The following is a 107,625-nucleotide window of genomic DNA, read 5'->3' on the forward strand; positions in this document are numbered from 1 at the left end:
CAGAGCCTGCTGCCTTCATTATCATAGTTTATGGAATTTTTTTTCACCCTGGAAAATAATACTTGGGTTCTTTCCTTTTCCTCTGGGCAATACTGCCCCCAAGTTATCATAAATTTATGGTATAAATTTAATCAACAATAATAGCTGGTATTTATTGGTCACTTATTACATAGGAGCCATTTTTCCAAGTGATTTGCAAACAATGTCATTATTTCAGCTCTAGGAGGAAACAGCCGTTATATCACCAGCACCCTCATTTTATAGATGAGGAAACTTGGACTTAACAAGGTTGAATGACTGCCCAGGTCTCATGGCTTATAAGTAGCACAGCCAGGATTGGGACCCCTGAGCTTATCCCACCTCTAGTCCACCATCTATAAAACTCATGTTTCTGTTCTTGATGATCTGGGAAGAGGAGAGAGAGGAGATAATACAAGATGAAAGAAATCATCGCTAACTTCAAATAATTTAGACTTTAGCTATGAAAATAAAACACAGAAGGATTAGCAGTTGTGGTAGCCAATTTCCAAAACTGTGTCTTCCCACAATGAGCCACTCCTCCCGGTAATCATACCCTTGTGTGGTCCCTTTGCACAGTGAATCTGGGTTGGCCCTGTGGAGCCAACAGAATGCAGCAGAGGTGACACTGCATGACTTCTGAGAGCCAGGTCATAAAAAAACCTTGCCACTTCCAATTGCACTATTGAAATGCATGCTCTGAAGGAAGCCAGCCACAGTGCAAGAAATCCAGCTACTCCTGAGACCACCAGGCTGTGGGGAAGCCCAACCTGCCACGTGGAGAGGTTGTGTGGCTGGCCCTAGCTGCCTCCGCCATCCCAGCCCAGGCACCATTCCCAAGAGTGAAGAAGTCACCTTGGCCATTCAAGCCTCAGCAGATGTCACATGAAGAAGAACAGAGGAATCTCACTGTCAGCCAGAAACACAGCTTTAGGCTTATGGCTCCATCCCACCCACCTCTAGGATCTGAGCCACTCCAGCTGAGGCCCCAGTTACATCAGAAGAGAGACAAGCCATCCCCGCTGTGCTTGCCCTACTTTCTAACTCGCAAAATTGTCAGCCTAAGAAAATGATTGTTGTTTCACATTGGTAGGTCTGGGGGAGGTTTGCAATGCAGCAATGGATACATGGAATAGCAATGAAAGACATACTGTGTAGAAATTCAGTCAGAGAGATCCAGAGATAGAGAAATGCATGGGGGTTGGAACAATTAGAAAACTCTCATTTCTGATAAGTGTGGGGCCTGAGCAAAGGCTCCCGGGAGAAAAATCACAGATAAATGGGGTGGAACCAGGTCACCTTATCTTATCTTATGTGGAGGATACAAAAACTGAAGCAACAAGCATTAGGATTGTAAAAGAGGTTGGGGCAAATTGGTAAGGGTGGTGAACGCCAAGGAAGGTAAGTCTGCAGCTGAACAGGACTATAAAAACCATCTAGGGCTTCCCTGGTGGCGCAGTGGTTGAGAGTCTGCCTGCTGATGCAGGGGACACGGGTTCGTGCCCCGGTCCGGGAAGATCCCACATGCCGCGGAGCGGCTGGGCCCGTGAGCCATGGCCACTGAGCCTGCGCGTCCGGAGCCTGTGCTCCGCAACGGGAGAGGCCACAACACTGAGAGGCCCGCGTACCGAAAAAAAAAAAAAAAAACCATCTAGTACAATCCACTTTTTTTTTTAAGATAAAGAAATTGAAACTCAGAGAAATGAAGTGATTGCGGGAAGGTCACATAGCAAGTTGGTAGCAAAAGTTAATACTCAAGGCTAAGACTTAGTTTCTTTTCTCCAGGACCCCACAGTTGGCTTAGGAAACAGAATCATAATTCTGTGCCTAATCTAGATAAGCTTTCTCTCCTGGCATCAAAAAATACCACAGTGGATTTCCATGGTGGTGCAGTGGTTAAGAATCCACCTGCCAGTGCAGGGGATATGGGTTCGAGCCCTGGTCTGGGAAGATCCCACATGCCGCGGAGCAACTAAGCCCGTGCGCACAACTACTGCAGCCCGCGTGCCTAGAGCCCATGCTCCGCAACAAAGAGTAGCCCCCGCTCACTGTGACTAGAGAAAGCCCGCACACAGCAACTAAGACCCAATGCAGACATAAATAAATAAATAAACAAACAAACAAACAAACAAATAAATAAAAACACCATGATATATCCATCCTAAATATCTGGTAAATATCTGGACAGATCCTGTAGTGTTTAATGCCAGATTCTTTCCTTTGTAGTTGTAAAGTCTCTAATCATTCTTTCCTCATCCTCTCTTTCCATGTTAAAACCAAACCAAAACAAAACCTCTAAACCTTTTAGGCTCTGAATTTTCACCAAATTCTCCATTAAGTTTTTAAAAAAACTTTATTGAGGCATAAATTACATTTCATAAAATTCACTCTCTTTTAAGTGTACTGGTCAGCGATTTTTTCTACTGAGCTGTGCAATCATCACCTTAATCTAGTTCCAGAATATTCCCATCCCCCCCCAACAAAATCTCTCTGCAGTTACAATTAATCTTTCTTCCTGCCTTGAGTTGCGGGTCACAAATAACTTACATTTTTTCTCTATAGATTTGCCTTTCTGGACATTTCAGGTAAATTGGACCATACAATAGGTGGTCCTTTGTGCCTGGCTTCCTTCATATAGCATAATGTTTTTGAGGTTCATCCAGGCTGTAACATGAATCAGTAGTTAATTCCCTTTTGTTGCTGAATAGTATTCCATTGTATGGATGTGCTGTATTTGTTTATCCATTAACCCGTTAGTGGACATTTGTCTTGTTCCACTTTTCGGCTATCATGAATAAAGCTGCTTCCACTAATTTTTAAAAGTAGTAAGGATTGCTTAGTATAGAGAAGTGTCACAGAAGTTTTGGGAGTTTTGTGGAGATTGTTTATTTAAATTAAAAAATACAGAAAAACATAAAGAAGAATACAAATTAACCATTCAGAGACAACCAGACAATATTCTACATTTTTTTGCTAAATATATAGACTTTTCTTATAATAAGACTAAACTGTACTTACTTTTTTGATAGCTTATTTTTTTTAAGATTTTTTTTGATGTGGACCATTTTTAAAGTCTTTTATTGAATTTGTTACAACATTGCTTTATGTTTTGGTTTTTTGGGCTCCAGGCATGTGGGATCTTAGCTCCCCAACCAGGGATCGAACCTGCATTAGAAGGTGAAGTCCTAACCACTGGACAGCCAGGGAAGTCCCTTGGTAGCTTATTTTTAAATTAATGTTGTCATGAATAACATTTCTATGTGAATTACATTGTATTGAATTGAGGTACCACAATTTATCTGATCTCAGTGATTAGGTAATTCAGTTACATCCAATTTGCTGGCCGTTATAAACAACAATGACTTTGGCTATGCTCACTAAAGCTGTCTCCAAACTAAATTCATAAAACTATTTACTTCTGTGTTCTTTCAGCTCTTTTATGGTTTATTGTTTATATTCAACTTTTTATTTCTTCCTGATGGTATTTTGGCATTTGTTTACCCCAAAGTCATCCTTCCACACTGACTTAAAAAGCATTCTTTAATGCACAGCACAGATGGATATTGTCCAGAATCATTTCTTAGGTTTCTATTCTATTTCATCAAGTGACTTAAGTGCCAATAACATCCTGCTGTAATCAGAGCTGACTAGAGCATGATAATACATGGCAGCATTAGTCTTCCTTCAATGTTATCTGGTTTCTTTTTGTGCAGTTCCCCAACAAAAAATCCTCAGAAGTCTAATTTTAGCTAATATGTGTATCCTGGAAATTTAGATAAAATTCACACATTTTAATAGCAAAATTGTTTTCTGAGTTCACTAAGAGAACTCCTGGTTGAAGAGACCTTGGGGTGACTTATTTGGAATCCATATATCAATAGTCCCCTCTTGTCCGTCTTTGTCTATCATCTTCTACTCCCCCACATGACTACCACGTTCTGTTCAGATGGGAGTTCTGCACTCCTTCTCCTGTCCCTGTGATGAGATGGCCATGAACTGTGAGTCAGGTTGTTCTCAGAAGTAGGTGGATCTTAAAACCCTAGTGTACCTACATAGCACCAAGACAATCCGTGTTAGGTATGAACTTTCAACTCAGGTACCAAAAAATGTAACTTTGATTTTTCCATATCTGAATTTCATTTCTCTCTCTAGCAGCAGTTTGCCTGTCAATTTATGGTAAACTCAGTCACTTCAGAGCTTTTCTTTAATCTCTCTGAGGTAAACTCAAGGGGTTAAGTTTTTCTCTTCCTCCCTAATTCACCCCAAGGTGTCATTTTATGTCTAGGAAGTTTTCCAAAAATCATGGAACTGAGTAGAGTGGGGTGGGTCTGAGAGGGCATCTGATGCTTGGAGTCATTTCTGTTACACAGACACGTGCAGGAATGTCCAGTCCTGTGTGATCCTCAGTCATGGTCGTCTCTCCATACTACCATCTACGGAGACATCCGAAGTCCTATGTCATAGCTGTACCGTCCGTTCCATTTTCTGCTGAGAAATCGCCTCATCAGCGCAAGGACCTTTATTGTCCTCAAACCACAGGTAGAGTGGCTCCTGCTGGGCCCCATGTTTTATTGACACCCACTCTGGCCCTTGTCAGGCAGTGCCCATCCAGAGCCCTGGACCCTCCTCCTTCTAGAACACACTCTGGATAGCCAAGACTCTGTGATTCCTTATCTAAATGCTCCTGAGCCCATCTCCAGGGTTGGTGCAGGCCTCTTTCCTGAGTGGTCCTTCTGAAGGCAAACTGCCCCTAGTGTACACGCCCTTGGACCTGAGCGTGGCCAAAGGGCAGCTGTTTGCAGGGGCGTGGACAAAGCTTAGACATATGGACAGGGGTGCCCACGCATGGGCCAGGGTGGAGGGAGGAGAGGGGGAGCTCAATGCTGGGGCTGAGTACTTGCTCTCTATCACCCCCAGGCATCATGTAGAAATCAAAAAGTTCCTCCTGGACTTCAAGGCTGTTATCAAAACATATTTGCCATGCAGGAGCATAGAACATATGTCATTTGACAGTGGTTAGTTTGACTTATAACTTGTAAATAGTTAAGCATATGGTAGGTGGGTCTCCATTTTTTTTAATTTTTATTTTATATTGGAGTATAGTCCATTAACAATGTTGTGTTAGCTTCAGCTTCAGGTGTACAGCAAAGTGATTCAGTTATACATATACATGTATCTATTCTTTTTCAAATTCTTTTCCCATTTAGGTTATTACAGAATATTGACCAGAGTTCTCTGTGCTATAATGGTGGGTCTCCATTTTTACTCTTGCCCCAGACCCTGAGAATTCTAGGGATGGGCCTGATAAGGTGCTATTGATCAGCTGAGTGATGCTTTATACAGTCTGTGACTGTTATAGTCAGAGTGCCACTCTTTGGGGGACCCAGTTTATTCAGGTGTTCCCACTCCAACCTCATACCTTGCTTGGTTGGGCTCTAGGTTTTATTTCCTGTCCAAAGAAAAATTTGACTACAGGGCTGAACAATCTCTCAGGTTTCTTACTTTCTTGTGGTTTCTTGGCCTCAGAGATTTTCCTCACTTTCCCACCCACTCAGTTATGCTTCTCAAAAGTTTATGCATCCTTGAAGGATACCAAATAAGATTTGAACCAATAAGGGACGCTAAATCACTCTCAATTGGAAAAACAAGATTGTGCAGACGTTAATTTGTTGTAAGTTAATTTAAAAATTTGTCTTAATGCCAATAAAGTTGTGTTTTTAATTTTAGAATGAGACAAACTAGTTCTGAGTTCATATGGAAAAACAAATAAAAATAGCCTGGGAAGCTCTAAAACAATAGGAGTCATCCTGATTGATATGTAAGCATGTTTTAATGCTAAGTACGTAAAATTGCACTCTCACACGGGAGACAGACAAGCAGAATGGAATAGAAAACCCAGAAATATCTCAAAATACACCTGGGACTGCAGCACATGACCAAGGCGACACCTCAAATTGATGGGGGAAAGATGGACTGTGCAGTATTGGTGTTGAGAAAACCATCTGAAAAAGAAAAAAAAGGTTGGGCCCATACTCACCCAGGATAAATGCCAAGTTAATCAAAGATTTACATTTAAAAATGAAACTATATTTATTGATAAGGGTTCTTTATGCAGATTCTGGAGAATCCTACAAATCAATCAAATGCAACTCAACAGAAAAATGAGCAAAAGACTGGAGCAGATATTTCATAAAAGACATAAAATAAGAGTCTAGTTGGCCAATACATACATGAAAAGATGCTTAACTTCATTAGTCATCAGGGAAATACAAATTAAAACCACAATACCACTACACACCCACCAGAGTGGCTAAAATGAAACAAACAAACAAAATGTTGGCAAAGATGTTTAGCAACCATGACTCTCATGCATTACTGGTAGGTGGGTAAGTTGATAAAATCATGTGGGAAAACTGTTGGGTAGCAGCCACTAAAGGTAAGCTTATGCCTACTTTGTAGCACAGCAATTTCCATCCTAGTATATATCCAACACACACGCATTCTTATGCTCACCGAAAGACAAATACACAAATGTTCACAGTAGGTCTCCAGTGGAAACATTTCCTTCCACCCCTGTCTTCCATCTGTTCTGGATTTCTTACTATGTAAGATGAATATATCAAGTCCTTGCTACTTAAAATGTTGGATCACCACTAGCAGCGGGAGCAATGGTTTTGTTTGTATTTTTTTTTGCGGTACGCGGGCCTCTCACTGCTGTGGCCTCTCCCGTTGCGGAGCACAAGCTCCGGACGCGCAGGCTCAGCCGCTCCGCGGCATATGGGATCCTCCTGGGTCGGGGCACGAAGCCGTGTCCCCTGCATCGGCAGGCGGACTCTCAACCACTGCGCCACCAGGGAAGCCCCAGGGAGCAATGCTTAACAGCTTATTAGAAATGCAGAATCTCAGGCCATGGCTCAGATACACCACCTTGATATCTACATTTTAATGAGGCCTCCAGACCATTTGTCCACCCATTTAAGTTGGAAAAGCCATAGATTAAGCCACAGTTAGTCAGCTATTCTCTTCCGTTGCTTCTAACTGATACAGACATAACCCCAAACCTCCTGTCCTGCCCACTGGGGTATTTATTGGTTATCATCTTGTAGAGGTCATTTCGCAGCCTTCTCTTTGCTCAAGCAACATATATACATTATACTCTGGGGGGCATGGTTAACAACACGGACAGTAGAGTCAGAGTACTTGAGTGAAAAATCCCATACCTGCTTTTTTAAAAGAATAGATTTTTCTTTAAGAGCAATTTTTTAGGTTCACTGCAAAATTGAAGGGAAACTACAGAGGATTCCAATACACATACTGTCTCCTCTTATACACAGCCTCCTCCACCATCAACACCTCAGCACCAGAGGGGTACATTCGTTCAACTGAAGAATATGCATTGACACACCATTATCACCCAAAGTCCACATCCAACTGTGTGGACGCACTACAGTTTATTGATCCATCACCTGCTGAGGGACACCTTGGTTGCCTCCAAGTTTTCACAATTACTATTAAAGCTGCTATTACGAATTACTAATAACGAATTAGTAATAACTTGCACTGAAGTGCAGGCTATTGTATAGATATAAGTTTTCAGCTACTTTGAATAAATACCAAGGAGTGTGACTGCTGGTTGTAATGGTTAAGGGTGTGTTTCATTGTGTAGGAAACCACCAAACTGTCTGTACCATTTTGCATTCCCACCAGCAATGCACGAGAATCCCTGTTGGTCCCCATCCTCGTCAGCATTTGGTGGTGTCAGGGTACCAGATTTTGGCCATTCTGATAGGTGTGTAGTGGTATCTCACTGTTTGTTTTTTGGGTTTTTTTATATTTATTTATTTATTTGGCTGTGCCAGGTCTTAGTTGTGCCACATGGGATCTTCACTGCGGCCTGCAGGGTCTTTAGCTGTGGCATGCAAGATCTTTTTTAGTTGCAGCATGCAAACTCTTAGTTGTGGGATGTGGGATCTAGTTCCCTGACCAGGGATCGAACCCGGGGAGCGCAGAGCGTTAGCCACTGGACCACCCTGGTGACAGAACATGGAGCATCTTTTCATTCACTTACTGGCCATCTGTATATCACCTGTGGTGAAGCATCTATTAAGGTCTTTGGCCCATTTTTAAATCAGGTTGTTTGTTTTCTTATTGTTAAGTTTTAAGAGTTCTTTGCATGTTTTGCATAACAGTCTTTTGTCAGATGTGTCTTTTGCAAATATTTTCTTCCAGTCTGTAGCTTGTCTTCTGAATCTCTTGACTTTTGTCTTTCACAGAACAGAAGTTTTAAATTATAATAAAATCCAGCTTATCAATCATTTCTTTCATGGATTGTGCCTTGGGTATTAGATCTAAAAATTTGTTACCATCCCTGAAGAGTTGTAAGCAAAGGAGAAATAGTTTATGTTTTTAAAAGATTATTCTGGTTTAAGGATTGGAAGAAGCCATGGGAAAAAGCAAGGAGATCAATTAGAAAGTTTCTAGGCCATAGAAGAGCCACTTCATATAATTCAGAGTCGTGGGGGATGGAGTGGGAATAACTTATGTGAAATACTATGGGAACAAGGCCATTAGGAATTGGGCAAGGTTTGATCTTGTCAAGCAAACACTATTGACAATTCAGGAGAGAAGTGGAGAGATGCCGATTATGTCTTGGAGGCAGAGGCCACAGAGCTTGCTGACTCTTTGGGTATGGGCGGTGAGGGAAGCAGCCTTCTAAAACAGCTCCCAGTAATCCTGGTATTCAGGCCCTTGTGTAATCCTCTCCACCTGAGTGCAGAATGAATTTAATGCCTTGCTTCCAACAAGGAGAAGATGGCATAGTGATGGGATGTCACTTCCAAAAATAGATAATAAAAAACTGTTACCTCTGTCTTGATGGCATTCTCTCTCTGGCTCTTCGGATGTACTTATTCTGATAGAGAGAGCCACCTGGCAAGGTACTGAGGGCAGCCTCTGACCAAGAGCCAGCAAGGACCAGAAACCCTCAGTCCAATGAACTGAAACCCTTCCGACGACCATGTGAGTGAGCTTGGGAGCAGCTCCTTCTCCAGTTGAGCCTTCAGATGAGACCACCACCCCCAGGCCAACACTTTGATTACAGCCTTTTGAGAGCCTGTGAAGCAGAGGACCCAGCCAAACCGTGCTGGATTCTTGACCCACAGAAAGCATGAGGTTGTATGTGTATTATCTTAAGCCACCACACTTGGGGTAGTTTGTTATGCAACAACAGAGAACTAATACAGGAGGTGAGAGGAAACAGAGAAACCAAGGTTGGTTCCCACCTAATTTCTGGCTTGAGCAACTGAGTATCTAGACAAGGGGAGAAACAGATTTCTGGGGTAGGGGGACAAATACACAAGCATTTGGTATATTTGACATCCAAGTGACAAATGAGATAAGTCATAGATATGGTATCTGGAATCTTTTTTCCATCATGCTAGATATCAGAATGGTAACCCAAACATGAATTTGGATGCAGGGGAAGGAGATAAATCAGGCCTTTCCTTTGTTTCAGCAAGGTAAAAGAAAACAGAGTCCTCTGTTTGGTCAAACCTAGTTGTTCCAAGTTCTACTTTGGTGTTTGAGGCCAAAACCTTAGCTGTTAGCCAAGTGTTACTTTGCCTTATTTTATTCTTATTGCATGTGTCTCCTTGAGGAAGAGAGGAAGTGGCAAGACAGAGTTTGGGAATTCTTGCTTCACTGGGCCACATACGAACATAATAGTGGCCATTTCTAAACTTGGAAGGCCTGAACACCAGGCTTTAGCCTATCCCAGTGTTTCTCCACAGTGCCCCCCCCCCCCCGTGTTGGCAGTTGGCCCAGGACAATTCTTTGTGCTGCTGGAGTGTCCTGAGCATTGTGGGAGGTCCAGTATGTGCCAGTAGAACTTGCCAGTTATTGTGACAACCCAAAACATCCTTCCCCCAATTCCAAATGCATCCTAGCGGGACGATACCTCACCCTCAGTGGAAATCGATGGATTTTTTGGTGCTCATTCACCTGCAACATCTGCTGTGCACACCTTGAGCCTGCATCCTGCCATCTCTTAGGTGCCTACTTGGCCAGAGGTTCCAGGTGTTTAAATATTCTCATTCCTAGAACTTTAAATACAATGGGATCTCAAAGAATTAAAATGTAACGCTAATATGAGAACCATTCGGAATATAACTGAATTTTAGACGATTTATAAGGCAACATGGAATCTTGTAGAATCTCAGAGACGTTGTCATAACTGCTGTTCCTTGTCACGTGGCCAAGCAGAAAAGAGAGTTAATAGAACGCTGGCTGTCAGTTCATGGTGAATAATAAGAGGACGTGTCCTCATGCTTCACAGTGATGCTTGGGGATGCCCTGGAAGAAGAGCTGGGAAACTCTGGAAACTTCATCTGGTGATTGCGGCTGTTAAAGTCTCAGAAACATTCATTTCTACACTGGCTTGTGAATATTACTCTATATCAAATCTACGTCAGAAAGAAAAAAATGTGCATTTATGTATATATGACGAGCTCTGTTTTATTGTACTAATTATCACAGAGCTTTTATTGGGCACCAATTGTGAGCCAGGCACTGTGCGAGTTTCTTCGAATGCTTTGTTTAATGTAATGTCCACACAACGGCTCTGCGGAGAGCAGCAATACAATCCCAGTTTGCATGTAAGGAAATTAAGGCTCAAGAAAGTTGTGCCACTTGCTCATGATCACCTAGCCTAGATCACGAGCAGCAGAGTCAGATTTCAAACCCAGACTCTAGAATTCACTCTGTAACTTGTTTAGACAACGTGGATCTGGAGTGGTTATCTTACAGGTACCCACCAAGTGCCAGGCCCTGCATTGGGAAAACTGGACAGAGATGTCCCTGCCTGATTGGATGTATGGGTAGGTGCACGAGTGCGTGGATAGATGGGTAAAAATAAATGATGGGGCAAATGCATGGAATAAGAGAGAATCCGATGAAGAGAAGATGGAATGGGAGAGTAAGTGAATGAGTGACGGAATTGAGGAAGTAAACGAGGGAATGGAACAGAATGGGAGACAATGAATGAATGAACGAATGAATGAATGAGTGGATGAATGAGGAGGTGAGAGGTTTTTAGGCTGCCCTACCTGAAGACGGAGCGCCTGGCGGCTGGCGGGTGGGTGGACGATCGGGCGGCTACTCCACACAGTACGGTAGGCGCGGGCTGCCCCTCCTCGGGCCGGCTCACGCCTCCCCCTCCCTCCCCTTCTTCCTCCTGCGTCGCGCGCCCGCTCGCCCATCGGCCGCCCGGACCCCAGTCCCCGGCTGGCGGGCTGAGGAGGCGGCCGTCGCGCGCCGCTGCCCTCGCCCCGCCGCCGCTGCCGCCGCCGCCGCCGCCCGGCGCGCCGCGATGCGCAAAGGGGCCGCGCCGCCCAGGGGCCGCCGCCGCCGCCGCCGCCGCGCCGCACCATGAAGCTCCGCAACAAGGCGGCGGCGCTGCTCCTGCTCGCGCTGGCCGCGCTCCTGCTCGCGGGGCTGTCCCTGCGCGCCCGCCGCGCCGCGCCCCGCGCGCCGCTCGCTCGCCCCGCGTCCGCCCCGCCGCGCCGCCCAGCGCCGGCCCCCGCGCGCCTCCCGGGCCCGGGTGCCCTCCCGGGGGCGGTCCAGAGCGCTCGCCGGCGCCGGCCTCCGCGTCCGCGCCCCCGAGCCAGCCGTCGGGGCGCCGAGAGCCTGAAGAAGTTGGCGAGGTGAGTCGTGGCAGCCCCAGAATCCCATCCGCGGACCCGTGTCTCCCTCCTTCCACCCGTGTCCGGTCCATGGGAGGCTGTGGGCTGGAGGGACAAACTCCAAGTTCACCCACGGGCTGCCCACTTTTCTTTCTTTCCCCGCTAGAAATGAAAAACCGTCTTCATGGAGTCCTGTTAACAGCGCAGTGCTGGTCATCACGTACCTTTTGAAAAGAGAAGTGTCAGGGAAAGTGGTCTGCATGGTACATTTTTAACTGTCAGGGCAAAGGCTTTTTTTTTTTTTTTGCGTTCTTGCAAACATGCGCCCTTTGTAGAATTTCTCAATAGCCATCACGATTTAAGAATGCTTTATCTAACTCTCATGTTTCACTGGAGAATATCTACCAAAAACTTAGATCTGACTGAGTTGGAAAAGTTAGATGTTTACTAAGTACTGGCTGCCTCTCATTGAACCGCGAATCTCCCCCTGTGCTTAGAACAGAAGAGGCTCTCGACCAGAGTGTACTAAGAAGTGTTCTCCTTGGAAGCGTGGGGCTTTCCCTGTTCCTCCTTCTTTTTCAGACTCATGTGTGGTCAGAGCCCTGCAAGGAAAACATGTTAGCCTTCGACATTCTGTTTGATATCCTCTTTATCTGCACAGAGCTTAACCCGCCACAGCTTTTCATCTTTGGCCTTAGGGTTGCTGGAACACCCGCAGGTTAGGGATTTGCGTTCATTTCCTTTGTTGTGGAGAGCTTTTAAAAAATCCCCTTGTCTTGTAGCCCTCTGTTTCCTCTACCATTTGGAGACTGTTGATGGTTATAACTGCCAGTTGCAACGTCCACATTTGCTGGGCTCCTTAATTACTTGAAACGAGTGGAAGACTTCTTTTTCACCGTAATGACTAAATTTGGTTTGGCGTTTTTACTGTAAGTGAGAGAAAAGTCAGGAAACCTAGTAAGTAGCTGTGTCAGCTTTTGTTTCTCTTCTGCCTGGTAAGAAATGTACAGATGGGTATGGACAAGTTTTAGGGGAAAAAACCCCAGTGATGTATAGAATTGCTTTTAAGTCTATTTAGAACCATTTACAATCTCTTATGAATGTATTCACTCTTTAAAATAAGGATATTTCTGTTAGGAAGTTAATAGGGTTTTCCCTCTTATGTACTGAGGTTTCTTGTAATGGATTCTATTACGGTTTAGCTACAAAGTTGCTATGATTTGTAAGTTGATAGGACAACTTGGAAGATAATTAGAATGGACACCATTTATCACAGCTAACTTTTTACAAGGCATAGTGTTAACCACAGTACATTAAAATAGTCATTATTAACACTTAGGTTACGTTCATTAACTACGCCATCAGCACCATAACCCTAGATAGTGGTTCTCTTGGAGTTCTCTTTGAACCAGCAGCACCAGAGTTACCTGGGGCTTTGTTGGAAATGCTGAGTCTCACCCCTTCCCTCCTCCACCCAGGCTCACAAAATCAAAAATCAAGAGGTTGAGTTCAGTAGTATGTGTTTTAACAAGCACTCCTCCTGTTTCTGATGCACACCAAACTTTGAGAGACAGCTCTGTGAAGTAAGCACTGATTAAGCACTAATATTATCTCCATTTTACAGATGAGGAAAATATTACACAAGGTTTAGCAATTTGTCCAAGGTTCCATGATGAGGATACTGATCCCAGCAGTCTTGGTACAGGTTGAGCCCTTTCGTACTAATGCAGGTGTCATACAGTAGGCTTGCCTGCATTCATAATTTTCCTGAAATTTTTCTGAAGAAACATCATAGATTTTTGGAACTGTCTTCATCCTTCAAGGTGTTGGGAACATTGGGGCAGCATTTTCTTGTCTCTGCCTGAAAAAATTGGCTCTGACTTGGAAGAGACCATGAACAGAATCCAAATGGTTGTTTTCGGGAAGGACTATTTCCATGAGCAACAGTGTCTCCTGAAGCCATTTTTCTTCTAAACGTATCTCTTAGATTATCATGGAAATCATGGGCAACACCATAAGAATAAAGAACAAAATTTTCAAACTCAGGAAAGAGGAAAAAACAAAAAAAAAGCCACAGGAAGTCTCAGGCTCAAATGCATAAACATGAAAGTCTAGCGTCCTCTGGCGATGTTGACATTTTCAGGGACTTATTAACGTTTCTTTTGCTACCTGGGCAGAAACAGCGACAGAGCACTAAGGGAGCAGGAGGAAAGATCTCTGCATGGACGCCTTTGTTGCTTTCCTAATCCTGCCTGGGTTAAATTTTTGTGGTTTAGGAGGAATTTCATTTTAGGGAGGGAAAAGAAAGCCTCATGTTTTCAGAAAATGAGCGCTTTAATCTCTTTACATGGCTAGAATCCAGAAGAGAGGAAGGCTACGGTGATCTTGTATCTCGAGCCTGGGGAGTAGTCGGCAGCAAGCGTGGAGCTGGGTGGGACCCAGTCCACCACCTGCTGACCATCCTTAGGCCAGGCTGCACTGCTCCCCCCCAGGTCCTGGTGTAAGTGAAGTCCTGCCACGTCAGCACAGCAAGCATGGCACTTTCCTTCCACATCTTGTTTTCATTTCGGAGAAGTTTCCAGGGACTTGCCTAGTTAGCGGGCAGACCCTACAATTTTATAACTAGTCATTTGTATGCAGTCGGTCGTGTGGTGGGCTCTCCTTTCTATAAATATAAAGCCGAGAGGTAATGTCTGAGTTTTAGGTCAAGGGTGGGATCTGAAAACGTACACCACACTATAAGTAGCCGTTCCAGTGCACAAGAGAAATGAAATCTTCCTTCTATTTTGTTTTTTTTGGTGATTTAGACCTGGCTGACTTCCAAAACAAATTTGAGACGTCTAACAGTAACACAGACATATACAATAAGGCCATTGAAATACTTATGAAACATGAAAAGTCATCAAGAGGAGTAGGAAAGAAGTACTTTTTGACAAAAACTAAGGCCACTGTTTTTGTTTTTAATTACTAATTTTTCCAAATCTGAATTCTATTTATCTTTAATTTTTGCTGCGTTGGGTCTTCGTTGCTGCACGCGGGCTTCCTCTACTTGCGGTGAGCAGGGGCTGCTCTTTTGTTGAAGTGTGCGGGCTTCTTATTGCGGTGGCTTCTCTAGTTGCGGAGCATGGGCTTTAGGCGCGCAGGCTTCAGTAGTTGTGGCTCGCGGGCTCTAGAGCGCAGGCTCAGTAGTTGTGGCGCACTGGCTTAGTTGCTCCGGGGCATGTGGGACCTTCCCGGCCCAGGGCTCGAACCCGTGTCCCCTGCATTGGCAGGCATATTCTTAACCACTGAGGCCACTGTTGTTATGAGGACTAAGTGTTCAATTTAGCTATAACGGGGCTTCCCTGGTGGCGCAGTTGTTAAGAATCTGCCTGCCAATGCAGGGGACACGGGTTCGAGCCCTGGCCCGGGAAGATCCCACATGCCGTGGAGCAACTAAGCCCGTCTGCCACAACTACTGAGCCTGCGCTCTAGAGCTCGCGAGCCACAACTACTGAAGCCCACGTGCCTAGAGCCTGTGCTCTGCAACAAGAGAAGCCACCGCAATGAGAAGCCTGCGCCCCGCAACAAAGAGTAGCCCCCGCTCACTGCAACTAGAGAGAGCCCACGTGCAGCAGCGAAGACCCAATGCAGCCAAAAATTAAATAAATAAATAAATTTATTAGAAAAAGAAAAATTTAGCTCTAACCTTCCTGGCAGCCGTGTCAAAAAGGGAACCATGATGGGCTGCCTTATTTTCTTTGAATGATAAGGGGAAAAGTTTATCAAGAGGGATCATTTATTCTTCATGGAACTGAATTCTAAAATGAGAATTTTATATTAGTATAGACTTCGGATTTCAGAAGACTATCTCTCCAGCTTGCTCTGAAAACTCCTCTTTGAGCCTACATACGGAAGAGGAAGTTCAATATAACTGCCCATCTGTGTGATAGGAAAAAGAATTTGGCATCTGGAGTCCAGAGGATTGGGTTCTAGTCCTGAGCCATTTCACCCTAATTTGCTTATCTGTAAACATGTGGGTCGATCTACAAGTTTTCTAAGATCTCTTCCAGCTCTGATATTTGATGGTCCTGTGACGAGATCAACAAGTTCAGCTGCAGAGTCCCATCAATGACTGTTGCTTAGCCCTTTGTGCCATCTCTTGCAAAATCACTGTTTCTCATTTACTGGCTGTAGCCTAGAGCTCCAACGGATTCGTCAGCCTCAACCCCCTCCTGAACTTTATTCTTTGTCTCTGGGTTAGCCTGGCTATTGCTGTTTTCTCTTAAAATATGACTTCTAAGGGAGACTTAGGCTACCTCTGTCATTTTATTCCACAGTCATTCAGCAAATGTTTATTGCACATGTATCCTGGGGCAGGTACTCAGTGTGCAATGGTGAATGGAGTTGCTTCCCTCCCAGAATTTGGGGGAGGGGGGAGGGGAGACAATACAGAAACACATTACACACTTGGCAGCCTCTGGAGCTGCCCCGAGAGGAAGCCTGCGTATTTGCTCATCAAGAGACAGCACTTCCTGCAGTTCTCTTTGGTCTCTGAGATAAGTCTTCTTAGAGGGTTCAAGCCTGAATAAATGTCTCACTAAAGAGGGATGATGTTATAGAGCAGAATGCCAAGTCTGTGGCCATCCTATAATTAGCTGGTCGCCCCAGAACACATTACAGATCTCTAGATCTTGGGAACCATCTGTGATATTTTGTCACTGTGAGTCCTGATTCTTGTCCAATTCATTTTTGTTGATTGGTCCGTGAGACCCCTCTTTCACCCTCTCTGTGTATTCAGTTAATAAGCCCTCTTGGTTTTATCCCCAAATATAACCCCAATCCCACTACATCTACCACTTCCCTGCTACCACTGAGCTAAACACCATAGTTTGACACATGGACTACAGTAGCTTCTCTCTGGCTTGGGGTTTCCACTCTAGCGCCCTCTACAGTCCATTTTCCATACAGCTGCTGGAATAATCTTAAATATGTAACTGGGTCACTTTGCTGGTTCCAGTGCCTAACTTCCCATCATACAGAGTAAAATTCAATTTCTTAGCGTGGCCTTTGAACCGTTGTTTGATTTCAGCCCATTTAGCTCTCTGATCTCATGTCCTGCCCTCCTCCACTTCACTCACTCTGCTTCAGCCACACTGGCCTTCAAATGCCCTCATTCCTACCCCAGCACTGTTTACTTTTTCCTGTGGTGGAATGTTCTTTGCTCACATCCTTGTGTGGCTAGCTCCCTCATTTCTTTCAGCTCTGCTTTCAGATTCTGTCCTCAGCGGGATCTTCCCAGCTGCCCTAGGAAAAAGGACCCTGCCCATCATCTTCGACCTCCTTACTCTTATTTCGTATTTTTTTTAAATAGCACTCATCATTGCATGAAAATCCTACTTTGTTTGCTCCTCCCCTCTTCATGCACACTTCATGTCTTATTAACCAATGTACCACTGGCACCTAGAACAGAGATGATTTCACAGTAGGTACTCAATAAATATTTGTCAAATGAACTAATGAATGAGTACATGAAGCAACCCCCCCTTGTGCCAGCACTATATTGATACTAAGACTTTACTTATATTATTAAGTTACATGTTACCTAATAATATTCAAAACAATCTTACACCCTTTAGGAAAATAGTAAGGATCTCTAATAGTAACATCCTTCCAAGAGAGGGAATGTTTTTCTTTTTAAGAGGTTTTATTTTTTAGAACAAATTTGTGGAAAAATTGGGGAGTATGTAGTACAGAGCGTTACCATATAGCCTGTATCCAATTTCCTCTCTGATTAAAATCTTACACTGGTACAATACATTTGTTATCATTTATCAAGTAATAGTGATACATTATTACTAATGTTTAATGTATTTAGATTTCTTTAGTTTTTACTTAGTGCTCTTTTTCTGTTCCAGGATTCTATCCATGACACCACAGTACATTTAGTTGTCATGTCTCTTTAAGCTCCCCTTGACTGTGACAGTTTCTCAGACTTCCCTTGTTTTTTGTTTTTTTTTTGCGGTACGCGGGCCTCTCACTGTTGTGGCCTCTCCCGTTGCGGAGCACAGGCTCCGGACGTGCAGGCTCAGCGGCCATGGCTCACGGGCCCAGCCGCTCCGCGGCATGTGGGATCTTCCCGGACCGAGGCACGAACCCACGTCCCTTGCATCGGCAGGCGGACTCTCAACCACTGCGCCACCAGGGAAGCCCTCCTTGTTTTTGATGACCTTGCGAGTTTTGGAGAGCACTGGTCAGATATTTTATAAGATACTCCGCTGTTGGAATGTGTCTGGTGTTTTACTCATGGTGATAACTGGGGTTATGGGTTATCTGGAGAAAGACCGTAGAGGTAAAGTGCCGTTTTCATCACGTCCTATCACGTGCGTATACTATCGACATGATTTAACGTTGACCTTGGCCACTGGCTGAGCTAGTGTTTGTCAGCTTTCTCCACTCTAGACTTACTCTTTCCCCCCTCACTATACTCTTACTCTTTAGAAGGAAGTCACTGTGCACAACTCCCACCTAAGGAGTGCGGAGTTGTGTTCCCCCTCCTTGAGGGCGGAGTATCTCTATATAAATAATTTGAAATTCTTTTGTGCGAGAGATGGTGTGTTTGTTCTCCCCCCTGTATTATTCAGTCATAAATCAGGATGGACTGGTAGATACTGATTTTGTGCTTTGAGTTACAGTCCAGTATGACTTTATTTTGTTGCTGAAATTGTTTCCGTCTGGTGATTAGTAGCTCTTTCACTTGGCTGCTCTGCTCCTCTGGTAGACCCCCATCACTGTGTTTCGGCTTTCTGTTTTCAGTTTTGCCTTTCTGAGCACTTTCTTACTCTCGGGCGCTACAAGATGCTCCAGGCTCATCTTGCTTCTCTGGATGAGGGAGTGTTTTTATTTCCTAGAAGCACCAGTGAAAGTTTTCTCCCATCTCATTGGCTTTGGTTGGTTTAAATGCCTACAGTGTGGATGAGGAAATGGGAAGGAGTAGAGGGGTGGGATGGGATTAGCTAATTGAAGTAAACCAAGCAAGGGCCACCCGTAGAGTTAGGGATGAAGCCAAGACCACCTAAACCACTGGGGGGAGGGTGATGTAATAGACTTGTCTTTGGCTCCTGACCTCCATTCTCCCACCCCACCCCCAATTTGACAGTGAACTGTACCTCCAGGCAATGGTCTAAGCCTGCCATGACAGTCCCATCCCTGTCGTAGTGTAAACTTTATGTATCCGGGGCTAAGACATAATTTCATTTCTCTGGCAATAGTTACTGGTGTACAGGTGTTACATGACCCAAGCTGGCCCAATCAGCTCCTGCTTAAGAAGGGAACGGGGGCTTCCCTGGTGGCGCAGTGGTTGAGAGTCCGCCTGCCGATGCAGGGGATACAGGTTCGTGCCCCGGTCTGGGAAGATCCCACATGCCGCGGAGCGGCTGGGCCCGTGAGCCATGGCTGCTGAGCCTGTGCTCCGCAGCGGGAGAGGCCACAACAGTGAGAGGCCCGCGTACAGCAAAAAAGAAAAAAGAAAAAAAAAAGGGAACAGAATAAGAAGAGAAGGACTTATTTTACATTATTGGACAAAAGACTTTATCTTCTAGATATGAACAAGGAAATAAATAGTCCCAGTTGTCACCACGATCCTTAGAAAACCAGCTTTGGCTGAAGTCATCACTCTGGGCAGTAGAGTAGAGAAAGAAGGAGACTGTGGGTCCCTGAGGACAGTACTGAGCCCTGGGATCCACAGATCCAGAGGCCTGCCCTATCTAGGGCCCTTCTCTTCCACGCTGGAGTTGAGGTTTCTGTTATTTGCATCCAGAATCCTCTTAACAGAACCAGATGGTTCTTTAAATCAAAACCTCAGTGCTGTTGATGGAGAGAGAGGGGAATGGCTCTAGGGGGCACACAGGACATGAAGGTCCGTCACACCCTGGAGTGGCCATTCTGTGCACCTGACCTTGTCCCAGGTGGCAGGTGATTCCGGGATAGGTTCCTAAGCCAAATTAGAGCCTTTTTTTTAGGGATTTAAAAAATTGGGGTCAGAGACAGCATAAGGGAGAACTGTTTCTAGTGGCTGCAGCTGTGTCTCTGCCAGGTGGAGAAAGCTGGTCTGCATGGAGAGTTCATGGACCCAAGGTGACCTGGAGGGGTGAGAAGCAACATCCAGCAGCCGGGGTGGGGGCGGGTTCTGACGTTGTTCCCAAGGCCAGCTTCTGCCCTTTGCCACTGTCCCGTCCCCGTCCTAGCTTCCATGCATTGAGTTTCTGTCACTCACCACCATAACGTCCTGACGGATGTGGATGTGTAGCACCTGCTTTTAGCACCTTTAGAAAATTCCGTCAATAGTGGCCCTATTGACACATCTCCCTAGAAACTCCATAGGTGAGAGTTCTTGGAAGAAAATTTGAGAACAGATTTGTTTCCTTTGGAAATACTTCTCTTCATGTTATAATTTACTGTAAGAAAACAAGAGGTAAAGTTTTATGTTATATCTATCTTGCCACCATTTAAAATATTAAAAAAAAAAAAAGAAAAGAAGAGGCTTCAGTTGAAGACGGAATTCATTGTATGTTCCCCTCCAGATCTTCCCCAGCGCTTGATTTATCTCCTACGATGAAATTTCGAAAACTGCTCCCTGGAAAGAGGAGTTTCTTAACTTGATGCTTTTATTGGGAGTCCGTGATTTTTTTGGCAGCCAAGAGCGACTGTGGTGTATTTGAGGGTGATGTTTGGATGCCCCTCCCCCCGACCTCTTTTAGCAACACGGAAGACTGTCATCTTCTGGTAAAAATTCATCATGGTACAATTTAGAGTCCAAGCTTTCCATAAATAGGAGGCAATAGAGAACACATAATCTGAAGCGTGATTTCCTTTTATACAAGAGGAAACTGAGGTCCAAAGAGCTGAAATTGTAATAATGCACATAAAACACCAAGCACAGGGCCAGCTCATGGCGATCACTCAGCAAGTGACGTGCTGCTCTGAGTACCGTTAGTGTCCATGGTTGCTTTATTATTTAGAAACTGAATCCTAACTAGATCCAGCTGACTGGCTGTGTGGCTTTGAATGAGTCAGTGCTCCTCGGCCAATCTAGGCTTTCTTCTAAGTTCAACGAGGAAATGAAACGATGTGAGTCAAAGGCTGGCACGGTACCTGCAACACGAGAAGGTCTCAGCAAATGTTAGCCAGAGCTAAGGATTTAGGCAGGCTTTTCCCTGGGTTGTGTCTTGAGAAAATGAAGACAGCTTCCACATATAACGAATGCTACCCTAACCCCAGTGTCCCGGTCCTTAGTGAAAGCTCGGGGACTAGATGGGACAGAACCCTTTTCACTGCCTCTGGTTGGGTTGGGCGATTGTTCTGGAGACTTTGAGACCTGGAAGTCAGGCTGTCTGTAGCTTTGATTTCCACTCAAGGGCAGAGAACTATTGTTTCCGAGCTTAGAAAAGCAGAGGGTAAGTGAAGAGTTTTCAGGAATTAGGAGGTGTCCTCAGAAACCAAAACGCAGAATTTTGTTCACAGACAGTGCTCTGCGGGGGCCTGTGTCTCTGCTTGGGCTTGAACCCTTGCTCTGCTTTTTCCTCATCCCAGTTTTGTGGGAATTAAAAGGAGCCGGGTTGTCTGACCACTGGTTCCAAAGTAACAAGCCTTAGTGTTCAAGTATCAAATTTCATCCCTCAGGAGGAACGGGTTAATGGATGTCCGTGTTAATGTCTGAGAACTTTTAAAAATGTACAAACACTTCAAACCTCGTTTTGCAATAATTTAGGGTATTGACACTTAAAATAAATTTTTTGCTGCTCTGCCTCGCCCATTTTGGGCATGGACATAAAATATTTGGAGAAAAATGAAGGCTTCTGATGCATCTAAGTTAATATTTAATAATAATGATGATAACAAGTAATATTTAATGATGACTTAAAACATGTCAGGTACCGTATGAAGCACTTCACCACGTTATTTCATTTAATCTTCGTAACAACCTAAGGGGTGGGTACTATTACTGGATAGGTCAAATTCTTTTTCATTTGGAGTGATGGAATCCCAGCTCATCAGCTCGTATCACTTAATCATAAAAGGGGATTTACTAGCTCATAAAACTGTGATGTGCAAAGGAGATAAAGCTTCAGTCATGGGTGTGTCCAGGATGTGTGACCATCTTGCCTCCATCTTTTAACTCTGCTTCCTTCTGTGTGGGCCACACTCTCAGGCCAGATTTTTCCATGTGATAGTTCCAACGGGTCTGGCTTAAGTCCTCCTTCTTTAGTAACCTTGAAGGGAAAGACTTCATCCAGCAAGAGTCCCAGGGCTGCCTCTAACCGCCCTGGCTTGGATCACATGCACACCAGCCCCTGATGTCTGCATCTGGGGGAGGATGCTTCAGTGCGTCCAAACCTCATGAACTGAGAACAGTGGTTTCCCCCGAAGAAAACTGAGGTGCTCTTACCAGAAACACCTGGAAATGGACGCTAGTAAGAAACACCAAAACCAAAAGCAAAGAGCCACTAGAATCAACAAGCCCTTTTTACAGATGGGGAAACTGAGGGTGAGAAGTAGTTAAAGTGTGTGCCCAAGATGGGACAGCCAAGTGGCAAACCTAGAATTTGAAGCCAGCTCTGTGTGCATCGAGATCCATATTGCTTACAGCCATACTGTGCTTGGGAACAGATCTTGAAATGTGAAATATTTGATGGCTTTCCAGAACCCCTTTGAAGAAGATCCCTTTGATAAAATCTCTTTTCTTTTTTTAAAGTTGAAAATTGTTCGTATTTGTAAGGGAAGAGAACAGATTATAAAAATTATCCCATTCTTTAAAGGTTGTTACATATTTTCATACTTATATGCACACACCTACATATAGTGGTTGTAACTCTGGAAGACGGTATACCAAAACGTTAACAGAGGTTATGAAGTTGGTTTGGTTACCCCTCGCCCGCCTTCGCTTGTCTGTGTTTTACACTTTTTTCTGTGATAAGTATATGCATTACTTATATATTTATGAAACAATTTAAAGGATATTAATTATCATAAAAATTTAAAATCCCTATTGGCCTGAGGCATAAGAGTATGGAAATTAGCTGGGGAGACCACTTTTCCTTTGCTTAAATTGGTAAGTCCCGGGGCTTCCCTGGTGGCGCAGTGGTTGAGAGTCCGCCTGCCGATGCAGGGGATGCGGGTTTGTGCCCTGGTCCGGGAGGATCCCACATGCCGTGGAGCAGCTGGGCCCGTGAGCCGTGGCCGCTGAGCCTGCCCGTCCGGAGCCTGTGCTCCGGCAATGTGAGAGGCCGCAACAGTGAGAGGCCCGCGTACTGAAAAAAAAAAATTGGTAAGTCCCTTATGCTCTTTTTCAGGAAATGAGATAGAGGTGCCCATTCTCAGAATATGTAATCCTCATGCTTCCCCCTCGTATGTCACCAGACATTTATTTCAAACCAGCGCTGCTGGTTCATATTTTTTAAATCTCAATAACATCTTAATTTGAAAAGAAGAGGGAGATGGAGAAATAGAATCCCCTGTGTGTCAGGAACAATCACGGGGGGAAGAATGAAATGAGAATCAGTCCAGGCAGCATCCTAGAGTTTTGGAAGGAGGAGAATTATAAACCCAATTGTGCGTGACCTCAGCTAAGAGCGAGAGGATGGATTATGGAGGTAGAGATGGTGCAGGTGTGCTGTGCGAGTCACACCTGGCGGGACTGTGGGTGAGGACTGAAATCCAGTCCACCTTCGGATCATTGAGTCAGGAGCTCTGAGTAGAGATAAAGGCTTCATCTGCCTGGAGGGGCTCCTTTTCTGACTCGCTTGTGTGTGACCCCAAATACAGCGTCATAACTAAAAGCAGGGCTTCTTAAGTCCAGCTGCCTGAGTTTGAATCGTTGCTCTGCTACTTCCTAATCATAAAGCATGTATATGTGTACAGTGATGGCTAAAAGCAGACACACACACCTAGAGACGCACAAAGCCACCAGCTTTGGACATTGAACACCTAATGTGCGTTAGACCTAGACTTTGTTTAGGAGCACAGCCATGTTTCAAATATCATGATCCAGACTAAATACAAACTATTAGTAATTGGATGCCCTTATCGAACGGTTTTATCAAGCCTCCCCCTCATGGCAGATATTTTTGGCACTGTGTCAACACTGTTCATGTAATGCTGGGACTTCAGGCTTTTCTGTCTGTCTTGGAAGATTAAAGATAGTTGATTTAACTCCAAACCATGGGTCGTTAAAAGTGATTTAACTGTTAGCACAGTCCTGAGCGTCACGTCTGGGTTGCTAAGTGAAGGCTCTACTTACAGCTTCGGTGCGGAAATTTTTTGTCAAGGGTCTCCCGTGTTCCCAGACCTGTGGTTTGTGAGGAGCTTCACTAGTGCCTCTGGCTGCCAGCACTTAAGGCAGATATAACCACCCATCACCAGACGCTCCTACTAGGGGCTGAATCAAGGTATTTCCACGTCTTCAACTGCCACTCTGACCCCATTTGCAAACTTCTACATTCAGATAGCCGTGGCTTCGTCTTGTAAGAGATTCCACTAGGGGAGAGGGGAGTGGCATTCTGCTAGTCAAGTCTTCCCCTAGGGTGAGCATATTCAACCTCTTAAAATGTGTCTGCTTCCTTCCCCACCCTCATATTTCTGTGTTTCCTTCCCTGTTAAAACTAGTCACCAAATGTTTCAGGCTGTGTTTGAAAGAACTGTGATTTTTTTTCCATCCAGCTCACACTGCCGGCCCGTATCATAGCATCAGCTTTACCTGAGTTAATTTAGCCTGTCAGTTAAGGAGAAGCCCTGGAAACAGAGGTAGCAGCAGATGGCAGAAAAGAGGGTCTGAGTAGAAGCAATTACTCGCTTTAATAATTCAGTGTGTTTTGCGGTAATAGGCTCCAACGTAAATAGCAGACACACAAATGCCGTATTTCATCATTTATACACTCCAGAAATTGAAGTTTAATTAAGTCACACGCTTGAGACTTTTTAAGCAATTAAGGAGACGCTTCGTCTTGGGCAGCACGGAGGTGGTGAGGCTGCTTCTGCTCTGAGCCTTCTGTGTTATTATGAGCATCATTTCTCATCGGATCACAGGACTGGCTTAAGCCAGCACAATGGGGGCGGCGTTTTACAAGCCTCAGTTGTTCCCACGTCAGTGTCATGATTCTTTTAACATGACTACCCTATGATATGCTAACTTTAAAAGGAAAAAGTTTAAATCTATCCTTGTTATAAATGTGTGCCTTTATGTATTTAATAAACAGCTTTATTGCAATATAATTCAAATACCCTTAAAAGGTGTACACTGTGGAGGTTTTTAGTTTACTCACAGAGTTGTGCAGCCATCCCTGCTATCCAATTTCAGAACAGTTTCATCACCCAAAAAAGAAACCCTATACCCATAAAAACAGTCACTCCCCATTTGCCCCTTCTGTGAGTCCCTGGTAACCACTAACCTGCCTTATGTCTCTATGGATTTTTCTATCCTGGACTTTTCATACATATGGAGTCATAAAACATGCGGTCTTTTATATTTTCACGAGGTTCACAGTTCACAGTTTTAAAGGTTCATACATGTTGTCACAGGCATCAGTACTTCATTCCTTTTTACTGCCAAATAATATTCCATTGTATGGATATACCACATTTTGTTTATCCATTCATCAGTTGATGGACATTTGGGTTGGAATTTTTGGCTATTGTGAGTAATGCTCCTATGAACATTTATGAATGTACACGTTTTTGTGAGGACATATGCTTTCATTTCTCTTGGGTAGATACCGAGAAATAGGATTGCTGGGTCATATGGTAGTTCTATATTTAAAATTTTGAGGAACTGTAGAACTGCTTTCTGAAGTGGCGGCACCATTTTGCAATCCCACCAGCAATGTTTGAGGGTGCTAATTTCTCCACATTCTAAGTATATTTGTTTTTAAAGGAAATTTTATAACATCACCATGAATTGTCAGCAAAAACATAAACAGAAGGTAATTGTCAAATCAAACACTAAGAAAACCAAACAATGTTGTTCATTTCTAACTTGATACTCCTGCTGAAGGTTCTGTATCTAAAGTCTGCTGTCTTTTCAGTTGAAAGGGAGGATTAGGCAACATTAGAAAGGTGTTCAGGGGACTTCCCTGGTGGTCCAGTGGTTAAGACTCCATGCTCCCAATGCAGGGGGCCTGGGTTTGATCCCTGGTTGGGGAACTAGATACCACATGAATGCTGCAACTAGGAAGTCTGCATGCTACAACTAAGAAGTCCACATGCCACAGCTAAGAGTCTGCACACCACAACTAAAGATCCCGCGTGCTGCAACTAAGAGCCAGCACAGCCCAAAATAAATAAATATTAAAAAAGAGAAAAAGAAAGGTGTTCAAGACATATTAGCACCAACTGAGACTTTCTTATTGCCATTGTTGAAAAAGAACTGAAAATGGAATAAGTTCTCACTGTGTGACTCAATGTTATTTGATGCAGTGTCTAAATGGTAACTGCAACCTAAGCATCACCGCTTCAGAACACAAGGAATTTGGAGGCACTGATGCCATACGCAAGTGTGTTTCATCTTGTTTCAGCAGTCAGCTACACGGTTACCTCATACAAGGAGTTCAGAGGTGGCTGGGCTAATGTTTATTACATTTTTTTTGTTTTTGCTTCTTACGGTCTGGTGTTTTCCAAGAACTCTTGGGTAAATGCGAGAAACTGTCAAAATTACTACATTCTTGCTAGGATAATAGCTATTAACCCAGTAAATCCATTCCAGGGAATGTAGTAAAAGGAAATAATGCAAAGAAAGAAAGAAATCTATTGGCCCACCCATGCTTAGTGCAAGATTTTTTAATATATATAACTGAGAACAATTGGAAACAACAACACAAAGGAAATGATGATAAGCCATATGGTGTTTTAGCCGGATAGGATAAAATGATGGTCATGAAGACTTAAAAAGTAACAAGAAAAATAAAAGAAGCAGATGAAAAAAGTAGGATATAAAATTGTATGTACAGCATTACTGCAGCTGTAAAAATATGTATTCAATAGAGTAAAGACCAGAATGTAACATGCAAAAATTTTTTATGGGGCAAGAAGTTTTTTCATGTACCAACTTTACTATTTCAACACGTTTTACATTTTTTAAATTGAAAATGTGCATTGTGTTTTATTCCAGTCTTTTTTCTAAAGATATTTTTAATTTATTGATACACTGTCTTATATTGACTGTAAATAATATTGTGTACTTGCTATAAATTACAATGAAAGAATATATAATCACCAGCTGAGGTTCATTTTTGGAATGAAATAAACAAAGACCATGATGGAAAATAAAAGGGACGGTGCTCCTTCAATGAGGTGTCAGGGGAGGCCATTCTGCTGTCCAAAAGAGAAGGAGGCAGCTTTGCAAAGAGCTAGGGAAGAACATTCCAGGTGGAACAGTTTGTGTGAAGGTCCAGGATATGAGCCCAGCACTAGGTGCTTCAGGTAGTAAGAAGGAAAAGGTGCAGGGTGTTCAGCTCACAAAACTGAAGGATCGGGAACCATCTTCTAAAGAGCAGATGAAGCCCCGAAGAATATTGAGGAACGGGGGTGAGGAGAAACACTGTGGGCAAGAAGCTCAACTCAGTGAATGAAGAGAAGTAAACCGGCAGCTGAGAGATGACGGCAACACGGAAGGTGGAAATAGCCGCATCCACGGACTTCGCCATGGAGACATGGTCCGCGTCTGGGCTCGGCAGTGAGAAGCAAGGAGGGAAACAGCCCCTCCTCCTGCCCTGAGGCCCCTAGGACAGGGCAGGAAGAACAGCTGCCACTCGAGGGGTCTGCCGGGGAGGTGGCGTCCTCACAAGTCAGCATGTTTTCATTAAGGCAAGAGGTGAAGAGGAGACCGTGAGAAAAGGCAGAGGATAGAATGGGCGTTCCTGAGGGCTCGGGGAAGCGTTTGGGAGACAGAGGAGAGGTGAGAGGTCAGCTCAGATGATGAGTTCCTGGCTGGAGATGAACTGCAAGTGGTTGTAGTTCAAGTGTGTTTATGTGCAAACTCTGGGGCCTCACCCCAGACCCACGGAATCAGAATCTCTGTGAGATGGGGTTTCAATACTAACAAACACCTCCCGTGATGATGATATGCAGCCGGGTCGGGAATCCGCTGTGCGACATGGTATCTGGTGTCTCCTCCACCTATGAAACTGGTAGAGTGATGGAGATTTGATCGAGGTCCTAGTAGTGAGCTACAGAGAGGGAGTGGATTCATGGAGCATTTCAAGGATGACTCCCGGTGAGAATATGAGGGAGGCGGAGTGAGTCCAAGGTGATTGGAAACCTATTTTTAAGACCTACGTTAAGACAGCTTTTTTTTTTTTTTTTTTTTGCGCTACGTGGGCCTCTCACTGTTGTGGCCTCTCCCGTTGCGGAGCACAGGCTCCGGACGTGCAGGCTCAGCGGCCATGGCTCACGGGCCCAGCCGCTCCGCGGCATGTGGGATCTTCCCGGACCGGGGCACGAACCCGTGTCCCCTGCATTGGCAGGCGGACCCTCATCCACTGCGCCACCAGGGAAGCCCTTAAGACACTTTTGATTGCTAAGTTGTAAGTTTGTTTCAAACTGACTTAAGTAGAGGAGAATTTATTGGCTTGATCAATGAACTTCCAGGGTTAGGGTCAGTGCACCTGGATTCAGGTGCTCAAGTAATGTCACCCGAGATCTGACCCACCATCTTGTAGCTCTGCATTCTACTCTGCTGACTGCCTTCCAGGCTCCACCAGTGTGGTGGCCAAGGTGCCTGCCATCAGCTCCAGCCTCAGCAACAGGTCTTTAAAAATCCTGGACAGCAAATGTCCACTCCAGTCTTCTTTTATAAAGTGTAAATAAGAACATAGTTAACCACCAGTCAGAGCAGGGGAAGTACAGTTCCCCATCTCCCATTTGCCACCAACACCTGGTGACTTAAGGGGTTAAGAAGTCCTAGGTTCACAGACTGGACTTCCCTGGATCCTTGCAGAGCCTTCAGGTGACATTTGAGAGGGGCTGAGTGTGCTGTTGGTAAGATCTCGTGAAAGGCACACCATTTCAGCACCCTTAAACTTGATTATTCCGTGTGACCACACAGCACAGACGCTTATTACCTGAAGCCCAGGATTTTTAATGTAACGTGAGAGGTAACACAGTAGGGGCAGCAAAGGTCTCGTTAAACCCCAGCCGCTGATACTTGAACTGCCACCAGGAGAGGCTTTTATTTGTCTTTTTTAGTACCTGTCACCAGACACCAAAAAAGATTGCAGGCCCCAGCCCCTGCTCTGTGTACCGTGCAGTCCTGTATCACTGAAGCCTGCAAAGAAAAGAAGTGGCCTGCTGTGCTGCAGGGAGGTGCAAGCTTTTTTAATCAAAAAGAAAAACAAAGTATATGTCAAATAGTTTGGGCGTACGAATAAAACAGACAATTACATCATGAATTTCTGTGAACCCTGCACTCATCTTAAGAAATAAAAACTTAAGTCCCTGGAAATAACCACTGCCTTGCCTTTGATGTTTGTCATCCTCATGCATGATGACTTTTGCTCCATATGTCTGTGAACGGCACGCAGTGCTGCTTTGCTGGTTTTCAAGCTTCATCGAAACGGTCTCATTCTATCACTATCCTGCTACAAATTGCTGTTTCTCCTCTTGATCCTTATGTTGACACGTGACTTTCTGAGTTGTTCGTTTTCTCTGCTGTGTAGTATTCCACTTAAACTTGTCAAATATATTCATGATTCTCCTGTGCGTAGACAGAAGAGTTTTTTCCAGCTTTTCACTATTATACACAGGGCTGCTGTGAGCATTCTTGTGTGGGTCCTGTGCAAACGTGCAAGAGTTTCTTCAGGTCACATATGTAAGGGTAGAACCAGAAGAGTGAGGGTGTATATATATATATATATCTTCACTCCTGATAGATGTTGCCAAAAGGCTTTCCAAAGCGTTTGGGTCAACTTACAGTGCCGCTAGCGGCCTCTGAGCTGTCCCCCACCTCCATATCCACTCTGAGACGTGTATGGTCCAACTTTTATTTTTTATGTTTTGCCAGTGCGAAAATAACGTGGAATCTCTTTATTGTTTGAATTAGTATTTCCCTGATTACTGAGGTTAAAACTTTTAATTTATGTAAAAGCCCAAGGTGTAAAGCTAAACTAGGCCGAGTGGTTCTATTTGGGGGTGGAGTAATGGTTCGTACTTAAGACATCTAAGCTATTGTATTTATCATTTTAGTACCTTTGGATACCTGTGTTTTTAAATATTGAACATAATTTTAAGCAAGTGAGTTTGCATTTAATCTCTTTTGTAGCATACTTTGGCTGGTATTTTGACTGTCTTTTTTGTTCATTGACTGTGATTTTAGCATTATCTGTGACGCATCCTTCCCATCCCTTTACATACATTGGTTGGGAGTTGGCTTTAATAGCAGGTATGGAAACCCATCCATGAAGCTGAGGGAGAGAAGACGTCTGAATCCTGAAGGCAAGGGTTCTTGAGTTCACCAGGCATGCTCCTGATTTAGTGTCTTTGCTCTGACTGTCCCCTCTGCCTGGAATCTTCCTCACCCAGAAAAGCACGTGACTCCCTCCTGCCTTCCCCACTGTCAGGCTGTCGTCGGATCTCACTTGCTCAGTGAGGACGCCCCTAACTTTGCACCGTATAATATATTCCAGCCCATCAGCCACTCCTGTATCCCTCCTGGCTCTGTTATCTATTTCCTCCTAGCACTTACCACTGGATAACTTTCTATATGTTACTCAGTTATTGTTTGCTTTGACCATTATTCTTTCTTTGTCTTTTTCCTACCACCTGTAGAATGTAACTTCTGCAAGCGCAGGCATCTTGGTCCGGTTTGTTCGCTACTGTCTTCCTGGCACCTAGAACGGTGTCTGGCACATAGTAGGCACTCAGTATAGATTTGTGGACTCATAAATGGGCTGCAGTTAGCAAGGCAGAGAGAGCAGAGCATTTCTGAGAGACAGTGTATGTGCCAAGGCCCGAAGGCAACCCAGCATGGTCTCATGACTAGGAGTGAGCTGGAGAGCTGCAATATAAGTGTGACCGTGATTTTGCATGGCTGCCCATGCAGGCGGAGGGTGCTAGAGGCAGTTACAAGAGATAGAAGTAGGAGCCGCAGTCAGCAGTTTGGACTTGACCTTGAAGGCAGTCGGGAGCCTTACATGATTTTTATCAAGGGAGTAACACGATCCTATGTGCATTTTTAGAAGAACGTCACTCTGGCACCCACAAGAAGAACTCATAGGATAGGAGTTAAGGATCAGACTGGAGACAGGTGGACCATCTAGGGAGCTGTCACAGCGATCAGGTGAGGGAAGTTGGTGATCTCATCAGGTAGCAGCAGGGGCATGGAGAGACGTGGACAATTTCAGGAGATATGTAGGACAGCTCTACTTGTCTTTTCCTCCGATCCCTGAAATAACTAGAATCTCAGTGACTCCCCGAATCTGAGCTTAACTAAGCCAGCAGGCTGTGCTTCTATTCAGCGTGCTCTTAAGTAATCAAACTGGAAAGCTATCAAAAGTCCTCCACCCACATCTTCAACTTTCCTCTTGGTGAAAGAAATCTGGAGCAAGGCTGCCTTTATTCGACCAAGCAGTGAATAATGGAGCAGCACGCTGATTGAACTCGAAGTTTTTGGAAGGAAGGTAGCATTCCATGTCCAAGTTCCCCTGGTCTCCAGATCTTTTGTGCAAGTAAATTAGTTTCATTTGTCTCAGGGCACCTTTTCCAGGCCAGCTTCTTCCAGCTTGCCTGCAAATGTTTCTCAGTGGTGTGTTTGAGGCTTGGCTGTGTCTCCTTGTCTGGAACAAATGTTTTATTACGAGGAAATAGCTGGATGATGATTCTGGACTTCTTGGACCCTATTCCCCTCTCAGCTGTTGACTGGATATTTGATACCTTGGTAATTTTCAGCTTAACCTGCCCCCTCTCCTGTCTGCTTCTCGTTAATATGCATTTCACACTGGAAGCTGAATTTCGTACCTACCAGCTCCGCAGTCTTGAGCGAGACATTTAGGATTAACACCTGTTTCTTTAAGACTCTCCCAAGATGGAGTGGAGGCCCATGCGTTGTTTTCTTTGCTCACTTCCCGGGTGTGCATGATTTTCCTATGGTCCGGTGGTCATGCATTCCACTGCAAGCTAAAACCATCCAGATCATGGGAGTATCATGTTGCTCGTTTCACATGGGAAAGCCACCGCCCACCTTCCTCTTGTCCAAGTTGCGTTCAAATCTAATTTCCATGGCCCATGTGAGTGGGAGCTCCACAGCCCTGTGTCAGCTGTCAGAGTTTAGCAATACCATTTCCAAACATGGGCCAGTAGGCAGCCAGCAGGCACTAGACAGCTGAATGCTGGCGGAAAAAGCCTCAGACACCTATAGCAGTCCAAACAGTGACTCATCCTGCTATTGCCAGGATAAATATGGGAATAAACGGTATTTTTCCCTAAGCAGGAAGAATTGTCAAAATGCTTATCATTTTATAAAATATAACAGATTGTGCCTGTTCATGTTTTGAAACGTTCCAACGCTTCACTAGCTGTTTTGTTTTTCTTTTATGAGTTTAATAACAGCGTTCACCTGTTTTTCTTCTTTCTAGGAGGCCTGGAGAACTCCGGAGTTTCCAAGCTGTGCTGCCCCCCGAGCTCTGGATCCACCTGGCCGTGGTGGCCTGTGGCAATCGGCTGGAGGAGACGCTGGTCATGCTCAAATCGGCCGTGCTCTTCAGCCACAGGAAGATGCGATTTCACATCTTCACCGAAGAATCTCTGAAGTCCGAGTTTGACAAGCAGGTGAATGTGCAGGAATTGTGGCACGCTGTTTACTGAGTGCAGACAGACTGCATTGCGGGAAAGGCATATCCTGTTTCCTAATTATTCTGCTGCATACTCAGCTGTGCGCCCATGAACCCTTGACTCCGAGCCTTACTGTTCTCATCTATAATATAGGGATAATTACACCCCCTGTAGAGAGACATGGTGAGGATTAAATGAGATGATGCACTTAAAGCACTTGACCCAGGGCTCCATCCCTCTTGGTGTTATTGACATTGTTCTTAGTGGGAGTCACGTAGCTAATTTTTATCTATGTATGTGTGTTTTTTGAATGACAAATAATATACGCTCATCAAAATAAATTCCAACAGTATAGATGTTATAAATTAAAAAGGCAGAAGTCCTTGCTACGGTTCTTTCCCACACAAGAAACTGTCAGAGTCAACACTTGTGAGTGATTCTCCCATATTTTTTTCATATGCAGGTGTGTGTGTGTTTACACATCTGTGTGATTGTGTATGTTTGTGTGTTTACACGTATATTTGTATAAGTATAAACACATATATGTATAACACATGCACATGCACGTATTCTTTTATTTTATATATATAAATATATAATATACTTATTATATTTATTTATCAAAACATATTTCTTTTACAAAATCCAGATCCCTCTCTGTGTATTATTCTGGAACTTGCGTTTCCTCACTTAAAGCCATAGCATCAACATCGTTCCAGGTGAGGACTCATAGATTCTCACCTCATCCCTTTTTGCTGACGACACAGTCTTTTATTATGTGGCTGGGTCATCATTGATTTGACTCTTCCTGTACTGAGGAATAAGTAACAGTTTCCTCCCAGTCCAGGAGAGCTTTGGAAATGCCTCTTCTCCCCGGGCTCGGTACGTGTGCGTCAGCACACTGAGCTTTGTTTTCCTGGAGAGGCTTCTCTTGCGGTGAGTTCTTGTGCGCTGGCAGAGAGAGAAGCTCTTTTGTTTTGTATCTACCGACTTGTGTCACCAGGCTGCATCCTGCTACTGGGGTAGCCATGCTGATGAGAAAGGCCAAAGCAGCCTGTTGGGCAGAGAAAGACTAATAACAGAAAGCTAGAAAACGTGTTATGTTTTCTCCAGAAAAAAAATCACCTCGACATCCTCACCAAGAGAAGTCAGGGCAGAACAGTCTTGGGGCTTTGAAATTGATTGGAAAATGGCTTGAGGAAGGTCTGAGTCAGTGAAAGGGGCAAAGAAAAACATTGAAACACACATAGGTAGCTTCTCTGTGGTGTAAGGGGAATTATAATTAATAATAATAACAATAATAGTAGTAATAATAATTTTAAAAATAAAATAGCCTTTATCAAGGGCTTATGACTTACGATTTACTTTTACTTAATCCTCACAAGAATCCTTTGAAGATGGTAATAACCATGTCCCTATTTTACTAGCTGAGATCATTGAGACTCAGAGAGTCTTAGTGAGTAGCTCATCAGGTGTCAGTTCAAGGTTACTGACTCAGACCTCCACGAACTTAACCACTATATCCTACTACCTCCCAAACTAGTAGATGGAAGTCTTGAATTCAAAATTTAGCTCCACTCTTGCTGTGTGATCTCCGGCAAGTCTTGTGGGCTTTTTGGACTTCGGTTTCCCCCTTTGTAGCTCGGGACCAGCAGAAGTGATACAAGAGATGCTTATCGATAATCTTGATAGGCTACCTCAGGCTGCAGTGACAGCTTCCAGAAAGCTCAGAGACTTTCCACATGCCTGCTGCATGTCTCATGCAGGCACAGCAGGGTCCCTGTCCACACGGCCCCCTCAGCCTGGGACCACAGTTGACAGAGACCATTCATGCACGTAGCTGCACCTGCTGGAACATTTGGCCTCTGCAGTTCTTGAGATGCCACTAAAGGAAACATTGGGACTATCGGATCCCCACTGTGCTTTTCACTCCCTCAACTTGACAGTGACATTTCTGCTCCTATTTAACTGTCCAGAAGCAGTTGGTCACAAGGGCCACCCAACTCCAAGGGGGCTGAGAGGTATCCTACATGAAGGAATGGAGGAAAAGTGGCTATGGGTCAACACTAGTCAGGTCATGTACAATATCCATTGGACAAGCATTTATTGAGTACCTACTGCATGCTAAAAGTTGGGGCATGAGGACAGAGCAGAACATAATACAGGCTTGGACTTAAAAAAGACAAGAGAAGGAAGATGTGTATGTGTAACTATAGATGTGTAACAGATTGTGTTTTCCAAAGGGCCTCCTGTTATTCACACCTTTGTATATTTCCCTCCTGCACTGTCCCAGGCCTGGCCTGTGTGACCAGTAGCATAGGGAAGAAGTGATGCTATGTCACTTTTGAGATTAGGTTTAATAAGGCACTGCACCTTCCATCTTGGTTGCACTCTTTCTCTCTTGGAGGTCAGCTTTTATGTCAGAGCGCCCTTGCAGAGGCCCGTGTGTTAAGGAATGAAGGCCTCTTGCCGACACTTGTGTGCTTGAGCTTGGAGACAGGACCTCTAGCCCCATCCAGCCTTCACATGACTCACCCTCATGAGAGGTCCTGAGCTGGAACAACCCAATTCACAGATCCCTGACCCTAAAAAATGATATGAGTTAATGAACATTTGTGGTTTTAAGCTACTAGCTTTGGGGGTAATTTGTTATAAGGCGAGGGCTAACACAGATACGTCTACATACATAATACGTATGTGTATATAAAATAGAGTATGCCAAATGTCCTGGAGCTAGATCATTGAAAGCATACAGCTTGTGCCTGGCTCTGTCTAGGGATGCCTGGCCCTGGAACCTGGCCACCATGCAGTGAGGAAGTCCAAACTCGCCCACACAGAGAGGAGCTGAGGTCCCCAGTCGGTAATTGACCTCCACCACCGGACATGTGAGAACGAGCCTTCAGACGATTCAAGCCCCCAGCCTCCAAGCCTTCTAGCTGAGGCCCCAGACATTGTGGAGCGGACTCAAGCCGTCCCTTCTGTGCCTTGTCTGAATTCCTGATCCTTGGATATCTGAGCATAATAAATGGTCGTTTTATACTGCTGAGTTTTGGGGTAATTTGTTATGAGCCAAAGTACCGGGGACATTATAAATTAGGAGCTAAAGTTTGGGGAAATATTGCAGATACTTGTGAAGTTGAGCCACGTTTTACGTTGCCCTGCTGACTTTATCCCTCTGATGGCTTATTTCCTCAGTTCTTTGTTAGACCAGTGAAGCTCCATTGGCAAAGGAGATTATAATAGGGTGTTCACATCACCGCAGGGCATAGGGAGTCACCCCTTTCTTTTCCATGCTGGGATCATGGTGCAAGTTTAGATGTTAAATATTGGCTCTTCCATAAGTCACAGAACTTTTCTCAGTCTCAATTTCTTCATCTGTATCAAGCAAAAATCTATAATAGACATACAAAAGGGACCCACGATTCTTGCTCTTCTTATTGCAGAGTGTAATTGTGAGGCTGAATCAGATAACCTATTTATTCTCTCATTCCACAAAGATTCCTTGGAACGTCTCCCTGGGTTGGGCACTGTGTTAGCCCTGAAGCTATAGATCAGCGGCAGTTGGTTTCTGCTCAGCCACATGAGATGCTGGTGTGGAGGCGCAGGTTATACCATCCTTCTGAAGGTTGTCAGTTTCAACACTGAGGCATTGTGGGAATATCCAGAGTGTCTTGGGATAACTTCCGGAGATGCTCAGGGCCACATACCTCAGGGTCAAAACAAAACAAAACAAAACGCTAATTGCCATCATTATCCCTCTGGAAATGGCATTGTGGACGAGTTCTGTTATACTTAAGTAGAAATTTTTCTAAAGCTGCTTAAGTACACTGTCTGGTGGTATTTACTGTCTACGTTGTTGGTATTTAATATTTGAAAGTTTCATTTATTTTTGTCATCTCCCAGTATAAAAGCTGAAAATGCCAGCTGGTTGATTTCGTAGCTTCTCCAGACAGTTCAGGATCAAATATATGATTTAAGTTTGGTTAATTTGTGCTCCTGCCCCAGACTCAGAATCAGGAAATAGTGCGACACAGAAGCAGGGATGGCCACCAATCCGTTCTGGTGATAGGTGGGGCCCCATGGGGCATTGACATCATATGTGTGTGTGTGTGTGTGTGTGTGTGTGTGTGTGTGTGTGTGTGTGTGTGTGTGTGTAGCTCTGACATAGGAAGAGGTGTCAACAGGAATTTCTAGTGGCTGGAGTCAGTATACTATTCAAATATAGACATAGGAACAAATATAAATGGACTGAATATTCCACTTAAAAGACATGGATCGGCAAAGGTGGATAAACCCTTCTAGAAGACAGGATGCTAAAGATCAAAGAGTCAAGGAAATCAGTAGACTATGGGACCTTCCCGTTCTCCTTCCAGGGATGATTTTGGGCTGTTGTGCAGTGGCACAGTTGTCCTGAGTATTTGTGCCCAGTGTCTGTTCTGATTGGTTGGTACTGTTGCACTGAATATTCATGCCCAGTGTCAGTTCTGATGTGTTCGTGCACTTGTGTTGGGTATTTATGCCTGAAGATTTCTCTCCCAAATATCCATCTCAAAATTGCAAATTTAAAGTGTTCCCAATGGTGTGGTTTTTCAAAAAATTTTATGCGACTATATAAGCAATACATGTACACTGTAAAAAAAAAAGTTGTATTAGTGGACAGAGAGTAAAAATGTAAACTATCAAAAAAAAGTTATAAAATCAGAAATGAAAAAAATCAACCATCATATTAATGCTGAGGAGAACAATTTTTGTGTATTTATTTACATTTCTTGTCATATCAACATCAGAAATGGAATTATATTCTATATTTTCTATCACTGTTACTTATATTACTGAATTTCTTCTAAAATAGGGTTTGACCAACTTTTTCTGTGAAAGACCAGGTAGTAACTATTTTAGGCTTTGCAGGCTGTCTGGTCTCACAGCTACTCACCTCTATTCCTTCTTATAAAAGCAGCCATAGATATACCTAAACAAATGGGTATGGCTGTGTTCCAACAAAACTTGTATTTATGGACAGTGAAATTCAAATTTCATGTGATTTTCACATGTCACAAAGTGTTACTCTTGTTTTTATTTTTATTTTTTTGCGGTACGCGGGCCTCTCACTGTTGTGGCCTCTCCCGTTGCGGAGCACAGGCTCCGGACGCGCAGGCCCAGCGACCATGGCTCACGGGCCCAGCCGCTCCGCGGCATGTGAGATCCTCCCGGACCGGGGCACGAACCCATGTCCCCTGCATCGGCAGGCTGACTCTCAACCACTGCGCCACCAGGGAAGCCCTCTTGTTTTTATTTTTTCCAACTATTTTAAAATGTTTAACCCATTCTTGGCTTGTGTGCTATTTGTAGCAGGCTGGGTTTGGCTCTTCCACTACCATGTTTTGCTGACCTTTTTCTGCAACATTGTCACTAGTAGCTGCATAGTATTCTGTTGTGTAAGCCTATCCCAGAGCTTATTTCACCAATTTCTTATTTACCTTGTTTCCTATTTTTCACTGTTACAAACAATACTACAGTAAACAACCTTGTAATAAGTGTGTATGTACTTTTGGAATTTTTCCATAGGATAAATTCTCAGAAGTGGAGTTACTGTGGCACTGGGAAGGCATTAACTAAAAAGAATTAAGAAGATACACAGATACATATGCAAATAAGCATATGAAAAGGATGCTTAAGATCACATGTCATTAAGGAATTGCAAATTAAAATGATGAGATACAGCTACATACCATTAGAATTGCTAAAATCCATAACACTGATAACACCAGATGCTGAAGCGGATGTGGAACGACAGGAGCTCTCACTCATTGCTGGTGGGAATGCAAAATGTTACAGCCACTTGGGAAGATGGTTTGGCAGCTTCTTAGAAAGTTAAATGTAGGCTGACCATACAATCTGGTAATCGCACTCCTTGGTATTTACCCAAATGAACTGATAAACTGTCCACACAGAAACCTGCACGTGAATGTCTAGAGCAGCTTTATTCCTAGTCACCCCAAACTGGAAGCAGCCAAGATGTCCTTCAATAGATGAATAGGCAAGCAAACTGTGATATGTTTATACAATGGAATAGTGGTCAGTGATAAAAAAAATAAGCTGTGAGGCTACAGAAAGACGTGGAGGAACTTTAAATGCATATTGCCAAGGAGAAAAGCCAATCTGAAAAGACTGTATGCTGTGTGATTCCAACCATATCACATTCTGGAAAAGACAAAACTGAGAGACAGTAAAAAGATCAGTGGTTGCCAGTAGTTCAGAGATGAAAAGGAGGGAGGAGGGATGAGTAGATGGAACAGAGGGGATTTTTAGGGCAGTAGAACTATGCTGTATGATACTATAATGGTAGACACAGAACATCATGCATTTGTCAAAACCTGTAAAATTACACAACACAGAGAATGAACCCTAATGTAAACTATGTATTGATATTGGTTCTTAACAATGTATTGATATTGGTTCATCGGTTGTAACAAACGTACCACATTAATGCAAGATGTCAATGATGGGGAAACTGGGGGGTGGGAGGGGAAGGAGAGAGGGTATATGGGAACTGTCTCTGTACTTCCTGCTCAATTCTGTAACCATAAAACTGCTCTGAAAAATAAAGTCTATAAATTAAAATAATTTTATTATAAAATTAATTTATGCAGACAAAGTAATATACACTGTCCTTAAAAGTCTTAAAGAACACAGAAATATAAACTTAGAAAATGAAACCACCACCACCTCCTCCACAGGTACCCACGTTTAACAATTAGGCGCATATCTGTTCAGATTTTTCTCTACGTGTAAGCGTATGCATATATTTTTCCCTGTAAGATAGAACCATATTATATATTTCGTATTGTACTTTGCTTTTACTAAAACCTAACTATATATTGTAACCATTTTCTCATGACAGCACATATAGATCTGCTTTAACTGTACATTAGTCCACCGCGTAGTTCCATCGTAATGCGTCTTCCCGATTCCTTATTGTTGAGCATTGAGTATTGAACAAAGTTTTTTTGCTTGTTTGTTTGTTTTTATTACAAACTATGTTTCGGTGAAAGTCCTTGTGCGTCTGTCTTGGGATTTGCTGTTACTAGTCTCTAAATTGCCATCCTGGAAGTTTGTTTAAATTTACACTTGCAGTTTAGGTGCCAGTTTCCCATCATCCTTGCCAACCCTGGGTGTTATTTTTTTAAATCTTAGCAATGGTCTTTTTATTCAGTGAGCATAAATTGTGGTGATAAAATTAGACTTTCTTCGTATGCTACCTGAATAATTTCCACCTGGCCATGCAGAAGACTTAGGTGTTTTTCATATTTCTGGGGTCTAATCACCCTCCCCTGACCTTCCATGTTTTTCAGCTACGACAGTGGCCAGACTCATATACAAAGAAGTTTGAGTACAGAATCTACCCCATCACATTTTCGGTTGGAAACCCTCAGGAATGGAAGAAATTATTCAAACCGTGTGCTGCCCAGAGACTCTTTCTTCCGGTAGGAACACCTGCTTTTAATAAGATGCTGCTTGGGAGAGAATTGCTCTTGGAAACATCATGGAATTAACTAGGGTGTGTTTAGAGACATTTTAATTACAGTGGAAAATATGTTCCTCTTGGTTTCTGTAGTTGATGCTCTGAGTCTTCCGGGTGTAGAGAGAGGGTCCCTGTGGTTGAGAAATTGTCTTTCCCAAAGATTGAGGGACTGAGAGCATCCCAAGCATGTCTTGGATTATGGGTCTTTGTGACTATGGAGGCACCAGTTACTAACTGTGTGGACCTCACTAAACCTCTTAACTTCTCTAAGCCTCACTTTCCTCCATAAGCTTGGCACCTAGTTGGTGCTCAATAAGTGTTATTCTAGATTATTATTATTTCTCTTATAATAATAACTATTTCTAGATGTAGCTATGCTAGGGGATAATTCAGAGAAGGTCCAGAGTTCTGGTTCACCTTTTCCATTTTGAATTTTCACATTGAATGTTTTTGTTTCCTCCTTTAAAATTCTAAATAGAAAAATCACCGAAGATATTCCAAAACTGAGAATATCACTGAACAAAGATGGCAGCTTTGAATTGTGAACTGTAACCTTGACATTTGTGAAGGTCATGCCTTCAGTAAACACTTATTGAGCGCCCATTAGGTGCGAAGCCCTGGCTTAGTGATGGCGATATGGTGGCGAGCAAGACAGTTGTGGTCTTTTTTTTTTTTATTGGAGTAGAGTTGATTTACAATGTTGTGTTACTTTCCGCTGTACAGCAAAGTGAGTCAGTTATACATATACATATATCCACTTTTTTTTTAGTTTCTTTTCCCATGTAGGTCATTATAGAATATTGAGTAGAGTTCCCTGTGCTACACAGTAGGTCCTTATTAGTTATCTATTGGTCTTGCCTCCTTGGAGTTTGAGTCTAGCAAGGCATTGAACAGGTAATTAGAAATGTGATCCATGCTGAGGTGGAGAACAGAGTCTCATGGATGTATGTAACATGGGGTTCCACTCTGGTCTCGGGGATGTCTAGAAGGTTCTCTCGAGGAATGGCTTTTATGCTGAGACGTGAAAGAAGGAGTAGTAGGGGGTCACTGAGAGACTAGGGTGGGTAATGAGAGAAAAGAGTTCCAGGCAAATGGAATAGTAGGTACAAAGGGGCCCTACTGCAAAAGTGGACAGGAACACGTTTGAGAAGATAGAGGGTCCAGTAACCAGAAGATAGAGCACGGTACGATAGAAGAGGTCGGCAGGGGCTGGAGCTTACAGGCTCTGTAAGCCATGTTGGAGTGTCTGGTCTTTGCGTTAAGGGCAGTGAGACGCCATTGAACAATTCTTAGCACGAAAGTGAGATGATCTGACTTGGGTAATACAGAGGACTCACCGGTTCGTTGCAGTGTGGACAGTGGAATTGCTGAGGTCAATTAATACTGACTTCGGCTATGACAGTTGCCTTAGAGATGGATGCAGACCGTGCCTGAGGAATAGAATTACCAGTCCCCGTGACTGGCTGGCTGTGGGAGTTGAAGGGGAGAGGAGGTGATAAAGATCTCACCCAGGTGTCTGACCTGAACAGCTATGAAGGTTGATCTGTTTGACATTGCCAGTATTCAGCTACTTATGACCTTCAAAACAGGCAATTTCTTATAGTTCAGCCTACAAAATGGGTGGCAGTGCTATTTAGAGATGGAAAAGGCTAAAGAAAGACCATTATTTGTAAGGCAGAAGATGAGTTTAATTTGGGTCATATTTTGATTTCGAGGTGCCTGGGAAACACCCACACAGGGAGGTCTTACCATCTGTTGGTCTGAAATCCCAAATGGCAAATGGCAGTTTTAGCATTTCCTGTGCAGAAACTGTGAAAAAAACAAGGCCTGGCTGTACTCTTGGGGCTGATTTGCTGCACAAGCCCACTCACTACTAAATGACTTATTTTTCACATGCCACAGCCTTTTATACAGGTTGTGAGGTGGGATTCATTGCATTAAAATGGGAGTAAGAAAAGACTGCCCCAAATCAGAACCAACATCTCCAGATTGGTGAAATGAAAAGTAACTACTATTTGAGAAGACGAGAGAAAATCTCAGGCTTCTGCTTCTTATCTCTGTCTTAGGGGAAAAAATATTAGAAATCCCAAGTTATTTTTGGAAAATTGTCTCCCCAACGTATGCAAAAAAATAGTAGCAACCCAGTAGAACACATTTGAATCTTCCCTGACCTTGAATTGTGACTTGATTGCCACTACTAGAAAAACAGACCCACCACATGATGGTTTTCATTCATTCCCAGCTAAACAAGTCTATTCCATTCTGAATGACAAATGAGTGCTGACATTCCTTATCTGCTTTTGATAATGGAAATTAGCCCTCCTTAAAAATAATAAAGACAGATTGCAGTTGACAGGACATTTACCTTCCCTGAGTTGTATATCATAACAGAAGATTATAAACATAGAGTTTCTGGACATCAGTGAGATATATTGATCCTCAGGGTAATTTGAAATAAAGTCTAGGTGATGTTCTCCTTGAAATTCGTCTCTGTAAAACCAGACCCGTGTGCTGCTGAGGCACTGCAGAGGAGATGGAGATTCTAAAATGCAGGGACTTCCCTGGGGGCACAGTGGTGAAGACTCCGTGCTCCCAACGCAGGGGGCCCAGATCTGATCCCTGGTCAGGGAACTAGATCCCACATGCATGCCGCAACTAAGAGTTCACATGCCACAACTAAGGAGTCCGCGAGCTGCAACTAAGACCCAGTGCAACCAAATAAATAAAATAAAATAAAATGCAAACATTCTAGCCCTGGTCAGTCGGTTGACTGAGAATCACAGTCTTATCTCTTTTCTTTCTTTTTTAAAATTTTTAAATTTTTTTTATTTTTAATTTTTATTTATTTTTGTTTTTGGCTGCATTGAGTCTGCTGCTGCGCGGGCTTTCTCTAGTTGCAGGGAGCAGGGGCTACTCTTCGTTGCAGTATGCAGGCTTCTCATTGTGGTGGCTTTTCTTGCTGCGGATCAGGGGCTCTAGGTGCACGGGCTTCAGTAGTTGTGGCTCGCGGACTTTAGAGCGCAGGCTCAGTAGTTGTGGCGCACGGGCTTAGTTGCTCCACGGCATGTGGGATCTTCCCGGACTAGGGCTCAAACCCACGTCCCCTGCATCGGCAGGCGGATTCTTAACCACTGCAGCACCAGGGAAACCCTTACCTCTTTTCTGAGGGAGTGTCATCTACCACAAACCTGTAGATGAAACCCTTTCTCAGGTAAGATTTTACTAATCAGAGCATGTGTCTTTGCAACTCAAGACTGTTAGATTCTCAAGTACAATTAGTGGAATTCAGATCCCACCAATTCAGGATTTATGAAGTCCTAAATCAGTGGATGCTTACTTTTCTATTTCTGTGAATGGTGGATCTAAGGACCATTATTAGTGCAAAGTAAACAGCAGATGACTTGATTAAGCTCCCTAGACTGCATTCTGCTTTCAGGTAATTCAGAAGCTCAAAGTATTTAAAACAATATGCCAATCACAAATAAATCAAACCTGTCAATTAAAACTGACCTTGGAGGACTTTTCCCTTTTTCCTTAGTGAAGGCCAGAAGCCTTTATTCTATAAGAATAAGTGAGTTTTGTGAATTCACATCACCTTTTCCTCATTTAATAGGAATTGGTGAGATTGCATAATGGATCTCTACATTTTGTTACACACTGTGCCTGTTTGATTATAAAGACCTGTCTTCTCAATAATGTGCTCCTCTGGAGATCCTAGAGATATTTAAAATATGACAAGAAATCACTGGATTGCAGAATCTACAGAGACTTTATTGGCAAGCGGTACCAAACATGGTAATATGAGGTAGGTTAAGGCACTTTCCAGTCATCCTCCAGAGGAAGACTTTTTTGACCAAGTTTTGTAAGTTCCAGGATTATAATAATGTCTGATGCCGTTGCTCATAAAACTTGTCATAAGTATCCACATTCAAGGAAGGAGTTAGGGAAGAATATTATCAAGAGAGATTGGATAAAATTGCTCACAGTCTTGAACTATAAATACATCCTGAGAATTTCTAACTCTTATGTTTCCAACAAACTTGTCCCATGCTTTAATATGTCAAAGTAGTAATATCCCAAATCAGCAAAAATCTTAATTACCTAGATTTTCTATATCACATCAAGGGCAACAACATAAGTCTTCCCTCTTTCTACTTCTAATTTGTTAAAGAGGTCTTTATCTGGTTCAAATATTTGGAAAACTGTATGCTTACCAGAAATGTTCTAATAAGTTTGCCATAGACCGATGGAAAAGAGAGGTTTACCTGACTTATTAGACCTTTCTATAATTAAAGTTAGGCTTCTGTATTATTATTAATATTATGCCTCAGAATTAGCAATTAACATTGAGACTTCCTTGGAAACAACCCTTTGGGTAGCAACAAATATTGACAGGCGAATAGGAACGTATTAAAAATGCTTATTAAGAGGAACATCAGTTAGAATCATCATAAATGATGTCTATCTATTTCTTCAAGTACTCAGAGGCCATAAATTATCAGGATGAGATTAACTACCTAAATATCACATGAAAATGACCCTAGATACTAATTTTGTTGAACAAGCTTTCCACAGTACTTATCGTTTACTCACACATTATTAAAAGTTTGACATTCAGGGTATTAGTTACAACTCTTGGTTACATGTGAGAGGAACTCCATTGCAACTAGCTAAGCAAAGAAGGCAATTTATTCACTTATCTGACTGTGGAGTCCAGATCAGAGGGCTCCTCTCAAGCACAGCTAGATCCAAAGGCTCCTATAATGTCACCAGGTCTGTGTCTGTCTCTCTCCCTGTCCCTTGCAGGGCTCGCTCTGTGAGAATGATGACTGCTTGAAGCAGCCTGAGAGACAAATTCTAACGCTTAGCTACTGCAGCAGAACAAGAGCCTGGCAGGGTGGTGACATCTGAAATGGTGGCATGAGAGCTCTGGAAACTGTTCCCCAGTGAAACAAGCATAACTGTGAACATTGTTTTTAAAACAACTATCTAGAGTCTTTGGAAATTGTCCTAAGGACCTAAGCACAGTAAGAAACAGATTTCTTACTCAAGAAAATCTACTAAAACTTAATAAGGAAGAGCAAGAGTCTGTGACACTTGAATCATGACCCACTCCCTCCCTCTCCCCTTCTAGCTCTGCGTGGTGGAAACCCAACTCTAGACAATTCAGTCAAGAACACAGGGATCCTCCCAGCTCCCAGTTGAGGGCTATGGTATTTCCTTGGGAGGGGCAGGTCATCAGCATTTCTCCTCTCTACCAGCTATATCTTACAGAACTTAAATTTCAGGTAAGTATGTCCAAGGGTTCAGAGGCTCTGTTCATTAAGAGAAAGCTTCATGAGAGCAACAAGCTAAACGATAGGCTAGTTAGTTTACAAGGGAGACCCAGGGAAAGAGACAAATAAAAACTGCACTCCTGGTGTCAGAACAAAGTTTAAATACCAACTTCAAAAACTATCCCTGCAAATGGGCCAGAATTTAATGGATCATACTGCAGCATCAACTTGTGCTCAGGCCGTTGTCAAAAACAGTGGAGCAGGGCTTCCCTCCCTGGTGGCGCAGTGGTTGAGAGTCCGCCTGCCGATGCAGGGGACACGGGTTCGTGCCCCGGTCCGGGAGGATCCCACATGCCGCGGAGCGGCTGGGCCCGTGAGCCATGGCTTCTGGGCCTGCGTGTCCGGAGCCTGTGCTCCGCAACAGGAGAGACCGCGGCAGTGAGAGGCCCGCGTACCGCAAAAAAACAAAAAAAACAGTAGAGCAATCGGCTGGCAGTTAGTGAAGGCTGATAGCTGGGTGTAATACCAGCAGGGATGCACAGCCTAAGAGGATGATTAGAAGAAGCGTCCATCAGAGAGAGCCCTGATAAAACCACTGTCATCCTCGGTGACTGTGGACATGCACAAGGCTGCACCCACTGAGGAAAATCATCATAGGTTTCACACAGTGGATAAAGTGGGCTTCACTGAAATAGCCCAGTCAAGATACTAGACAAATAAACAAGCAAACAACATGAACAAGCCCTGTATGTTGAGTTGGGGCGTGCGGTGGGCAGGGGAGAGTTATCCAGAATTGCTAAAACATCCTAAAATGCATTATCATGCTAAAATATATTAACATGCTAAAAATATGCTCTAACTTTTTTTCAGCAAAAAAATATGAGGCAGGCAAATAAACAGGAAAGTGTGATTCATTCACAGGGAAAAATGCAGGCAGCAGAAGCTGCCTGGTGAGAGGACCCAGCTGTCAGATTTAGTAGGAAAAGACTTCAAAACAGCCATTGTAAATATATTCAGGCACCAAAAGGAACCTGTGCTTAAAGAAGTAAAGTAAGATGTGATGACAATGTTTCATAAAATTGAGACTATCAATAAAGAAATTTAAATTATTTTTTTAAAAAAAGAGCCACATGGAAGTTGTGGAGTTGAAAGGTGAAATAACTGAAGTGAAAAAAATCATTAGAGGGGCTCACTATTGATTTGAACTTAAAGGAGAAAGAATCAGTAAACTTGAAGATAACCGGTAAAGATTATACAATCTGAAGAACAGAGAAAAATAACAAATAAAATTGAACAGAGACTCAGAGATGTGAAACACCATCAGATCCACCAGGACATGTATGATGAGAGCACCAGAAGGAGGAGAGAGAGAAAGGAATAGAGAAAAAAATTTTTTTTGAAGAAATAATGGTTGAAAGCTTGCAAATTTGATGAAAAACAATCTACACATCAGAAATCAATTAACTTCAAGTAAGATAAACTCAAAGAGATCCACACACAGATAAATCATAGTAAACGTCCTGAAAGGCAAAGACAAAATCTTATAAGCAGCAAGAGAAAAATAACTTGTCACATGTAAGGGAACTCCAATGAGATTATATGCTGACTTCTCATTAGAAACTATGGATGCCATAAGGCAATGAGATAACATTATCTGAAGTGCCAAAAAGTAGGGGGAACTGTCAACCAAAAACCTTATATCCAGCAAAATGATTTTTAAAATGAAGGTGAAATAAAGTCGCTCCCAGATAAACAAAATCTGAGATAATTCATTTACAGCAGAACCACAAGAATAAAGGAAGTTCTTCAGGCTGAAAGCAAGTGACTCCAGGCAGTGATTCAAAACTCACAATAAAAAAAAAAAAAAAAAGAGCACCAATAAAGGCATTAATGCAAAAGACAATATAAGTGAGTATTTTTTACCCTTTATTCTCTGGATTGATTTTAAAAACAATTGTATAAAACATTATGTATATAATAATCATGTGTTGAGCCTGTACCATAGAAATGTAATATAAATATAAATATATATATATATATATATATATATATATATATATATATATATATATAATAGCACAAAGGAGGTTGGAATGGAGGAAAAATTGTATGGAATAAGAAAATGACACCAGATAGTAACTTGAATCCACAGGAACAAATGAAGAAAATTAAAAATGGCATATGAAAAAGTTAATATAACAAACTCCATAAATATATACTTGCTCTTCTTCCTCTCTCAGCTTCTTTAAACACATAAAATTGTAAGAAGTAGCAATTATACTGTTGGGTTTGTATCAGTATAGATGTACTATGTACAGCAATGTCATAAAATGGAGAAGAGGGAATAGAATTATATATGACTAACATTTGTGTATCTCACTGGAATGAAGTTAGTATAAATCTGAAGTGTATTCTGATAAGATATATATGTTAATCTCTAGGGCAACCGCCAAGGAAATACCTCAAAAAATATGGTGAAAAAATGTATTAAAATGCTATGTTAGCAAATACTCAGTGCAGAAGAAAGCAGTTAAAAGAAGACTACAGGAATAAAAAAGACATGCGATATTGAAAACAAAAATTAAAATAGCAGACATAAGCTCAACTGTATCTATAATAACATTAAATAAGAATGGGTAAAATTCCAACCAAAAGAAAGAAATTGCCAGAGATAGATGGTAAAGAATACAATCCAACTGTGTGCTGTTTACAGGAGACACACCTTAGATTCAAAATACAAATAGGTTGGAAGCAAAAGGATGGAAAAAGATATGTCAATCAAACAGCAACCACAAGAAAGCTGTAGTGGCTATACTAGTATCAGATAAAATCGAATATAATATGTAACATTATTAGAGAAAACCAGAAACATTTTATAATGATGAATGTGTTAGTCCACAAAGAAAATATAACGGTTGTAAACATCCATGCACCTAACAACAGAGCCCCCAAAATACTTGAAGCAAAAGCTGACAGAATTAGAGGGAGAAATAGGTAATCCACCAGTAAGAGTAGGAGATTTCAGTGGCTCACGTTCAATAATGGATTAAGCAGTAGTCAGAACATTGACAAGAGAATAGAAGACTTGAACAACATTATAAACCAGCTGGACCAACAGACATCTCTAGAACAGTCCACCCAACACCAGCAGAACACACATCCATCTGAGTGCATATGGAGCGTTCTCCAAGATAGACCATGTGTTAGGCCATATAAAAGCCTCAGTAAACTTGCAGAAACTGACAAGCTAATCCTAAAATTTATATGGAAATTCAAGGATCTTTGAAGTCAATAAGCCTCTAGCGAAGTTATAAATAAAAGAAATGACACAAATTACTCATATCAGAAATGAAAAAGGGGCATTACTACAGATTCTTTCTAATGGACATTAAAAGTACAATTAAAAAAATACTATGAACAACTCTTATGACCACAAATTTAATAACCTAAATGAAATGGACCAATTCCTTGAAAGACGCAATCTGTCAAAACTCACCCAAGAGGAAACAGATGTTCTTAATAGGCCTATATCTATTAAAGAAATTGAATCCATAATTAATAACCTTCCGAATAGAAAGCACCATGCCCAGATGGGTTTGCTGGTGAATTCTACCAAACATTTAAGAAAGATGTTATACCAGTTCATAGAAATAGAACCTTAAATAGATCAATGGAACAGGATAGAGAGTCCAGAAATAGACCCCCATAAATACAGTCAATTGATCTTTGACAGAGGTGCAAAGGCAATACAATAGAGCAAAGATAGTCTCTTCAACAAATGGTGCTGGAACAACTGGACGACCACATACAAAATAATGAATATAGACACACACCTTACACACTACAAAAATTAATTCAAAATGGATCATGTAAATGTAAAATGCAAAACTATAAAACTCTTACAAGATAGCATAGGAGAAAACCTAAATGACCTTGGGTATGGTGATGTCTTTTTGACAACAGTAAGGACACAATCCATGAAGGAAAAAATTGATAAACTAGACTTCATTACAATTCAAAACTTCTGCTCTGTGAAAGACAATATCAAGAGAATGAGAAGACAAGCTACAGACTGGGTCAAAATATTTGCAAAAGACACACCTGATAAAGGACTGTTACCTAAAGTACACAAAGAAGTCTTAAAACTCAACAACAAGAGTATAAATAACCTGATTTTAAAATGGGTGAAAGACCTTAACAGACGCCTCATCAAAGAAGATATACAGGTGGCAGATAAGTATATGAAAATGTGCTCTGCATCATATGTCATCAGAGAAATGCAAAGTAAAACAACAGTGAGATACCACTGCATACTTATCAGAATGACCCAAATCTGGAATACTGACAACACCAAATGCTATCAAGGATGTGGACCAACAGGCATTGTCATACATTGCTGGTGGCAATGCAAAATGGTACAGCCTCTTTGGAAGACAGTGTGGCAGTTTCTAACAAAACTAAATCTATGCTTACCATATGAGCCAGCAGTAGTGCTCACTGGTATTTACCCAAAGGAGCTGAAAACTTATGTCTACCTGCACTTGGATCTTTATAGCAGCTTTATTTATAATTGTAAAAACTTGGAAGCAACCAAGATATCCCTCATGAGGTAAATGGATAAATAAACTGTGGTGCATGCAGACAGTGGAATATTATTCAGTGCTAAAATGAAATGAGCCGGCAAACCATAAAAAGTCACGGAGGAATCTTAAATGCATGTTACTAACTGAAAGAAGCCAATTTGAAAAGGCCAAATACTATATGATTCCAACTATATGACATTGTGGAAAAGGCAAACCTATGGAGACAGTAAACAGTGTTTGCCTGGGGTTTGGAGAGGGGGAATGGATGAATATGTGGTGCCCAAAAGATTTTTAAGGCAGTGATAATATGCTGTATGATATTATAATGATGAATATATGTCATTATACCTTTGTCCAAACCCATAAAACGTATAACACCAAGAGTGAACCCTAATGTAAACTATGGACTTTGGGTGATTATGATGAGTCACTATAGGTTCATCCCTAGTAACAAATATACCACTCTGGTGAGTGACGTTGATAATAGGGGAGCCTATGCTTGTGTGGAGGCAGGGCATGTATGGGAAATCTCTGTACCTTCCTCTGAATTTTGTTGTGAACCTAAAACTGCTAAATATATATATATATATATAAAGTTTTTTTAAAAATTCAAGACACCCAAAATATCCAAAACAATCTTGAAAAAGAAGAACAACCTTGGAAGACTCTCACTTCCTGATTTCAAAATTTACAACAAAAGTACAGTAACTATGCCAGTGTAGTACTGGCATAAAGGTAGAGGTATAGATCAGTGGAAGAGATTTGAGAGTCCAGAAATAAACCCTCATATTCACAGTCCATTTATTTTAGACGAAGGTTCCCAGGCAATTCAGTTGGGGAAAGAGTAATCTTTTCAACAGATGGTGTTGGAAGAACTGGATATCCACATTCAAAAGAATGAAGTTATATTCTGTACCTTATACTATACGTAAAATTTAATTCAAATGGATCAAAGACCTAATATAAGAGCTGAAAATATAAAAGTCTTAGAAGAAAATATAGGAGTAAATCTTCAAGACCTTGGATTAGACAGTGGTTTCTTAGATGTGATACCAAAAGCACAAGCAACAAAAGAAAAACTAGATAACTTGGACTACATCAAAATTGAAAACTTTTGTGCTTCAGAGAGCACTATCAAGAAAGCAAAAAGATATCTACAAAATAGGAGAAAATATTCGCATATCATATGTCTGATAAAGTACTTTTCTCTAGAATATACAAAGAACTCTTACAACTCAGTAATCAAAGACAAATGACCCAACTAAAAATGGGCAAAGGATCTGAATAGACAGGTCTCCAAAGAAGATTCAAAAATGGGCAATACACGTGTGAAAAGATGCTCAATATCATTAGTCATCAGGGAAATGCAATCAAAACCACATTGAGGGGCTTCCCTGGTGGCGCAGTGGTTGAGAGTCCACCTGCCAATGCAGGGGACACGGGTTCAAGCCCTGGTCCGGGAAGACCCCACATGCCACGGAGCAACTAAGCCCGCGAGCCACAACTACTGAGCCTGCTCTCTAAAACCCATGAGCCAAAACTACTGAGCCCGCGTGCCACAACTACTGAAGCCCACACGCCTAGAACCCGTGCTCCGCAACAAGAGAAGCCACCGCAGTGAGAAGCCCGCGCACCACAACAAAGAGTAGCCCTGCTCGCCGCAACTAGAGGAAACCCATGCGCAGCAACGAAGACCCAACGCAGCCAAAAATAAATTAAAAAATAAGTTAATTAATTTTTAAAAAATGCATTGAGATGCCACTTCACACTACTAGGATGGCTTTAAACAAAAAGACATAGTAACAAGTGTTAGCAAGGATGTGGAAAAATTGGAACCCTCATGCACTACTCGTAGGAATGTAAAATGGTGTGGCTGCTTTGGAAAACAGTCTGCCACTTCCCCAAAAGATTAAACATAGAGTTACCATATGACCCAGCAAGTCTACTCCTAGATAATGGAGAGAAATGAAAACACATGTACACAAATATTCATAGCAACATGATTCATAAGAGCCAAAAGATAAAAGATGGAAGCAACCCAAACATCCATCAACTGTTGACTGGATGAATAAAATGTAGTATATTCATACAATGGAGTAATATGTTGCTGTAAATAGGAAAGAAGTACTGATACAAGCTACAACACTGGGTGTGCTTTGAAAACACTACGCAAAGTGAAAGGAGCCATTCAAAAAAGGACATATATTCTATGATCTTATTTATATGAAATCTCCTAAGTAGGCAAATCTATTTATAGAGATAGAAAGTAGATTAACAATGGAGAAAAGACAGCCTCTTCAATAAGTGGTGCTGGGAAAACTGGACAGCTCCATGTAAAAGAATGAAATTTGAACACTCCCTAACACCATACACAAAAATAAACTCAAAATGGATTAATGACCTAAATGTAAGGCCAGACACTATCAAACTCTTAGAGGAAAACATAGGGAGAACACTGTATGACATACATCACAGCAAGATCCTTTTTGACCCACCTCCTAGAGACATGGAAATAAAAACAGAAATAAACAAATGGGACCTAATGAAACTTAAAAGCTTTTGCGTAGCAAAGGAAACCATAAACAAGACGAAAAGACAACCCTCAGAATGGGAGAAAATATTTGCAAACAAAGCAACTGACAAAGGATTAATCTCCAAAATTTACAAGCAGCTCATGCAGCTCAGTATCAAAAAAAACAAACAACTTAATCCAAAAATGGGTGGAAGACCTAAACAGACATTTCTCCAAAGAAGATGTACAGATAGCCAACAAACACAAGAAAGGATGCTCAACATCACTAATCATTAGAGAAATGCAAATCAAATATACAATGAGGTATCACCTCACAACGGTCAGAATGGCTATCATCAAAAAATCTACAAACAATAAATGCTGAAGAGGGTGTAGAGAAAGGGGAACTCTCTTGCACTGTTGGTGGGAATGTAAATTGGTACAGCCACTATGGAGAACAGTATGGAGGTTCCTTAAAAAACTAAAAAAAAAACACTATCATACGGCCCAGCAATCCCACTACTGGGCATATACCCTGAGAAAACCATAACTCAAAAAGAGTCATGTACCACAATGTTCATTGCAGTTCTATTTACAATAGCCAGGACATGGAAGCAACCTAAGTGTCCATCGACAGATGAATGGATAAAGAAGATGTGGCACATATATACAGTGGAATATTACCCAGCCATAAAAAGAAACGAAATTGAGTTATTTGTAGTGAGGTGGATGGACCTAGAGACTGTCATACAGAGTGAAGTAAGTCAGAAAGAGAAAAATAAATACCGTATGCTAACACATATATATGGAATCTAAAAAAACAAAAAAAAAAAAAACGTTCTGAAGAACCTAGGAGCAGGACAGGAATAAAGACGCAGATGTAGAGAATGGACCTGAGGACACAGGGAGGGGGAAGCGTAAGCTGGGACGAAGTGAGAGAGTGGCATGGACATATATACACTACCAAATGTAAAATAGATAGCTAGTGGGAAACAGCTGCATAGCACAGGGAGATCAGCTCGGTGCTTTGTGACCACCTAGAGGGGTGGGATAGGGAGGGTGGGAGGGAGACACAAGAGGGAGGAGATATGGGGATATATGAATACTATAGCTGATTCACTTTGTTATAAAGCAGAAACTAACACACCATTGTAAAGCAATTATACTCCGATAAAGATGTTAAAAAAAAGAAAAGAAAAAAAGAAAGTAGATTAGTACTTGCCTAGGGCTACAGGTTGGGCGAAATGGGGAGTGACTGCTAGTGGGTACAGAATTTCTGTTTGAGGTGCTGAAGATGCTCTAAATTTAGATTCTGATGGTGGTTGCACACCTCTGTGAATATACTAAAAACCACTGAATTGTTTACTATGAATGGGTGAATTCTCTGATGTGTAAATTATGTTTCAATAAAGCTATTAAGAGAGGATAAAAGCATGGTCTCTAATAACTCTATCATAAAAATCGTGGTGTATATTTTGACTGGCCCCTCATGGTTCATGTTCTTGTCCCTGAACAATTACTGTGGCCAGGAAAATAGGATACTCTGATTAGCCCAACTTAAGTCACATTCTCTCCTTTGGACGACAGGGACCAATTGCATCGGAACCATATGGATTCAGTTTTTCCACAGGAGAGAGGGTAGATATAATGTTTATATATATATAGAGAGAGAGAGAGAGAGAAGTAACTTTTCTTTGCCTCAATTTACTTATCTGTAAAATGGGAATAAGAATTTTACTAACTCATAGTGTGGTGAACACTTAAATTAGTTAATAAATGTAACACCCTTAGGAATAATGCACAGTACATAATAAGTGTTATCTGTAATTCTTATTATTATTGCTGTTATTATGAGTACTGATAAGTAGCATCAAACTACTGAGATCATTAACTGTTTTCCCCAAAGGACCTTATCTTGCTTAACAGCAGCAAAAGGTTTTTCCGTCTAGTTGGCCAAGGCATAACCAGCACAGAACAATTACAACATGCCCCAGCAGAGGATGCTCCTATTTTGATATCAGACACATCGTAGTCTTTTTGACCAACGTGATTACCATCTTAGTAATTCTGGAATTACCATGTTTGTTATGAAGCATAGTACAAGAATCGTGACTAATATTTGTTGATTACTTACTGTTACATAATTCTTTGATTGCAAGCAATTATAATTGACTTAGACTGAGTTAATCAGAAGAGGACTTGATTGGAAGGATGTTAGGGACTCTCAGAATGGAAAAGAAGTTTAGCACACTAGGCTTGTGTCTGATTAGAGACTGCAAGCAAAACATCTGATTTATATTCATTCTTTCCCCAAACTATACTAAAATGGATAATTAATTTTTTAAGTAGCATAAACCTTCTATTCTAGGATAAAAAGTACAGAAGAGGAGGCAATTAAAGCTTGAAGTAGATTTTACCACTAAGTTGGTGGTAACCAACTTAGTCTGCTTGAGACATCTGTATCATTAACCAGCAATGGAGAAAGCCCAGGAGCAAATGACTCAAAATCCCAAAAGACCAGTGAACTGGTGGCATCAGCTGGACTTGGCAGTGAAAATATGCCTAAAATCAGTGGCTTCATTGCAAGATTCTTTGAGAAACACTTAGACCCCCAGATTGCCAATTTTATATCATGTAACTGGGATTCCGCCTCTCTCTTTCCCTTGGCAAAAGATTGGCGGTTCCGTTTCTAGAGAAGATAAAATAGATTATTTCTGGACTATAGGAATCCAGGCACAGTGGTGGGCATCATGTTGAAACATGAGGTTCAGGCTAAAATTTAAATATGAATGCTGAGACCACAGACCTTTCCTCCCATATAACTCTCAGAACCTTGCAAGGAAAATTATGTCTTCCAAACAAGGATTTGAAAGAAATATCTTTGGGGATTTAAGGACACTGACATCAGGAGTTTCCCCATTAAGGTGGCCCAGCCAGAGCTTCCTACACTGAAGCATACAGCTGACAAGTTCCCTCCACATACTTCCAAACTCCTCTTAAATCTCAATGGAAATCCAGAAATCACTAGATATTTGGAGAAACTCTCTACTAGGAAAGACAGAAGTCAAGACAAATAAAGACAAAAACATCAATATAGAGAACATCATCTAAGAAGGATGAATGAAACTTCTAAAAAAATTATCATCAGTATTCTCAGAGAAATAAAAGAAGGTATTACATGAAGAAGCATAGGATTCTATTTTTAAAATGAAACATTTAGGGACTTCCCTGGTGGCGCAGTGGTTAAGAATCCACCTGCCAATGCAGGGGGCACGGGTTCGAGCCCTGGTCTGGGGGGATCCCACATGCCGCGAAGCAGCTGAGCCCGTGCGCCACAACTGCTGAGCCTGCGCTCTAGAGCCCGCGAGCCACAAGTAGAGAAAGCCTGCACACAGCAACAAAGACCCAACACAGCCAAATATAAATAAAATAAATAAATTTATTAAAAAAAAAAATTTAGAGGATTTTAAAAACCTCATAAATTCAAACTGTGGTAGTAGAAATGAACAAATCAATAGAAGAATTGGGAGAAAAAGGTTTTTATTCAGAAAGTAGAATAAAAAAACAATAAAAACCAATGATATGGAGGATAGCAATACAATGTTTAGAAAATTAGAGGATAGATCAAACATCTAAAGAACAGGAGCCCTGGAAAGAGAACATAGAACACAAAGGATAGGAAATCAACAGTGAAACTAATTCAAGAAAATTTCGGGACTTCCCTGGTGGTCCAGTGGGTAAGATGCCACACTTCCAGTGCAGGACACCTGGGTTCGATCCCTAGTCAGGGAACTAGATCCTGCATGCATGCCACAACTAAGAAGCCTGCAGGCTGCGATGAAGATCCCGAGTACTGCAGCTAAATTCTCTTCCAGGGTAAGAAGTCAGTAGATGAGGCATATGTGACATAATGAGAAATATACATTTGGTCTCTGGTCCCGGTTCCTGACACAGAGTTCCTAAAACCCTTGTAATTTCTTGAATAATGGGTGTGATAGAGGCATCTTACATAGAGCTTCTTAGTCCCTTGGGATTTCCTGGTTAATAGGTATGTCTTTTTTTTCTAATGAGGTGACTCTTGGTGGGCTTCTGGATGGGGGCCGGTCACTAGAAAGACCAAGCCATGATTGGAACTTTCAGCCCTACTCCCCATCCTCTAGGAGGGGAGAGGGAGATTGGAGATTGAGTTAATGACTGATCATGCCTACGTGATGAAGCCTCCATTAAAATCTGTAAACGATGAGGTCCAGAGAGATTTTGGATTGGTGAACGCATCCATGTGCTGGGAGGGTGGTGCAAACGTTATGGAGACAGAAGCTCCTGGGCTCAGGACCCTTCTGGACCTCACCCTACGTAGTCAGTGTCATAACCGAATTGTAGGACAGCCAGTTGGTGTCTGGAGTGTTGGCGAATTGGTTGGTGTGGGGGAAAGCCCCACACATTTGGTGCCAGAAGTTGTGAGTTGAGAGAATTGTTTTTCTTTTAGCGTGTTATTTAGAGACGTGGAGGTACCTACCCAAAGAATCAGTTTTAAAGGATTGGAATTGGTTGTTTTTGGTGAGAGAGGGAAATGTGGTGGGAGATGTTGAGGACATTTTTTATGTATTTGTTCATATGTCTGTTTGTCTGTCTATCTACATTAAATTATTTACCAAGCCTTTGTTAACGGTTCGACCCTTGTGTTTCTCAAATACTAGAAAATTACTCACTGGTAACTCTTGAAATCAGTTTAGTGGCTAATGATCAGTTCTTTAAAAAATTAAATAACTAAAGTAGTATCAAATAAGGGATATGCGTTACTATAGTAAGGACAAATATATATTTGAAAATGTTTCTGTTTTATATAGTGCATGTACTACTAGTATCATGATATAAATGCATGTCTTACTGTGGGGTGCAGTTGAAAACAGCATGAGAAATGAGGCTTTAAGACAGGACTTCAAGACATACAACTGAAAGGGGAGATCTGAATGGTTGGTGGTCAATGGCCAGGCAGTGACTGTCACACTAGTACATTCTGGGATCCTCAGGTTCATGATTTCATCAACTCTTCACTTTTTGAGGAATGTACTGATTGGTACCATTTTTTTCTAACAAGGAAACTGAAGTTGAGGGAAGTTAATCATTTTCCTGGAGTAAATCTTAGAGCCTGGATTGGAGCCCAAGTTTCTCCCATAGTATAGTCTTTCTGCCCTGCTTCTTGTAGTTTCTAAATGCCAGAATTTTCTCCTGTATTTGTAGAAAAGATTCCCAAAAATTTCCAAAATACCTCCTTTGGAAGATTCCCTGGAACCTTCCATCCTTATCTGTTAAATGGGTATAAAAATAGTACACATGTCTTTGTTCACACTCACTTGTTCAGTGAAGCTATTGTATTTAAAATTGCTCCCCTCCCTCACTTTATTTTTTCCTCTATGCTACTATCTTTAAAGTTAGAATACTACATACTTTACTTATTCGTTTTATTTTTGGGTTTCTCTCACTAACATGTAAGCCCTATCATGGGAAAGGTTTTTGGTCTCCAACAAGTAGAGTAGTGCACTGCACATATTAGCGGAAGGCACTCAGTAAAACTATTGGGATGTTTGGATGAGAAAGAAGGAAGGGAAGGAAGGATGGAAGGGTGGGAAAGAGGGAGGGAGGATGGACATCGGATGCATGAATGAATGGACTTACAATAAGGGCTTTACCAAGTTCATCAAAGGGTCGTAGAGAGGATTTGAAGATTTAACACTTATAACTTGCTAGACTTGAACCCAGTATATATTCAGTACACGTTAGTTGGATTTGATTTCAAATACAAGGAAAATGAAAACATTTGTCGAAAACCAGTCCAATTCGAGGGAAGAGCTACAGTTCCTTGTGACCCAGTGATCCTGTTTCCAGCAACTCCCTAGCAGACAGCATATTCTCTGGGACAGCATCATCTGACTAAGAAACTGGTCTCTGCTTTAAATGACAGTTGCCAGGGCTAACAGGATGTCTACAGCCTGCAGGAGAAGATAGTGTGTACTTGCTGGCCGGGATTGCAACACCTGATAAGAGGAGGAAGCAAGCCAAAGGGATGGAAGCAGATGGAAGATCTGAGAGAGCCATTATCTCAGAGCATGCCAGAGAAACCAGACACCTTCAGTAACGCAAGGCCTGTGGAAAACGTCCTGCATGCAGTTAAAACAGCTGACCCAACAGCTGAGATGATGAAATCAAAGACCAAACACAAGCTTGACGAGCCAGACTTTTAGGAGAAGCGTCCTGAACAAAGCCATCATTGATTTGCCCAACTCAGAGGCAATCTGAATCTTGTTTGCATGGAGATCAGAGATTAAACTGATCAGAAGAGTCTACTGCGTTGATGGGAACATGTGTGAATGTAGTAGCCAGGACATGGGTACAATCTGCTCTTTGTTAAAACTTCACAAAAATGAGTATGTAAGTTATATATCATTCCACAAGAGGGCACAATAGAGGCAAAAATAAAAATGGATGTAATTTTTCTCCTGGGCCACTGCATTTTTTTAAAAATTATTTATTTAATTAATTTATTTTTGGCCGTGTTGGGTCTTCATTGCTGCGCACGGGCTTTCTCTAGCTGCGGTGAGTGGGGGGCTGCTCTTCGTTGCAGTGTGTGGACTTCTCATTGCGGTGGCTTCCCTTGTTGCAGAGCACAGGCTCTAGGCGCGCGGGCTTCAGTAGTTGTGGCGCACGGGCTTAGTTGCTCCGCAGCATGTGGGATCTTCCCGGACCAGGGATTGAACTCATGTCCCCTGCATTGGCAGGCGGATTCTCAACCACTGCACCACCAGGGAAGCCCCCACTGCATTTTAAGCTAGCCATTTAGTGACCCTGAAAAATCTCAAAACAGTTTAAGTGGTGCGTCACTATTTAATCAAGAGTGGATATTTATTTTTGTACAAGTTCCCAATGGAACAGGGAAGAAAACACTATATGGGAATGATACATTTCAAGTGTTCATAATTCTCTCCCCTACCTTAAACTATTTGCACATTATAAAGGATGTTTGAGAATATGTAAAATCAAACAGAAGGTTCTTTGTTCTCTGCACATCCAAAACAAAAGGGAAATATCTGAAAAGAGAAAATTAGAAAGTATGTATAGAGTGAATCCATTGGTATTTTTAAAAATCCAAAAGTATGTGTTGGTGGGAACATAAATTGGTGCAGCCACTATGGAAAACAGTAGGGAGGTTCCTTAAAAACTAAAAATTCAGTTACCATATGATCCAGGAATCCCAGTCCTGGGCATATACTGGAGAAAAGTCTAATTCAAAAAGATACATGCACCCCAATGTTCATAGCAGCACTATTTATAATAGGCAAGACGTGGAAGCAACCTCAGTGTCCATTGCCAGATGAATGGATAAAGAAAATGTGATACATATATACAATGGAATATTACTCAGCCATAAAAAAAGAATGAAATAATGCCATTTGCAGCAACATGGATAGACCTAGAGATTATCATACTAAATGAAGTAAGTCAGAGAAAGACAAATATATGATAGCACTTATATGTGGAATCTAAAAAATGATACAGATGAACTTATTTACAAAACAGAGACAGACTCACAGACATAGAAAACAAACTTATGGTTACCAAAGGAGAAGAGGGTGGGGAGGGATAAATTAGGAGTTTGGGATTAGCGGATACAAACTACTATATGTAAAATAGGTAAACAACAACATCCTACTATATATAGCACTGGAAACTATATTCAATATTTTGTAAAGAATATGAAAAAGAATATATATGTATATATTTGAATCACTGTGCTGTACACCAATAAAACACAACATTGTAAATCAACTGTACCTCAAGTTAAAAAAATCCAAAAGTATGTGCATTTGTGTGTGTGTATATATACACACAAACATTCATATACACAAACATTCATTCAGTAATACTTATTCAGCCCCAACTATGTGACTGGCCCTAGAAATATGACTGTGAGCAAGTTATCCAAGTGTCCTGCTTTCACGGAGCTTACATCCTAGTCAGGGAAGAATGACAAAAACAATTAAAGTTCATTTCAGGTAGTAATAAGAATAATGGGGGAAAATTAAAGTGTTTAGAGAGTGATGGGGAGTGGGGCTCTCTGAGGAGGTAACAGTTGAGTTGAGATCTGAATTCCTGGCCTTGCAAAGGTCACATATATAGATAAATGTGCAGAAACTGTCTGGGGTGATATTCACTGAACCGTTATGGTTAGTTAATGCAGAAAGAGGAGAGAGGGTTGCAGGGGCATGGAGTGATGGTGTGGTGGGGATAGGCAGAAAAAGAAAAATTTGAATTTCTTATTCTGTGGATTGCTAAATTGTCCATACTTTTATAACACACAAGCATGAATTTGTATATTGTATAATTTAGACAATTTTTTTAAATGGTAAACCAGTCAGAAAAAAAAAAAAAGAGCATCAAAGATTTTCGTAATGTATAGAAACTTTTTGTTCACATTTGCAAATACATACAGGCATGCCAGAATTACAGAAGGTGCTGGCCTCTTTCTGGCCAGGTGTTCTGCTTCTGGGTATATTTACATTAATACAAACAGTAAATGTGGCAATGATAACAGAGAAAATGATGATGGTACTGATCTATTTGTCTCCCTGCCATCCGAGTCCCTTCCCTCCTGCATGCCACTCCTGGATTTTTGGTTTCTGAATGATATTCTCATGTGGATTCTCACCCCAGAGCCTTCCCAGAGTCTCTGTAGGATCAATTCGCACCCCCTCAGCCCGGTGTTCAGGGCCCTTTGAATTCTGACCGAGTGCACCTATTAACTTTTCAGCATTATTCCAAATCATGAATTCCCATTCCAGCCAGGCTGCTCTGCCATTGTCTTTCCGAGACGCTGTGTGTATTACCCCCCTCCATACTGTTGCTTGGGGACCACGCCTCTCCACTCTTCCACCTCCAGCCTCACTTATTAAAATCATGCCCAGTAATTCAAAACTCAGCCCAATACCCTGATAATCTAAGCTCAAAATTTTCTGTTTCTTTAACAGATTATTTTTCAAAGGCACATACAGGCTCGTGAGATCAGGTATCAATGTGAATTCATGTTTTTTTTAATAGATAGATAGGTAGTTAACTAGATAGATAGAGATATGTATGTATACCTTGGGTAGTATACATACATGTACTTCCTAGAGATCCACTAAGAGAGGCTAAAAGCAGTGACACCCCAGTAGCAATGAGCACACCTTGCACCCAAATCTTGGTTTCTAAATTCTGTCCTCCAATAATAGGAACCAGGGCTGCTTGTAGAACTTGTTGATTCTAGAACAGAGGGCAGGGAAAGTGCAAGACGAGCCTGGAGTGTCTTGTGGTGCTAGAAGGTAAGGATGTGGAAAAAAAGGAAGGGCGTGCATATTGAAAGCGCACAGGAGCCAATCTGAAAGAGCTCCAAATGACCAAAGTTGAAACAGCTTGAGCAACAAAATAAATAATTATTTATTTAAGAATATATATCTGGGCTTCTCTGGTGGCGCAGTGGTTGAGAGTCCGCCTGCCGATGCAGGGGACACGGGTTCGTGCCCTGGTCCGGGAAGATCCCACATGCCGCGGAGCGGCTGGGCCCGTGAGCCAAGATCCAACTCCGCAACGGGAGAGGCCACAACAGTGAGAGGCCCGCGTACCGCAAAAAAAAAAAAAAAAGAATATATATCAAATTTTAACCCCCCAATAAAATAATTTTCATAAGTCCATACTAATACAAATAAATAACTGAACAAATAACTGGATGGGGAGAAATGACAACTCTTTCTTACAGAAGAATTCAATTAATGTAGAAAGAAATGAGGGAAATAGAAAATCACCATTAGAATACTACAGTACTAATTACTGCAGGTAAGATCTGCCAGTGAATACTAAAATTAGGGGGTGTAAGTTTAACCAGAAACAGGATATTTTCATGGTTTCAAAGTGTCTCCTTTACAATATTTAGTAATTACCAAGGAGAAATAGTAAGTTTACTGTGAAGAATACTGATAGACAGAACCTTAGCCAGCCAAGGGATCAAGGCTCACGTCACCAGTAACATATTGATATATCAACATCATGTACACCCAGAGACGGGCACACACAGAGAAAGGACACTTCAGCTCTGTAGTATTTTTCCTGACAGTGCATACCCTCAGTCTAATCCTGAGAAAACACCCAAATTGAGAGACTTTGTACAAAATAGCTGACCAGTATTCTTCAAAGCTGTCAAGCTCATGAATAGACAAGGAAAGACTGAAGAACTGTCACAGACTGGAGAAGAGAAAGTACTCCGAACAGCTCAAGGCACTGTGAGATACCAATTGGATTTTGGAACAGAAAGAAGACATTAGTGGAAAAACTGGTAAAATCAGAGTAACTCTGTGGTTAATAGAATTGTACCAAGGTTAATTTCTTAGTCTTAACAAATGTTGGGCGCTTATGTGAGATATTAACACAGGAGAAGCTCAGTGAAGAGTACATGGGAGCTCTCTGGAGTTTTTGCAACTCTTCCGTAAGTCTGAAATGATCTCAAAATTTAAAAAAACACACACATACATACATACAGGCACATTCTAGGGGTCCAGGTCAGACCTAATAATTCAGAATCTGGAGGTAGGGCCTAGGAATCTGCATTTCAACCCAGCTTCTTAAATGAATCTCATGTACGCTGAGGTTTAAGAACAATTGCTCTAGCACTAGTCACATCCATCATTCCCGTTGTGAACAAGCACAATTACTGCTTTGTGGTGGATGAAAAACAACATGGTGGAGCACAAGGAGTGTGAGCTTTGGTGTCAGAGAGCCCTGGTTTCATCCAGGTGCTGCCATTTACTAGTGCTAACCTTAGGTAAGTTATTTAAGCTCATCTATTAAATGAGAGTAATAATACCACACTGGCAGGATTGTTGAGGCACTGGAAACAATGTACTATGTATAGGAAATGGCTGGAATGATGCTTAGCACATAACACGTGCTAAAAAAAACAGAGGGATCATTATTCCTTTATGTTTGTAAGTTACTTTATTGACAAAAATATCTACCGGTTGAATATTTTCTATAGCTGTGTGACCTTGGGAAAGGAACTTAACCTCTCTCTGTCTCAGTCTCCTCATCTATAAAATGGGGGTCATAATAGTACTACCCCATTAGGTTGTCGTGAGGATGAAATGAGGATGAAATTACCATGATTTTTGCGTCTTTCAGATTTTCACTCTGTTTACTAGAGGATCTCTGAGAGGTTACCCAGCCATCAGTGGACATGTCTGTCATTACCTGACCTTCTCCCTTTCCTCAATAATTATTTTCTCTGTAATAGCTTCAAGATAGGTCCAGTGTGCGTTTTTTGAAAAGGAATGTGACATGATGGTAGAGGAAAAGGGAATTTATTTTGATCAATTTGCAAATATGTATTGAAACGTAGAATTTCCTTTTTGTTCTGATTTTGATTTGGAGACTTGGGAATTTTGGTCCCAGAGGAGAAAGTCCAAGAAGCTTGAGAAATTCTATCCCATTCAATTTATCTTTCTGTAGAATGAGAAGGGGCACGGGACCCAAAAAATTTTCCCCGGAATCTACCCCCTTAGGGGAAAGTTCTCTGTTAGAGAGAGGAGGCAGGTGGCAGGGGACGTTGCCCAGGCTCCTTCATTGGCAAAGGTGGGCTCTCGGTCAGCTTTGAAGGACATCTCACCTGGAGAGGTGTGTGCTCTAGGAACAAATTACTCTTCAAAACAGGAAAAGAAGAAAATATAAAGGACAGGAACCTGATAGAATTGTGGAAATTAAAGATCATCTTAGAATAACTCCTGGAGGGCTTCCCTGGTGGCGCAGTGGTTGAGAGTCCGCCTGCCGATGCAGGGGATACGGGTTCGTGCCCCGGTCCGGGAAGATCCCACATGCCGTGGAGCGGCTGGGCCCATGAGCCATGGCCACTGAGCCTGCGCGTCCGGAGCCTGTGCTCCGCACGGGAGAGGCCACAACAGTGAGAGGCCCACGTACCGTAAAAAAAAAAAAAAAAAGAATAACTCCTAGAATACATTTTGCTTAGGGAAATAAAAATTCACAAAGGTAGAAATAGGTGAGTAAACACCATTGAGTACATTGTTTAAAGCCAACTTTATTTGAATTGAAAAAATGTAAGAGTGGCATCTGTATTTCGTTTTTTCCCATTTTTATTGTGGTAAGATATGCATAACATAAAATATTTTAATTAATCATTTTTAAGTGTACAGGTCAGTGGCATTCAGTACATTGTTGGGCAAACCACTGCCACCATCCATCTCCAGAGCTTCTTCGTCTTCCCAGACTGAAACAGTGGCTGCATTTCTTGGGCCTTTCCATGGAGACCTTCGTTTCTTTAGTCATGACCTGACTTAGTGTATATGGAGACTGTGGCTTTCAGACCGTACAGATAAATTGTTGCTATTTTAGTTATATTCAACTCTCTATTTTTCATAAATGTAGGAGATGTTTCCCCTTGGTAAGAAAACAAACAAAAAAATACGTGTTTCTTTTTTACTTCCTCTTGAAACTTGTCCTTTTCTCCTCTCTGTTTCCACTTCCTGCTTTAACCCTCTTTGAATATTTTTTCCTTCTCCTAATTATCACTAACATCATTTAACAAAGATTCCCTCCTCTGGAATTCAGCCCTACTTGAATTTAAATGGCGTTTTTGTCTTCGCTTCTGTTCTGTCCTTTGCCTCCTGCAGCTCCCTTTCCATTCCTTTAGCTTTTAGGGTCTTTTAAAAATGCTAGTGAGGAACCTAAGTGTTCATCAGCAGATGAAGGGATAAAGAAGATGTGGCACATATACACAATGGAATATTACTCAACCATAAAAAGAAACGTTATTGAGTTATTTGTAGTGAGATGGATGGACCTAGAGACTTCATACAGAGTGAAGTAAGTCAGAAAGAGAAAAACAAATACCGTATGCTAACACATATATATGGAATCTAAGAAAGAAAAAAAAGGTCATGAAGAACCTAGGGGTAAGATGGGAATAAAGACACAGACCTACTAAAGCATGGACTTGAGGATACAGGGAGGGGGAAGGGTAAAGCCGTGACAAAGTGAGAGAGTGGCATGGACATATATACACTACCAAACGTAAAATAGATAGCTAGTGGGAAGCAGCCGCATAGCACAGGGAGATCAGCTCGGTGCTTTGTGACCACCTAGAGGGGTGGGATGAGACGCAAGAGGGAAGAGATATGGGAACATATGTATAACTGATTCACTTTGTTATAAAGCAGAAATTAACACACCATTGTAAAGCAATTATACTCCAATAAAGATGTTAAAAAAAAAATGCTAGCGAGGTAAGGAAATGGGATGATATACATACGAAGTGACTTAGCTGTACCATCACCAGAGGCCTGAAGGGTGACGCACTGGACCACACCCGCAAAAGAATGGTATTCAGCATGGTAGGTGTTATGTTAGTTTTCTCTTCAGGAACTTAGGTCTTCTATTCTTCAGCTATTCACAGACCTTCTTATTTCTCAGGACCTGTCCTTTCTTCTGCAATCAGCCTTGAAACATACTTAAAGTGACAATGTTTCTGAGACAGTTCAGCAGTTGAATTCCTTACTTTGTGTAAATATTTATTGGATGCCTAATATAGCTATTAGGCATTGCCTTAGGCACATAAACTTTGAGGAGTTAACTAGACCCAGAAGGTCCCTGTCTTCATGGAGCTTCTATTGTAATTGGAGGAGGCAAGCAACAGACGAGAAAATAATTGAACAAAAGGCCACTGGTTGCGGACAGAGGTACGTAGAGTGGTGTGATGGGGAGCCTGGAGGCAGAGAGGAAGGAGGCTCTTGGGTAAGCCTTTCTGAGGAGGTCACACCTGAGCTCAGACCTACAGCGTGAGTTAGAGCTGGCCATTCGAGAATGGTAACTGGAAAGCTCTGCCTCACATCCGGGAGGCAGAGGCTGGGGAAGATGCTTATCCTAGATCACAGGAGCTCCCTAGAGCTTAATCTCAGACCCAAGGAAAGGGGGAGAAATGTGCAGTTACTGCTAATTGATTTTCATCAACAGATACAATTTGGGGACATCATTAATTTTCACCCTAATCACAGTTTTGATACTTTAGGCAATTATCTAAGAGGAGAACTCACAAACAATGAAACTGAATAAAGCATCAGGGCTGCACAAGTATTTCATAATTGATAGTGTTTTTCAGCAAATTTGAGTACAGTATCTTCTTTACCTTGGGTGCATTGAATTTCCGGAATGAAGTGAGAAGGAACATTCCAAAAGATGATTCCATTGTTAAATGAGATAGTTTCTACTTTATGTTTTCTTTCCGAAAGGGGGAAACTAACTGTGTTAGTTTCTATCTAAAGAAAGACTTAAGAGCATCTCCAACAGAGGAAACCCTGGCTGTAGGCAGGAAGAGAAGTAGGAGCTCCTTAACTTCCCATTAAGTCCATTTTCCTCCTCACTCTCTGTTGATTTTGACAGTAACTGAGCCATAATGAAAAGTTGTGCTAGGAGGTGAAAGATCACCACTGATAGGAACTCGGTCCCCTGTAGGGACAGAGTGTGTCCATCCTGCAGAGCCTTTTAGGGACCATGGTTCATGTGTAATGAAAGCACAGTGAAAAGTCTTGAAGGGGTTTAAAGATGAAAGTGGCATCCTCTAATGTAAGGTTTTTAAAAAAGCCCTCTGGATCTTTCATAACAATCAGGCTCAGTCCATCAGGAAGGTGTATCTACCCTAAACGAGTATGCACCTAACAACAGAGCTTCCAGATCTACAAAGCAAAACCATGCTTAGAGAAATAGACAAATCCACAATCAGAGCGAGAGACTTCAACACTCCTTTTTTGATAATTGTCTGTTAGTGTGAAAATAAATGATGGCTCGCAAATCATATCTGTTTTTTGTGTGTTTGTTTGTTTTTGGCTGTGCCACATGGCTTGTGGGATCTCAGTTCCCCACCCAGGGATTGAACCCAGGCCATGGCAGTGAAAGCCCGGAATCCTAAACACTAGGCCACCAGGGAACTCTCCCAAATCACATCTGTTGATGTTAATGAATTTGCAGTAACTTCATATTTCTCCCCTCTTTCTTTGTGTCTGAAGATAAAACTCCATAGAGCTCCTGGGGTTATAATAAGCAAACAGAAAATCAGTTAGCACCTAGAAATCCTTGACAACACTATCAACCAACTGACCTAATTGGCAGCTACAGAATTTACAGAATGCTCCACCCAACAATTGCAGAATAATAAACCTATAGCATTCACCAAGATACACCATATGTGGGCCATAAAACAAGTCTCAGTGAATTTGAGAGGATTGAAATCATGCAGCGTGTGCTCCCTGACTACAAGGAAATTAGATTAGAAATGAATAATAAAAAGATATCTGGAAAATCCCAAATATCTGGAAATTAAACAACCACCCTTGTAAATAACCCATGGGTCAAAGAAGAAATGACACTGGAGATTAAAAATCCCTCTGGCCGCTCTGTGAGGAATAGATTGAAGGGGAAAGTGTGTACACAGGGAGGCCAGTGAATGGACCCTTCCAGAATTCTAGGGGAGCTGTAATGGTGCCTTGAACTCAGGGTAAGGCAGTGGAAAGGGAGAGAAATGGGCAGATTCAGATGTATTTTGGAGGAAGAGCATACGGGACTTGCTGAGGATTGGATGTGGGCAATGGGGATAGGAGAGGAAACATCAGACCTCAAGGTTTCTGGTTCATGTCATTTCACATCTCCCCATGGCTCTTAGGATCACGTCCAAATTTGTCAGCATAGCTCCTGATTGGGCCCCCACCCACTTAGCCTAATCTCTCCCCACCCCTGGCTCCTGGCTCTCACACTGTAAGCTCCAGCCCCACCAACCAATTTGCTATCCTCCCTGGTGTGTTGCTCCCTCCTGGTCTCTGGGCCTTTTCACATGCTGTTCTATTTATCTTCAGTACTGTGTTTTGTGTTTTTTTTTTGTTTTTTTTTTTTAGCGGTACGCGGGCCTCTCACTGTTGTGGCCTCTCCCGTTGCGGAGCACAGGCTCCGGACGCGCAGGCTCAGCGGCCATGGCTCACGGGCCCAGCCGCTCCGCAGCATGCGGGATCTTCCCGGACCGGGGCACGAACCTGCGTCCCCCACATCGGCAGGTGGACTCTCAACCACTGCGCCACCAGGGAAGCCCTATCTTCAGTACTCTTTGCCCTGCTCTTCACTTGCCTATCTCTCAGCTTAGTTGTCACTTCTGTCCTTTTTTTCAATCCAGAATGGTTTAGTAGCCCTGCCAAGTGCTTCTGTGCTACTCCTACCATTAGCCACATCTTGTTTTGCTTTGCCTCTTATCTGTCTCCCCCACTAAAGCTCTTTGAGAACAGAGCACATGCCTCATTCTTTTACTACCACCACTACTGCAGCCAGTTACCGGGCTATGGATGAAGGAACTAGCCGTCCTGAGAGTGAGCCCATAAGAATGTCACATAGCATTTATTGAGTCCTTACTGTGTGTATGTCAGGGGCTTCACATGCATTACCTCTTTTAATCATCCCGGAAGCACTCTGAAGTGAGTGACCAATCCCATCTACAAGATGAGGAAACAGGGAGTTCCCTGGTGGTCCAGTGGTTAAGACTCCGTGCTTCCACTGCAGGTGGCACGCGTTCGATCCCTGGTCGGGGAACTAAGATTCTGCATGCCGCACAGCACGGCCAAAAAAAAGATCAGGAAACTAAGGCTTAGAAGGCTTAAAGCAGCTTGCCCAAGACCGCAGTTTGTAGTAGAAACAGAATCCAAACACAAATGGTTAGATTTCAAACCCCGAACTTTCAGCCACAAAGTTGTACTGTCAAAGTCAGAACAAGGTTGCAGCAAAATGAACTTGAAGGAGTGCCGGTGGCCCCTGATAATCTTGTTGCCGGTGGCCAGAGGCAGCTGCCCAGGTTGGGGTGGTGAGTGGAGCCAGAGCAGCATTGTATACAAATAGCTATTGTCTGTTCTCTATTTGCTCTTCTCTAAGAAAACAGAGGCCTCATTTCTAGTGCTAATTTCCATAAGGGAATTAGAATGGCTAATTTTATATCCTTTCGGTAAATATTCCTCTGCCCATTATAAAGTGGCCACAGTGATCCTCTTCAAATTAATACCACCAATAATTGCTGCAGAATTAGCCTCCAGAGACGCAATGTTATAAGAAGAGTGGAGTTTTTCTCCTGGTCTTTTATTTTTTCAGATAAAGAGTAAAAAGCCCTGGTGCTCTTGTTTTCAGTCGAGGTAATATGTGGATTATGATATTAGAGATGTTCGAAAACTTCAACTTTTCTCAGCTTAACTTTGTTTATATAAAAGACACTTTGTGGTCGACACATGCTTTGAAGTGCTGTGAACATTGATGTGCATGGTAACTAATTACACGTGAGTTTTAAAAGAAAAAACACGGAGACTTCTTATAGTAGCAACACCGCTATTTACTGAGTACTTACTACGTACCAGCCACTGTACCGAGTTCCCTGTGTGTGTTTTATTTCACTGGATGTTAGTGACAACCCAAAGACAGGGCACGTGGTGGAGGTCTTGCTTTCCACTTTTTATGCATGGGGAACTGAGGAACTTGTCCAGAGTCACAGGGCACATGATGCCAGGATTTGAACTCAAGAATGCCAGACTCAGTATTCCTAAGGACTATCTTCCGTTCCGTCTCTGAGATGTACCATTAGGGCTACTTTTGTGTGTCAGTTTTGAAATATGATCTACCTACCACAAAGAGCCCACCAAAACACTTTATCCTTAGTTTACCACACTCACACCTCTGTAACCACTACTGTGGTCAAGAACTAGAGAAACGACCATCACCCCAGAAATCCGCCATCAATGCATCCCTTCCTAGGACCACTACAATTTTCTTTATATTTCAGGAAGGGCAAATGCAGAGGAGGAGGGAGGGAGCGAGGCTTTAGCATCTGCCAACTCCAGTACATATGTGCCAGGGCCAGGCAGGTACTTCGGGAGTGACACACATCAGGTGCAATCTCAGTTAAAGGCGATTCCATCATACCTGTTGCTCAGGTTAAAATCCATGGAGTTGCCCTTGACTTTTCTCTTAGTCTCACATTCCACATCCAATCTGTTGCGGAAATCCTGTTGGCTCCATTTCAAACTGTGTTATGGATTCAGCCACTTCTCACTCCCTGAGTTGTTACCACCTGAGCCAAGCCGCCATCGCATCTCACTTGAATTATTAAAATAGCATCCTAACTGGTCTCCCCGCTTCCCCTGTGTGCCCTAATTGTCTTTTCTCCGTGTAGCATCCAAAGTGATCCTTAATCTAAGTCAGACCATGGCACTCTTCTGGTAAAAGCCCTTCAATGGCTTCCATCTCACTGACAGTGAAAGAACAAGTTCTTTCAAAGGCAAACAAAGCCCTAAGTGAAGTGACCGGCCCCCGCTCAGCCCCCGCTCTGCTCCATCCTCATCCCTGGCTCTTCGTTGCCCACTGTGGTCCAGCCGCCCTGGCTCCCTGCTGTTCTAAGAGTGGTCCAGCCTCCGCTATTTGTACTTGCCCTCTTTCTTCTCAGTGAGTCCTTCCCAATGTCCCTAATTAAAATTGCAAGCCCCTTCCTACCTGGGACCCCCGCCCCTCTCCCTGCTTTATTTTTAACCAGCTTCTATACTGTATAATCAATATATTTATCTTGCTTATTATTTCACGATGGAATGCCTCCATCCTGAAGGGTTTTTTAGTTTTCCTTTTCCAAACCTTTTTTCAAGTCTTTTTGTTTTCTTTTTTGTTTTGATGAAAGATGGTAACACTTTTATTTTATTGAAGAAAGTGATGATAACTTTAACAATAGTATTGATTTAAGACTGAGAAAAAAACTAATCAAGTCAGTGAGCTTGAATTTAGGGACTAGATGTCTGCATAACCCTTAATTGATTAAAACATTAATATTAATACAGTTTTATTTAGGCCTTATTAGATAATCAGCCATAAAGAAAAATCTGTTCTCTTTCACATGGGTTGAAATAGCTTTCTCGTCCTCTGATTCTCTAATTCTAAATTAGCTTTTTAGTGAAACACTGTGCAGTCTCTCATTTCCTTAAACACATTCTAGAAAGTGACTTTACCGTGTTGCAACTCTATTAGCTCCAAATCCAGCAATTGTTAGCATTATTTGACACATTAACTTGGACAGAACACTTTTCTGTGCATTAGTTTTCCTTCCCAGTAAAATAGGATTGGCAGGATGTTGAGTTCTTTGGGTGGTCTTGAACATCAAAATTGTATTTACATGTGATAAGTAACTTGTATCATGATTGTATAATTTATTATTACTTTTTTTTTTTTTTTTTTTTTGCGGTACGCGGGCCTCTCACTGTTGTGGCCTCTCCCGTTGTGGAGCACAGGCTCCGGACGCTCAGGCTCAGCGGCCATGGCTCACGGGCCCAGCCACTCCGCAGCATGTGGGATCTTCCCGAACCGGGGCACGAACCCATGTCCCCTGCATCGGCAGGCGGACTCTCAACCACTGCGCCACCAGGGAAGCCCATATTATTACTTTTGTAGAGAGTTTGCCCTTCTTCCACAGTACTCTGGAGTTGTGATTTAAAAAAAAAAAAAAAACTCAGCAGGCTCGTGCTAATCTGTGGCAAAGTTTTTACCTGTCCATGGTTAAATAAGAAAAAATAAGTATAGTGTGGTAGATGTTTGTTTAAGTTTGTGTATTCATTTTTAAGAATTCATCCTAATTCTGGAATTAGGATCTTTAAACTGTTAAGACGGATGTCTTCTTTTATGACATGGTAGATGATCATTATTTTTTTTATTTCATTTTATTGATTTGTAAATTCTATTCCTCTAGTAGATGAGGAAGGAAAGATAAATCCTGCAGTTAATCATGTAAGTTTTGAAATTATTCAAGACTGAAATCTCCATGATGCCTGTACCATACAGTGCCCGTGTTCATCAGTTTCAAATATTAGAATCTCAATGGAGTGGTGTCTTAACTTGCCATAACGAAATACCGTAACTGGATGGCTTAAACCACAGAAATTTATTTTCTTATAGTTCTGGAGGCTAGAAGTCTGAGATTGGTGCTGACATGGTTGGGTTCTGGTGAGGACACTCCCTGGCATGGAGACTGCTGCCTTCTCACTATGTTCTAATGTAGCGGAGAGAGAGAGAGAAAGAGAGCAAGCTGTCTGGTGTCTCTTTTAATGAGGACATGAATCCCATCTTGAGGGTTCCACCGTCAGGACCTCATCTAACCCTAATTACTTCCCAAAGACCCCATCTCCAAATACTCTCACATTGGGGAGTTAGGGCTTCAACATACGCATTTTGTAAAGACACATTCAGTCCATAACAAGTGTTGTTGTAGTTTTAGGATGATGATCCTTCTTTGGTTAAGCTACCTCTAAATTGGGGGAACAATGGCCAAACAAGGCAAAGAACTCTATTACTAACTATGACTTTAAAGTCTCAAACCCCAGGGCAAAATTCTGGTAAACTAAGCATCTAGCATAGCAAAACTTATTTACTTAAGGTGGCTGACTTGAACGATCTACAACAGAGGTTGACAGACCACAGCCTCTGAGTCAAGAATGGCTTTTACATTTCAGATGGTTGAAAAAAATCAAAAGAAGAAGGCTTTGTGACATCTGAAGATTAAACGAAATTCCAATTTTATTGTCTCTAAATAGTTCTATTGGAAACACCCATGCTCATTTGTTTATATATTGTCCTTGGCTGCTTTTATGCTAACAGCAGTTTAGTAGCTACAACAGAGCCTAAAATATTTACTCTCTGGCCCTTTAGAAAAAGACGTTCGGCCAATCCTTGCAGACAAAGCTGGCCAATGACTTGTTTTGCCTGTTTCCAAGTCTAAATCTTAGCTGAAAATACTATTTCAAAAAGATGCAGAGCCATGTCCATCAACACTAAAAGAAATGGATCCAGAAACAGAGTATTTACCCTAAAGCTTGGCATGAGCTAATCTACGGATTGTCCACTTCAAGTAGTCTAATGCTAGCCCTAGCTTTTCCAGGAAAAAACTGAGAAAGACAGATGGCCTTATTGGAGGATGGAGGAGAAGAAAGCCACAGGCATTTGCTAATGTTTTCATTCCTTGTGACGTTCAACCCTTACCAGATGTAATCCAGGATCCTGGAACTGGACCAATCTGGATCAAGATGGATCTTCCTTTGAGTCTCTACCCTTTGACTGACCCTTATCCCTGAAGTCCAAGGAGAAGGGAGGAATGGAAGCTAAGAGTGGGACCCTTTCTAGCATTAACATTAATCAACAAAATCATTGGCAGTGTTGACTTATCAGGCCGCTTCCTTTGTTTCTTGTTTTCTCCCTCCTCACCCAATACACACAAAGGTGATTTTAAAGGATGTGGACTCCCTTCTCTACGTGGACACCGATGTTCTCTTTCTGAGACCTGTTGATGACATCTGGAAGCTTCTGAGGCAATTTAATTCCACGCAGCTTGCGGCCATGGCCCCCGAGCATGAAATCCCCAAGATCGGCTGGTACAGCCGCTTTGCTCGGCACCCTTTCTATGGCTCTGCGGGAGTTAACTCAGGAGTCATGCTGATGAACTTAACTCGAATAAGAAGTGCCCAGTTCAAGGTAAGGAAGTATGTTATATTTCCTTGTTTAAATGTCGGGATTTTGTCTCCTCAACGGTGACGTTCCAGGAGTGTCAGTGTATTGATTTTGGAAGTAGCTGACTTGCAGGTGAGAATGGAAGAAGCCAGGGAAGAGAAAAGTATTTGGAGAGTTATGGAATATTTGTTGGCTTAGGAGAATTCCAGGTGATTATGGAATTTAAACTGTTCAGCAGAGTTACTATTGGGGAATATTACGTTGCATTTCTGAATTCCATGTTTAAACACTCTGTGTATCCCAGGCTTCAAAAACCCTGGAAAACTTTTTGGAGTTACCCTAGGGATATATTTATGTAAATGTACAGAGATAAACATACAAGGCTGTTCATGGCCTTGTCTTTTATCCTAGCAAAAAACTGGAAGAACCTAAGTGAACATCAGTAGAGAACAAGTCAAAAAAATTATCCTCCTATTGAAAAGAATTAGATCAAATCTATAAGTGAGATAAGAGCTGTAAAAAATATTAAGTGAAAAAATTAAAATGCAACAGAGCATGATGCCATAGAGGTGATCCCTTTTATGCCTTAGAAACTTCCAAAAGAATATCTAAGAGACTGTTCATTAATTGTGGATACATCTAGGGAAAGTGGGAATGGGAATTGCAGGAGGCAGGAGGAAAAATATTTTTACTTTTTACATCTTTGTGTGCTGGTTGAATATTTAGTCTGAATATGTTGCTTTTGTCTTAAAAGTAAATAATTTTTTAAAAAAATTTCTATTGGAGTGTAGCTGATTTACTCTGTTGTGTTAGTTTCAGATGTACAGCAAAGTGAATCAGTTATACATATATGTATATTCACTCTTTTTCAGATTCTTTTCCCATATAGGCCATTAACAGAATACTGAGTAGAGTTCCCTGTGGTCTGCAGTAGGTCTTTGTTGGTTATCTATCTTATATACACTAGTGTGTGTATGTTCATCCCAAGCTCCTGATTTATGCCTCCGCCACATGGGGCGTGATTTTCTGAGCAGAAGCCATAGGCCCAACTGCCAGTTTCTGGTCCATCTACCATCCATGTGTACACCTGTAATCGTCAGCCCTAGTTCTGCTTTGTCCTATGCCTTGAGGCCAACAGGTCCCCTCCTCTGCTGATTTCATTTTCATTCTGGGGAGCGGGGCGGTGAAGGGGAGAACCCGTCCCTGTACACTGATTCTCAGCGGGTGAGATATATTTGCCGTGCTTTAGCCACTCTGATGGTTTTCTCTTTTCCAGAACAGCATGATTCCAACAGGCTTGGCTTGGGAGGACATGCTATACCCTCTGTACCAGAAGTACAAGAACGCCATCACGTGGGGAGACCAGGACTTATTAAATATTATTTTTTATTTCAACCCAGGTAGGTTCTCTTTCAAGAATGCAGTTCTCGGAGGATTCCGCCCACCTCGCCCCACAGAGCACATTCCAGCCTGGGCTGTATTGGCGAAGCCTGAATTGTGCCTGTGTCCCCTGCAAAGGGTGCCTTTTCATCGCCCACCCCACCCCCTCCCCGGGGTCTCACGCGGGCGGTCCTTGCGCTGCTGACACAAAAGGCCAAATGTTGAAACCCCCAACACTGGGCTCCGTTCTTCAAGAATATCTTTTAGGTTTTGCCACGCCATTCTTGCAAGAAGTACAGGCAAAATCAGTGGGTGGCACAGAACTAAATGAAAACATTATAATCTAGGCACAAGGCCCGCCGTAGCCTGAACAATTGCTAGATTGAAGGGAATTGATTCTTGGGGTCCTTACAATAAAGTGACTTGTTCAGGGTTAAAAGGGTCTAGAAGAAGGACTTGGATTCCCACATCCCTCTTTCTTTTCACCTAGGGCTAAAGAAATTCCTCTTATATTGTTAAGTCAGTGTTTGGGTAGTTGGGGAAGGAAAGGAGATGTAAATTTCTGGTCTGTGTTTTTGTATTGACACCTAAAGCTAAAAATTTTCCTTCTTTTCTTTCATCTTTGCTACAACCTTATTTAATGGTATTAAAACCAAAAGCATGTTTTCTCTTTGAGAAAGATCTCTAGGGGAAAAAAGCACTCTTCACCCCAACCTCCTCATGCCTCTCCTGTGTCTTTAAAAATCCTGAACTAGAGACTCCTGTTTATAAAGACTTCTGTGTATGTACCTTTTTTTTGTTTTTTAACAAAATTCTGAAATGGAACCTAATCTCACATGCCCTTGGATCAAAAAGTAGCAAATCCTGGAAAAGAAAGTGAGCAGATTGATGTGGAATGGGGTGCATTTCTGGCAAAGAGTCCCAATACTAATTCATTTGATGAAGGGGATGTGTTGGCTGTTCATTTGTGGCATGTTTTAATCCATTTCACTTTGATAGCAACAGGGATCAACGGGGATTTGAAAGTCTGCCCCTCCTTTTTCTTCTAAAGTGGATTTCATCTTTTTTTCTAGGTGTAGTTATACTGAGTAGGACTCTTGGCTACAAATAAAAGGTCCCTGGAGCTAGTCTAAGCACAAAGGATACTTTTTTTTTAATAAGCAAACTGGTGTCCTGTAGAAACCTAGGGCAGAAAGGCCAGCAGGCTGGGCCCAGGACCTAAAGCAGGAGAGGCAAAAGGAAGAGGAACCCAGGTTGGACTTTCCTTCCTGGTGAGACTGTGTATTCCTCTCTTTGAAGGTTCTCATTCTGTGCTCAAAGCAAAGTACCAAGGTTTCATGCTCCACGTCCAGCCTTATGGAAAGACTAACTTCATCCCAGTTCCAAATTCCTGGGGGAGAAATCACATGTTGGCAGTGTGGGTCCCCTAGGCCAGGAGCGTGGAGCTAAGGAATCATGGCTGACATTGATTATTTACTGAGTGTCAGGTGCTCTTCTGAGCATTTTCTTATTTAATCCTCGCAACAACCCTGAGAATAGAATCCCCGTATTATAGACAAAGGTACCAAGGGAAAGAGAGTTAAATAATTTGTGGTGTAGCTAATGAGTGCCAGAGCAGGAGCACAAACCCAGGCCACTCCAACTCCGGCCCCGTGTATTTGGGGGTGAGGGGAAGGTCCCAGAGGAGGGTGGATTCTAGAGAGCTGGGCAGGTTTCCCCAAATGCGTCTCTCTCTCCCGCATTATTTCTGCCCTTTAAATATGGCATTTTTTCCTCTGTGTTGTGTGGCTTAAACTCTCTTCCATGAGCCTATCTGTCCATATTCCCAAACTGAGGAATTCAAAACATTTGCATAGTTGCCTCCGCAGAAATCCTCTTAGCCTGTTGCAGATTATTTGAGGACGTGATCAGTGAGTAAATAACACTCAAAGACGGTCGCAAGCAGCTCTGCCCTTAGATGCGAGCCCCTTGTCTTTAATCAGAGCTGAAAACCAGCTGAGTTTAATGGCGTCACACTGCCCGTCTCAGGTCCACTGAGTACAAGGATATTATAAAATAATTAGGAAGTTGTTCTGAATCTTGGGTCTGAGCAGTAGCAAGTAAATAACGGAGCTTCCTAACTTTGGATCAGTGAGTATTAGGGAATTCCTGGATTGTTCTTTGTATGGTCTGCCTTTGATCTTGCATACTTTATCCAGGTACTTTATCAAACATGAGCTCTTTGACCTGAAATCCAGTGATATCCATCACATTGAAAGGTTTTTCTTTGTTTATATTCATTGGGATCATTTTCTATAAACCAGAACTAACTATATTTGAAAAAAAAAAAAAGTGTGTCACTTTTATCCCTGGAAAGGAGAGAGAGAGAATTGGCCATGACTCAGGAGATAAACATGCTTATTGTTATGATTCTTTGGGTTGCCATTGGCGAAGCAATACACACAAAACCCAAGCCCGTATCTAGAATGTTTTTACTATTAGAGCCTCTCGTAGCCAATCCCATCGCTTTTAAAATGTGTTTAAAAGCCATTCGCTTAAAAATGTTTTAAAACTCTTGCTATATAATTAGATAGTAAATGCCTGTGGGTGTGTAATTGCCGTGCTGGGTACTAGACTGACTCACAAGAAGACAGCTGAAGCCCATGGGGGACATGCAGGTAGCTCATCCCACGGGACATTTCCTGGCAGGTGAGCCAAGGCAGCTTCTTCAAGGGGTGAAAGACTGAACTCACATATTTACAGGTGAATTTGAGTCAAGAGCAGACTTCTGTAGAAAGGGTAGATTTGACAAGGGCTAAAAGAGAAGCCTATGTAGAAAGATATGCTTGGATTCATGCGCTTAGGTTGCAGGGAATACAACTTAACTCAGACCAGCTAAGTAAAGGTCCAGGTGCCAGTCCCATGAACACATGGGTCAGATCATGCCAGGCCTCATGAGAACCATCTCTGGGCGGCTGCTCAGGATCAAAGCTCATTTCTTCATCCCTCAGAGTCCTCACAGTGTATGTTGTGTCGCTTGTCTTCATGCCCATCTGATTCCATTCCATCTGTCCGGCAATAATGTCTGCTTGTACATGGCCCAACCCCAAGCCAGCACAACCTTACAAGCCCATGCCAGTGATGATGGGTTGTCTAGGTTTCTTAATTCGGATTCTTGAAGGTAAGAGAGAGAGGGGTTGGGGGGTTGGCCTGTCCCAGCCTATTAACTGATTCCCAGCCCAGCTATGAACTGGTTCTCTTTCGATGGGGAGACCACCCTTGATCCGGTCATCAGGGACCAGGAGAGCAAGATCACATGGCATTTTCCTCTCTCAAACATGAACACCGAGGTCTGTCCCTTCTTTCAAAGCAATTTCTAGAAAAGTGGGGGTGGCCAGGGGAAGAAATGAAACCAGCCCAGTATAGATGACAAGGCAGGGCATCCAGCCAGATGAGAAGCGCTAGGGCTCTGTCCACGAAGAGAGAGAAGAGCTGAAACGCGCATGGAATGTACATAGATCGTCCATGAGTTGAATGTGATACTAGAGAGTCGGGAGGGTTTGCTGGGGCCACAGAGAGCAGGACACACAGTCACACGGAACAGGCCTCTTCAGAGGCCCTGTCAGGCCTTGCTCTCATCCTGCCTGGGTGTGCAACCACACTATATACCCACCTCACCAAAAGCTTCCAGCAGCTGGTAGTTGTGAATGTGTTTTGGGGTGGACAGGCCCAATTATTTGGTTTTAGGACTGTCCTGGAAAACTGGAAACAGATCGTTGTTTTGGGAGTCTGAGAAGTTCATGAGCTCTGATACGAAGCTCAAGAATGAAGATCGTAGGGTCCTTGTGAGAAGGGGTTACGTCTACTTTGTCTTCATTGAGTGATTCCAGTGGGAGGGTTAGTGCCTTAACTGGAGTTGATCTTCAGAGGTGTTGGCTGGTTGGAGGAATGGGATTAAGAGACTGGAATGGAAGAAGGAAGGAAATGGAAGAGAAAGAGCACAGCCAGGAAAGTGAGAGGAAGGGATGTTGGGGAGAGAAAGGAGAGGGAGAAAGCAGAGAAAGCGGAAAGATACAGAGGGTAAAGGAACGTATATGCTTTGATTCTCCCATTCATTCAGTGGATATCTTTTGAGCACCTACCTACTAGGTGCCAGCCACAGGGCTAGGCAGAGGGGATGCGGCGGCACGCAGAGGAGACAGCGTCTCTACTTTTACAAAACCTACCTTGTTTTGGGAGAGGTCAGCTTCCAAAGAGTAACAATGAGTCATTCAAAATCACAAACTGTGATCAGTGCTATGAAGGAAACAAACGAGAGGTTGAGAGAGCCACGGTAAAGGCTGGGGAGAGAGGGTTCCATCTTTAAATTGTGTGATCAGAGACATCTTCTTGGAGGAATGAATTGCCCTTTTCTGGAACAAGGTACATTCTGGAAGAAGGAAGAAGAGGAGGCTGGGAAAGCTCAGTTGCAGAATGAGACATTAAAACACAAAGCAGAACAAACAACACGCTGTGAGTCGTGCAAACAGCCTCCGTTCTGTTGATATAGTGTAGTAAGTAAGTAGCAAGCCTATTCCACCAGGAAGTTAAAATGATCAGACATAAACTATTCCATAATCTTAGAGACCCCAAGAGTAGGAAATGATCAGAAATGTAAGGAGCAATCAATTCACACAGTACTTTGCAAGTAGTTAGGAGGCTCTGGAAATAAACGTAGACTCCGGAAAAGGATCGCTAAGGGATTTCAGACTCAAATAATCAATTACTGAGCTCCTTTATCTACATAAAATGGAGAGGAAAAATAGCAAAGACCCAGGGTTTGAAGAGAGGTTGGCTTGAAAAAAATGTTTTTAATAAATTGCAGTGTTTTGAGGCTTTGGAATTTAAAAACCGTTCACTGTATTATTTCCTCAGCAGCAGAAAAAAATAACCCACACATTTCACCATGCTGTCATTTTTAAACATTAGATTTTGACAGCCATGATAATCTTGCTTAAACTCGATTCGTTTCGGTATAGTTATTCATCGTGTGCCAAATAACCATCATTAATCCACGCTCCGTGTTCATCAGCTGCTCTACAGAGGTTTTCCATCTTCAGCCCAGCCCAGGGTGCTGGTGTAGCCCCTCTCCTCCTCCTTGCCCCCATGGAGAAGGAGATTTCGCAGTGTAACCCACGCCAAATGTATCTGTGAATAAAAAGGCACATCTGTTATTTTTACCTATGCACTCTTTTTTTTTTTAATTGGAGTATAATTGCTTTACAATGTCGTGTTAGTTTCTGCTGTACAGTGAAGTGAATCGGCTATATGTATACAGACATCCCCCAGCCTTGGGCCTCCCTCCCCCGCCCATCCCACCCATCTAGGTCATTACAGAGCACGGAGCTGAGCTCCCTGTGCTACACAGCAGGTTCCCACTAGCTATCTGTTTTACACATGGTAGTGTAGTTATGTCAAACTTTATCTCCCACTTCATCCCACCCTAACCCTTCCCCTCTGTGTCTACACGTCCATTGTCTACATCTGCGGCTCTATTCCTGCCCTGCAAATAGGTTCATGTAAATGTCCACCTGTGCACTCTTGATTGCCCTTTCTTTTAGTAACAGCACGCAGTTCTCTCAGGGGAATTACTCTTCCCCCATTGCATGCAGTCTTAGAGCCCTGCCCGCCCCTGACACGCACTTAACTAGTCAGACCATCTCCTGGGAACCTGAGTCTGGGAATCCAAGAGCAGAAAGTAGGCAAGGCTGGTCCATCCTGGCAGCAATGCCGAGAAGCTGACATTAATTAGTCCCCACACCCAGATCCCAGGAGCCACCCCACTTCCTGCCCCAATTCAGCTTTCCCTCTGATTTTTTGAGCTACCTCCTCTCTTTCCAAAGGAAAAAAAATATTTTTTGCCTCACATGCTAGAATCAAAGTTGATTACTTGCAACCTAATAAAGATTTATATATCTTGAATATTTTAGGGCAAAGCAGTCTATTTATATAACAACTTTCCTACCATTATCTTACCTCTTTGAAGAAATCGAGTTTGCCCCCCCCAAAATTAAATGCTTTATCTTTTCTAAAACACACTCTGATTTCCAAACTCTTCGCCATGATCAGGCCATTTTCTCCTCCTCAAATGCTCTTCCAGGCTTCTATTTCTAACTGTCAGAATCCTATCCTTACTATATAAGTCTAAGTTTAAGTAAAGCTTTACCAAAATGCCTTCCTTTTATAAACTCTGATAAAAAATGTTCATTTCTATACTATCTCCCTTAGAAGAGTATAAATTCCCGAAGGGCAGGGGCAGTGCCTTATCACCCAGTGACACCAATGCCTTGCATTGTGGTGAACAAACACTTGTTTCAGTTCTATTCTCACGGTATTTCACGTTTCTTCCTCTGGAAAATTCTGAAGGGAAGGTAAACACGTGAATTGAATTCTGTCTGGGACCGAATTTCACATGTGATGTTCAGTAGCTGTGGTTCCTAGCTGATCTTCGGGAAATCTACAAACCCCTAAATTTGTAAGCAGATATTCTTCATATATTTTTCCAAAGACAGAGTCTAAAGCTTTCATTAGATTCTCAGAGAGATCTGTGACTCATAAAAGGTTAAGAAAGTCTGGCCGCCTGCATGTCTAGAGGCAATTGGTGTAAAACATTTACCACCAATGTGCTATGTGTCTAGAAGGATGCCAGGCTCATTCCATTTAAGTTACCTTGTTTTATCCTTCTAGTAGCCTAATGCAATAGTTCTTGTTATGGCAATAGCAATGATAATAGTAATGATCACAGCTTACATTTACGGGGTGTATCTTCTGTGTGCAGTGAGCACTGTTCCAAGTACTTCTATATATGAACTCATTTAATACTTCCCCAAATCCTACGAGTGATATTTACAATTCTTCCCCTTTTACAGATAATGAAACTGAGGCCCAGAAAAATCATGCCATTTGCTTGAGTTCATGCAACTAATGGCAGAGTTTTGTACTGAAACCCAACAGCTTGACTCAAAAGCTTCCTTCTTAGCCACTCTGCTGTTAGGTCACAGCTAACACGTGGCAGAGCTGGGATTCAAATCTGCATCATTTAACTTCTCTTCAGTGCTTCTAAACTGAGGCCAAGGGTTTCAGCAACTCACCCAAGTTTTTAGAACTAGGAGGTGGTAGAAGCCAACTTTGAACCTACCTGTCTTATTACAAAGCCTTTCGGAAGAATTTCAGTAAAGTAGGTGTTAACTCTTCACTAAATGTTGGACAGAATTCGCCTATGAAGCCATCCGGTCCTGGACTTCTGTTTGTTGGAAGATTTTTTAATCACAGTTTCAATTTCAGTACTTGTGATTGGTCTGTTCATAGTCTCTGTTTCTTCCTGGTTCAGTCTTGGAAGAATTTGTCCTTTCTAAGAATTTTTCCATTTCTTCCAGGTTATCCATTAATTGGCATGTAGTTGCTTGCAGTAGTCTCTTATGATCCTTTGTATTTCTGTGGTGTCCATTGTACCTTCTCCTTTTTCATTTCTAATTTTATTGATTTGAGTCCTCTCCCTTTTTTTCTTGATGAGTCTGGCTCAGGGTTTATCGATTTTGTTTATTTTCTCAAAGAACCAGCTTTTAGTTTCAGTGATCTTTGCTCTTGTTTTCTTCATCTCTATTTCATTTATTTCTGCTCTGATCTTTATGGCTTCTTTCCTTCTACTACCTTTGGGTTTTGTTTGTTCTTCTTTCTCTAGTTCCTTTAGGTGTAAGGTTATATCGTTTATTTGAGATTTTTCTTGTTTCTTGAGGTAAAATTGTATTGCTATAAACTTCCCTCTTAGAACTGCTTTTGCTGCATCCCATAGGTTTTGGATTGTCATATTTTCATTGTTATTTGTCTCTAGGTATTTTTTGATTTCCTATTTGATTTCTTCAGGGATCCATCAGTTATTTAGTAACATATTGTTTAGACTCTATGTCTTTGTGTTTTGCCTTTGAGTGATGCCCTCATTGGGCTCGGTCCTCTAAGGAGGCTGCAAAGAGAGGAAAAGTTTTCTTTTTGTATTAGAGTCCTTAAACTACTTAGGAAGAGGCAAAAAACCTTCATCACCAATCTTAAACTCCATGAAGGCAGGACCTATACACATAGCAGGCATTTGATAAATATTTGTTCATTCCATCAATCCGTGCGTTTACAAAAACAGAGGTAGTGTCTAGGGCAATTCATTCAGGAGAGAATACTGGCAGGTGCTTAAGCAGGGACTGCAAATCCAAATGGCCGGGCAGGTATCAGAAAGGAGTGAGGTGACTCATGGGATTAAAAAAAAGGCAGCTATTGGGCTGGGGTCAGGTCACAGTTCAGAAGCACAAAAGCATGTTTAGATATTTTCACTCCCACTATCCTCACATCCACCCTCTTCACGGAAGTGCAGCAAAGTCACACAACTAATAGAGGAGTTGGGATTCAGACCTTGATAGTATAACTTCATGATGAGCACCGCTCTCTCCCAGCTGTGGATTATGTATGCGCAAGCGTGGAGGTGAATGCAGGTAAGGGAAACATCCTGGTGGAATGGAGTTCTCCCAAGAAAAGGAAAATCTCATAGTGTGTTGTGAACAGTTAGGAATTAGAGGGTGCTTGGATGTCACAGCAGTCTGTGAGTTTTATGTTTTGTTTTGTTTTGTGGCCGCGCCACGCGGCTTGCGGGATCTTAGTTCCACAACCAGGGATTGAACCTGCGCCCTCGGCAGTGAAAGCTCCAAGTCCTAACCCCTGGACTGCCGGGGAATTCCCCAGTGGCATGTGATTTCTGAATGGTAGAAATATTACACGCCATCTGCCAGAGGGGATGTGCAATGACGTCTTCATTCTTTGCTTTCCATCTCGAAGGTTTCTGTAAATAACCTCTAAGCAGGGGTCCTTTCCATGAGAAGGGAATGACATCAACCCAACCAACAAGCACATCTTTATGACGCTCTTCTGACACTGGTAATTGATTTGCTCTAAGCCTTCTGTGCTGTCACTCGGGGCCTTTCTTATGGTCAGTGGCACACGTTTGCAGAGAACTTTGATCCATCCTCCTCTAGCCCCGGCCCTTAAAGGCACCAGGAAGGAGGAGCCAGGAAGCTCAGGGGTTATGAGCTTACTGCTGATTTTATAATCCCTCGTCACCAAGAAGAAATTTACTGAGTCCATCAGGATTAGAGCAGAGTTTCTCGACCTTGGCACGACTACAGTGGTGGGGCTTGCTGTTCACTGAGGGTATTTATAGCATCCTGGCCTCTACCCACTAGATGCCAGTAGCAGCCTCGTCATGTATGACGAACAATGTCTCCCTCCAAACACTGCCAGGTGGTCCCGGGAGACTGCAGGGTAGCATCACCCCTGAGAACCACAGGCTTAGAGATGCAAACACACACAAGGACACATGTGCACGTGCTCACCCACAGTGTATATAGTCACCTTGACAGGGGGACTTCTTTTTGTGTTGCTTTTTGTTGTTGTTTTCCTATTGTAATATTTTGTTTGTTGTTTTTTTCCTTCACTTTGTTTCTGTTGGTTGGTTGCTTTTTTTTTTTTTTTTTTTTTTTTTTTTTGCGGTACGCAGGCCTCTCACTGTTGTGGCCTCTCCCTTTGCGGAGCACAGGCTCCGGACGCACAGGCCCAGCGGCCACGGCTCACGGGCCCAGCAGCTCCGCGGCATGTGGGATCCTCCCGGACCGGGTCACGAACCTGTGTCCCCTGCATCAGCAGGCAGACTCCCAACCACTGCGCCACCAGGGAAGCCCTGGTTGGTTGCTTTTTAATCTGAAGAAGAACCTTTGCTTCAATCTTGACTCTAATTTTTCAAGTTGGTCCATTTCACAAAACCTTTTCAAAGAGTTGATTGTAACTGCTAATGCTATGGACCACCGCCGTGTGCTTGTCAGTCTGCTATGCATTTTACATGAGCTTTTTAAAAATTGAATCATCAAAATAACAGGGCAATCCTGTTACATCCATCTTGCGGATGAGGAAATTGAAACACAGGCCGGTTAAGTCACTGGACCCAGGTTGCACTGATTTTGAGTGACAGAGTTCGGATTCTGATCCAGGCCGTCTGCTGCCCTCATTTGCCTTCTTGTCTAAGATGCTATATTGCCCTCCCCTTTGGGGTGAAACCTCCAACATCACTAATGTGTGCTCCTTCAGTTCCTGATCTCAGAATATCGACAAACGTGGTAAAATCTGACCTACAAGTCACAATCACAGTCACGCGCTTTGAAATCCTGTGTGGTGTGCAGTTTATGGAAACGTTGGTTTCGTCGCTGACACTGATTGCACACACATATCTTTCTCTTGTCACCACCAGAGTGTCTGTACGTGTTCCCCTGCCAGTGGAACTACCGTCCTGATCACTGCATGTACGGAAGCAATTGCAGAGCGGCCGAGCGGGAAGGCGTGTCTGTCCTGCATGGGAACCGAGGCGTCTACCATGATGAGAAGCAGCCAACTTTCAAAGCGCTCTATGAAGCAATCCGAGATGTAAGTGTGTTCTCACCCCCCATTCAGCAGACATGTACTTATCAGCATGAAGCAGTGCAGGTGCTGTGGTCACCCGTCCCTTTGAAGGCCAAATAATTCCCAGAAGCATTGAGTTCTACCGCTTTTCCCCAACCTCACTCACGCTACGTCACTCCATCCACTTGCCACCTGGTACTATACTTTGTCCACTCTTGACTTAATATTTCCAAGAAAGTCACTCATTTCTTTTTCTCTGAAATAAATTCGCTGAAGGAAGAAGTGTCCTATCAGACAGAGAAACCCTTGGTAACTGACTATACTGCTGAACTGAACGAATAAGCATTTTCAGAACTCTAATGGAAAACTCATGAATTCATAAAAGTGCTAACAAAAGATCAAGATGAAAACAAAAATTAATTACATGGGACTGAGTGAACTGATGAGGATGATTATAATTTTTGTGACTTTCTGTTTGAATTAAAAAAAAAATCCCCCCCAAAAAAGAAGAGAACAGTAAGCAAAAAAAAAAAAAAAAGAAAGAGAAACTCTGTGCTATTTGCCGTAATAAAGGGTCAGAGGTTAGGATATAGGTAATACAATAAAAATAAAATATTATGCAGCTCAAGCTAAGTGTTGCCTGGTTGCCAGCTCCACCCTATTGACCAAGCAGGTGTCGAGGTGGTCATTTAGGACAGCGGTCCCCAACCTTTTTGGCACCAGGGACGCATTACAAGGAAGATGATTTTTCCACGGATTGGGTGGGAGGCTGGGAGGGCGTGGGGGATGGTTCAGGCGGTAATGCCAGCGACGGGGAGCGGCACACGAAGCTTCGCTTGCTTGCCCACCGCTCACCTCCTGCTGTGCAGCCCGGCTCCTAACAGGCCGCGGACCGGTACCAGTCCAAGGACCAGGAGTTGGGGACTCCTGAGTTAGGACCAGGAGCCAAACCAAAGTGACAATCAAGTCTTTATTTATGGACTGCCACAGTGCGAGCAAGAGGCAAGAAGAGGCACCAGCTCTCGGTGGTCCATTTTTATCCACCAAAGGATGCTGGCTGAGGGTCAAGTGGCTGCAGCACGGAGGCAGGAATATCTCCTGAATAAAAGGCTTTTGCATCTTTACGGGCCCAGGAATCTTGGGGAAGAGGAGAGGGAAGGAAGAGGGGAGGAGGAGAAAGGTACCCCCCCACACACCTCCCAAAGGAGGCCTCCACATGGAGGTGCGTGGGGCAGGGATGCAAACGTGCGTATAAGCCAGGGTGGCTCATACACACAAAGAAAACTGCAGCTCGCTGCCATGCACCAAGTCTGGGAGGACAGCTTTCCCCCGAGACATGCCAGACAGCCTTGTAATTGCCTCTGGCTGACTGTGAAGATCACACCAACTATTCTGGCCTGGAGCTGAGGCCCCCTCTTACTCCCTTGAAGAGGTTGATTTTAGCAGGAGCAGTTAAGACCTATGTGAACTATCTTCTTGCAGTAACTGGGAAGGTCGAAAGGACCTTGCTTTGTGGTTCACCACTTAATATCACGTCAAGTACTGCCTGCTGGTACCTGCATCCCTCACTTTGGGAAACACTGCTTTCCACATTGCCTTTCACCTTGAAGTTGGTGGGGCCATTCCAAAACGTAGAGTGTAGGGGTCGGCCAACTTGGGCCAAATATTGGGCCAAATCTGGCCCGTTTTTGTAAGACATGTGGGGTAAGAATGGTTTCTTAAATAGTTGGGAAAAAAATGAACAGAAGAATATTTCGTAACACAGTTTTATGAACTGTGTAACTGTGTAACAAAGTTTTATGAAATTCAAATTTCTCTGTTCATATAGTCTTATCGGGACACAGCAACAACTGTTCATGTTACGTATTGTCTGTGGTCACCGATATGCTACAAAGGCAAAGATGAGTAGCTGTGACAGACTGTACGGCCCACAGAGTCTGAAATATTTACTATCTAGCCCTTTACCGAAAAAATTTGCCAACCCCTGACAGAAGGCATGTAGATTTTATTAGAGGGTTTTTTCCTTGGGGATCTGGGAACCCTCATGATTCATGAAAAGGATTGGGCAGGACTGAGGTGAGGGTGAATCCTGCAACACAGTAATGCATTTTTGCACGTATGAAAGTATGCATTTTGCTAAGGAGAATCCCAGAGAATTCCAATTCTGGAATCCCCAGAATTGTCTTCTGTGGAGGGAAAGAATTTCACGTGCCAATAAACTAACACCTCTTTTTTCTCCTGGGATTCCTGCTGTTGTTTCTCCAAAGCCAGGTGATTTAATTACACAGAAAATTTGTTCTGTACTTAGTGATATCACATTTAGATATTCAAACACTGACTCCAGGTGCAAATCCATTCAGGAGTACAAATGGAAGGCAAATAAGAATGCAGCAGACGTGGACATCAGAGCCATGCCCCAGGTTGTTCTGTACTCTGTCAGCCCTGGCCTGGGATTGAGCAACTATGGTTCTAGAGTTACAATCGGTCTTGTTTGTTTTCTGGGTGGATCAGAAAGAGGGCCAAATAACTGTTTCATAAATGATTCTGCATAATACACTCACTGATTTTCCTCAGTTGGGACTAAAAAGACAATTTTCGTTCACGCATTTCAATCAGGACAGTCACTAACCCCATCCTGAAATTCAAGTAAATATAGACAGACTTCATCATAAAAGACCTATTTCTCCACTTGCCACTGTGCACCCCAGTGCAGTGGAGTCAGGGCTTGGCTTTAGGCATCGACACACCTGGGTTCAGGTCCCAATTTTGTCCCTTTCTGGTGATTAGTCATTAACTCTGTGCTCTTGACTTACTGAGCCTCAGTTTCCTCATCTGTGAAATGGGGATAATAATATTATCTACCTCATAAAACGTGTTGTGAGAATTCAACAAAATGATTGTTTTTACACTTTTAGTACAGCACCCGACATAGAGTTGTTCTCAATAATTAGAAGTTTCACACTCTTTTCTTTTCTTATCTTGTCCACATTTTCTCACTTGCTCTCTCCCTTCCCCTCTATAAATAATTTTCCTCTCTCTCTCTTTCGCTGTATGTCTCTTTCTTCCTTCATCTCTCTCTGAAAATATTCCTCCTGTCCCTCCCTCTTCCTTCTCTTCCCTCCCCTTCTCTCTCTCTCTCTCTCTCTCCCTCTCACACACACACACAAACACACATACTCACATACCCTAACTCTGTGTGTATGTTTGTGTGAATGGTAAGTGTGATCTCCCCCCATCATGACCCAAGGAAAATTATATACGAGGCAGACATTCTGCCAGTAATTCTTTCAACAATCATCTCTGAAGAGCCTATTTTATGCAGGAACAATTCTAGGTTCTGGGAACTCAGAAGTCAACAAGACTGACAAAGCCCGCTCCTCATGAAACGTATATTTTGGGTGAGGAAGCCAGACAGTACTCACATAAACAAAGAAATCAATAAAACTCTTACCAGATAGTGGAAGGTTAAAGCAGGTGCTGGGCATCCAGGATGGGCAGCCAGGATGGAGAGGAAGGTTCACAAGCTCGGGTCCTCAGGGAGGCTTCTGCCAGCCTGAGCCTTGATCCCTGGGACAATCTGGGGAGAGATCCTGCCAAGTAGAAGAAATAACCTGGGAAAAGTCCCTGAGTCAGGAGTAAGTTTGTGTGCCCACCAACAGGGAAGTGGCCACAGTAACCAGAATGAACAGAAAAGGGAAGCGAGGAGGAGATGAGCAGGGAGAGTTCCGGGTCACATTGAACCTTTGGGGACAGGAGAGGGGTTGGAATCTTACTCTAATTGCAGCGGGAAGCCCCTGCAGGAAAACGACGTGCTCTGATTTATGCTTTAAAAATATCTCCGTGGTAACTTGGTGCAGGGGGTGCAAGAGTGAAAACAAAAAGGCTATCTATGAGACTTACTGCAGCCTTCCAGGTGAGAGATGGGCTGGCGTGCACTTGGGTGGTGTCGGGAAGATGAGAGGCCAGACTCGGGATGTGCTGTAGAGGTAGAGCTTACGGTACTTGCTGTTGCACCAGGTGAAGGATGTGGGGGAAAGAGAGGAATCAAGCAGGGCTCCACAGTTTTGACCTATTCTGTTCCTGTCACTGGGGATACAGTGATGAAAAGGAGTTTATCAGTGGTCTAAATTGTGCTGTGAAAGAAAAAGCGTTCCAAGCATGGTCTCGGACAGAACCCTTTTTTTGCATTACATAATGTGTAATCTCCTTCTGGGAAGAAATTCACATTTCTGATAAACATGCTTAAGCAATATTTCTGATGAACTTTAAGGGATTAAGACTTGTTCTAGGAAACTAGACACCCACCCACTCTGCTGTCAGGCAATAGTATCTGACTTTTCATCATTCTTATTTCCCTTTTGCTTTCTTCTCTAGTCTTTTTGTTTAGAATGTCCTTGCCAACAATGAATCTTTGACTTGACCTACTAGAGGCCTTTTCCCTTTCGACAAGACTGTAATAAAACTTTGACTCTTGTTCATAATTAGGTGGTCTGAAAGATTTATTTTGGGAAATACAGACACATTCCATAGGAAAACAAGATAATTTCTTTTTAAAGTCCAATATTAAGTGGGAAAAAACCGACAACCAATATTTGGTACCTGAATTACTAAAATAAAGTTCACTGATGATACATTTCACTAGTAGTTGTTAAACTCTGAACTTCGTGAGATTACCATAGTTCCTCCGTTAAGATTGCTACAAAGGCAAGATATATGAACAATTCAGTGTTGGTTGGTTGTTTTTTTTTTGCGGTACGCGGCCCTGTCACCGCTGTGGCCTCTCCCGTTGTGGAGCACAGGCTCCGGACGCGCAGGCTCAGCGGCCATGGCTCACGGGCCCAGCCGCTCCGTGGCATGTGGGATCTTCCCGGACCGGGGCACGAACCCGTGTCCTCTGCATCGGCAGGCGGACTCTCAACCACTGCGCCACCAGGGAAGCCCCAATTCAGTGTTTTATTGTAGTAGATTTCAAGTATCTACTTGAGTCTTTTTAAAAAATTTTATTGAAGTATAGTTGATTTATAATGTTGTGTTAATTTCTTCTGTACACCAAAGTAACTCAGTTATACATATATGTATTCTTTTTCATATTCTTTTCCATTATGGGGTTTGTCACAGGATATTGAACATAGTTTCCCGCGCTATACAGTAGGACCTTTTTGTTTATACCTGAGTCTTGCTTCTACTCAGCAAGAGCATGCTATAGAATATCCTGTCCTGGGAAATATACTTCACTCAGATTTTAAGAGCTTTTAAAACCCAAATAAATCATCTTTTTTTTTTTTTTTTTTTTAAGAGGTAAAGAAACAGGCCCCAAAAGGGTAAGTGATTGCCTGGGGTTGCACAGGACTGAATCAGGATTTGAACCTCGGTCCTCGGAGGTCCCTTCCTCTGTATCTAAAAACGTACCAAGCTGTGCCTGCATGTTTATATTAATTCCCTGTGTCATTTCTCAGTAAGTTATTTGCGTGTTAAATGGCATTTCAGTAACTAAAATACACTTTTCTTTTTTTTTATTTTTAACTCATCTTTCAGTTTCCCTTTCAAGACAATCTCTTTCAATCCATGTATTACCCTCTTCAGCTGAAGTTTTTGGAGACTGTGCACACTTTATGTGGACGAATCCCACAAGTTTTTCTGAAGCAAATTGAGAAAACCATGAAAAGGGCTTATGAGAAACATGTCATCATCCATGTTGGCCCGAACCAGAGGCGCTGAGTATTTCCCATTGTCTCGAGTCAATTAGGCATCTCATGAACGAGGAAATACTCATCTGCAAGCTGCCTGGATCTCTTTTATGTGAATATTTCATGGTGCTCTATGACAACTAAGTTTAAAAAGACTTGTTAAATGTTGCTAAATCAGTTGCCCCTAAATGGAAATATGCTTTAATTTTTTTCTAAAGTGCTATTTATCTCTCTGTTTTTTTGAAAAAATGATATTTTTGCTCACTTAACACTGTTGAAGTAGGTCGAGCTAGCTGTGAAAAGGAACTCTTGTGAGCCTTCTGATTCCCAAGTGTCTGAGGCAATGTCAGTGGCATCTAATGTGGAACATTTTATCCACTTCTCTTGAGACTCTATGCAATGGGTTCGCCCCACCCCTTGTTATAAAAGTAATACATGCTTGTTGTAAAACAAATTTTTAAAACTTATAGAGAATATATAGGTCATTGGACCAAAATCAAGATGAGATTAGCCATAATCCTATTAACCAGGGAAAAAGATTTTTATTTTAGTGTAGTCCCTTCTAGACTTTTTTTCCCTACTTTTATATTTACTTGCGGTTGTCTTTTCCATCGTATAAACATGTATCTAAAACAGGTAGTCTAAGTGAAAGTGGGACCCTATGCTGAGATTTTTATGTAGGAGACTAAAAATTTAGACAAAAGGATGATGCCTGCAACCCTTTATTTAAAACACGTCTGGGACAGAGATCAGGGTTAGGAGACCGACCACCTGAGACGAGATTAAGGGAGCACAAGCCCTGCTCACACCCTAATCTTGTCAGAGGTCCCACCTCACCATTGTTATAAAACCCCTCATCAAATCCTCTGGGGTGGGGACACATAGTTTTTCAAGGCAGGAGTCTGCTGTATCCCCCCTTTGCCTGGCAAAGCAATAAAGCTATCCTTTTCTACTTCAAAAAAATACATCGGGGAGAAGCATTCGGATTTTAGCTAATTGGGCAGTGATAAAGGATGAAGCATATCTGGGGCTGTTTTTTAAGAAAAATTGTTCAGATTTTTCCAAATCGTAAGACATGTCTATGCAGCCACAGCTTCTGAAAGGAAATTCAGTAATTGTGTTAAACCTAAACGGTCTATTTAGCAGAGATGTGATTTTGTGCTGACCCAGAGACAAAAGCATTTTATCTCTTACTTTGGTAGGTGTGGCCTTCTCTCTTTAAACTCTTGGGCAATAGGTGGAGATTAAAGGCCGACTTGGAATGTAATGTGTACAAATAAATAGTTCAGTGGATTCCACTGACCAGAAAATTCATCTTCCCACCAGCCTTAGAAAGGTCTCTCAAATTTTTTTTTCTTCTCGAGGGTATTCTAGCTGTTAGCCAAGGTGTGTCTTATCACCTAGCTACAGTAGAGGAAGTTCGGTATTCTTTCCCCAAAGGAATCAAAGTTAATCCCTAGTTGCTCCTGTAGCTGCTATTAGCATAAGGGCATTTTGCATAATGCTTTATTTATCTCAAAAAACGTGTGCTTAAATGATCTCCTTGATGTTTGCAACAACTTAGTGAACTTAGTAGGGGCCTGTATCATCTCCACTGGGCAAATAAGGAAATTGTAATACAAAGAAACAAATATATTCCATATAATTACTGTTCTGTAAGGCACACAGATGTGTATAGGATACATCCCGTTTCACAGAGAAATTTTTGAAAACAAAAATATTAAATATTTTTCATCACATATAGACAATGATCTGAAAGTATAAAATGAAAATTTTTGTTTTGGTAATGCAAATATGGTATCCGATATATTGGAATCCCGTAGGATATCATAGGTTCTATAATAGCAGAAAAGGTCTTACCCTGAAAAAAATATATGCAAGTCTCAGCACTACCGAAGACTATATAGGTATCAGTCAATATTAGTATGCAGCACCATTATGGTAGTAACAAATTTAAATCTAAAATGGTTGAGTAATAACCCATACTTTCCTTTTGATAAGTTGGGTGACCTGTGGTTTGTTATTTTTGTTAAGGGAAATTACCATTATGATGTGAAACTCTTATCTTTGCTGTTGTATTTTATGTTTCCTCATTTTACCACTGAAGGTGACATCATTCATTATTTGATTTCTAAAGCATGTGGGGGGAATTTCGGGATTGTGTTTTGGACGGGGAAAATGCATTCTGTATCCCAAAAATAGGATTTTGGTGAAAGAGCCAGGATGTGGAGATGATTCCCTGACTTCCATTCCAGTTTTCTTTCTCCTTGTTCAGCACAGCCAGCAAACCCCACAGATGTCACTCAGATTTGCTGGCGGCTCACAGACCTAAAGAAGTTCCTTTCCTCCTTTGGCAAGTCCCACAAAAAATCTGCAGATAAAGACATGGCATACAGCAATTCCTTTTCTTTTATGAGAGTCAGGTTTACCCACAACTCTCAATTGTGGGTTCTAGTCTGAAGATGCAAATAGGATTTCCAGCAAAGGTCAGTGATAGAACTCTAGAACATTCTAGAATGATGCATTATGAGACTGTGAAGCCTTAGAATTTGGTGTGGTTTTCTGCCTGGGAATTCCTTTGCTGTATCCTGAAATGTTAGGTGAGTTCGGTGGAGAATTTAGAAAAACTCTGATCTTCTAATCCCCATGCCAAAAAGTGCTAATTATTTCTTATAGTTAGGACGTTGCCATGAGGCAGTATTTTCTCTGCCTGTGATAATTTCCAGAAAGCTACGACATTAGCGCCTTTGAAATATGATAACCACAATTTGAATTCAGTGGACTCCTGAAACATGCAGTCTGTGGTCTGAAGTTTGCCAAAGGTTACATTGCCCCCTTTGGCACATCGAATCTGTGGGATGACCATGAGACGGGGTCTCTTCTGTCCTCCTATCTTCTCCTGTCCTCTCCTTGTTTCCTTTAAAATTCTGTTTAAGGCATGACTACAGAGTTCCACTGGAGAATGAAAGAACACTTTCTAATAGCAAAGTGTAGTTTTTTGGGTTTTTTTTTTTTGTTTTTTTTTTTGCGGTACGCGAGCCTCTCACTGTTGTGGCCTCTCCCGCTGCGGAGCACAGGCTCCGGAAGCGCAGGCTCAGCGGCCATGGCTCACGGGCCCAGCCACTCCGCGGCATGTGGGATCTTCCCGGACCGGGGCACGAACCCGTGTCCCCTGCATCGGCAGGCGGACTCCCAACCACTGCGCCACCAGGGAAGCCCAAAGTGTAGTATTTTTGTGTGCATGGATATTAGAACTTTCAATAGCAGGGTCACTAGAAATGCTGACCATGTTTTTCTTGCTGAGTTTTTCTTTTCCCAATATAAATCTCTGAAATTGTGACTTACATCAGAAATTCCAGTATTTGAAATATTAACTGGCTAGAAAATCTAAGTTTTCTTTCAACTTCCAAGACAATTTAGCATTTAGGATATATTGCTCCAAGCTTAACTATTTATTTGAAACGTTTATTCCATATTAAGTGTTTCCACTGCAGATTGTTGTGACTTTTACTGAATTTATTATTGAAATGGATATTTATACAGACTTATAGAAGTTTGTGAGTATTTATTTCATTGCAGTTATGGTGTTTATAAAACAAGCAAACTGTACAAAACCTTACTCACAGTCACAAAATAGTGATCCAATAATGGAATAATCACTCCAACCCACCCTGAAGATGCCGCAACATACGTACAGATTTAGGGTTATGTATAAATATTGCCTGATACTTATACAAAAAAGATAAATCGCATGTATTGGATAAACCAAAATGAATATGATTTCATGACTGAATTCAGAAATATGTTGAATTCAGAAATATGTTGAATGCCATGAGAGTACAAATCATTATATCCTCATTTATTAGTATGGTAAGCAAGCTTTTTTATGTCTTTCTGTTTCTCTCCTACTTTTTCGTCTTCCTCTTTTTCATTTTTTCCTTTCCCTTCCTGTCTTTGATGTTAGCTTCTCAGTGGTACCAAGATGCTTGGCATTAGTGGCAGAGCCAGAGCACTTGGGGATCCCTGTGCAGGCAGAACTAACTTCTAATCCTGAAATCAGATCTTTATGATGAGAATTTTCCAAAAATTAAAAAAAAAATGTACACAATACGTACAGACAGACAGACAGACACACACACACACACACACACACACCCTCAAATGTTTTTAAAGAAAGACCCAGCATCTATTGTGCTCTGTGAACTGAAGAATCATAGATGGTGACACCTTAGGTGATATCATTTCACAATTGCCATGCTGGCGTTTAAAAAGCTGATGAGATTTCTCTGGCAAACAGAGAACTTTTCACAGGTCAGAACTGGAAATATTCTCTTGTGTCTTCAAGATAAAGCACTTTGTTTGTATCACCATATGCATGAACATATAAGAATCAGGTGCAATTTCTGCTTCATCAGTTTTACATGTTTGTGTTGTCACTGAAAAGTGCACCAATTGTTTATAGCTCCCAAGGAGAAGCTGAATGCATTTTTTATGTTGGAAAACTTATTTTTTAGTGATTTTTCTTTGGGACGAAATGAGCGTATGAAAGAACACTCCAAAGAAAAGGAATTATTACAGCAAATTAAAAGGAACATAAGTATTATGATTTAATTACTATCTTGTCTTTATAAATGCCATCTCCTGTTTTACTTTTTTTTAATTAAAAGCTTTTAAAAAATCTTGTCTTTTGGTGTTATTTTGGAAGTGTGTTACTTTTCTTTTGGAAGATTTCAAGTTTAAGATTTTATAATATGAAATAGTAATATTTAAGTCCTTCCAGCTATTAAAAGAGATATTTGGTTTAGCAAGTAGTTTAGCCTGTTTTAAAAAAATCATTAAAAATCTTCTTTGTTTATAAAATACCACACTATACATTATGTTATTTGGTTGTAAAGGTGTCTGGTGTTTGACATACAGTGAAGAAAATTTGGAAAATGTGAAATTAGTTCTTGCGTTCTTATATTTTATTTAGCAAAATTGAACCTGACTTGTTAGCTACTAACATAATCAAAAATAACATACCAAGGGTTTTGAGTCTACGTAAAGGTTTTTTCCCCCCAATACCTAGACTCTTAAAAATCAGCACAAGGTATTCTGTTCATCTACTGAGTTTCCTCCTCATATTTTAAAACTTTTTAAAATGCTAAGGTATTTGGATATGGTTTTCTGGAATAACTGGGAACCCACATCAAATTATTTTGTGAGATATGAGTCAGGTACTATATTTAGACAACATTAACTTTAAATCCTAGTTCCACCATTTTCTGCCTACATGTGACCTAGGCAACTGTTTTGACCATCTTTGTGCTTCAGACTTCCCACTTACTAGAACAGGACAAGGATTCCTCATAGATTGTTGTGAGGAATAAACACAAAAACATGGAATTCCAAGATTCTAAAAATTCCTTGTTTGTGGCCCCCTTACCTCCAGTAAATAAATGGCTGATGGATTTCTTAAAGAGTATCATATTGAAAAATTGGCATTTTTATTTATTAGTCTGCCATGGGGTCAGATGTTTACTTACCAGAGGGTCCACATGCTGAAGTTCTGCCTTCCTTGTCTTTTTAGAGGAACATAGGTGGAAAAGTTTGAAAATCTCTGGCTTCAGTAGTTTTACGATTCCCAAAGCTATCCTGTTTCTGTTTGGTTCCTATCACACCCTTTAGCTCTTCATAGCTTATAAGTAGCCCTCCTGTCCTTGATCATGATCTCATAATGTTCCCCCTTCTTCTCCTCCTTCGTGTTTCCCTAAGTCAGTCAGTGTCACCAGTCCACCCCCTGCCTTATCCTAGAAACCTGCTCATTACTTGTTTCGCCCTCTGTCACATTTCACATCACCCTCATCACTAAATCATCACATCCCCATTGACGCACCCCACTCCTGATACCGATTTCTGTACATCTCTTCAAGTTGCAAGTGACAGCACAAACAACTCAAACTAGTACCAAAAAAAAAGAAAAAAGTGTATTGCTTCTACCTCCAGAATATTCACTGAGTCAGTCAGAAATTCCTCTATTTTCACTGTTGTCTCCACTCAAACCATTACTCCCTGGATTCCTCTCCTCTCTGACCTGGATTGTTGTTCTAATGCCTTTCTTATTTCTCTGCATTCAGTCTGGTCCCCTCCAAACCCTAACCCATCCCCACCCTGTGTAAAGCTCCTCAGTGTTTCCCCTTTGCTCCTAGAATAGCGTCCAAAGTTCTCAGGAAGTCCCTGCGTATCTACCTCCTACCCATCTCCCTGGCTTCATTTGAGTTCTTCTTCCTCACTCCGCTAATGTTCACTTATGCTAGTTTGTTTTTCTGTTCCTTTAGGAAGCCGAGCTCTTTCCCATCAGGGGCTTTGCACATGCTTGGAATCAGTTACCCTAGAAATTCACCTGGCAAATTCTACTATCCTTCAGGTATCGATTTAAATATCCTTTCCTTGTGGAAGGCTCCTTGGATCCCCTACATAAAGGCAGTTCTGCCTCTTATATTCCCTCATATAATCCTGGACTTTTTCTTTGCGGTATGTATTATCACAGCAACAATACTTATTTGCGTGAAACTCTGAGTTAATTGACTGCCTTTCCCCCTAGATACAAAGTTCTTTGAGGGTACAGTTCCTGTTCTTTTCCCCTGCTCAATGTGCATCACCTAACTCAATGGCTAATACATTTCTGGTGCTCCAGAAGTATTTACTGAAAAGAAGTAAAGTGATTCTGCTGCACCATGAACTGGGACCAGTTCCTGTCAGTGAAGCTTCGTAACACGCTATACTTACTTTGCGTGTTGTTTCCAAAACCTATTTCTCCTACAAATGTTCAGGGTGCTGGGTTATGATAACCCATTCTCTAAAGTATCATTAACTAAAAGTGTATTGATTTATTTAATTTCTTGGAGATTTATTTACTTGCCCATAAAATGACGGTTGGATCAGACAGTGCTCAAGTTCCTTTCTACCTGAATGCTCTGTGTTCACGTAATCTGTCTTTTATGTCTCTGTTGTGGACATTTGTGGGATTTTGGCTGCCTGGAAACAACCCCACACCTGGTGCCAATTTCTGTATTAGTTAAAAATTTTTTAAATTGCAAGTGACAGCAAATACAACTCAAATTGATATAGAGGGAGAGAGGGAGAGAGAATGTATTGGCTCATGTAAGTGAAAAATTCAGAAATAGCTCTGGATTCAGAAGCTTAATTGATGTCAAGGGAAATGTGTTACTCTAACAATGCTTTTTTTCATTAATATTTTACTGAAAACCACACATCCTTCTAGGATTCCAGCCATAAAATTTTCATGTCATTTCAATAGAATCATTCCATCTTTGGAAAAATACATTGTCTCTGAGTGCAGCCAAAAAATGGCATCGTCAACTTGGGTCAAAACATCAAGGGGACTTTCCTGGTGGTCCAGTGGGTAAGACTCCAGTCCCAGTGCAGAGCCCCAGGTTATACACCCGGTCGGGGAACTAAATCCCGCATGCGTGCTTCAACTAAGAGTTTGCATGTTGCAGCTAAGAAGTCTGCATGTCACCCGCATGCCACATCTAAAAAGATCCCGCATGCTGCAACGAAGATCTTGAGTGCTGCAACTAAGACCCGGTGCAGCCAAAATAAATAAAATAAATACATAAATAAATATTTTTAAAAATCAAGTTTAAAACTTGATAGCTATTTATCATGGTTCCCCTGATATTCTGCTGTTCTTTGCATGTGCATGGTGATTTAGGAGAAAGTCAACATAAAATTAAGAGGTTGTGTTCAGTTGAGATGAAATTTAGATAAAGTCAAGAACTAATTAGGAAAATAGTTGGTGTATTACATGTTGAAATGTAAGCTTCTTAAGGTTGCTGTCTATTTAAATACCACAGTATGTGGCGTGTAATGGTTGACCAGCACAGCATGCCCTGCCTTATTTCCTTAACACGCATTATTTCCATGCATGCCAGCTTAGAATCTCATTTCCAGCCCCTGTGACTCTCTGCCTGAAGACTCTCCTTTTCCACTGCAGCCTGCTCTACTTGCCTTTGGGCAGGCTGGAAGTGTTGGGAAATTAACACATCTGGAAGTAGCTCTCAACCCTTGACTGGCGGGAATTGGTGGATAAATACCCCAGCTCCTTTGCCTCTCAACTCTTAGCTGTCTGTTCTGGAGTTCCATCCCAGAATTCTACACTGGGAGCAAGCTCAGACTGCCTGCACTAGTAACTTCCTTGATAATATATTCTTCACTGGCTTCCTTCTCTTCTCTGTCTCACTTCCCCACTCTTCTACCAGCCTTTCCTTGGATTTGGGCCCCACTGTACTGAAATCTGTGTTTCATCATCTGCAACTGATAATTATTTTATATGAGTAAAGTAACTGAATTTCAATACTTATGATCTTATTTTACTTATTATGAGAATTCTTCTTCTTCCTTGTCCTCCTCCCTCTCCCCCAGCTTAGATCCCCAAATGCTTTGAATTCTATTATCCATTATTTTCCTTTTTAAGATATGCATTTTAAATGCATCGTATTTTAGACTAGGATTTTTGTTTTGTTTTTGCATTTATGACTTGTGTTTAGCTAGTCATTAATATTTTTCTACAACTTTGTTAGGGTATAATTGAAATGCAATAAAATACTTATATTTAAAAGGTACAACTTGATTGATTGTAACTTATGTATGCTCCCTTGAAACCATCTTCACAATCAAGATAACAAATAGTTCCATCACCCCTAATAGTCTTTTCATACCCCTTTCAATCCATCCGTTCCTCCACCCCTGTTCCCAGCTAACTGTTGATCTAATTCTTGTTACTATACATGAGTTTGCATGTTCTAGGATTTTACATAAAAGGAATCATGCATCATGTACTCTTTTTGCTTGGCTTTTTTCACTCAACATCATTGAGATTCATCCATATTATTGCATGTATCCATAGTTCATTCCTTTTTATTTCATCCTCCTATTGATGGATTTTCTTGTCTCCAGTTTTTGGCTATTACAAGTAAAGCTGTTATGGACATTCTTGAACATGTCTTTCGACATATTTTTCCATTTCTGTTGGGTAAAATATAGGATTGAAATGTCTGAGCTCTATGGTAAATGTATGTTTAACTTTTCAAGAAACTGCTAAACTGTTTTCCAAGTTAGTTGTACCACTTACATTTTCACTAGCCGTTCCTGTTTCTCCACGTGCTTGCCAAGATTATGTGGACAATCTTTTTAATTTTCACCAGTCTAGTGAGTATGAAGTGGTATCTCATTGTGGTTTTCAGTTTCATTTTCCTAGTGACTAATGATGTTTAGCATCCTTTCATGTGTTTATTTGACACTCATATGTTTTCACTGGTAAAAAGTCTGTTCAAACCTTTTGTCCATTTTACATTTTTATTATTTATTTATTTATGTATGGCTGCGTTGGGTCTTTGTTGCTGTGCGTGGGCTTTCTCCAGTTGCCTTGAGCAGGGGCTACTCTGTTGCGGTGCGCGGGCTTCTCATTGCAGTGGCTTCTCTTGTTGTGGAGCACGGGCTCTAGGCACGTGGGCTTCAGTAGTTGTGGCACACGGGCTTAGTTGCTCTGTGGCATGTGGGATCTTCCCGGACCAAGGATCGAACCCGTGTCCCCTGCATTGGCAGGCGGATTCTTAAACACTGAGCCAGGGAAGCCCCCAAAGCTGTGTGTTTCATACCACAATCAATTTAAAAAGTTACAGCCAACTTTAAAAAAAAGTAGAATAGAAGCGTGCATGTTAAGGTAAGTATTATTTTATAAAATCGTATGTTAATTTTATGTAATATATCAGTATATGTTTATTGGGTTGCAATATAAAATGAATTTTTTCTACTGGTTTTGGTCAAAAAAGTTTTCATGCTCTTATGTTAGAGATATGTGCAAAGTGTCAGGCAATCCAATGAAAGGAGCAACAAATGTCTAGCAGAGAGATGAGGAACACTCCACACAGAAGGGATGACATTTGAGCAGGGTCTAAAGGGAATGCTTGGGGGAAGGGCATTACAAGGAGAAGGAACAGCATGTGCAAAGGCCAGCAAGTGCAGAGTCATGACGAGTTCTAGCAATGATGAGAACTTTTCTGTGCCAAGAGCAAAGAATGCTAGGGGTTGGCCTAGTGCAGAGAGTGGGTGGGCCAAGATGAGGCCAGAGAGTCTGGGAGATATTAGGAAGAACACTTATGGAATACTAGCAAGATTAGCTTTAGTCCCTGGGCCTGTGTTTCTCAAAGTGTGGTCCCAGGGATCACCTTTATTAGAATCACCCTGGACCGTGGTTCTTAAAACATGGTCCCTGGACCAGTAGCATCAATATTACTTGGGAACTTGTTAGAAATGAAGATTCTGGGGGGGGGGTGCTTCCTTGGTGCGCAGTGGTTAAGAATTCACCTGCCAATGCAGGGGACATGGGTTTGATCCCTGGTCCAGGAAGAGCCCGCGTGCCACGGTGCAACGAAGCCCATGTGCCACAACTACTGAGCCTGCGCTCTAGGGCCCACATGCTGCAACTACTGAGCCCACATGCTGCAACTACTGAAGCCTGTGTGCCTAGAGCCCATGCTCTGCAACAAGAGAAGCCATCGCAATGAGAAGCCCGCGCACCGCAATGAAGAGTAGCCCGCGCTCGCCGCAGCTAGAGAAAGCCCACACGCAGCACCGAAGACCCAATGCAGACAAAAATAAAAATTAAACAAACAGGGCTTCCCTGGTGGTGCAGTGGTTGAGAATCTGCCTGCCAGTGCAGGGGAGACAGGTTCGAGCCCTGGTCTGAGAAGATCCCACATGCCGCGGAGCAACTGGGCCCGTGAGCCACAACTACTGAGCCTGCGTGTCTGGAGCCTGTGCTCCGCAATGGGAGAGGCCCGTGCACCGCGATGAAGAGTGGCCCCTGCTTACAACTAGAGAAAGCCCTCGCACAGAAACGAAGACCCCACACAGCCCAAAATAAATAAACAAATTTATATTAAAAAAAATTAAACAAAGAAGTGTCAAAGATTCTGGGGCTCCACCCCAGGCCTACTGAATCAGAAACTTTAGAAGTGGGGCCCAGTAATCTGTGTTTTCATAAGCCCTCCAGGTAGTTTTGATGCAGACTGATTTGAGAACCACTGACCTGGGAGTTTGATGAAATGGATATTTCTGGCTCCTACCTCCAGCCTACTAAGTCAGGATCTCTGGGGTAAGGGCCTAGAATGCCCATTTTTATCAAGCTCCCCGAGTAATGCTAACTCACTCCAAACCATGAGAATGACAGTCTAGGTGGTGTGTCATCAGTAATAGATTTTAGGATGCTAGAGGAGATGACAGGAACTGGAAATTCCTGAAAGAAGAGAAGGCACTGGGCACTCCTAGAAAGGAAGATGAGACAAGAAACTATGGTGATTTTGACAAACACACATTGGAGCATGCCATTTCCTTGCTTAAAACATCCTACTTTTTATCACCCTAAAGATGAGAACCAGTCTCGTTAACATGGCTTAGAAGGAATCACAGTTTCCAGCTTCCGGCTTCCTTATCCTTGCTCTGCTCTCCCTCACCCACCATCCTCCCACCCTCCTCCAGTTTCCCTGAACACATCTTTCCCCCTGCTGTCTGAAGCCTCTGCATCTTTAATTTCCTCAGCTCTTTCCCAACATGAATCATTTTCAAGTCTCAACCCAAACATCACCTTTTCAGAGAGATCTCCCCTGACCACCCCACCCGAAACGGCTTCCCCCACATGGCTTTCATACCATATTATCCTGTATATTTCCTTCTTCTTTTTTTTTTTTTTTTTTTGCGGTACGTGGGCCTCTCACTGTTGTGGCCTCTCCCGTTGCGGAGCACAGGCTCCGGACGCGCAGGCTCAGCGGCCATGGCTCACGGGCCCAGCCGCTCCGCGGCATGCGGGATGCGGGATCCTCCCGGACCGGGGCACGAACCCGCGTCCCCCGCATCGGCAGGCGGACTCCCAACCACTGCACCACCAGGGAAGCCCTATTTCCTTCTTAGAACTTGCTACAATCTATAAATCCTGGGCCATTACTTAGTTGTCTACTTCCTTTACGTTTCTCTGTCCCACTAGACTGTAAGATCCAGGAGACTGTGCCTTACTCACCACAGTCTCCACAGACCAGCGTCTGGCATAAAATACACACTCTCAGAATTTCCTGGGCTCAGCTTTATGTTCTAAGTCTGCGACTTTGCTGATCGAGGCTGACTCCTTCCCCGCTTTCCTACTCCACACTTCTGGGTGGTGACACTAACAAAATCTACATATAGTTAGGCCATTGCAGAAGTGGCATAGCTTGTGACAACCCAGAAGATAGATCCCATCAATGTGATTTGTGGTTGTCTGGAAAGTCTTTAGGGACTGAGTTGGAATAAAAGATGAAATTACACTCTTGGCAGAAAAAAAAAAAAAAAAAGGAAAAAATATTCCAACTAACAGGTACATCTTGGAAACAAAAAACAACACAGAGGTATTATTTTTCGTACTCATCAGATTGACAAAAATTACTGAGTCCACAAGTGGGTGTATAGTGACATACTTTCGGAAGATGACAGCTCTGTTTGAGGAAGTTCATAGGCACTGCTGATTAAAAACGTGCCTCTCCAACAATTAGTGTCCTGGAGAAATGGTCATGAGGAGGCTTGCAGTAGCACAGGTAATAATAACAGCATAAAAATGCAATAAAAGATTTGCCAAGTCCTGTGCTTCCCTGGTGGTGCAGTGGTGAAGAATCCGCCTGCCAATGCGGGGGACACAGGTTCGAGCCCTGGTCCAGGAAGATCCCACCTGCCGCAGAGCAACTAAGCTCGTGTGCCACAACTACAGAGGCTGCGCTCTAGAGCCCGTGAGCCAGAACTACTGAGCCTGCATGCCACAACTACTGAAGCCCACGTGCCTAGAGCCCGTGCTCCGCAACAAGAGAAGCCACTGCCACGAGAAGCTTGTGCACCACAACAGAGTAGCCCCCGCTCGCTGGAACTAGAGAAAAACTGGCGCGCAGCAATGAAGACCCAACGCAGTCAAAAAAAAAAAAAAAAAATTTGCCAAGTCCTACCCCAGGATCTCTTTTAATCCTCAGTCTTTTATGAGGTGAATACTGTCTATTTTATAAAAGAGGACACTGAGATTTGAATTATACAAGGCCTGGTTTTTAATAGAGAAAAACTGGAGTAGTTGTATGTGTGATTCATAGACAACTGGTTGAATAACAATACTCCATCTATACTTCAAAGTACTACACAAAATAAGATTTTAATTAGTATATCTAAAATAAAACAGAAAGATCCCAAGACATATTGTTAAGTAAAAAACCAAAACTCAAACTGCAGAAGAATGCGTTACCTTTTGAGATAAATTTAAGCCAAGAAGAACTACTTCAATAAATGTTTATGCACCAAATATTTATTTATTTATTTATTTTTTATTTTATTTTTTTTTGCGGTACGCGTGCCTCTCACTGTTGTGACCTCTCCTGTTGCGGAGCACAGGCTCCGGACACACAGGCTCAGCGGCCATGGCTCACGGGCCCAGCCGCTCCGCGGCATGTGGGATCTTCCCAGACCGGGGCACGAACCCGTGTCCCCTGCATTGGCAGGCGGACTCTCAACCACTGCGCCACCAGGGAAGCTCTGCACCAAATATTTACTGAGCCCCTGTGGTGTTACAGACACTGCACAAAGCTTCGAGACACTTGGGACAAACCAGGGAACAAAAGAGTTTTCTGTCCTCAGGGTGTTTATGTTCTAGTGATGCAGAGACATGCAATAAACAAAATTTTTAAAGGAAATTACATAATATGAGATGAGAAGGGCTAGGAGCAAAAGAAATAGGGGCTGGGGAGAGAGGAGCTGGTTGAAGGGTGCAGGGGAAGATGGAGGGCGCCATGGCACTTAGTGTGGCCTGAGTAGGCCTCTGTTGAGAAGGTGGTACTCAAGGGGATGAGAGGGTCACGTGGATATCCCAGGGAAGAGGGATCCAGGCAGAAGGAAGAGCTAGGGCACCATCCTAAGTGGGGAGTGTACTCGCAGGTTAAAAGTACATCATGGAGGTCACAGAGGCCCGAGTGCTTGAAGAAGGGCTGGGGGCAGGGGACGAGGTTGGGGGAGGGAGGGGCAGACTGTGCATAGAGACCCCAGGGCAAGGACTGTGGCTTTTCCTCTGAGTGGAATGAGGGGATTGGCACATGATCGGATCCTCTTATTAAAAACCCTGGCTGCTGTGTTGAAAATAAATTGTAGGAAGGCGAGGACAGAAGGCAGGAGAACATTTGGAGGCTGTTGTAATACTACAGGTGAGACACGTAAACACCTAAGAAACATCTGGAAAGATTTACTACAAACTCATAAAGCTCCGTCTAGCTGTGGTGGGTATTGGGTGAGGGAGACCATCTTAAGAGATGTTTGCTTGCTCTGTAGTCTTTGAATTGCTTTATAAAACATTCTTTATCAGTTATTTGAAAAGTTTAAAATTACTATTATTATCATTATAAATACTAATAATATTTACCCTTCCTTCTGGAATAATTCAGTCTCAAACCAGTTAAGTGTGGCCAAGAAAAGTAGGAATTTGCAAGGGGGTGGGGGGAAGTAGCCTGGTGCAGGGTGTCAGAGCCCAAGACAGGTGAGAAAGGCCACTGTTAAAGGAATTGGTGATAGGTCGCTTGCATAACAGGGAGATTGATAGAATAAAAGAATATATTGAGGAGAATGGCAACACACACAAGGTTCAATGTTGGAGAGTTATGTATATGGAAAGGGAGAAAACTAGAATGAATCCTCCTGTGTTGGATTGGAATTGGAAGCTGAGAACTCATAGTTTTCACTATCTATCTGTGTATAGATAGACAGACAGATAGATAGATAGATGGATATAGCTAGATATAGAAATAAATATATATGTGGAGGGCCTAGAAGCAATGACATCCCAATGGTCATGGACACCCTAGCAGCCTCATCTAGGTTTCTAAATAGCATTCTCCACGAAAAGGAATTGGGGCTTCTTGGAGAAATGGCTAATTCCAGGGCCGGGGAAGGAAGATGCAAGATGAGCCTGGAATACCTTTTTGTACCCGACAATAAAGAAGTGTTCCAAGACTGATGGGGACATGTCAAAAGGATGCAGAAGCCAGCTTGAAGAAGGTCCCACTGGCCAAGTATAGGACAATTTAGGTATCAAAATAAATAATGATAGCAATGAATCATAACCCATTGAATAAAATAGGAATCAGTGAGTCTAAATTATTATAAATAAAACATGAATCAATGACAGGAGATGACACTTTCCTTTTGGTAGGATGCCAACTAATAAATGTAAAAGGAACGATGGAATTAGAAAACCACCATTTGGCAACCATCATAGTCATAATTAATTCAGCCAAGAAACGTCAATGGAGGCGAGAACTCAGGAGTGAACATTTGATGAGAAATGGGATATTTACAAAGTTTCAAAGGACCTTCCCACAAAAATCGTTTAATTACTATAGTGGGCTGAATGGTAGCCCCAAAATGATTATGTCTGCATTCTAATCTCTGGAACCTGTGACCGTTATCTTCCTGGGAAAAAGAGTGTTTGTACATGTAATTTAAGAATCTTGAGCTGAGGAGATCAGCCTGGATAACCAGACAGGCTCTTAATCCAATAACTAGTGTCCTTTTAAGAGTAAGGTCAAGGGAGAAGTGATAGACAGAAGAGGCAACGTGATCACAGGGGCAGAGATGGGAGGGATGCATGCAGCCACACGTCAAGGAATGCCGGCAGTCAGCAGCAGCTGGGAGAGGGAAAGAACAGACTCTTCCCTAGACCCTCCAGAGGGAATGTGGGCTGCCTTACATCCTGATCTCAGACTCCTGGCCTCCAGAACGGAGAGTCCCTGATCCTATGGCCTGCCCTTCCCTCCTCATAAATTCCCATTTCGTTCACACAGTTTGAAGTGCACCCCCATTACTGCAGTCAGACTTCATGCAGGCATCCACCCAGGCAGTACTAACTACTGTCTGCCAGCCTCCTCTCTTAACACTGGTCTTCAGCCCAGAGTGGCTGCCAGTGGCCACCACACTGTCGTGGTACCACAGAACACAACGCTGGGTCTTTCGGAGCACACCCTTTGTTGCCCTTATTTCCAATAAAGAAACAGTTAGCTTTTGAAAGTCTCTGGGAAAAAGTGAACCTTGCG

General features: G+C 42.3%; 1 protein-coding gene across 1 annotated transcript; it reads left to right on the forward strand.

Annotated features, from left to right (window-relative positions):
• Positions 1–11,442: 11,442 nt before the first annotated feature.
• GXYLT2 (glucoside xylosyltransferase 2) lies at positions 11,443–93,154 on the forward strand (the record flags this gene model as incomplete). The annotated part of the gene is made up of 7 exons (XM_082664006.1): positions 11,443–11,717; positions 32,294–32,486; positions 39,842–39,973; positions 73,740–73,991; positions 75,244–75,367; positions 85,645–85,817; positions 91,329–93,154. 7 exons carry the CDS (start codon positions 11,443–11,445, stop codon positions 91,509–91,511), a joined length of 1,332 nt encoding a protein of 443 aa, XP_082520132.1. The 3' UTR covers positions 91,512–93,154.
• Between the last annotated feature and the right edge of the window lie 14,471 nt (positions 93,155–107,625).

This window comes from Grampus griseus, assembly GCF_964374135.1.
Source record: "Grampus griseus genome assembly, chromosome: 10".
Taxonomy (NCBI): Eukaryota; Metazoa; Chordata; class Mammalia; order Artiodactyla; family Delphinidae; genus Grampus; species Grampus griseus.